At 51.8% G+C, this 139,925-nt stretch overlaps 5 protein-coding genes across 18 annotated transcripts; 2 read left to right on the top strand and 3 right to left on the bottom strand.

Annotated features, from left to right (window-relative positions):
* Positions 1 to 23,127: 23,127 nt before the first annotated feature.
* On the top strand, positions 23,128 to 29,540 carry TRIB3 (tribbles pseudokinase 3). 2 transcript variants are annotated; one of them, XM_077832454.1, is made up of 4 exons: positions 23,128 to 23,507; positions 25,141 to 25,425; positions 26,343 to 26,635; positions 27,402 to 29,540. In XM_077832454.1, exons 2-4 carry the CDS (start codon positions 25,141 to 25,143, stop codon positions 27,889 to 27,891), a joined length of 1,068 nt encoding a protein of 355 aa, XP_077688580.1. In that variant the 5' UTR covers positions 23,128 to 23,507; the 3' UTR covers positions 27,892 to 29,540. The 2 variants fall into 2 exon arrangements, with proteins under 2 accessions (XP_077688580.1, XP_077688579.1); XM_077832453.1 differs by lacking the exon at positions 23,128 to 23,507 and having other exon boundaries at positions 24,446 to 25,425.
* A 3,675-nt stretch (positions 29,541 to 33,215) lies between these two features.
* RBCK1 (RANBP2-type and C3HC4-type zinc finger containing 1) lies at positions 33,216 to 54,914 on the top strand. Of its 5 annotated transcripts, XR_013347790.1 has the most exons (14): positions 33,216 to 33,379; positions 34,413 to 34,467; positions 34,912 to 35,056; positions 35,768 to 35,861; positions 36,185 to 36,383; positions 36,658 to 36,809; positions 36,896 to 37,069; positions 38,858 to 39,018; positions 41,771 to 41,882; positions 42,166 to 42,345; positions 43,164 to 43,262; positions 43,866 to 44,009; positions 44,572 to 46,693; positions 54,781 to 54,914. XR_013347790.1 is itself a non-coding variant. In XM_077832450.1 (13 exons), exons 2-13 carry the CDS (start codon positions 34,431 to 34,433, stop codon positions 44,650 to 44,652), a joined length of 1,578 nt encoding a protein of 525 aa, XP_077688576.1. In that variant the 5' UTR covers positions 33,216 to 33,379; positions 34,413 to 34,430; the 3' UTR covers positions 44,653 to 46,704. The 5 variants fall into 5 exon arrangements, 3 of the variants coding, with proteins under 3 accessions (XP_077688576.1, XP_077688575.1, XP_077688578.1); XM_077832450.1 differs by lacking the exon at positions 54,781 to 54,914 and having other exon boundaries at positions 44,572 to 46,704; XR_013347791.1 differs by lacking the exons at positions 44,572 to 46,693; positions 54,781 to 54,914 and having other exon boundaries at positions 42,568 to 43,262; positions 43,866 to 43,898.
* Positions 46,699 to 63,653, bottom strand: TBC1D20 (TBC1 domain family member 20). 7 transcript variants are annotated; one of them, XR_013347797.1, is made up of 10 exons: positions 63,519 to 63,653; positions 57,979 to 58,164; positions 56,663 to 56,743; positions 54,909 to 55,095; positions 53,763 to 53,864; positions 52,492 to 52,633; positions 51,425 to 51,609; positions 49,597 to 50,246; positions 48,903 to 48,998; positions 46,699 to 47,353 (listed from the first exon to the last, which is right to left on the bottom strand). XR_013347797.1 is itself a non-coding variant. In XM_077832455.1 (8 exons), the coding sequence occupies exons 1-8, from the start codon at positions 63,562 to 63,564 to the stop codon at positions 49,991 to 49,993; spliced, it is 1,185 nt and encodes a 394-aa protein (XP_077688581.1). In that variant the 5' UTR covers positions 63,565 to 63,653; the 3' UTR covers positions 46,699 to 49,990. The 7 variants fall into 7 exon arrangements, 1 of the variants encoding a protein (XP_077688581.1); XR_013347795.1 differs by having other exon boundaries at positions 48,903 to 49,001; XR_013347796.1 differs by lacking the exon at positions 48,903 to 48,998.
* Positions 63,654 to 70,327: 6,674 nt separating this feature from the next.
* Positions 70,328 to 103,800, bottom strand: CSNK2A1 (casein kinase 2 alpha 1). Of its 3 annotated transcripts, XM_077832010.1 has the most exons (14): positions 103,666 to 103,800; positions 102,807 to 102,991; positions 83,767 to 83,978; positions 82,183 to 82,294; positions 80,920 to 81,021; positions 80,386 to 80,436; positions 79,134 to 79,193; positions 78,062 to 78,145; positions 77,232 to 77,342; positions 76,190 to 76,291; positions 75,104 to 75,204; positions 74,007 to 74,155; positions 72,200 to 72,286; positions 70,328 to 71,647 (listed from the first exon to the last, which is right to left on the bottom strand). In XM_077832010.1, the coding sequence occupies exons 3-14, from the start codon at positions 83,865 to 83,867 to the stop codon at positions 71,532 to 71,534; spliced, it is 1,176 nt and encodes a 391-aa protein (XP_077688136.1). In that variant the 5' UTR covers positions 83,868 to 83,978; positions 102,807 to 102,991; positions 103,666 to 103,800; the 3' UTR covers positions 70,328 to 71,531. The 3 variants fall into 3 exon arrangements, with proteins under 3 accessions (XP_077688136.1, XP_077688137.1, XP_077688138.1); XM_077832011.1 differs by lacking the exon at positions 102,807 to 102,991; XM_077832012.1 differs by lacking the exon at positions 74,007 to 74,155.
* A 19,718-nt stretch (positions 103,801 to 123,518) lies between these two features.
* On the bottom strand, positions 123,519 to 130,827 carry TCF15 (transcription factor 15). Its single transcript, XM_077832204.1, has 2 exons — positions 130,351 to 130,827; positions 123,519 to 124,153 (listed from the first exon to the last, which is right to left on the bottom strand). The coding sequence occupies exons 1-2, from the start codon at positions 130,825 to 130,827 to the stop codon at positions 124,079 to 124,081; spliced, it is 552 nt and encodes a 183-aa protein (XP_077688330.1). The 3' UTR covers positions 123,519 to 124,078.
* Positions 130,828 to 139,925: the final 9,098 nt, after the last annotated feature.

The following is a 139,925-nucleotide window of genomic DNA, read 5'->3' on the forward strand; positions in this document are numbered from 1 at the left end:
AAATAGGGAAGGAAAGAAGAAACAGAAGTAATGTGGGGGCGGGACGGAGACGGGGAGGAGAAATCCAGAGCAGGGGCCATCCCCAAGCAGGCTGGGGTTCCTCAGAGCTTCCCCTGGCATGTGCCTGTGTACAGGGGCCCCACAAAGCACAGATGGGGCCCTGGGAGCATGGGTGAGGGAGGCAGGCAGCTCCTGGGAAGGGGCAGGAGGGGGAGGCAGCAGGGGTGACTGGCCATTCCCCTTCAGGGTCTGGCTCCCTTGGTGCAGACAGGACGTCCTGTGGCTCAGCGGGAGCTCAGTGCTGGGTTGGGGGGAGACCCGGAGAGCAGCCTGCAGAAGGAAGCTGAGCGTTTCCTCCTGCACAGGGAGCATTGGGCGCGGGGGAGGGAAGGGAACCAGCACTTATGGCCCCCAGGGCTGCACAGCAGGGGCACAGCCCTGACAGTGGCCCTTCCACAGGGCTTTCTGCCCCGCCCCCCCCCCCCCCATCTGTTACCCAGGGAGGAGATGAAGAGGGCCCAATGCCGCTGCAGCTCAGATTCTGCACCAGCTCTCCCCAGGCTGCTTCCACAGCATGCACCAATGTGGTCACATCAACCCAGTCCTTCAGCTCCACTGCAGCCAGCTCCCGTGCCCCGTTCCCTCCCGCGACCCCTGTGGGAGAGTGGGGGATGCATGTCGCTCTGCGCTCCCAACTGCAGCCAGGGCGCCTTCATCATTGCAGATAGGCCAGTGGTGGCAGAGGCCAGGACTGGAGCAGACGTGAGATCCCCCCTGTGCAGTGATGCCTGCTGGGAGGAGATAGGGCTAATGCAGCGGTGAGAGACTTTGTAGCCAGTGCTCCTGCACCAGGCCCTGCAGTGCCGCCCGCTGGGAGAGGCTGGGAATACAGAAGGTGCAGCTCTGCCCTCCTCGCCGCTCCCCAAGGGGCAAGAATTCCCAGCCATTCCCTGGAGCACACTTCTGGTTCTGCATCGCTACGCCACCCCGGCCGTGTGCACGCTGCTCCGGGAGACGCGCGCTGCCTTGGGCGCCGGTGCTCGCCACGGGGCTTCTGGAGCGCACAGGCACAGAGCCTGGCCCGAGATGAATGGGAAAGATAAAACCGAGAAGGCTGAGTCAGCCAGCAGCTCCCAGCAGCCTGGGTCATGGCAACAGCTGCGCGAGTGGAAGCTGGGCGTTTGCTCTGACGCCGACGTAGGCTTGACTGCGCCTCCTGCCACCAGAAGGAGAGCAGTTCTTTAACCCAGCCCCGTTCTGGGAGGGCTGCATTCAGGGTCGGCGGAGCCATTGCCTGGGCCTGGCCTGGGGAATAGAAGGAGGCCAGTGTGTCGTGGGGTTTGGAGGTTTATTTCATTTCCCCAGCGATGCAATACTTTGGCCACGTTGTTTATTCGAACTCCGGGCACAGAGACATACACATGGGACTGACGGGAAGCGCTGCGGATTCCAAGCACGCGAGGTGACTGCGTGCAGCGGCGACCTGCTTTGTGCACTGTTTGTGCCTGGTAATGGAAGCTGTGTGCAAACTGGCTTGAAAATCCGCCCTATTGTTTTGGGTAGGTAGAGAGCTTGGCAAGAGCTGAACCCCCACATCCAAACGGCCCACAGCTGTAGGGGAACTTGGATGCAGATTTGTATCAAAATTTGGTGGGGGCCTCTTGTCTCTATAGTGGGACAGACACAGGCCTGGGATCCAAGCCCTGAGCCCTGGGAAGTCTGAGCTCGCCCCCACTGCTAGTCCAAGGGGGTTAGTAAACGGGTCCAAGCGGGACAGAAGGTTGAGTTCCAGGCAATAGCTTCACCCCTTCTGCTACAGTCACTTTCCCGGCTGCATCTGGCTCGCCAGGCGGGCCCTGGCTCCCTGTAGCGGACACACACTCAGTGACAGACCTGCCAAACTTTCGAAAGCTGAGTGCCCACAAGAGAGCGAAGCCAACTGTACCCCCCTCTCCCACCACCCTGCCATATGCTGTCAAAGGCTGACTCATCTGAATGCGAACACCCCAGTTTGTCCTGCATGCCCCCACCTTGGGCCGGGCTGCTGTGCAGGGAACAGATCTGACAGGCAGCAGAAAGCTATTTCTGGGTCACCCACGGCAGGGGGTGGGGTCCTTTCTTTGGAGAGATGCTGTTCCCCTCCTCCAGCCCCAGAGGTGCTGTCCCTCATGTGATTCCATGGCCTGGTCCCTGCTCACAGTCTCTCCAGCGTTACAGACAGGCCCTGGCCTAGCTTGGCTGCAGCGCTGAGGAAGGGAGCTCTGAGTGCTGGGATGGGAGAGGGGCTCATCCCCCCGGTAGGCCTCCCCATTTCTGGAAAATAGGGTCTTTGGGAATCAGGCAGGCACCTCGGGGGAGGAGGGGAACGGTTCTGGTGAACGGAGCCAAGAACCTGTGTGACGACGCATGGCGAAAGCCAGTGGACCGAAGGGGGGCCGTGGCTCAGCAATGTTGACCTGATGCAGCCCAGCTCCAGACTCCACTGTTGTCTCCCATGTGCACATATGGGCTGTGGCTTCACACGTGTGACTGAAGGTTGGACGCGCCATGCTCTGTAATGCACGCCCCAAAGCGCACAGGGTCAGTGTCGGCCGCGGGCACGGCAGAGGATTAGCATGTGTGCACACCCCCAGTCCCAGGCAGGAGCTGCATGTCCCCAGGAGACAGCGAGCAGCCTGCAGGGCTGACGGGGAGCCCTTAGTCAAGGACACCTGCAAAAATGCGTGAACTTTCATCACCTGGCGTCTCCCCTGGCCCCTTCCTTGCACTCCCGCTACTGGCCGGAGCTGTGCACTACATTTGCTGCTTCCCGCTCTGTTCAGCGGGCTGGGGTTACCATCCCCTCTCCCTTTCCTGGGCCTGAGCCACTCGTTCCTGACTCCTCAACAGCCCAGGCTGGAACAGGGTTACTGCCCGCGCATCAGCCGGTTTCCTGCCCCTGGCCCCAGTGCAGCACACTGCAAATCACTGCACAGCTCAGCGTCTGTCTGTGACGCTGCATCACCCCCACGCCCCTCCGAGCCGCACACGGAGGGCAGTGGGGGGCCGCCGGCACCGTGAGGGGCCCAGCTTCCTGGTGCCAGAAGGATCCCGTCCCACCGGCAGCTCGGCAGGGGACCAGGCACTCTTGGAGCGCAGCCAGGGGCATTGCATAACCCCAGACGAACTCGCATGGCGTAATCACATGGGCAGTTTCGCAATGCCTCCGGTGTGCCACAGGGCAGAGGTGTCAAGCCCGGTGGAGTCAGGCCCCAGCCCTGTCGAGGCTGGTCGCCAGACAGCTGGGCGAGCTGGTGCCGGGGTACCACTCTCCATCCCTGTAATGCCTGGGCACAGTAAGAATCCCCTCCCAGGTCCTGGGCACGACTATGCCTGCCTGATTCAGAGCCGTCACCCCAGCGGCTACGGCACCAGCCCCTGCACGCCACCAGGCGGGTCCGATTCCAGCCCCCTCTCACCAGGGCCGAGGTTTTGGGCATTGCACCCCGATGGTGCCCGTGTCTGAGTTTAGAAACCCGCAGTTCTGGCAACTGCAGCATCGGCACCGGCAGCGCCAGCCTAATGCCAGCACCCGTGTTCCCTGCTAGGTCTGTTCTTCCATCAGCAGGGTGATTCCACACCCACCTCCACGGACACCTGGCAGCACCCCCAGGACACCAAGCCTTCAGACAGCCCCACCCACACCAGGCTGCCTTCCTGCCGCTGCCCTGGCCTCCTGGTGCCAGCAGGTCCAGCCCCTGGGGAGCTGGGCAATAGCTGGGCAGGGGCAGCAGTGGTCCCGACCCCCTAGGAGGGGGGAAACAGAAGCTGCTGCTGGTGCCCTGGGCCTGGAGTGAGCTCCTGACCCCAAGTGCGTGGGAACGGGCGCTGGGAAGCGGATGTAGGAGGCTTGGCGGGTGGCGTGGGAGCCAACTTCCCGGAGCGGGGAGGGGGCATTCCAGCCGCCGGAGGAATGCGCTCCCTGTCCTGGGGCCCCGCCAGGCCGGCTCACAGTCCCCTCTGCTCTGCCCCTCGCTGGCTCCCGGCGCGAGGAGTGCAGTGGGAATCCTGCCTTCCGGGGGCCACTGCCAGGGGCCGGCTTCTCTCCCACCCTCTCTCTGGTGCTGTTAGGCCAGTTCCAGTGGGCCCCGGGCCACATCCTGCGCATCCAGCACCATCAGCCTCCTCCGCCCTGGCCCTGCCCCCTGGGCCGCGTGCCCATGGAGTCCCTCCAGAACGCACGGCTCAGATCCCCCCTAGACCCTGCCTTCGGATTATGCCCCCCGCCCCCAAGCCCACCCCGGTTCCCCCTCCTCCACCAGGAACTTCTGAGCCTCCTCTTCAAAGCCCTCCCCAGCTCAGCCCTGCCCACCCTGTCTGCCCCATGGCTGCAAGGTGAGCTCCCCCTTCACTCTGCCCACAATGCCAGCCTGGCTCACCCGCTCCTCCGTTCATGCTTTCTCCCATGCTGCCCCTTGTGCATGGGGATTTGGGGAGCATCCCCTCCCGCTCATGCCTGCAAAGCTCTGGGCACTGCAGGGCCAGGGGAGGGAGCTGCTGGGACCACGGCTGCTGCTGCTCGTTGGCTAATTATACCAAGCTGCTGTGCGTGCAGCCCATTTTATGGTTTAACCATTCCGTGGTCACTGTTACCCCACCCTCCCTCTCCCCCTTCCCCGCACGTTAGTGTCACCCACTGTTAGGCCTTAGTGTGAGCTCTTTGGGGCAGAGGTTATCATTCAGCGCATGCGTGTCCAGTGCCTGGCACGACGGGCCCCGATCCAGACCGGCAAACGGGGCTGCTGGCAGAAGAACAGAGCTGTGGAGCCCTTCGGGGTTTGTGTCGCAGCATCCCAGGGGGACCCCTTACAAAAGTGGACTCTGGCCAGCTGCACCCCACAGCTCAGGATGGGAGCCCCAGGAAAGCCGTGGGGGGAATCCCAGGCGAGAATCACATCGAGAAGGAGAGTTTGCCCTCCAGCTGCATGGGGATGTGAGTGTGTGAGATCAGCAGATGGCTGGCTGGAAATGTCTGAGTTTCTTCTTGTGGCTGGGAGTGCACATGGCTGTGACTAAAGGTGCAGTAGTATGTGAACGCCGAGTGATGAGAATAACGGCACGTGGATCTGCTCATAATTGTCTGTAGATGTGTGCACAGGGCTGCTCCTGGCGCGTGTGTATTAGTTAGGGTTGAGTGTATTAGCCAGAGACAGAGAGAGATTCTGTGTGTGTGTGCACACGCGTGTGTAAACACAGGGCTGGGTGCAGTAGTTGGTGTTACATGAACTGGCACATGTGTGATGAGCTCACGCCTCTGTGGATATGTGTGTGTCCATGGAAACGTGTGCTCCCCTGCCGGGAGCTGGTGTTTGGCAGCAGCTGTTTGCCACCAGGTAAGGGTGGCACGTGGGCAGAGCTGAAATTAGGGATCGGTGGGGCCTGCCACACAGAACAGGGAAATACCGAAGGAAAGAGACGGGCCACATGCCAGAACCGCGGTTGTATAGTCTGCCAACCAGGCCACAATCCTGAGAGGTTCTGGCGTAGGGTTACCATACGTCCGTATTTTCCTGGTCATGTCCGGCTTTTTGTTTCTTAAATCGCCATCCGGGAGGCATTTTTAAATATCTAAAAACGTCCGGGATTTTGCCATTATTATTTTTCCCCAAAGAAGAGTTGGTCATTCAAGAAAGAGAGTGAATGTTGATCACTCGAGAGAGTGCCCGCTTTTCCCCCCTAGCTCCCAGCCCTTGCGCCACGAAACAGCTGTTTCGCGTGGCTGAGAGGGAGGTGGGAGGAGAGGGAATGCGGCGTGCTAAGGGGAGGAGGCGGGGCCGGGGCGGGGATTTGGGGAAGGGATCCAATGGGGCAGGGAGGGGGCGGAGTTGGGGCCGGGACCTTGGGGAAGGGGTTGTAATGGGGGCGGGGAAGAGGTGGGGAAGGGGTGGAGTTGGAGCAGGGCCAGGGGGGCGCGAGCAAATACCCCCTCCCCCGTGGAGTGTCCTCTTTTTTGAATGTTCAAATATGGTAACCCTACTCTGGTGCAACACAGGGGGCTTGGCTGTTCGACTTCCCTGTTCAAACAGTGCCTGGCTGCTGAACTCGAGTTACAACCAGAAAGGGCGACGCAAGCTGCTTCCTTCTCAGGAGCTGGCTCTAGCAGAGAAGGCACAGGGCTGCAGGTTCTAGTCCTGCATCCGTCAGTGACCAGCTGTGAGCTCTGGCAAGTCACTGCTCTTCAGCTTTGCCATCTGTAAAATGGGCACAACAGCCACCGTGTCATTGGGAAGCTCTGAGATCCTGCGATGGGCAAGACTCTAGAAGCCCAGGCTCGGCCTCCCCTTTGCTGTCTCTTTTCACGCAGCTGCTTGTTCAGCAGACAGTGCAGGCCCAGATGGATGTCCCCCTAGCTAAGTACCCAGGGCCTTGGACTGAGCTTTCTTGGGGTGTTCAGACTTCTCCTAGCGCTGCAGCTTTGGCAGTGTCAGGCCGGGTGGCCATGCCAGGCGTTCTCCGGAGCAGCTGAGATGGCCTCGGTGGCTTTGCAGTACCCACGGACAGCTCTGGTTCACACCAGCAGCGTCAGGGAGTGAGGGATGAGCCTGGGGCTGTCTTTAGGGATGGGTCAGATGGGTCCATCGTGGTTCCGGGGCTGGCTCCCAAAGGTGCTGGCAGCCCACCCAGGCCACGGTGGGGCGTGTGGGTTTGGAGGGCAGCGGAGGCCGTGCTGCGCTCTGTGCCCCGTGTCGTATAGTCTTGCCTGGCCCTGGGAACTGAGCAGAGCTGTACGGGTCGAGGCTCAGAGAGATGCCTTCCAAGAACGAGCCAGGGGCTGCAGGAAGTGGCGGTAGTGACTCCGGAGGGGGCTCTCTCCTGGTGCTAGGAGGCACTGTCTGACCTGGCGCCCAGCCCCTCACTCGTTCCCAGAGATCCTGGCCCCTTTTGGGGAGGGATAGGAGCCCCGGCGCCCTGGATTCCAGTGCGGGTGACTCTCCACCTAGCTTCATCGCTGCTGCAGGCTCCATGCGACACGGGATTCTTCACTGCTCCTCCCAGCCCCCTGCTCTGCCGCAGCCATGGGGCAGAGCTGCTACTGTCCCCCAGGCCTGACAAGGCCTACACACACAGGGCAACATCTCCTTCCCATGGAAACCCGTGGCAGACTCCACTGAGGGGATGGGACCTGGCCACGGATGCTGTACCAGGGGGACATCAGCTGTTAGTCACACGCTCGCCAACCAGCCTCTTTGCAATCCCAAGGCTGGTGCTATTAGCACTGTGCCCTGGGAGGCAGTGGGGGGCCAAAGGAGGGGGAGGGGGGCTCAGACTTGCCTATCCCCAGGGATGGGGCATTTTCAGAGGAGCTGCTCATGGGCAAAGCAGGGGTCAGCAGCACCAACAAAGCCTTCCTGATGTCTGGCCTTCTCCGTAGGGTTGCGGGGCCTCCCCCGGCGCAGTGCAGAGGGGCGGGCGCGGGTGCGAAGTGTTGCCGGCCCGTTGCCCTGCCTGCGAGAGACCGAGCCGTTCCTTGCAGGGTTGGCGCTAGGCAGAAGCAAATGAAGCAATTGCTTAGGGCCCCGAGCAGCTCAAGGCCCCCCCCCCCCCCCCGTTTGCTTTTTATTACATGGGGTGGGGGGGCATCCAATGGCTCTTTGCATAATGCTCCTGATGCAATAATGCATACCTCTGGCAGAGGCTTGGCTGCCTTTCAGAGAAGAGGAGGGGCTGCTCGGGCATGAGCTCAGGGAGAGCGAGGCCCAGACTTTACAAGGAGAGGAGAAGGGAAAGCACCAGGAGGGCGGGGAGTGGAAGGCAAAGGGAAACTCAGGGCGAGAAGTGGGGAGTCCTACCCTGGAAAAGGCAGAAGGGTTTCCGCCCCTACCAGGCTTCTCCATTCCCCACCCTGTGCCCCTGCCCTGGCTCTTGTCTTCCCCTGTCTAAGCCACAGAGCAAAGGAAACATCGGCTCTCCTGAGTGCTGGACATCAGGACTTCACTGGTAGGAGAGGCAGCGGGAGCAGTGGACTGAGCAACAGGACCCAGGACTTCTGGCTCCTAATCCCAGCAGATCCCTCTGTGGCCCTGTGCCAGTCCCCAGACACTCTGTGCAGGAGCTAGGGGTGGCATGGCGCTTTGCAGGCGTGAGAGCAGAATCTCAGGCCCCCGCGGGCACAAACGCGGCCACAATTCCGTGCTGAAAGTGGGTGTGCAATTCGAGCGGTTGTATGTGCAAGTGACCAGCTAGAGGGTTACCTGGTTGTTTGCACTTGCCGTTGCGTCGATCCGGAGCTGGAGCAGGAAACGTGTGTGCTGCTTAGGGGTGCACAGGCAGGGACTGGAAAACGTGTCCCCCAGAGCGCACAAGAGGGCTGGTGTGAACACCCTGGGGTGCAGTGCTCTTGCTCCAGGTGAGGTCTGCTAAGGGGTGCAGTTAAATGAAGGCTCCCAGCCAGGGGACTGGGCTGGCTGGACATAGACACAAGCGTGCCTGGGGTGCACCCTAGGGGCTACCTTCCCTGTTCCACTTCTGGTAGTGCCACTCCCCTGCCTTAATAAGGGACTCACAGCCGGGCCCCTCGGCATGGATACCTGACACCCACAGAGCCTGAACTGCGCCATCCAGGAGCCCTGCTCCCGGCCCCACGGGGGATGGCTCGGGCACAGAGCAGTCCTCCCAGCAGGGCGGGGCAGTGGCTTGTATTTTTGAACGTTGCATCTACATTGTGTGGCCAACCAGGCCAAAATACAGGCTGCTTGCCAGATAGGTGCAGGGGTGGGGTAGGGCGGTAGGTATGTCCACGGCAGTACAGTGCCCACCCCTGATTGTTCCCTGCACTTCGGGGGGGCAGGGAGAGCATGTGCGTCTCAGACCCGCCGCTTGTGCCTGATGGTTCGTGGGGAGAAGGGGCGGTTTATGCCCATCATCTGGTGCTATGATGGATCCCAAGCTCTGGCCAGCAGGAGGCGGTGTCTGAGAGAGGAGCGTGTCACACTCTGGTTAGAGCAGCTCAGCGGGGGTCCCCGAGGAGGAGAAGACCTTCCAAGTGCAGCCAGAGCTAGTGGCATGACTGGGCCCAGGGCAGGCGGTAGGGCCTCTGCAGGGCGGTTTGGGCTCTGGTGCTGTGCTGGGGCTCCCTGCAGGGACAGGGCTCTTCGGGGGGCTCCCAGGGTCGCTGTGGCGTTTGGAGGGCATCGCGGCCAGGGCCAGGGGCAGCAGCAGCTGTCGCAGACTCAGGCACTGTCTGCACTGACCTGGAGGCATGCTCGTGCTGCACGAAGTCCCGCGGGGACAGCTCTCTGCTGTGACGGCCTCAGTGGAGACCGAGGCCTGGCGTTTTCCCCCTGTGGTAGTTAGGGGTGGGTGGCCGATTCCACAGCTCCCGGCAATACTAATGGGATAAGCATTGTGTGTTGGTGCAGGCAGCCTTGGTGGGGCTCTGGGGGGAGCGTTCAGCCAGTGAAGGGAACTGGCCGAGGAGCTGGAAAAGCAGGAGTTTCACTAGGGTACTGACAAGGCTCCACGCTGCAGAGCGTATCCCTTCCCCTGGAGCCTGCCTGCCTCCGGCTCCCATCTGTGCTCCAAACAGCCGCTGGCCTGACGCCTGAGCCCCGCTAACCTGAGCCAGCTGCCTCCTGCCATAGGGCCAGGCAGACGCTCCACTCTGTACAGAGGAGACATGCAGTGGCCTGGACTCTGCTGAGACCGTGCTGGTGCTCAGTAACAGACATCAGTGCAGCTGATTCTGGGGGACCGCTATTTGTGCTTGTCTTTGGGCCTGGGTTTCTTGTGGTTTGCACAAGCGATGGGGGCTTATGGTCCCTCCTGGGAGGCAGGAGCTCCAGGGAATGTACAGAACCAAAGGCCTGGCCTGAAAATCTGACCCACACATTTTTTATCCTTTCATTAAGGGGCCATTAGATTTTCAGTGTCACAGCCTGATCCGGCAATACATAGGGCGGGGTTTGGGCCCCACTGTCTGACCAGAATGCAACTGTTTTACTGACTTGGCACCATTGGCTGCTCCAGTGTGGCTGTGTGAACTAGTCATTGCGCTGCCGGGCTGCAGAGCTGGAGACAGAACGGTCCCCGGGGCATAACTCCTGCGCCCTCCTGTGGGCCAAACTCCCACTGACCCCAGCCAGAGTTTGCCTGAGTACCTGGGGAGTCGTGCTATGTGGGGAGTTGAACAAAGAGGGGCTTCCCGGGCAGGGAACTGTCTAGGTACTGCTTGAGGCCTGGCTCTTTGGGTTCATCTCCTCACACCACAGTAAGGAGGGATTCAAAACTACATGAGAACTTTTGGCCCAGTGGGTAAAGTGCTCTGTGCTACCAGTCACCTACCACTGAGCACACAGTACTGCCATGCTAACGCCTCATGCTCACCTGGTTCTGACTCCTGCTGCATAACACAATGACCGCAACATGCCACTGTAATCCCGGGGGTGCTCTCCACCGCTGGGAACCACAACAGAACAGCTGAGCCACCATGGGAAAAATGTAACGCGAAGACCAACACTCGGCACCTGCCATTCCAGCACAGACCAGTCGGGGGGAGGAGCATTGTCCCCGCTTTGAAAAAGAGACACAAAGGGGACAGGGACTTGCCCAAGGACCCCCCAGCGGGCCAGTGGCAGAGTTGGGATTCGAAGCCAGGCCTAGAATCTCAGCCAGTGCCTGCTCCCCCTGAGTTGCCAAGGGAAAGCTCTCCAGAAGCCAGGCCTTTCTGTACCTTCTCGCAGGCTGCCTGGGATTACGGGAGAATCTTCTGAAATCAGCCCTTCCCCAGCCCAGCCTCGGACTGCCTGGGCTGGAGAATCCTCCCCTGGTGGGGAGTCAGAGGCAATTCCCTTCGGCTCTCCCAGCCAGCCCTATTTCAGCTCCCCCACTTCCTTCCCTGGGCGTTTTTCAGGATGTATGAGGCAGATACAAGTATTTCTACTACACATGGGAGCCAGAGACAGGAATGGGCGCCGTCATCCTGGGGCCTGTCCTGATGCTAAGGTTCTGCTTTCCCCACTGCAGCACTTTAAAGGCCGGGGACTCTGGAAGAATGTGGGGTGAGAACAGGGCGCGAGGGTCCGAACCATCACTCGTTGCATGAAGCAAGCAGGTGTTTGAGGTTCTCCAGGGTCCAGATGGGTTCTGTAGTTCCCTTTCCCTGTTCGGATTTGGGGCAGGGCAGTGCCAGGCAGGTACCAGGAGAAAGGCAGGTCTGTCTGTCCAGTGACATTGCACTTCTCATTGTTGTGTCTGCGTTTGCAGCATTTCTGCCCCCAGCTCTGGAAGCAGGAGCGCTGGCAATCTCACCCTCGCCCTGGGATGTGCCTGGCCCAGATTTACGGGGATGAGAGTAGGAGAGAGGGACCCTGAACAACCCCCTGCCAACCCAAACACCTCCAACGCCTGGAGGCATTTGGAGCCAAGCTCTGCGGCTGAGCCCTGGCTCTGTAACGGGCTGAAACAAACCAGGCTTCCGACGCAGATCTGGACCCGAGCATTAGAATCATTTGCTCCGCCCAGAGTCAGGAGGCCAGACGCCCTGCACTGTACCGTGGCTGTCATGGACCCGTGACCATGACTGCGTCTGCGGCTACCCTAGGGGGCTTCCGAAATAGGGTGTTCAGGGGAGCGTAGCAGTTACTAGGCACCCAAGCCTCAGGCTGGCAGTGGGCATTGCCCGGGCGTGGAGGTCTGAAGGCTTGTGATGGGACAGCAGGTACTGCCAACAGCCTGATCTCTGGCAGACATTTCCCACAACCCGCCTGTAATGGGAGATGGAAAAGCCTCAAAAGAGAGGTTTGCTCTGTGCCCCGTTGCCATTTCAGAATGGACATGGCACCACATCAAGGGGAACTAGTCAGCCCGTGGGTGGGTGAGTGTGAGCAGAGCGGGCGTTCAGGAACCAGCTGCTTCCTGACCTGATGGGCCCAAGGCCTCTCCTCTGGTCTATTGAGTGTCACTTGCAGGCCGCCGTGGCTGCAGGCAGCATTCTGGGACAGGCTGGTACTCTGCAGGCAGGGCTGAGCGGGGCAAGGCAGCCCTGAGAGCCCCACTCACTAGCCTGTATCTGGGCCCTGCTGGGGCTGGTATCAGCTCCGGGCACGTGGCATTAATGAGCCTTCTCTGCTCTCAGGCAGTGAGTGGGCCGGCCCTTCCTGTCTGGTGGGGAAGGGAAATGCCACAGACGTGCGCTCACGCCGCATCTCCCCACCTAGTGCAAGCTGGACAGCTTCTAACTACACCAAACCCGCCTCCCCGCAGGTCTCAGCCCCCAGCCTGTGTGCCCTGGATAATCCCTTCTGCTCAGGTCAGTCCAACAACGATCTTGCAGCATCCAGGACAGGGCAGTGCTCAGAAATGCACGTGCTGGCAGCATTGCCTTGTGGGATGCCTCGATTGCCTATGCCAGGGTGCCCAGCCTTGCTGCTGGGAGCGGGGGCTTTGGGGTAGTTTGCAAATCAGCAGCACTGCATTGTGGAATGGGGCTACGGGGAGCAGCTGAGCTGCTGAAACTGCAAAGGTTGCGGCTTCCCATCTGCACCAGGCGATCAGACACTGTGCTGATAGGGCCTGTATACAGCTGTGAGAGGAGAGAGACGAGGCCATTGTCAGTGTCACTGGTTCTGCCACACCTGAGCTAGGACGATGGGATGGCAGACGGGTGGGCACATGGTGCCGTGCTGGAGCTGGAAGCTCAAGGCATTGCAGCTGGCAGTTTGTGGCAGTGGCTTGTCTCCTGGGCCCTGGCTACACCCAGAGAGCCCAAACCAGAGCCTGCAGGAGCTGCCCAGGACAGAGCACGCTCGCTGGGAGGCCACAGAGCGACAGCAGTGGAGAGACCCTTCCTCGGTGGACACGGGACGGGGCGGAGCGGAGCGGAGCAGCAGGACTTTCTATTTCACCCGAAACGAGACGGGAGCCTGGACTTCCCCAGGGCTTAAGAAGCCGCATAGCCTCGGAGGCCATTTGGGGCCAAACCTGGCTGTGGTCCAGCCTAGACAGGGGTTGAGGAAGCAGAGGGGTTTCCCAGCTGCACCCAGGCCCACCCTGGCAGCCGTCACTGCTTCCCCGAACAGGAGAGGGAGAGGAGAAATCGCACCTCAGGCAGAACGCTCCCGTGCCTGGCAACGCACCAGGTGGGAGCTGCGTGGAGCACAGCCTCAACTCTTCTCGCGCTGCCTGGCGGCCTTCCGCGGTCGGACTCAGTCCTCCGCACTGGCCTGCGCTGAGCTGGGGCTGCACGGCCCCCTTGGAATCCCAGGCCTTCGATGCACTGTCTCCCATAGCAGCTAGAACAAGCGACGCTTCTGCGCTTTCCTGGAATCCAGCTGCTCAGAGGGCAAGTCTCAGTCACTGCCAGCTGCCCAGCCAGGATGGGCCTGGAAGCACCTGCCCCGGCGTTCTCCTTGGCTGGATCGCTGTGCCCCGGCAGGCCAGAGGGCCAGAGCAGAGCAGGCAGATGTGCCCAGGGTCTGCCTGGGGCCCCTGGGAGCCGCATAGAAATATTGCGCCCTGCCCCATCCGCGTGGGCCCAGCACCTCGCTTGCCGCACGCAGATGCAGGTGCTGCAGCAGCAGCAGGCTGTGGGAGGAGGCCAGAAACCCCGAGCCAAGCCCACGAGGACCGGGAACGCTGAGCACAGTTTGTGGTTTAGGAGGGGGAGGAGGGAGCCAGCCCAGCTCTGTCTCTCCTTTGTCAGGAAGGAGCCATCTGCTGCCTCCTGCCACCCCTCCCCAGTGGGATTCCCCTCCTGGAGGAATGATGACTTTCCCGCTGACAGCTCAGTTCCTGGTAACAGCCCTGATGAGGCCGTTTTCCAGTAAGGGTGAGAGGCAGCAAAAACGCTTTCTCTGATAGACATGGCAAAGAGAGCAAGAAATCAGTGGACATCCCGGGCACCTGTGACCGACTCCCTACCTGAGACACTCACTCTCCTGCCACATCCACCTTCCCCTTAACATGGGCAGTGGGGAGGGAAGGCCCAGACCAAAGCCCCAAATCAAGGCACCCTGAATCCTGGGGAAGACCCACATCTGGACGGCATGTCTGTTTTTAAAGGTCTCGCGTGCACGGGAAGGCAGTAGAAAGACAGCGTAAGGGCGGGGGGTGGCGGGGACCTGAAGGAATCCAGTTGGTTTGGACTGTTCTGAGCTAGACTTCCTGAGACCTAGCATCCCTGTGCACCATCAGTGAGCACTGGCTAGGCATCGCAGGCTGGCTTCCTGCTGATCTCACCCACTGCCCCACCTGACCTCTGCCTGGACCCCCCACCCCTGTGCTCTCCCAGCCCTCCTGGGTCCACAATGAGCCCGCAGCAGCTCCAGCCCATCCTGGGCAGCATAATGGGACTCGACTGATAAAGAGTTACAGGAGAGTAATGTAATTAATGCCAGTCAACGTGGGGTTATGGAAAACAGCCTGTCAAACTCACTTCATATCTTTTTTGGTGCAGATTGCACATTTGGCTGACAAAGGTCATTGATGTAATAGACCTGTTTGACTTGGGACCACACAACATTTGGATTAAAAAACCCAAGTGTGATATAAAAATCAACATGGCGCATATGGACTGGATTGCTCACTCACAGGTCTCAAAATGTAACTGTAAATGGAGACTCATAGCAATGTCAGGCTGGAAGGGACCTCGAGAAGTCATCAAATCCAGCCTATGTGCTGCAGCAGGACCAAGCAAACCTAGATCATCCCTGACTGGGGTTTGTCCAACTTGTCTTTAAAAGTGCCAGTGACAGGAATTCCACAGCCTCCCTCGGAAGCCTGTTCCAGAGCTTAACTGGCCTGAGAGTTAGAAAATTTTCCCCAATATCTCACCTGAAACTCTCATGCTGCAGATTAAGCCCATTACTTCTTGTCCTGCCTTCAGTGGACGTGGAGAACAATTCGTCACAGTGCTCTCTAGAACGGCCCATCACGGATGGGAAGGCTGTGATCAGGCTCCCCTCGGTCGTCTTTTCTCAAGACTAAACATGCTCAGGTTTTAACCTTTCCTCATCGGTCAGGTTCTTTAAACCTTTGATCGTTTTTGTTGCTCTCCTCTGGACTCTTTCCAATTTGTCCACATCCTTCGTATAGTGCGGTGCCCAGAACTGGATACAGGGCTCCAGCCGAGGCCTCCCCAGTGTGCGGTAGAGCAGGACAATGACCTCTGGTGTCTTCTGTGCAACACTGCTGTTAACACACCCCAGAATCATAGTAGCCTTTTTTGCAGCTGCATCACATTGACAGCTCCTAGTCAGGCTGTGGTCCACGATAACCGCCAGATCCTTTTCAGCAGTACAACCACCTAGCCAGTGATTCCCCATTTCGTAGTTACGCATTTGATCTTTCCTTCCTAAGTGAAGTGCTTTGTACTTGTCTCTACTGGATTTCATGTTGTTGGATTCTGACCAATTCTCCGATTTGTCAGGGTCATCAGGTGGGTGACAAAACCATCACTGATGACGTTTGCAATTGACACAAAAATTGGGGGAGTGGTAAATAACAAAGAGGACAGGCCACTGACTCAGGCCTAGATGGCTTGGTAAGCTGGGTGCAAGCAAACAATATGCTTTTTAATGTGACTAAATGTAAATATGCACACCTAGGAACAAAGACTGCCAGCCGTACATACATGAGGGGGGACTCTACCCTGGGAAGCAGTGACTGGAAACGATTTGGGGGTCCTGGTGGATAATCAGCTGAACATGAGCTCCCAGTGCGATACTGGGGCCAAAAGGGCTAATGCAGACCTGGGATGCGTAAACGGGGAATCTCAGGTAGGAGCAGAGAAGTTATTGCACCTCTATACAATAACAGCTGCTGGAACCCTGTATCCAGCTCAGCTGCCCACAATTCAGGAAAGCTGTTGATAAATTGAAGCAGGTTCAGAGAAGACCACGAGAGTGATTAAAGGATTAGAAAACCTGCCTAACGGTGATAGATTCAAGGAGCTTTGTCTGTTTAGCTTAAGAAAGTGACAATTAAGGGGTGACTTGATCACAGTCTAAAAATACCTACATGGGAACAAATATTTGAGAATGGGCTCTTCGATCAAGCAGAGAAAGTTATAACACGATCCAATGGCTGGAAGCGGAAGCTAGACACATGCAGATGGGAAATAAGGTGTAAAATTTTTAACAGTGAGTAATTAACCTTCGGAACAATTTACCAAGGGTCATGGTAACACCAGCCTGGATGTTTTTCTAATAGATTTGCTCTAGGAATTATTTTGGGGAAGTTCTCTGGCTAAGGTCCCTTCTGACTTTGGAAATACTGGTCCTGTCCCAACGTGATGGCTCTCCCTCTTCTCAAGGGCTCCTTGCTGCTCATCTCCAGTTCCCTCTGTCCTACAGCCTGCAGGGCTTATCCAGGAAGATAGTAGCAAGCCCTGATAGACTGCCCTTCTGGGAGGGAAATCCGCTCCCTGCTGCATTGTGAGATTCCAAGTCTAGGGTTTGACTAGTTATCAGCTGAGTGCAGCCATGAGACTTCAACCACGAGCGGCTCGTCCCCAGGGCTCTCTGCTGCTGTCCTGCAGTCAAGTCCTCATTTTTGCTGTGAAGTCACCAGCACCAGCCCCTGCCCAACATGCTTTCAAGCCTCTGCAGAAGTTTCTCTCTGACTCACTACACCTGTTTGTTCTTCACCTGCAATACAGTGTCCCCCTCGCCCCTCACATGAGAGTAGGGATGGGCCCCAAACACCCCTGAAGCCTGGAGAGTCTAACCCCAAATCGGGAGGTGCTCAAAAGCCAGTTCTGGGTCCACTGTTCCCTCTAAACTGTGTGCATGTGTGCGCACACAGATCCTAACCCCACGCACATGGCGAAACACCGCGCGCACAGAAACATATCAATTTGCACAGAAGAAATTTTTTGCACACATGGCCTGTCAAAAATTAGAGGGAACATTGTCTGGTTCCATGTCTGGCAGCTTGGGCCCCATCAATGTGAAGTTTCAGCCCTACCATAGCATGGCAAGAACCTGCCTAAGAAGGGCCTGGTAAAGCCTCCTACAGCACCAGGCATCTACTGGCTTCTCCACTTACCAGTAACTCCAGCACTTAACAAAAGCTCTGGAGGAAACAAGCCCTTCCACTGGCATGGTCCAGCAAACTGGGCAGGCAGGAGACCGGGCTTATCACAGGCTCCACCATTGACCCACAGGGTGGCCTGGGGCAAGTGGCTGCATTTTTCTGTGCCTCAGTTTCCACATCTGGACGTGGGGCTAGTCATGCACTTAGCAAGCCACCTTCGTAATGTGCACTGAGTCTATGGATGGAGAGTGCTAGCCCAGTACCATACTATTTACCTGAGCAGGACCCTTCAAGGAACAGCCCCGCTGAGCCGTGATCACCGGCATTTGGCTGCTAGGCCATGTGGGATAGTCAGAAGTTCCCACTGGCTATGTTTGCAGTGTAGCGAAATGCAGCTGACTTCTCAGGGCTTGAATCCTGGTGGGAGTTTTGCACCAGTAGAGGCTGGAAGCCACGGTGAATCGAGTAGTCACAAGCCCTGCTCGAGACCAAGGCAGTGCGTCTATATGGAGGAAGTGCCCTGGCATAACTATCCCGCTCCAAGCCCCAGCAGGTCCCCAGGGCTGGGAGAGCAACTGGGCGCAAATGCGTTACTGGGCTCTGCTACCTTTCCATTCAAGTGCTTTGGCCATCGATGACAGGTCTCACCCACTTCAGCCTAATGACCAACCATCCCAGGGCTTTAAAATACCTTGGCTGGACCAGGCGCCTTTGACAAAGCTGTAGTGGGAAGACAGAGGGGGAATCAAATGGGAAGCCATCCTCCCTCCCAGTCCCCATCCCCGGAAGGTCTGACAGCCATGGGATGGCAGGAAGGGGCCGGGCAGTGGGAGGAAAAGGGCTCTGTTTATCAAGTCACAGGGTGTGGCAGGTAACCAGGAGCCTGTCTGAGCAGCACTCTTTCCTCTGACGAAGATGAACTGTCCGAGTTTCCCAACAGTGTCTGCTCCCAATCCCTGCTGGAGCTGGGCTAATCACTCGGCCAGCCCAGAGCGAGAGGGGGAGCCAGCTCTGACCCAGGGCTGCTCACTGTATCTTCATAAGGATCCACTCTGCCTCCAGTTCGCCTTCCTGGGGTGGTGGATTCCCTCTCGGAGGAGACTCTCCCAGCCAGAAGTGCCCTGAGAACAGCCTCGCGCTGACGACTGTGCCAGCTGAAAGGGGCATGGGCGCACAGTATCCGGGGTCAGAGGCAGCTCATGAGCCCAGACCCCGGTGACCCCGGGGGGTAGGGGTGAGTGAGGTGGCGCTGCACGGTACACAGCTGGGAGACTGGCTCCTGAAGCCTCATGACTAACCTGCCACACACTGGGTTGTGCTGGGAGCCTGAGACCTCGAGCGCTGGAATGGCTGTATCCTTAGGCCTGTTATTCCACAGGGTTGCCGTGGCGTAGGTGAAGGAGGATGGCACTGTCTGCCCCAGCACAGCGGCAGCCCTGTTCTTCCCATGGCAAGCAGCATGGTCTAGTGGACTGAGTATGGGTCTGGGAGCCAGGTACTTTCATAGCTCATCCCAGCTCAGCTACCAACTGGGCTGGGGACAGGACTCCCGGGTTCTGTTCCTGGCTCCCGGCAAGTCACTTCCTGACTCTGTGCCTCCCTTTCCCCAGCTGTCCCATGGGCAAAGTGTCACTCCCCTTCTTCACTGAGTACTTCATTCGTGTACTGTGCCGAGTGTTGCTACTCCAATCCTGGGATGTGTTCGGCTCATTTGCCTTGGAGACTTAGCCAGATTGTTACTTATGACATTGCCTAGTGGTTAGAGCAGGTGAAAAGAAGACCTGGGTTCTATTCCTAGCTCTGCTGCTGACCACCTGTGCGAGCTTGGACACGTCCCTTTCTCGCCCCATGCCTCAGTTTACCTAGTTGTAAAATGGGGATAGAAACTTCCTCATTGTAAAGTGCTTTGAAATCCTCCAAAGCCAGAGAACGGCAAATGTTAGTAAGGGATTGTGCTAAAATCCCCAAAGCTCCCACTGTAAGTATGTTCAGCTTTTAGCTGGTGACCAGCTCTAGCCAGACGATAATTTCTCTCATCCCTAGGAAAGCTGTTTGAGAGATTTCACCCTAGTTAGTGATCATGATCTGTTCTCCATGTCATACCGCACTTGACTCAAGCAGGACACTTTCCCTTAGACTTTAGTGCTTATATCTCCCACGTGCTTGTCCCCTGAGGCCAGGGGGCCGCATTACAGCACGACGCCCCTTTGCAACCCCACAGCAACTGCCCTGAGATAAGAGCTAAATCCACATGTCATTGGTTAACCGCTGGTGTCAGTCACTTATAGCAATTACAACGGGAATCTTGCCAAGCCTGTGCAGGACAAAGGCAAACGGGGGCCTGACGGGACGGGTGGTACTCACAGGGAGAGACAGGTGGGGGGGCCGAGCACCTGTGGCACTAAGCAATAAGCGCAAATAGGCGCACGAGCAGCAGGAGAGGGGACACTTTCGGGTTGTTGGGGTGGCACCTGGTGCCAAGGCCTCCAAAGCACTCATCTGTCAGCCAACCCCCCCGAAGCCTGGAATCTGCTCAGAGACCACAATGACAGGCACAGTGTAAGACAGACAGACACTGATGAGGTGCCTCTCAGAGACACCCCACAATTACCCCTCTCCCCCAAAGCGAGCTCCCCCAGGTCCCCAACCAGCCTCCAGCACCCACAGGCCGATCCATCCACCCTCCCCTAGAGACATCCCTGAACTGAGCAGGCTGCCTTTTGTATGGCAGGGCCGTGGCCATGTGCTGCCCTGCTCCTTAAAGGCCCACGTGGCATCTGTTGCTCTTTGCACAACCAAATCAATATGGAGAACCCACCAGGGCGCAGCTGGGTCCCAAATAACTGGGTTCACTAAATATATGCAAATGGACATCCTGCTGTCTGCCTGGTTTCTGGAGGCTCCAAAACAAAAGAACACAGTGAGGGCCACTAGAAGGCTCGCCAACTATTTAAAGGGATACTGCCCAATTCTTACACACTCCAGTATGTACCCTCTCTTTTAAAGATGAATCTCCCTCAGTTCTTTCCTACCTCACTGGGAATATGCTGGCTCCTTTCCTGTTCCTCTGGAACTCACCACCTTCTTGGATCTTGTCTAAGCTAAATAATTTTGGGTCATCTGCATATGTTGCCACCACATTGCTCTCCCCTTTCCCATTTCATTAACAAACACCCTAACCAACACCAGTCCTAGTAGAAAACCTTGTGGCACTTTGATCATGATGGAGACTGACCCCTGCACTGAAACAGTCTAAGGGTCTGTTGCCCAATGGAGCATTTGCAACCAGGGCTCGGGGCTCCCCAAAGCCCTGACTCCAGGATCAGCTCAGCTCTTGCTAATTATGCTTGCTATTTTTCAGCGTGCATTTCACGGAAAATTTCCGGAAGGAAACAGAGCCATTTGCTGCTGCTCATCACAACAAACCATACAGGATGGAGGCAAAATTCCTCTGAAAGGAACTGCACGATACAGGAAACGCTCAAAGATCATACGGCCCCCACGTCAGGGAAGTGCCTTGCACAGCTCTTCCATTGTGGGTATTTTAAATCTACCCTGGAAGGTTTTTCCATAAAGTTGGCAGGGATTTGTGGACCCCCTGCTTTGCACTCTCTATATGCACAGCACCGCAGCCCCCAAAACCAGGAGCCTTGGATGGGGCTCCCTTGGGAACCCAGCAGTGTCATGCTGTAACCAACTGGCATGGTTGCTGAGATGCGCTCTCTCTCCCCATCTGCCCCTAGCTCCTGCTGTCCCAGGGACTAAGTGAATGGGACTGGGAAACAAAGATGGGGTCTCCCTCCCATTGTGGCACAGTCAGAATGAAACCTACAAAGATCTATTCTGCACAATGAAAGGAAATGCTTCCTCTGTCTCCTCATCTGCAGGGCTGACTGGGTAGGTCTCATCCTGCTCTGTCTGTGATTCCATGATCGCAGCAAATGCTTTCAGCTAGATTCCAGCTGGTGTCCAGGGCCTGCCGACACTAACCCACAGCGTCCTCCGGAGTGCTTGGATGGGCTGGTCAGCTCTGGGCTGGGTCCAAGTGCCTTGCATTTACTTGGCTTTGGAGCGGAGCCCGGAGCTGGAGCTGGAGCAGGGCCGGAGCACAGCTCCAAAGCCCTGCTTGGCATTCTACAAATAAAGATCATAACAACGCTCATCCTATAGGGCAGGTGCAGCAGCCTCTGAGAACTAGCTACCAGTTCCTTCCCTGTGAGTGACTTCCGCGCCTCTCATGGCAGGGTGCCCGGTAACAGACCTAACAGCTTCGCCTTGGCATACGATATCAAAAGAGAAACAAGGTTGCTGTCAGCAGAGGATAGGAGTCTCTCCTTCCGCCAATTCAGTTTGATCTTGCCTTGACATGAGATGTAAACCCAAGGCGCTGAGCACTTAGGGTTCTTAAAAATCCCTCCCAACAAGACTCTCAGCGAAACTTAGAGGGTTTGCTCCGGCATTCTGGCCAGATTCCAATCCGGGTCGATGCATTCTGCCTCAGCTGGACCCCTGTCTACAGTCTTGGGCCCCCATGTTCAAGCAAGACGAATTCAGACTGGGGCAGGTGCTCCTGGGATGGTCAGGGGATTGGAGGCCTATGGTCTGAGAGAAGACTAAGAGCTTGGCTTGGTTCGCCTAGCAAAATGAAGGCCGAGCGGGGATCTGACCGTTCTCTACAAATACATCCGGCCTGAACACCAGGAGTGTGAAGAGCCATTTAAGCTAAAGGGCAAAGCTGGCACAAGAACAACCGGGATAAACTGGCCATGAACAAGTTTCAGCAACCTATGCCCTAGTGTAGTGCCATAAACAGTGACTTGCACCACTGCCGGGCCGGCTCACCATGGGGATTACGGCATGTCAGCACAACTAAAGCGGAAGGCTGGGATCTGGGAGGCTGGCTGGGAGCAGAAGCTTGGGGCTCCGGTGGCTTTGCCAGGTGGCAAGCCTGGAAAATGATTAGAAAGGGAAAGACGGGGCCTGGCAGGATGTGCCTGCTCTGATTCTCCTTCAGCTGCTCCGCGCCGGGGCATGAATTGTGCAGCTCCTTGGAGCCAGGCCTCCCCTTCCCCCGATACTCAGTGCTTGTCAGCCAGGTGCGCTGCTGGCCGGATAACGCCACTGCTCACACCCTTCCCTGCTTCACCTGCGGGGGTGGCATGAGCGGCCCCTGAGTCCGCCCTGCCAACATCCAGTGGCTAGGGGTAGGCAGAGGAGGTGCAAGGGGCAGGGGCAGGCCAGTGCACGGCCTCCAGGGGCCCAGGACCCGCTTTCCGGGTTGCAGCTGGAGAATTGCAGGCCCAGTTTGGCGCACACGTTTAGCGCGGTGGTGAGGGGGGCACAATCAGGATAACCGGACGTGCAAATGGACTCGGAGACCCCTCAGGTGCAGGACTGTTATCTGCTGCTGCATGGAAGCGTCTCACGAGACCTGTCTCCTCACTGCCCTTGGCTTTGGGGAGTCAGTTCCACAAGTGGGTGCAGGCTGACCAGCAGTCCGCCATTGCTGTTCGCACTGGTGCAAGGCTGCTGTGCCAAGAGCAGGGCAATGGGGAAGGGGGGGGGGCATTCACATTTAAGCTCATTTTGCATAGGTGCAGGAGGAGGGGCAGGGAGGGGATTACTTCTGAATTTCTGGGCTGGAATATACTGAGTCTGCCTGTATATAGGGCAGTGCTGTGGGCCGACATGGCCCTGTCTCCCCCCGGCACAGAGTTTTCTGGAGGCCCCGACTCGCACCCATCCCAGACATTTTGCTTTGAAACCAGCCTCCAATCCGCTGCTCGAACAGCTGGCGGCCCGCGGTGCTAGATACACAAACCGGGACACAAAGCAGGCCGGGAACACGCTAGCCAGAGCTGGGGGTGCCCCTCCGATTCCAGGAGCCGGGGGGTGGGCGGGGGGAGCCGCCAGGGCCTGTGTAATCAGAGTGCAATCCGGACGCGGGTTTGAGTAATTCGAGCCTGGGAGTGGCGCAATTCCACCCGGCGGAGGGTTGAGTGCGAGTGTGAACCTCCGCGTATCGTCACGGCAGGGAAAGCGGAGGGGCGGGCCTGCGGCCGGGGCATGTTGCAATCCGGAGTGAGTTCAGCATCAGCCGCGCCGGGAGCAGGAGGGAGCCGGAGGGAAGGCGCCGGGAGAGGAGCGCGACAGCGCGGCACGGGGGCGGGTGGGGGAAGCTAAGATTAGCTCTGGTTTACATCACCCGCCGGGATCTGGGACTCGGAGCCAGGGGGCCGGGCGATGTGAGCCTCCCCGGCGCAATCGGAGCGAGTCCCGCGAACAAAGCGCCCGCCGCAGCCGCACGGAGACTAGCCGCTGCCCATCGATCGCCCCCGGCCGCGGCTCGGGGCAGGACCCCCGGAGCAGAGCAGCCCGGGACAATGGCGGATCGGGGCGTCTGAGACTCCGGGAGCAGGATCCTCCGGGATCGGCCTGCGGGGATCGCTCCCGACCGGCAGCCAGTCCCGAGCCTCTCCCGCGCCCGCCCCCCGAAGGTACGGCGCCCTGCTCCCCGGGCCGGGGGTCCCCCTCGGGGCGCGCTCCGGTTCCACTCGGCCGGGCTTTGCGGGGAGCCGCCCCGGGTGCCCCCGGCCTCGGGGCAGCGCGCACGGGGTAGGAGCGAGGGTGTGTTTGGCTGGCCTGGGCCGGGGGGGGGGCGACTGCCCGGTGTTGGGGAGCAGGGGGGTGCCCGGCTCGGGGTGCCCAGCCTTATGGGTGTGTGTGCCTGGTGTTGCCGGGAAGGGGGGTGCCCGGTGTAGTGGGGTATGTGTGTCCAGTGTTGTGTGGGGGGGTGCCCGGTTCTGTGGGGAAGGGGTTGCCCGGCTCAGGGTGCCCGGCGCTGCGGGGAAGGGGGGTGCCCGGCCCCCCGTCGGCAGCCGTGGGGTAGCAGTGACTAAGCGGCAGCCGCAGCAGGACCGTGCAGCGCTGGCCGGGAGGGTGGAGAACGGCGCCAGGCTGCCCCCTTGAGCAGGCAAGGCCCGGTGCAGGCTGCCGGGCTCGCCTGGCTGCCGGGGGGGCTCACAGCTGGATGGGGGGGGCTTTCTGCAGGCTCACCCCCCCCCCCCATCAGCAGACACACACTCCCCACCATTGTTGTACTGTGAGACACACACAGGCTCGCCATCATGACACTGACATGCACTCACCACCGTTATCACATGGAGACACACACATGCCCCCTTATTGCCCTATTAAACACACACACTCATCCCTATTACACAGAGAGAGACATTGCCATGGCTCCGACACACACTCATCCCTATTACACAGAGAGAGACATTGCCATGACTCCGACACACACACACACTCATCCCTATTACACAGAGAGAGACATTGCCATGACTCCGACACACACTCATCCCTATTACACAGAGAGAGACATTGCCATGGCTCCGACACACACACACACTCACCCGTCACTGTTACACTCTGACACACGCACTCACTATTGTTACACTAGGGGAGAGACGAACCCATGCTATGATGACACACACTCACCATTGTCACACTGTGAGACCGTATCATTACATCATCAGCCGTGAATGCACGCACACATCCTCCTCAGACACGCACCCGCTGGTGCTGGCTGGCTGGGGCCGTTACTGCTTTGGACAGGACGTCAGTGGGTGGCAAGTTTTCGACAGAAATACTTCTCCCTCGGCTTTGGGTGAACTCAGGCTTAACTTAGGGCTTTCTTCCATTCACTGTAGTAATTACAGTTAATCAGAGCCAGCTGTTCTGAATGCCTAGGTCTTCCTTGGGAGCAGGGCGGCACAAATGTCCTTCTCGGGGAGTTGAGGCAGGTGCTTCTGGCCCGGGTTTGTGCAGACTGTCGTACTAACACTGCATCTGATTCCAACGGAATACTTAAGGCTGTGAAACTGGAAACCAAGAGCTAACTACAGCGCCTGGCATGTAGGAGCCCCACCCGGTAGATGTCTGTATGGACCAGGAGCTGGGGCTGCTCTCCGCATGCTGGAGAACAAACCTGAGCTGCCAGAGCAGCTCTGTACGAAGCAGATGGAGGTGCCGACAGAGCAGGGGTTTCCTGGCTTGTCTTTCTTGAAGCGACTGGTGTCGCACTGCAGCTGCATCTTGACGCAGCCCTTCCGTCGTCTCGTTCTGCAGATGAGTCGAAACGTTCAGGTGATCCCTGTGGCGTCTCCACTCAGGAAGAAACGGCTGGACTTCGAGGATACCCCTGACTCAGAGGCCTCAAAGCCCAAGCGTCCCCGGTTGGGTCCAGTGTCAGGACTCACCCCATGCCTGCAGCCCCTTGCACAGCCACCTTGTGCCGTGGACCAGGACTCCAGGGTCTTGCGGATTGGACCGTACATCCTTCTGGAGCCCAGGGAAGAGGGCCACTCCTACAGGGCTGTGCACACGCACACGGAGACGGAGTACAGCTGCAAGGTACAGCAGGGTTTCTGGTGCCAGTCTCTGCAAGGAAACGGAGCCCAGTGTTCCTGGAGATTGTGCCCTGGGGAAGTCTGTGAGATTCGGATGGTTTATGGGGAAATGCCGTGGCACTTCATGCACTGGTGGAGATGCCCGCTGTGGGGAGCCCCCTGGGGGCAGCTCTCTGGGGACACCTGTGCAGTGGTGTGCCAGGCTTTCTGGGGCCGCCTGTGCCAGCCCCTCTGGCACTGGTCTGTTAGACTGGTAAAGGGCAGGTGAGCCTCAGGGCCAGCATGGGCTCTGGCTGCAGAGAACAGCATTGGCAAGGGGTTTGTTTGGAAAGTTTCTCCATCCCCATCTGGGGTCCCCCTCAGGTTCATCAGCTCCCCCTTTCAGCCTGTTGGGCGTGGGAGAGAATTGGACTTCCACGAGTGGACAGGGGACGGACGGGCATGCGTCCTCTGATGCTGGGCAGGGAAGATACGAGACCCGTACAAGGGTAGTGGGTTCCTGGTCCATGCCTCCCCTCTCCTTGCTCCTCACGTTCCTCCTAAGCAGTGCTGCCCCCTGGTGGCTACATTGTGAAATTTAAGAACCCTTTTCAGAGTAGCAGCCGTGTTAGTCTGCATCCGATGAAGTGAGCTGTAGCTCGCGAAAGCTCATGCTCAAATAAATCGGTTAGTCTCTAAAGTGCCACAAGACCTCCTGTTCTTTTTAAGAACACTCGAACAGCATGGCACAGGAGAGTGAGGTATGGGCAGATCGGAGACCTCCTGCCCCCACTTAGACGGAGCCCTAGATCCCTTGTGGCTGCAGGACTGTAGACAGGAGGGAGCGATTGTCTTGAGGCCTGTGCACGGCCTGGCCCGCACCATCCCCTTGCCTTTCTTTCCAGGATGCTTTCCTCATGCCTAGTGTCGTTCCTCTTTTAGGTTTATCCGGCAAGGAGTTACCCAGAGACGATGGCCCCCTACGGGCACCTCTCGCCCCACCCCAACGTGGCCCAGGTTGCTGAGGTGATCCAAGGGGACCAGAATGTCTACATCTTCTTCCAGCCTGGCAGAGGTGACATGCACAGCCACGTCCGCTGCCGCAAGCGGCTACCCGAGAGAGAGGCCGCTGGGCTCTTCCAGCAGATGGCCGAAGCGGTCGCCCACTGCCATGACCATGGGGTCATCCTCCGAGACCTCAAACTTCGCAAGTTCCTCTTCGTGGACAGGGAGAGGTGAGGGCTGGCGTCCAGCTTAATTCTTCAGTATCAGGGGCCCCGCAGCGGGCTTGATGGGGAGCAGGACTCCTGGGTCCAATGCATGGGAGCACAGTGCCATTTTCCTCGTCAATACGGTTGTTGTGCAGAGCCCAGCCAAAGCTCTGGAATGAGCTCTGCATGTGTGCGGCTGCAGCAGCCTTGCTGGGACGCCGGCTGTCTGACCCCAGGAAAGCCAGGGGAAGAGAGACAGCAGCTTATCAGTGCTAGTGGAGGGTGGGGTTCCTGAGCCCCACTTCCATTCGAAACCTGCTTCTTCAGCCAGGCTGAGCCCACGTACCCCCTGCACATTGCGGAAGCTCCTGGGGCCTTGTGTTTTGTGTTCACAGGGCCACTGATCACAGCGGCATGGCAGTGAGCTAACAGACCCCTAGGGTGTAGCTCAGGGTCATTCTGGCTTCAGCTTTCGTTCTGGGCCCTATTCCTTGCATAGCTCCACAGAGGTCTGCTTGTGCTGCAGGGAATTCAGACCTTTGCATCCTTGCAGAGCCGCCAGGGCTTAGCTCTAAAGCCTTCTCCGATTGCACCTCCCTCCAATCCCTCCCTGTCTTGGTCACTTAAGAAGTTAGTTCCCACCTAGTTCTCTGGGGCGGTACCATTGTCTTATGCTGAGAGCTGCTGTCTGGGAGTCCGGACTTCTGGGGTCTAGCTCTGTGGCCTACCTACCTAGCACAGTTGGATTGCAGCTGTTGATTTACTTGGAGCTTTCCCTCTTTCTCTGCAGGACAAAGCTGGTGCTGGAGAACCTGGAGGACGCCTGTCTTCTGAGCGGCCCAGATGACTCTCTGTCGGACAAGCATGGCTGCCCGGCATACGTGGGCCCGGAGATCCTCAGCTCCAAGAACTCTTACTCAGGGAAGGCGGCTGACGTGTGGAGCCTGGGTGTGGTGCTCTACACCATGCTGGTGGGGCGATACCCCTTCCAGGACACTGAGCCTGCCATGCTCTTCAGCAAGATCCGCCGGGGGGTCTTCTCCATCCCGGATGGCCTCTCACCCAAGGCCAGGTGCCTTGTCCGATGCCTCCTGCGCAAGACCCCGTCTGAGAGACTGACGGCCCGTGAGATTTTGCTCCACCCCTGGCTAGCGAGCGGTGGTGCTGCCTCCGAGGACTCATGCACAAACCCCTCTGGGGAGCAGGGGCTGGAGCAAGTTGTGCCAGACACCTGGAGTCAGGAGGAGGTGGAGGAGGAGGAGGAAGATCTGCACAGTTAAGCATTCAGAGGATCCCCAAGGATGCATTAGCGAAGGGGCCCTCCATGCCCCCAGGGAACCTTAGACTGTCGGATGCCCCAGGCGAGCTGGGGCTGGTGACTGTTTGTCTAAGGGGGGTTGCTGCTCAGATCCGGGTAACGCTGTGCCTTTGGCGGCCCCAGCAGGGCCCAGAGCCAAGACTTGCAAACCCAAGAGCCTCAGAGGGGGAGCTGCGGTTGTCCAGGCGCGTGTCTGAATCCTGCAGAGCAGGAAAGTGCCTTAGCCTGACACGGTGATTCAGGGCAGACAGGACTAAATGGGAACAAGCTTCCAGCGTGCCCTGGTCTAGGGGGCTCCCGCTTCCAGCGTGCCCTGGTCTAGGGGGCTCCCACTTACTTGTGCCAAAGAACTTGTTCAGACTCTGATCACCAGCAGTGCCCTCCCAGAGGGATGGTGCGATTCCCATTCCCAGACATAGAGTTCCGGAGGCAGGGAGTGGCCAGGGAACTGAGGCAGGCCCTGGCGTCTCTGGGTTCTGCACCAGTCTTTGTGTCTGTGTAGGAGCAGGATGGGTGCAGAGGGGGCTGAGCTCTGATACCAGCTTTCTGAAGTGTGTGTGTGTGTGGGGGGCCTTTCCCAGAGGGCAGCAGGACAGCAGGCATGGGAGGGCGTTTGAGGAGCTCCTTGTCTTGTGTCACCTGGGAACTGACCTTTGCAGCAGCCAGGGCCGTGGCTCCGTGGAGCTTGGAGGGTAGAGACGCTAATGGGCAGAGCAGAGAAGGGGCTGCCGTCTGGTGAGGTAGAGAGGGATGCCGCTGGGTGGGAGCGAGAACAAGACGGGGGTGGGGAGGGTTCCAAGGTCATGTCAGATCAGAGCCCAAGAGCTGGATGTAGCCTGTGGAGCCCTGTGGGGTGCCCACAGCCACCTCTCCTTCCCTGTGTAGCTGTAGCCCATACAGACTACAAGTCCCAGCATGCAGTGCTCCCCCTGAAGCAGAGGGGCAGGGGGCACACTATGCTGGGGTGGGGCAGGGAGGGCGGCTACAGCCTGCCCCATTTGCCAGGCACAGCTCTTGGGCTCCTAGCAATGAGCAAATAAAGCCCCTGTCCAAGCAGTTCACTCCCCCCGGGGGGGGGCAGAGAGTGAGCCCTGGCAGGGTGGGGGTGCTGTGAGGTCTTTGCACTATTGTGCCATGCAGCCTGCCCCCCCTCACCCCAGTCTTGTCCTGTGACTGCAGCAGGCTGACTTTGCTCTGTAACCTCCCCACTGGGGACCCTGTCCTGGATCAACCCTGCCCTTTGCTCCACCCCAGGAGCCTGTGGCAGGTCAGCCCTGCCCCATCCCCTTGGGCCAGGGGGTGGGGGGCCGGCAGCAGCCCAGAACTCTGACCATACGTATCTCAGGGAGTTGTGAGGCAACTGGTTTCTGGGGAGCGGCTGGCGTGCGCAGAATAGACCTGCCTGCTCCACCCGGCTTAGCCCAGCTGGGCACCTGCCGCTCTCCCAGCACAGACCTGGGGCCTCACCTCTCCCGGGGCTGTGCATTCGTAGCATGCGTGTTATACCCCGACCATGTGTTGACACGACAGGGCCCAGGCCAAGACTCGTTTGTACACAGCACCATGTGTTTATTTTTCTGTCTTTTGACAAATAAAAGGTTTGTAACACTGGCTCCTTCCTGTGCGCTGCTTGGAACTTCTGTGCCCCTGGTGCAGCAGAGATGGGCTCTGGTTTGGCTTTGCAAAGGCTCCTGATTCCGTGTGAACCAGCCCATGCAGATCATGGGGATTTGGATAAAGTGTTCCTGGTCTGGCACCACCTCTAGGACTTGTATTCAGATTAAGTCATTTATGTGGCCAGGATCCGAATTAATTGTATCTGCTCAGAAAAAAACCCTGGCCATCATTGTGACCGGGTCAGTAAAAACATCTGCTCAACAAATGACAGGGGCCAAAAAAGCAAACAAGACATTTGAATGTAAGTTGAAAGGGAGTGAGAATAATCCTGCAAATATTGTAATGTCATTGTCCAAATCCTCCTGTCCAGGGGTAGCCTGTGCCATTCGGATCACCTCCCTGCCTCTCTGTATCTCACATACTGTGTGGGCACATGTATAGCATCTAGCGAAGGGCAGCAGGAACAATCGGAAAGCTTTCTAAGGGAGGAGAAATTAGGAGTGTCATTTGAGAGAGGAGTTGAATAAGAAAGGAAATATCCAATAATGTACCAGGTTGAGAAGAGAAAGTGGATGCTTCTAGTTATCCTGTAGCACAAGGGAACAGGGGCTATCTGAATAAATAAGGTGACGCATTTCAAACAGCGAAAAGAAAATATTTTAAATACTATGTATGATTAGCATGTGGAACTCACTGCTACTAGACAGTTACTGAGTCCAAGGATTTCTCAGGACCTCAGAGAGGATAGCTATTCATAAGGGATATAAACCCTTGTGTTACAGGGCATATCAGCTCCAAAGTGGTAGAGCTCAGAAAGAAACTTCCCCAGGGACAGGATAGTCTGTAGCGCTCCATCACGGGAGGGCTGACCCCTTCCTCTAGCAGCTAGGACTGGCTGCTGCTGGAGAAAGGACCCAGTGGACCATTGTCCTGAGCCTGTGGCAATTCCGGTGCTCATAGTATGAGAGAGCATGTTCCTTCTGTCACGGAGTGTGGGGGAGTCCAGGCCCTGCACCCCTCTTCCTGGGATTCACTGAGACGCTCAGCCAGCCAGTAAAACAGAAGGTTTATTGGACAACAGGAACACAGTCCAAAACAGAGCTTGTGGGTACAACCCGGACCCCTCAGTCAAGTCCTTCTGGGGGAGCAGGGAGCTTAGACCCCAGCCCTGGGGTTCCCTGTGTTCCTCCACCCAGCCCCAAACTGAAACTAAACCCACCCAGCAGGTTCCCTGCTGCAGCCTCTGTCCACATTCCTGGGCAGAGGTGTTACCTCCCCCTCCCCCTCCTGGCTCAGGTGACAGGCTCTCAGGTCTCCCATCCCCAGGGCACATTCCCAGGTCAACACTCCCCCCTCCCTGCTGCGTCACATCGTCACACCTTCCATCGCCATCTAACACTCCCTCTTCAGTAGCAACAGAGCCAGCTGATCTCTGCCCAAGGTGACTAGCCAGCTCCTCCCCATGGAGCCAGGAGGAGAGGAATGAGACCTCTTTGTGAGTCTAACAATCTGCCCCCTGCCAACACCAGGCCTGACTGCTTCAGCAGGATGGCGTCTCCCTGGCATGTCTCGTCAGGCAGAGCTGGTTCCGGGTCCAGGCGCAGGAGAGCCCGGGGGGTGAGCGGAGGGCCGTGCAAAGGAAATCAGCCCAGCTTAGACCCCCCTGTTCTGCCGCGGAGGGTGGTTTTCCCCAGTTCACGGCAGGTAGCTCGGTCACTGGTTCTCACGATCTCCAGCGGGCTGTGAAAGCTGCAGAAGGGAATTCCACTCACCCCTTGGATGGTCTAATCCTTTCCCCAGAGAGATGAGGAGACGCTGCTTCCTGAGAGGCTGTTTCGTGCCACTCCGGGGCCTGGATGCGCGGGGGTTGGAGAGGAGGCTGGGGATCGCTTCCAAGCCAAGCTTTGCCGCACTGGGGCTCTCTGGGCTTCCCGCCGAGCAGCACAAGCAGAGCGGAGGCACTAGGGGAGAGGTGCTGGGGTGAGAGTTACCGTGTACTGGGGCTAGGTGCAGGACTGAACCACATCCTGCTCTCAGGGGCCCCCGGGAACAGACCCCGGTTGGGGCTGCAGGAGAGCAGAGTTTGGCCCACGGTACGGGGTGAGGGCTGAGGGTTCAGAGACTGGCCGTGCGGCTGAGCAGGAAGGGGAGATGGGCCGGGGTGCAGGACTGCAGAGCCCTCTCTCAGAATTGCTCACTGCTGAGCCGTAACCTCTCTCATTAGGGGAGGGCACAATGTCTCCTCTCCCTGCCGGGGGCACAGAGGAGCCCTGCTACCCGGCTTCCCTGGGGCTGGTCCTGGGTTCACCCCTGTCCCCTTGCCTCACTCACACTTCCCTTTGGTCGCAGATAAGTACACAGCCAGAGGGCTTCCTCCAGCAGTCCCCTGGGGCTCCCCCTCATGCAGACAGACCCAGCCCGACCAGCCCGCAGTGTTGTCTTGCTAGCCACATCCCTGGGAGCTGGGACTGAACACACCAAGACTCAGTCAGGGCTTCTCCACCTGCCTGTCACTCCTGGCTCAGTGTGCATGGGGCTGGGGGCCCGGTATGGGAAAGGGAGAGAAGCCCTGACGTGAGGCCCAGCATAGAATCACAGAAATGTAGGGCTGGAAGGGACCCAGAGAGCTCATCCAGTCCAGCCCCTGCGCTGCGGCAGGACCAAGTAAACCTAGACCAGCCGTGACGGGTTTGCCCAAGGAAAGGGATTCCACAGCCTCCCACGGCTGTCTGTTCCAGAGCTTAAGCACCCTTAGAGTCCGAATGCTCCAGCCGTTTAACCTAAACCACCCTTGCTGCAGCTGATGCCCCTTACTTCTTGACCCGCCTTCAGTGGAGGTGGAGAACAACTGATCCATCCTCTTTATAAGGGCCCTTAACAGATCTGAAGACTGATACCAGGTCGCTCATTCAGTCTCTTGTCTCTAGACGAAACGTGCCCAGTGTATTTAACCCGTCCTCACAGGTCAGGTTTTCTAAACCTTTTACCATTTCTGTTGCTCTTCTCTGGACTCTCTCCAATTTGTCCACATCTCTCCCAAAGTGGGTGACCAGAACTGGGCCCAGGACTCCAGCTGAGGCCTCACCAGTGCCGAGCAGAGCAGGACAATGACCTCCTGTGCCTTACGGGTGACACTCCTGTTAATACACCCCAGAAGGATTTTAGCCCTTTTCACAACTTCATCACATTGACTCACAGTCAGTTGGTGAGCCGCAGTGACCCCCGGCTCCTTTCCAGCAGCACCACCCCCTAGGCCCCATTTTGTAGGTGGGCATTTGATTTTTTCCTTCCAAAGTGTTACACCTGGCATTTGTCTTCACTGAATTTCCTCTTGTTGCAGCTCCATGGAAGGCGACCCTGGGGCTGGATGGCGCCGCAGATCTCACTAGACCTCCCAGAGTCCTGTCCCAGCCTGCCTCAACTCCCTGCCAACCCCTGGGACGGCGCCTTCAGGGCAGGCCTCCCCTTCCGTTGCTTCAACGGCCCACCCCAATGGGAAATGTAAATGGGAATCCCTAGGAGGCCGAGAGGGTCAGAGCCCTTGCTCCGCAGCCTGTGGGTCGGGGAGCACCTAGCGATTCCTCTCAGCGGGCCCTGCCGGGGGAGGGCTGGGCAGCTGCACTTTCGGTTTCTGAGTCCCCTGCAGCTGCTTCGTGCGGTTTTGTTCCTGCTGCTCTCAGCCCTGCCCTGTTTCAAGGCCTCGGCTCCACTTCCTCATCTCTCTGCTTCTGCTTTCGGTTTTCACTTCAGTCAGTGGTGAGCTCTCAGCTGACCCTGACCCCTGCCCAGCGCCGCGCTCTGGAAACTAGGCCCCTGGTGCAGGGCTCCGGGAGGTAAGTGAGCCAGGCAGGTGGGACGCACAGGGAGTGGCTTTTGCCCTCCAGCCTGACAGTGTGGTTTTTTTGTGCCTGCCGGGCTTCCCTGCTGCTGAGTTCCTCTTCCTGTTGCCATGTCTGTCAGGCCTGTGTGGGGCCACATGCAGGGATCGCTCGCTCATGTAGCCTCGGCTGACCGCCTCGTGAGAGGCACACGTGGAGCCCGGCCTCCTACTCCATGGGCCCGCGGGGGCTGGGATTGGGGCGGAGCCCTGGCTCAGCGAGCTGCCGGTGTTGACCCAGCTTGATCCCCGTGTGGCTGGCAAACATGGCAAGGGTTGGAAGGTAGCGGGGCAGGGATTGTGCCTGCTGGGGGTTGTGCAGTGCCTAGCTCGCTGTCAGCGCTTTCCTGCTCTTGTCCGTCCAGGCTCCGGCAGTAACGGGGATCAGTGTCTGAGGCATGCAGGGCAGGGACTCACCCCAGCACGGGTGGGGCCTGCAAGACCCAGGATGGGCTGGAGGCACAATATCCCGAAAGCACAGCCTGCCCCTGGGCTGATCCAGGGAAGAGCTAACGGGGCTGACTCCTGCAGGGAAACAAAGGTGCCCACATGCCCCCCGGGAAAGCACTTTTAAAAAGAGGGCCAGGCAGCCACCGTGCCTGTATGTCCGTGCTGGGACAGGCCTGCTGGGGTCCGTCCGCCTCGCTTTGTGAGCAGGGGCTGCTGGGCACCGCTCTAGCCCAGCGTCGCCTGGAAGTGGGATGGGCCAGGCGCAATGGGCGCTGGAGAACACAAGAGAGAGCTCCAGGGTGTGGGTGGGGAGAGTGAAGCGGTCATAGGCTGGTGCAGGGAGGGTGCAGCGTGGCCCTACCCGGCTCACTTGCCCTGGCCACACCAAGCCCAGCACAGAGCCCCAGGGAGCCCTAGGTGGTTGGGCTCTGGGGTCCCTGCCGGGGAGATGCAACGGCTGCACCGGACTCCCAGTGCCCCAGCCATCCAGCCCCGCTCCCCCAGCCCGGGTTTGACATGCTTCTGTTTGCCTTAAACAGCCCCGGGATTCTGCTGCGATGGGGACAAAATACACGGAGGAGATGACGAAGAAAGGTGGGGTCACTGGGGCATCCGAGGAAGCCCCTCCGTGTGGGGGCCCAGGGAAACGTCCACCGGTGCACAGCGGTTTGGCCTGTATGGCCCTAAGTGGGCATGCTGCAGGACACACTGGTGGAGACGGAGGGTGGCGGGCAGAGAAAGCAGATGTGTGTGGGGAAGGGAGTTCATTGTTCTGCGAGGCAGCTCAGTTTGGGGCGGCAGTTTGTTGACGGGGGCCCCCAGAGCCGTGGAGGGACCTCTCTTAATCTTTGCATAAATCTAAATAATGATACTCATCTAAGGTAATTAGCAATTTGGGCAGCAAACAGCTCCCAGCAGCTCCCCTGCCAGGCCCTAGATGGAGCCCACAGGGCTCTTTGAACAGGTCCTGCCCTGGCCCCGAACCAGGAGACCCCCCAGTAGGGCCCAGCCCAGCACAGCCTGGTCTCTTGTCTGTAGCAGAGGAGCTGGCCCTGAAGCTGGCTGAGGCCATCGAGGGAGGGGACAAGGAGCTGGCACTGGAGTGCGCTGGCTGGCTGGCCGAGCAGCGGGCGCCCGTGACGGTGCAGGTGAAGCCAGAGGCCTACCCCAAAAAGGAAATCAGGTGAGCATGTGCTGGGCAGCTTCCGCAGGGAGGGCACCCGTGTGGGTGCCGTCCATTGGCCTCAGGGGAATGGGGGTGGTGGCCAACCGTGGTCACTGTCCCTTTAAAAGGGGTGTTAGGCCACTGCTCCGAGAGACTCCACTGCAGGAGATTTAGGGAGCAGGGGGCTGGGCCATGGCCGCTCTCTCCCCAGAATGGGTGGCTCCCCATTTGCAGCTCTTGGGTCTCCCTCCTGTGGCCCTAGCCTCCTTCACTCCATAAACCGCGGGCAGCTCCAGTGTGAGGTGTAGCCAGGCCAGGAGGGAATGGGGCTTGGCCCCCCTCTAGTGACTAGTCCACAGGAGACGCTGAAGGCCTAGGGCTTTGGTTCCAGCAGGGGAGGCTGCACCTGTTGCACTGATGGTCCCTGGGTCAAAGCCCCTTGTCAGGTCTGCAGCCGTCTGGCACCAAGAGGTGGGCCAGCCCTGGGCTCAGTAGGGAAGAACGAGGCAACGGTGTTTCCCTTCCGAGCTCCTTCCCCAGACCAGCAGCCGGGGGGAGGCGACTTGGGCCACGTGAGCAGGAGGATGGGAAAGACAGAAAGCAGGAGCATGTGAGCTGGAGTCTGAGTGGCTAAGGCAGGCGCCGGGAGCCAGGCACGCACCTTGCGGTAGGACCTCGGGGAGGGCAGGAGGGACACCAGAACTGCTCTCACTGCCTCTCTTCTTTCAGCTTGTGGGTGGGAGTGGAGGACGCCCAGATGACCACAGTCCCCATCTACCTGAAAGTCAATCCTCATATGACTTTGGCTTCTCTGAAGGACATGGTACGGGCCTGTGGGCTGGAGCCGGGGGCACTGATGGCACAAAGAGTGGGGGAGACCGCGCACCGGCCTTGAAGGCGGCAGCCGCCTCGTGGGCAGCAAGTAGCCTGCCAGCTGGCTGCAGTATCTGTCGTTTTACTGACACCCCCGCCTGTCCTTCCTGGGCTGCCCTCTGCTTGCCTTGCTTTGTGTGGCGTGATCTGCTGGCTCCCGCATGAGGCACCTATTGCTGGTGGGCGCCCACGTAAGGTCATTGAGCGACTGCCCTCAACAGCACCTGGTGGCCAGCTGGTTCTGAACGAGGCCCTCGGTGTCTCCTGGCCCAGGTATTCCTCCTCTACGGCTTCCCACCCAGCGTTCAGCAGTGGGTGGTGGGCAAGAGGCTCCCCGGAGACCAGGAGACCCTGCACTACAATGGCATCCAGCGAGACGGCGACATGGCCTATCTCTACCTCAGGTCTGCCAAAGAGGCCAAGCTCAGCAAAGAGACATTCCAGAAGGAGCGGGAGCGCCGAGTCCTGGCAGGTGAGGCTGGCGGAGCGGCCGAGGGGAGCCCCAAAGGCAGAGCCTGGCGCTGGGGAATTCCACTGGGCAGGAAGCAGCGGGGACTGCTGGACTTGGGGCTGAAGGCTAGCGCGGGTCTCAGGAGGAGACGTCCTTTGCAGGGCGACGGCAAGAAGCAGGCGCTGAAATCCGGGGCTGCACCAAGTGCTGGCTCCTGAGAGATGGCCAGAGCACGTGGGAGCAGCAGGGAGTTCCGTCTCCTGTCAGCAACTCACTCCCTCTTGCCTCTCTCTAGAACTGGGCTTCAGCGACATTCTCCTGCAGCCTCGCGGGAGCCAGGAACAGGTGGATGCGGGGGTCGGAGGGGCGCAGGACAGCCTGTGCATGGAGGAGCTGAGGCATGAGCTCTTGCAGGCAGAAGCCGCCCCTCCCCCTGAACCCCCTAAGGTAAGGGAGTCCCAGAAGCAGGGTGCCAACTCCCCCCTCTGGCTCATTTCTTTCACCTCCCACGTTCTCACCGGGGCTGTTCCTAGGTCGGCTGGGTCTGTCCGAGCTGCACCTATGTCAACAAGCCCACCCGCCCCGGCTGCGAGATCTGCTGCAAGGAGCGGCCTGAGGACTACATGGTGCCCGTGGCTTACCAGCCGGACGAGGAGGAGCTGGCGAGGATGAGGAATGAGGAGGAAGCCATGCGGCAGTACCAACAGGTTGGAGGCTGGGACGCTGGGGAGCTGTGGGTCAGATCCTGGGGCAGATCCTGCCTTGTGCACTGTTATCTAGAGGCAACCCCCTGCCATAAGCAAGCATTGTAATGCAGCTCCTGGTGCAGCACCCTGCCCTGGCTCCACTAGGCTGGTCCCTTGGGGTGTCTTTTGGCACAGGGCCCCGTGTGCAGAGACTGACCAGGAGGCGGGGATGGGGGTCACCGGTTCCTCTAGCCCAGCTGCACACCCGGCTGGCGCCGCTCAGCTGCTCAGGGCTCCGGGGGCGGTTCCATGCTGCCAAGGGGGCGCTCGTCAGGGGAGCTGCCCTCATGCTACTCCAGTTCTCCCCGAGGCGGGTGGGGCTTGTCTAGCCTGTGCCAGGAGGACTCGGGAGCACAGAGTTATGCTGGCCTCACCCCTGCTGAGCTGGGAGGCACGGTTTGAGCTGGGAGGGGAGAGTCACGCTGGCTCGGGAGTGAGAGAGCGGGGCCTGCGAGGGGGGCCCGTTACTCCCAGCCTGCTCTGGCGAGGCAGGGGGCCCACCCCCTCTCCTGGCCCCAGGCAGGTCCAGGCGCTCGCGGTGCCTCATCTCCAGCAGTGGGGCCTGTCGCCCCGACCTTGCCGGGGCCAGCAGCGGAGCTGCGCTCTGCACCAGATCCAGAAGAGCCTCATTTCCAGGCTCTTTCCAGCCTTCACGCTATGCTGCCGAGGGGCCTGCCCCATTGTTACCCTCAGCCACACAGAGCCAGTGCAGGGCAGGGAGGTGCAGCTTGCAGCGGCCAGCTGCAATGGACTCCAAAGGCTGCAGCTGCGTGTTGCTCCTGGTTTTAACGGAGCATCGTGGGGCGTGCTGGGCTGGGAAAGCTCCCGTCACAGGGTGGGCATGCAAGGGAGAGCTGGGGGCACCCAGTGATGGCAGAGGAGACTGATTCCTTCCCGGAGTCCCTTCTCCCTCTCTTTATTTGCATGAAGCTTTTGCAATGACTCCGAAGGAGCAGGCCTGAGGGTCCAGGCCCTGTCACAGCCTCCCTGGGGGCAAGTCACTTATTGATTGGCTGAGGCACCCAAATCTTTGGGTGATCTGGGCCTCAGTTCCCTTCTGGACAGCTCTGAAATCTATCAATGGCTGGAAGTCACTGCTGGGTTACTAATTACTTCCCCTCCCCCAGCCGACTGGCCAGGCCGGACAGGCTGGGGTGGGGCTGACCTTGGGCACCGTTTATCAGAGACAGACAGAGAGGGAGGGAGGCTGAAAGGACATTCTGAAAACAAGCCCTGGTTTGAGATAGGTTGGGGGAAACAGTAGCCCCCCAGCTCAGGGGGGTCTCTGAGCTGCCTGCCGCTGAATGGGGCTCTCCACCTAGCAGGTGAGCACTGGCTTATTGTTACCCAGCCAACAGACTTCACTAATTCCTGCCTTTGAGCCTCCAGACTTGTGGCATGGCCAAGGGGCTGGCTTGGTTCCTGGGGTAAGTCAGAGCAGCCCAGGGACTGCTCTAACTTACACCCAGGCTGTAACCGTCTCTAGGGGACAGACTGGCAGCCCAGAACAGCTGGAGCGCAAAGCAGGCTAGGGTGAGGTTCCTTCCCTTCCCTGGCCACTGCTCTGGGACGCCTTTTCACTGTCCCTGCAACCCTGGGGAATCCCCTCTGCACAGAGCTGCTGGGGTGGTGTAGAGAGGCCAGGGCACAGCCCCGTAGGGGTCAAGATTCCTAATAGGAAATGTAAGCGAAGTAATGTAACCCACCCGCCAGCCCCTCCTGTTGACACTGGCTGTTCTCTCTGCCAAGGTGACAGAGCAGCAGAAGATTGAGAACTACCAGCACCTCCTGCAGCTGGATGGGCAGAGCCTGGTGCCCGCCGATGAAGTGATCGAATGTCCCATCTGCTTTGTGACCCTGCAGCCTGGAGAGGGGGTGACCCTGCGGGAATGCCTGCACTCCTTCTGCAGGTGGGTCGGCCCTAACCCCGGCCCGCCTGCACCCGTGAGCCCCGGCCCCTCTCCCGCCTGCCTAGCCTGCACCCGTGAGCCCTGGCCCCTCTCCTCCCCAGCCGGCTGGCCTCCACCCCAGCCCTTCTCCCACCCGGCCAGACTGCGTCCAGGAGCCCTGGTCCCTCTCCCACCCGGCTGGCCTCTGCCCCAGTTCCTCTCCCATCCGGTCTCCACCCCAGGAGCCCCGGCCCCTCTCCCGCCCAGCCATCCGGCCTCTGCCCTGGGAGCCCCGGCCCTTCTCCTGCCCGGCTGGCCTGTGCACAGGAGCCCCAGCCCCTTCCCTGTCTGGCCTCCACCCTGGGAGCCTTACCTGCCTCAGAACCTCCTAGGCTTTGCCAGCTGGTTTTTGTCTCTGGGTTAGAGCGCCTGGTTGCACGTCCCCTGGCTGGAAGAGCTGCCCAACTGGGCAGCGCTAAGACAGACAGAGCGTTCCCCCGGCATACTTGCCAACAGGGCGTCGGCAGCGTGCCCCATATGGCTAAAGATTGGTAGCATGACAGGAACTAGCCTGGCTGAATCCTGTTAAGAGACTATACTCTTGCTTTAGCCTTCTTAGCCTGGCCCTGCTGTGTAGGGTGGATGGACTGGCCTGGGCTACCCAAAAATCTATGGGGATCCCATCAGCTGTGGGGAGCCAGGGCTCTGCCAGACAGGAACCACTAGCAGGAAGGGAGGCAGGGAGGGAAAAGCAGTGTGTCAGGGCCCCTCCCCCACCAAGGTGTTCATCACATCTTAATCCACCCCCACGGGGCCCAGTCCCAGGTGGGATTGTGCTCCTGCTCGACCCAAAGGCTTCAAACTGGCCCCTGAGTAGGAGAAAATGGGACTGGAGACAGTGTGCTGTGCGCTGACAGGCCCCGTGCCAGAGCAGGGATGCAATCATCACCACCCTGCTCCATCTTCTCTGCTACCCCCCTTCCAAGCCCTCAGCCTGTGCCACCAGTTAGCCACCTACCTGCAGGGGCTTTAACTCCCTGTGCCCTGCAGCTACTAACCTTCTGCATGACAAGCCTGCACCCAGAGTGATTGGAGATGGGCAGGCACTAGCTGGCTGGGCTGCCCAGCCAAAGGCTTCCGCGTCCCTGGCAGTGTCCCTCGATCAGCTGGCAGCTTGTTTCAGTGCAGCAGGGACCTGGTGAGGGAGCACTAGATTCCCTCCTAAGGATCTGCGAGTGGAGCCCCCTCCAGTGCTGTGTACCGTATAGATCTGTGTACAAGGGGAAGCTGATTGCTGGGGTGCTAGCTTATGTACAAGTCAGTCCCACTTGGGGTGCCAGTCTGCAGGTAGGTGGAAAGGAGCCAGTCGCAAAATAAGCAGTCTCTGGGATAAGAGGGAAGATTCTCTCATGGATTGGTAACTGGTTAAAAGATAGGAAACACAGGGTAGGAATGGAGAGAGGTAAATAGTGGTATCCCCCAGGGGTCTGTTCTGGGCCCAGTCCTATTTAACATATTCATAAATGATCTGGAAAAAATGGTAAACAGTGAGGTGGCAAAATTTGCAGATGATACAAAACTACTCAAGATAGTTAAGTCCCAGGCAGTCTGCGAAGAGCTACAAAAGGATCTCACAAAACTGGGAGACTGGGCAACAAAATGACAGATGAAATTTAATGTTGATAAATACAAAGTAACGCACATTTGAAAACAATCCTAACTGTACATATACAATGATGGGGTCTAAATTAGCTGTTACCACTCAAGAAAGAGATCTTGGAGTCATTGTGGATAGTTCTCTGAAAGCATCCACTCAATGTGCAGCAGCAGACAGAATGCTGGGAATCATTAAGAAAGGGATAGATAATAAGAGAGAAAATATCATATTGCCTCTCTATAAATCCATGGTATGCCCACATCTTGAATACTGTGTGCAGATGTGGTCGCCCCATCTCAAAAAAGATATATTGGATTTGGAAAAGGTCCAGAAAAGGGCAACAAAAATTATTAGGGGTATAGAACAGCTTCCGTATGAGGAGAGATTAATAAGACCAGGACTTTTCAGCTTGGAAAAGGGGCGACTAAGGGGGGGATATGATAGAGGTCTATAAAATCATGAGTGGTATAGAGAAAGTAAATAAGGAAGTGTTATTTACTCCTTCTCATAATACAAGAACAAGGAACCACCAAATGAAGTTTATAGGTAGCAGGTTTAAAACAAACACAAGAAAATATTTTTTCATGCAATGCACAGTCAACGTCTGGAACTCCTTGCCAGAGGGTGTCGTGAAGGCCAATACTATAACAGGGTTCAAAAGGGAGCAAGATAGATTTGTGGAGGATAGGTCCATCAATGGCTATTAGCCAGGATGGGCAGAAATGGTGTCCCTTGCCTCTGTTTGCCAGAATCTGGGATTGGATGACAGGGCATGGATCACTTGATAACCTGTCTGCTCATTCCCTTTGGGGCACCTGCCATTGGCCACTGTCAGAGGACAGGATACTGGGCTTGTGGACCTTTGGTCTGACCCAGTAGGGCTGTTCTTGTGCTGTTGTAATCCCCTCTGTACCCACCCAGGGACTGGGGGCCCCAGGCAGGCTGCGTATGCTGCCCTGGCCAGGTCTGCTGGAGGGATTTCCTCTCCTTACCTCAGCCCTGGCTCTGCTGCTGCCTAGGTTGGCCCCTAGGTGATCCCATCCAGCTCAGTCTTCAAGCAGCTTGCCCCGTGCTTGTGTCTTGCTGGTGTCTCCTCTGACCCCTGGCTCCTCACAGGGACTGTCTGAAGGGGACGATACTGAATAGCCCGGAGCCCGAGGTGCCCTGTCCGTACATCGACGAGAAGTACTCCTGCCCAGGACAGCTGCTGGAACGGGAGATCAAAGCGGTACAGGCCAGGGCCCATGGGGCTGGAGTAGGAGGGGACAGAGTCAGGTGTGGGTTGGGAGCTGCAAGCACAGCGGAGACTGGATACAACCCAGGAAAGCGATGGCATGCCAGCATGGCTGGGTCCTGTAGGCTGGGCTAGAGCAGGGGGATTGGGGCAGCTATTTTGCGAGGGAGCAGGGGGATGTGGGGCAGGGAGAAGAGGATGGGGCTGTTATCAGTGCACTGCCAGGGGACGGGCAAGGGTCTCGGTGCTGATGGAGAGGGTTGGGTCCCACTCACAGCTCCTGAGCTCTGCTGAATATCAGCACTTCCTGGACCTGGGCGTCTCCATCGCTGAGAACCGCAGCCGGTCCAGCTACCACTGCAAGACCACGGACTGCCGGGGCTGGTGCATCTTCGAGGACGACGTGAACGAGTTTGCCTGCCCCGTGTGCCAGAAGGTGAACTGCCTGCTCTGCAAGGTGAGATGCCACCTGCCTTCGCCCCAGCATCTTTGCAGCTTCCTAGGCCGAGAGGCCAGAACGGGGGAAGGGGAGTTCAGAGCCCACTGAGCTCTGCGAAGCCAGGTGCCATGGGGCATGGCTTTGTTCAGGAAAGGGGGGGATGCAGCCTTAAAGCAGCTGGGGGCCTTTGAACTGTGTGTGGCAGCAGTGACCAAGCTCACGAGCCCTGCTCCATCCTAGCGCAGCATGGCCGCCCCTGGAACTGGCGAAGGCCTGCCCAGGGCTTTAGATGAGCCTGGCATCACGTCCATGCAGCCCTAGAGCCACGGTGTCATGGCCATGGTCCCTTGGCCTCTGTCTGGAACAGGTCAGTGCAAGGGACGAGTAGACAGAAAAGAGAACTGCATTCCCAGAGGGGAGCTAGAGCCTGCTAACAGGGCCATGGCCTTAGCTCTGCCAACAGCAGCCCGTAGCCACTGCCCTGCGCTCCATCCCTCTCCTGGAGCCAGCCCCAGCTCACTCTGATCTTCCCCTCAACTCCGGTCATGTATCCTTGCCCCACAAAAAAGGCTTGGAATGCGTATGTGGGCCCTGCCCTGCGGTGTGAGGGGGGGCCCCGGGGTCCAGTCCATCTCAGTGACCCCAGGGTTGTGTTGGAGGAGATGTGTTCCCCTCGGCACAGTTGATGTAGCTGGGGGGAGGTGACATGTGCTGGCCCCTGAGCCTGGGAGCTCAGTACTACGGGGGGAGCAGCAGGTGGAAAACAAGGCCAGGCCATAGCAGCTGCTGCGTGAGGCGTGCGAGAGCCTGGTGAGCTAGCAGGATGCTCTCCCCAGGCCATTCACGAGACCATGAACTGCAAGGAGTATCAGGACGACCTCAAGCTCCGGGCTCAGAACGACCAGGCTGCCAGGCAGACCACCGAGATGCTGACAGTAAGAGCCCACTCTGGCCTGGCCCTTTTGTGGGCAGAGCAATGTGTAGACAGCGGGGCACTGGGATGCCAGTGATACGGGTGTGTGTGGGGGGGAGAGATGGATGGACAGGAAGGGGCTGCAGGCTAGCACCGAACGTGGCCAGGGAGGCATTGCAGATTTAATGGTAAAGAAAGTCACGTGACCATTCTCAGCCATTGCTGCTGCTTTAGGAAATGCACTGACCAGACAGCGGGGCTTGATGCGGGCAGAAGGGGAGGGGGCTGTAGAGAGTGGGAGATAGGGGAACACCCAGTTTTCCACTGCCAGACCAGTGGAATGTGACTGCATCAATAGGCGCCCGCATGGCTCGGCTCCTGGGCATTCTGCTACCCTGTGGGTGCAATGGTCCAAAATGAGGGAGTATCGGCTTTAGAGAGCCAGGTAAAGCAAGCAGTCCACTGATTCTGAGCTCGGGGCAGCCCAGATGCTAGCCCCATCAGCTGCGAAGGGCAAATCCCACTGAGTGTCTTCGGTGGCATTGCTGGGGATCCAGGGTCGGAAAGGGAAGCCGGGGCCATCAGCTCCCCTGTGTGCGTTATCGTTGCCCTCCTCTCCTTTCAGACGATGGTCCAGAAAGGGGAGGCCATGTACTGTCCTACCTGTAAGATCGTTGTCCAGAAGAAGGATGGCTGTGACTGGATCCGCTGCACTGTCTGTCACACGGAGATCTGCTGGGTGACCAAGGGGCCGCGCTGGGGGTCAGCGGTAGGTTTGGAGCATGAACCAGTGTGTGCGACTGTAGGTTCGACCTTGGGAATCCTTCCGTTCTGCAGAGTCGCTTGCCCCAGAATTGAAAAGACCTGCCAACAGGAGCCCCTGCAGCTCTGCCTTCTCAAGCCTGCACACAGCCCAAACCACATGCTCGGAGAGGCATGAACCACTGGATGCAGGAGGGTCGTTCACTCTGAAGCCTAATTGTGACCATTTAAATAACTAGCTGCTGCTGCACACAGCTGGCCCTCAGGATGCTGGAGTGGCTGGCGGGGGTGCAGGAACCAGCCAGGGCTGTCATGGCTCACAACTCAGCTGGCTGCCGGAGTGGGGAGTTAGTTCCAGTGCTCCCCCCATTACGTTTCCCCCCCTCCAGTGCCAAGAGTCTTGCCTGCCTCCAGCCTGCCCCAAACTCAGCCCTGCCCGCACCTGTCCAGCAGCTTAGCCAACCGCCTCACTCCCAGGCCCACGTCCTGACTGCCTCTTACCCACCTGTCCACCGTTTGACTCCAGTCCCTGTGTGTGCATCATCTCTCCTCTGCTCTCCTCTCCCCAGGGCCCGGGCGACACCAGTGGTGGCTGCCGCTGCAGGCTGAACGGCGTTCCTTGCCATCCCCGCTGTCAGAACTGCCACTGAGCACGCAGGAGCCAAGAGGAAGGATGGGGTGGCTGCTTTCTACGCAGTGCCCCAGCCCCGTTGGGGGGGAACACAGCTCTCCTTGAGCCCCTGGCTACACTCCCCACCACACCACCACAGCCGGGGGCTAGGCCTGTAGGTTTCTGGCTCCCAGAGCCCACCACAGACCCACGTCTCCGCTAGGGGAAGGACTGTGCAGATCAGCAGCCGTGGGGCGAGCGGAGCGTTCCTGTTTCATGTATTGAAGGCGGACTTAGGAGAAGGCTGGGGGTTGACCTCCCCTGCTGCGAACCAAGTGCCCTGTGCAAGTTGTGGGGGGGCCTACCTCATGAGCTGCTCCCTTCACGTGTCCCTCCGCAGCAGCTGTGTAGAAGATGACCTGGCTGGGTTGGAACAGCAGGCTGGGAACACTCTGGCTCCTCTAGTTGATGGAGATCGTAGGTACATTAGTGGCCCTCAGGCCTGAAGGAGCCCTTCCTCATCCCCTAGGGAAAACACGGTTCCCCCTATCCTACAGGTCACCAGTGCAGCCTTAGCCATTTTGCCAGCTAGTGAAAAAGGGTTTTGATGCTCCTCATCTCCCAAGTGGCCAAGCCAGAAAAAAGGTCCAGCCCATCAGAGAGAAGCAACATTGCTGAGTGCTCCAGGGGACTGCCTGGGCAACCACCTCTACACTTGGCTCGTTACAGCCTCCATCCTGCCCGCTGCAGCCCATTGGCACTTTAGTCAGCTGGTGCAGCAGGACCCAGCAACCTCCCAGCCCAGCTGGTGTGCACGAGGCATGGCACGCTCCAGGGCACCGGGGACAGACCGGGCAGGTGTTGGTTCTTAGCAGGCAGCTTTCGTTGCCCTTCGCCTGGATTTACAATAAAGGGCTGCAACTTTTGGTCCAGAAGTTTGTGTCAACCTATTGGTGCTGTGCCTGGTTATGCAGATATGGCATCTCCTGAGAGGCAGGGTTAGTCTGCCCCAGCACATTAGTGGGTCGTAGACGTAACTCCCAAACTAGGCCAAATGACTCCTGCTTTGGGGAATAAGTGTCTCGTTCGTACTGGGAGGGGCTGGTGTCTGTCAGCAATTCGTCTCACTGTGACAGAATCCCCGTCTCATCCCCTGAGCTGCCAAATCAGCATCGCTTCATTGCCGCCCATGCTGATTTACCCCAGCCTGCTGTCTAGGGCCTGAGCCATGCATGAGAGAGCCTGGGCTCCTGGTTATTCATGGGTAAATCCCACTTCCCTTTACACGATCTGGCCACCTGGCTTTTCCTTGGGTGTGAAGTCCGCCTCCCTTCCTGGCCTAAGCTGCTGGCTAGCAGAATGCTGGTAACTAGCTGCTCTTGTGCTGGGGGTGGGCTGCGTTTCACCCGCGGATGAAGTCATACGTCCACTATAACATTCCTACAACATAAAAAACTTTAAACGCTATTATGAAAATTACTTCTTGGAAGGAAGTCACAGCACACTAAAAATAGCATCAGCCCACTCTAGTGAACAGCCACCTGCTACCACGTGCCTGCTACACGTCATGGAGCTGGGGAGAGGGACACCGGCAGCGTCTGCAGGGCTGAACAGAGCATGGAGGAGGGTTACTAATGAACTCAAACCCAGCTGCAGATGGTGCCTCCGGGCTGGGGTCAATGAGCGAGCTGCCCAAAGGACTGGATGGGTGCCACAGCCTCCTTTCGAGGTGGCTAAGAGTGACCTGGGCAACATGAGCAGCATCTCTGGCCATGGCACTAAGTGCATTTCAGCTTCTCCCTGCTCACCCACCCGTTCTCTCGTCCTTTCCCCTTCCTCAGTTCAGAAGTGAACCTGTGGCAAATAGGGAACTAGAAACAATGACGTTCCTTGAGCAGCGACGCACCTGAGTTGGTGGCAGAGCTGGAAACAGAACCACTGGGTGACTCACTCACTGCAGAGCAAGGCCAGCTCCAGGCTCAGGGGGAGACAGAAAAACCAATTTGGCTCCTCACACGCTGCAAGCCACGTGCCTGGGCAGACAGAGCCACTAGCCCCGAGGCGCGCTCACACTGGGGAAGGTATGTGGTAACCGGGTATTGCTCTTTATTTTACACAGTTCTGTACAAATCAGCATTTACACATGTATACAAGTCTTTGTACAGCATAAACCACCTGAAGAAAACAGTGTCTTTCAGGAGGGGCCATCCCGGCCTCCTCCGTGAAGGTGTAAAAAGAGAATGAAACTGGTACGTTCCTGGAGAGCCCGAGTGCAGCCCAGGGACCCTCAGCCACAGAAGGGTACTGAAGGTCCAGTAACCCGTCCAGGCGGAAATGAGCTTACACATGGGCTGGAAACCACTCTGAGCATGTAAGCCAGGGGTTCACGCTTAGGTGTGGGAGGTGTTTGACTAAATCCCCAAGCTGTACTGGTTTCTAGCAGCATCTCCAGGCTACCTGCTAGGCCTTTTGATCTGTACACGCAAGGGGAAATCACACTCAGTGCCACAGGAGGTCCCTGCAATGGCACCTTCTGTTGCTTTACTAGGCATACGGAAGGCAAGCAGGGATGTTTGTGTTTTTCCCTCAGGAGTCAGTAAGATCAAGTCTCCTCTTCCCTGCGTGTGCTGGAGGACCAGAGAGCTGGAACAGGCACTCTCGTATCCTGTTAACTGAAGCATGGATAGAGGGTTTCAACCTTTAACAAAGATCTTTCCTGCCAACTGCGTCTGGTGCTGGAGCTAGAGGTGTTAACAGGAAAAACAATGTTAAAAGTCGACTATAACTCTCAACTACTCATTATTTGCTCCTCGATACTTGTGATATCAATCCTACCAGCTCTCTAGTTGCCCAGCATCTGATAAGCAAAGCAGGTGAGACAAGACCTGAATTTCTGTTTAAAAAACAAAAAAAAAAACAGCAGAAAGATTTTCAGATGGGGGAGGGAGCTCCTTTCCGGCTGCCTTTACACAACAGAAAAGGCCACATCCCCCCCACTGTATTTTAATTGTACAGGTCAGGCAGGATTTGCAGAAGCCCCTGAATTAGAAGCATAAACCCCACTGAATGGGACTTATACTCCCAACTCACCTCAGTGCTTTGGAAAAATCCTCCCACACACTCCCTCTCTTCTTAATTCCCGGCCTGGGCCTATCACAAACCACACCAAGTTAAACACAGGCCAAACGCTGCAGAAGGGCTCATCTCTCTTGGTAGCTATATAGGAAGGTATCTTCTGTTTCAATGAGATCAACTACAGGCATCCAAGGTGCCCCGATGGAACCAGGGTCCTGGGTTTGTATTTAGGCAAGGAAGGTAAACCATGTGAGAAAATACCCTTGGGGGAGAGCACCCTCCTCTTCTAGGAGTGGATTTTTTTTATTTATTTTTTTTAATAAAGTGCTTCATTTAACAGCTCTTCCCATACCCGCAACTCCATTTATTGCAGAGGATGTCACCAGCAACTTCCCATTGGTTGGGCAGCCCACTCCCATGCAGCCAGAAATTGACGATACCTTTTAAACCTGCAGCATGTTAGAAGACATGCCAGCAAAGGGGAGGAGTGATTGCTTGAGTGGAAACAACCTGATCACTGACTAGCCAGATGTCACTAGAAAGCAAGGTGCCCACAAAGAAGGGCCAACAACAGAAAGGGGAATTGTGCAAATTTCCTCCTTGCTGTTTTGTTTTTGTTTGTTGAATCAAAACATACCACAGACATCAGCAACTGCAGGAGCAAAGGGCAATTTTTTTGCTCAGAGCCCTGCTCCGATCCGATAAAGTTAAGCTTGGATAAGGTGCACACTGCTATGCTATCTAGGCACTATTACTTCCTTACGCTGCAGTTCTGAATGGCATGGTGCCTTCAGGACTGAGGGCACAGTCAGAGTCACTCAGATATAAAACTGACTATATTAAGAACTAATAAAAGGCTCCAGATTACTGCAGAGCACAAAGCTTCTAGTATATTCAGATTTCCTTAACTCTTCAACCAACACCTAATTTCCATGTGTGTAACTGCTGGAAACGGGGGCAGACGGCATTAGGTGGGATGCAGTGGGGGACAGTCAGTCACCTCAGAAGCTGTGGGGCAGGGTAAGGGCACTTGTGGGAGAGGTTAGCAGCAATGGAGGAGGAGGTAGAGATGTGTAGTGTCTATTGGCTTAGTTTAAGTTAGACAGTACTAGGTGCTTGGAGGTTTTGGGGCTGGGAGGAGGAGAAGCTGGCGGCAAATCTGGTGAGCAGCTGGGCTGTACGCACCTGGGGTCAATTTCTGGAAAAGTCACTCACCTGCAGCATTTTAAGGGTTGATGTGAAAGTCTGAACAGTTAGTTGGAGAGATTTTAAAGGGGCTTCCAGTGGCAATGGCTTCTGTCCTGCTGCAAGCTACTGTGGAAAGAATCTTTTAGTTTAAAGGCTGTGTTTAAAAGTTAGCAATTGAAATGGCTTCTCTCGGTGTAGTAACACTAGCTGGTGTGGCCTGGCAAGTAACTGTTCTCACCTGAGGCAAATAATTCACACTCAGCCCTGTCTCATCTTGCTGAACGGAAAGAACCAACTACGCTTATTACCAGTCAAGTTGGTGTGGCTGGCTGAGAGCTGACCTCTCTCCAGCAGATGAGAAAAAGCCCATGGATGTTCCCTCCTGTAAACATACTAGACTGGGGAGATTAGGACACTAATGTAACACATGCTGTTAGACAGTGGTGACAACCTTGAACCCTAATGTTGGTCTAGGTGGTCTATTCCCATGACAGGAATTTGCGAAACGGGTCTGCTCTACTAAAACGTTGCCTGCAGAGCAAGAAAAAGATCAGAGTGTTGATAAGTCCACGACTCTTTAGACAGCGGAGTGCTCTGGGGAGGCCAGAAAGGGGTGCCCTGGAACCAGAAAGCTACTTACATCATTCGTCAGGAGTCTAACCTCCCCCAACCCACTGAGTTCCCAGACTGATTGCTAGTGCAGATGTGACCGCTCATCTACCTGAAAATATTTCGTTGTTTCCTTTCCCATTACACTCTGGGGAGACTCTGCAGGTGTCCAGTCAGTGCGTGTGAAACCTGACCAGCCAGGCTGTTCCAGGCATTGCCAGCTCAGGAAGTGTTAGCTTCTAATTCCTCAGAGTAAGAGAGGAGGCGTTTCCTTGCTGCTCAGGGAGGCGAGAACAAGGTGAGCATCCTCACATGGTGAGCACTGCTGCTGGGCCAGTCCCCCCCTGACTCGGAGACAAAGGCAAGTTGTGTTATGGAGGGCAGCAGGACTAGAAAACTCTCTACACCAGTCATTTTTAGACAATCCTTTCAATAAAGGAAACACCGTCCTCTCCTGCTACGGCAGGACGTGATCTTTAAATTGGCAGGGCACCATTCTCCCTCCATCAGGGGAAAATCTGCAGTTCAAACTTGGGTGCCCATTCTAGTGCACTCTTCACCACGGCAAGAGCAGCTGCCCCCAATGCCACCGTCAGCCCCATCACTGCCAGCTTGACAAAGCGGTTGGTCCTTGGTTTTGTCAAGAAGGATTTTGTCCGCTCCTCCACTCGGAGCCGGTCCCTGAAGCGCTGTCGCAGCACAGCGTCTGGTCTCTGCTGGGCTGAAGCCAACTCAAAGTCTTTAAAGGTGGATGCAGCGGTCCTGCAAGTGAAAGAGACCGAAATAAAGAGAAAAGGAGCTGAAGGGGTCCTTCTGCACCCAGACATCCTTAGCCCACAGAAAGCTGCTCTGAGCAGGATGAGCTTCCTCAATATACTCCACCCTGCTGGCTGAATGAGAGCGATGAAGGAGCAGGGGACTGCGGACCTACACTGTCCTGAAAGCAACTAACTGAAGTGCAAAGAGAAATGTTGGTAGAAACACCTGCTCCACAAGATACTCCCAAAGCCAGAGAGATAAAGCCAGAGGGTGAGTGACTGCAAAAGATGGAAACCGGTGTTCTAAAGAGAACCTGAAAGAGACCCTTGGCATGGAAAAGCAGCATTCTGGAGTAGTGAGGCCCTTTCAGCTTTGCTGGTTTGACTAGGCATTAACAGAGCATTGCTAACACTTAGTTCATGGAGGAGAGGTCCATCAATGGCTATGAGCCAGGATGGGCAGGGATGGTGTCCCTAACCTCTGTTGCCGGAAGCTGGGAATGGGCAACAGGGGATGGATCACTTGATGATGACCCTCTGGGGCACCTGGCATTGGCCACAGTCAGAAGACAGGATACTGGGTTAGATGGAGCTTTGGTCTGACCCACTCTGGCCGTTCTTATGTTAGTCAGTCCCTAAGTACTGTTCTGCTGGTGTTCTATCCACCAGCCCCAAGAACAGTCCATCCAACAAACAGTGTATCATCTTAATACCACACTGAAAGCTGAACAAAGCTCTGCCCGTTAACCCGACCAAGTGCTATGGGGTTTAGATTTGTGTGGGGACCAAATGGCAGACAGGCGCTTTGGCTTTTGGACCCAGAGACGAGGAATCCCAGCCCACAGAAGGAATGGATCCAGCAGGGAGGGGGCAGCATAAGGGAAGTCCCAAGGGAGCGAGGATGCTGTCACAGAGTTTGTGCAGAAAAGGAAAAGGCAGAGCCTGATGGAATGACCCAATCTGTATGGCTTGGCTTTCTTTTAAAGAGCTGTGACTAGGTGAAATGGAACATTCTGCCTGCCCAGGTCAGAAGCACGAGGATTTAAAGCACATGATCTGATCCTAGTCATACTCCATTCCTGCGAGCACTTTCTGAGATGGACACTGGGCTTCCCTCCTGAACTGCGCCAATGCTGCGTGCTGGGAGTCGCACAGCAAAAATGCACGCCGTCCAGCACTCACCTCTCAACACGCTGCTGTGCTGCCTTCCTGGCAAGCTCTGATGGAGGAAACTGGACAAAGAGATCCCCAGCTCTGCTAATCAGGGTTTCGTAAGGAAGGTCCTGCGGGATCTGGGACAAGAGATGGTGGACGGAAGCCATGTCACATTCGCAGTCCAGAACCTCCTGCTCCCGATACAACACGATCTGCAAAGGGAAGGAAGCAGCAGCTCAGTGCTCTGGGGTAGGCTGGTGCCCTTTCTGTTTTCATTCACTACTGCTGCCTCTAGGGCCTGGAAGGAACTTGGTCTGCCATGAAAAGGGTCCCTCCACCCCTCAATTCTAATGAATTCCTTGATCCAGCCTGAAGGCGCATATTAGAACATCACATTCTTGAGTGAGGAGACATAGTAAGTTCCCCTAGCTGCTCTGAAGCCATGAAAAGCTCCTGCCGGAGGTGCTGTGGCTTTGAGAGCAGTCCAAGACTCCTGAGCCAGGCCCAGTCAGTATCTGAACAAGGCACCCTGGGGTGAAACTGCTTTGGAAGCGACATTCGTTTAGGTGGCACTCAGATAAATGGCACATGGACACAAATCAGAAACCTGCTTGCAACCAAGCCCTTACTGTCAATAATGCCTTGGTAAGTCTCCATCTCAAATTGCAGTGGCAATGCCAAGAAAAAGAATTCCAGTCAGTATTGAACCCAGGGTCTGCCCAACTCATTCACTCATTTCTGTAGTATGAAACAATAGGCTTAAGCTTGTTGTATATCCTGCTTCCCTCTTGGCCACACAGTGCAGCCATGACGACTGCCCTGTATGGGAATAGCAGGAAGGTGCATACAGCTAGGATTCTACTCCCAGGGTTCAGAGATCAGGGCAGTGGGCAAAGAGAGACATGTGATGTTCTTCACTAAAAACACACTGAACTCACTAAATCCCATTTCCTTGGAAAGGGCCTTAGGTACACCTGACATTCTAGATGGAACAGGGTTAGAAACCAATGCTGAATTCACTAGCCCCATCTGGGTAACTGTTAATGGTACACACTGGTTTCATTCACTTACAAAGTCACAACACTGATACCTACCACAGCAGCAAAGTAAATGGGCATCAGCGGGTGGCATGCCAGGAAGAAGTCATACAATCGCACCACGTGTCGGAAGTCAGCCAGGACATGCCCAAACCAGGTTATGAGCCAACTGAGTGCAAAGATGGTCCCCACTTCAGCACTGTGCAAACAGAAAACACCCAATTAGACAGCTCATCTGCTACCAGAATCTCCTCTGCCACACCTCTCCAGTGTGGATAAAAGTACCTTCTGGTGATCCCTTAATGGCAGGGGTTCCTCCATTTCTGGTAAGCGATGGGCCATTGACCACCAGTGATGGGAGATTAGGGCCCAGCCCACCACTGTAACTGTGCCTCCCTCCCTCTGACAGACAGATGCTACCACCATGGAAACGCCCAGTACTGCACCACATACACTCAGGTGCATCTTGGAACGTCACATGTATCCGAGGATTCCCTCAGTTCCCAGATCACCACCGCGTGGAAGCGGTTCATTCAGAGAGGGGACAGTTCAATCACAAAGGTCGGGAGTTTGACCCTGGAGTCTCTCTCCAGAAGCGTTTTAAAGAGAGTGATGTGTGCTGCACTCGTGTATAGCACACTGCACGCTATGAGTTACAAACCCTCCAGCCGGGCTCCCCACTCTGAGATGGACACTGGGCTTCCCTCTGGGAGTCGGCCGTCAACCTCATCACTACAGACATATTGCTTGCACAGTGGACAGCGCAGCCGTGGGTCTAGTGGGCAAGGGACTCTGAACAGAAGTTTGCCACTTCTGCTTTTCCCTGGACAGGTCCCCCCTTTCCCCGATTTCAACCCACCACCATTTTTGAAAGAGGCCCCAATTATCCTCAGGGCCAATGATAAACTGCAGAAGGCCCCCAGAGGAGATGTCTCACGCCCACAAAATTATACAAACGAGGCAATCAGAACTGACTAATTAGAATTATGTTCCACACCAGCTGCTAATCATTTTGTCATGCAAGCACAGATGACAAGAAGCCAGGGTGGTGATGCCACAGTATGAACCAGCCCTCAAGACGCAGTGTAATGGCTTCAGAAGCAAGGGGCAGTGGGGCTGCTGGAAAACCAAGGGCCACAGGGGTTTCCGCATTTATCAGTGGTGGGGCCACCCCTCCATTTTGAGGAAAGCACCGCTATGCTGTGCAGGCCCTGACCCAGCTGAGCCACACAGTGCCTTGGAATAACACCATGAGAACGGCAGGGCTTGGCTGGGAGCTGCTGCTGAGCCCCGTGAGAAAGGGAAAGGGTTGGTGAACCCTGACATACCTTTGCATGAAGTCATGGAGTTCAGGGTTCACCTGGTCTATAATGGGCATCAGGTAATTTAAAATGTGCTTGGTGTTGTCCATAGTTGGGTCCATAAAATCCCTGTCATGAGACAAACAAAAGCTCCATCAGGCTACAGTGTCATTCCGGTCCCATTCACCATGGCGACTGCACAACACACAGAGCCAATCAGTAGTGAAGACACACTTGCAACCCAGTGGACCCCGGGGTGGGGCTGTCCCTACAACTGCATCTCGGAGCGCTGACCCTGTTGCATTCCACCCCTTCCAGAGGTCCAGTCTCACAACAAGGAGTCAGAAAAGAGCCAGGGACTCTGCCCTAGCACACCCTCTTCCCTGGAACAGCCACCTACCACTAGCAGTAAGAACTAACAGTGGGTCTACACATAACCTTGCACTGAAATTACAGCACTGATTTTATTCACACCTTTTGCTACGTCCGTGCACGCCTGAGTGCAGACAGGCCCAGAGTTAGGAAAATAATGTGAGCACAATCCTAATGCCTTCCCAGTGCCAAGGGTTGTAGCCAACAGCTCCCCAATGGGGGACGGGAGAAGACTCCCTTCAGAACCAGTCCAGAGGCCGACTTCCAGCCTGGCTGACACACACAACTCACTCAGATTCTCCCACGGTACCTGACCGTGCTCACCGCTGACCAGGTCCAGGACAGCCTACTGCACTGCGTGAAAAGTGAGCCATTGTCCTAGGCCACCCTGGGGGAAGCCATGGAAGTGAGAATGGAACAGGTGGTCACAGGTGGGGCTATGAAGTGGGTTTTTAATGTACAGAGGCAGTGCATTCCACAATAGAACAACCAGCCCTCACTTCAGCTTTCCCCTCAGCATGGCTCTCTGTGAAGTCATTTGCTATTCACATCATTACCACAGCAGTTTCATAGCACCCCTGGCCTTGTTAGCACTGTCGGCTGAAAGCAGCCAGTCTGTTCATGCTTTGCTTTTCGGGCTTATGGGGCCTTTTTGTTTTCCCTACATTTCCAGACTCTTCCCTATGTGAATGGCAGGTAAGGCTTCTCCACAACATGGGGCTTCTGACAGGGAAGGTGGGCAGGAAGCTCCTCGTCACCCCACTCTGCAGGAGACGTGCCACACGTGCCCAGCTGAAGTACCTGAGGTGGTGGGTCGAAAGCTTTTCCACAAGAGCAGTCGCCAGTCTCTCCCCCACGACCAGCAGAAAAGTGACCACAATGTCATGATAGCCCTGGTAGTAGTGCAGCTGGGGGTTGCGCTGTAAAACCTGCAGGATGATGTCGATCAGTTCTTCCTGGAGCCCTTCCCTCTGCTCATCTGGCATCCCTGTGGGGACAGCAGCAGATGGGCCTAGTGCAAGGCTGAGTCAGAGACCTGACAAGGTACCTGCCATGTACTGTGTCAGTCACCCACAGAATCCCAGGAGCAGTCTAACCAGCTCTACCATGCAGAGACAACCACAATCTCAATGTCCTGACAACTGTCAACCAACCCTATCTGAGTGTGGGGCATGGTGCCGTGGCCTGAGCATGGGACTAGAAACTAACAACTCCTGGGTTCTAATCCTGGTTCTGGCAACTTCTGCAATGGCCTTTGGCAAGTTGCTTATCCCTTTGTGTTGCAGTTTCGTCATCTGTAAAATGGGAATATTAATATTCGCTTTGCAAGGATGGGGAGGATTTACTAGTGTTTGTAAAACATTTTGAAGGCTAAATTACACTCCATGCTTGTATATGCTGAGGATTTTAATTATTTTTAATATTCCAGAAGTCTGAATTAAACTAATCCACTTTTATGGAAACTGTGCTGGATTTGCAAAGCTCATAGAAGTGATCGCACTGCCCACCTATAGACAGGGTTCTGCCCACTGACAGAAAGCATCTTTGGAACAGAACGCCATGTGTAGAGAAAACTGTATCCACCTTTTGCCAGGACCCATATAAGTAGATACAGTGCCCCACAGCAGAACAAGCTTCACAAAATCCCAAGCAAGGTTTTGACAAGACAAAGATCTCCTTTTTTTGGTCTATTATGAATTCTAAGCATTGTCCGAATATGGCCATTCAAAAGGAATATGGTGTTAGCAGAACCTTGAGCAACAGGGATCTACATGGTATCCACAATATACTGATGATCTGAATATACTAACTGTTTATACAAAGAAAAAAAGCAGGCAGTGAAAAGCAGTTTCTGCCCAGGAGCAACAAACAGCTGCTCTGCAAAGTCAGGTAACTGCTAGTACAAAAGGGTCTGTAAAGAGCACCAAGCACCAACCAACCATACGAACTAAGGAAAAGCAAGAAGGTTTTGTTATTAAATGTTGAGAGTTGAATAGGTTGGTGCATGACAGTCACTGGAAGGAACACACTTTAGCAATGATTAAAAAAAAAACCAAAATCCACATAAATCGTTAGTGAACTCAGGCTCCAAACCCAGATTTGTTTCAGCCCAAGATACATGTAGGAAAATGGTAAACCCCTCAATCACCGTACACGACTCTGTTGCATCCTATGAACAACAGCAGAATGGCCAGGGATGGTTATATCTGAGTCAGGCCTCTCTAGATATAGGGTGAGTTATAACTGTACCAGATGGGCTGGCTGAATGAGTCAGCAAGTTAAGGGTGAGAATTTAGTGTAGAAAGAACATGCTGACAAACAGCTGCAGTGCAAGGAAAAGCCTGAGGAAGCCTGCAGCCATATCTGAAATGGGTGTTGTGGCAAACAGATCGAAAAGGCCTTTCCAGAAGACTCCACTTCAATGGGCCCCTGGAGTGTTGCTCCTGCAGATCTACTCTGGCCCCAGAAGTGAGATGCATCACATGGAGGTGTGGGGACAGGGAGCTCCTGGTGCAAATGGAGCTTCCCTGCTATAAACAGGAAGACCATCTCACCAGGTGGGAAGCGGCGCAGGGATCGCCTCACATCCAGTAACACCTGCTGGTAGTCTTCATTGTCCTCTCGCAGCTCCTTTCCTGATGGAGAAAGAAGAGCATTACAAACCCACCCAGGTCACTGAGTAGCATACAGAGAGCATTAGAGGGAGCTGGTTCAGAGAAGGACCCTGCATAAGTCAAGGACATGAAATTTAGGCTCCAAACTCTTCAAGTCCTCAATTTTAGATCCCCATTTTCACTTGTTACACATGAGTCCAGTACTGCTATACATTCTGGCACTGTCAATACCAATTTATGACATTTCAGTGCCAGAAATCAGGACACTAATTTCCTTGGTACAAACATCTTTTTAAGATCCTTACATCATCATCTTTCTTTGTCTTCGGCATAAGTCTTTGCCACATCACCATGCCACTGGAGTAAGGCAGAATATAGCTCTAAGACATTACATAGGGGTAGAGGCAACACCACACAGTTTAATAAATAGAAATTGAGTGAAATTAAGCATGGGTAGCTAAGATATTTAAAACACCGTAAGTGGAAGAAATCATTAGCGTGCCATAAGCCATGCACGCAGCTGTGTGGAGCTGAACATTAGTCCCCAGTCTCCTGCAGCTCTGCATTTTTAATTCAACCCTAGCTACTCAAGGGCAACCAGGAATGCACACTTTTGAACAGATATTTCCGCTCATAAAAACCCATCTTACACTCTGGGGGCTGTGGAAGTAAAAACCACTGCATACGGAACTCCTCCAGGTCTGTGTGTCACTAGAAAGCAAACTTCCCCTGCCTCAGATGTGACTTACTCTATGTACAAGCTTCAATTTACAGAAATTTGGCTACTGATTCACCCATGCCTAGGACAGGAACCTCCATTTAGTATTCAATAAAGCCAAGCTCCCATTCACGATAAAGGTAATTAAACTAGGTATGTTTGCAACATTGCAGCTTTTTGCTACTGGTTTAACGTGCATTTTGCAAGCTAATTACACCAGACCACATCAGCTGTGTTCCAAACACGCTTACTTCAATCAATGTGGCCAAACCGTAAAAGGGCTCTTACAGTGCAATGGAAAAATAAAAAATTCAGCTCGTTCCTGGATCTTCTATTCATATAATTAAATATGTAACGCAGGTGAAACCATGGGAATCATTCCGCGTGACAAGTATGATTCTCAAGCAAGTGCAATGGAAAAGGCATCTCAATTTACATGAAGAAAACGCAAGTTAAAAACAGCACAATTCAAACCCCAAGTATGTACAAAGATCACTAGAGTTTTTCCCAAAGCAGCAAAGAAAGGGTTTCTCAGTACCTGGAGCAGGAGGCAGATCATCTGTCTTCACATTGAGAAGCTTTGGCCATACTTTGCAACGAATCTCATCTGTCAGGAGACCCCCTTCACTGATTGCCATTCGTCTGAGTGCAGCCACATCAATGGGATCGCTGTTCAGGGCCTGATAAATCTCCGCTACTTTCCTTTTCTTCTTGGAATTATACTCTGCATGAGGAACAAAAAACAAAGTGTCAGGGTTACAGCTATAGTCCAGCATGCAAAACAAAGGCACATGCTCACAGATGCAAAGACCATGTAAAAAAATTGATCGAAAAAACATCTTGTGTCACCCCGGCTAGAGATGGGAGAGGCACAGGAGATAATTCACTCTGCTTCCCCTGCAAGGGCAGATTATGTGTGACCTATCATCAATGGATACCAAGAATCTTCACCAAAGGCCAAGCACAAGAATGGCACTTTCACCACTTAAAGTGCCAACTCCGCTACCCTGCTACCGGCTCCGCAGGTCCTTCACACCCTGTGAGATCTCACTGGAATATGTGCCACTGTGCTTCAGATGACATATGCCTTCCGAAGTGTCAGAGAAGCAATCACCAGTGTTCTACAGGGTCCCTTGTCCTTCCGTTCTAACACGACCTCAACAGAACTGCCATTGCACCTGATCCAATAGTTACTATTCAAAGCCACTTGGCATCCAGTGCCGGGATGGCTCACCGTCCAGCTGAGGCGTTGAGGGTTTCATAAGATGGGTACTCTGCGGTCCTACTGTCTGGCAGCTAGACTCTAGTATTGTTGAGCTGAGCTTACCCCAAATCAGTACCGAGAAATATCACGTAACTGAACATTTCCCCAATGCTGCCATATGTGCACAGGAGTATTCACATTAGAATTATACTCACTTTCCATACAGATCACACCGACCCACCCCTCCCGAGCGTGGGGAGGATTTGTCAATTAATATTTGTAAAGTGATATGTCAGGGCTAAGTACTATCAAGCAAATACACCATGATGCCTTTATAGGACATTTGATTTTTAGGGACATTAGGTGGGGAAAAGAATGACCCACACAATGCACGTAGTGAACTGCTTATTAACAGATTAAAGGCATTATACAGGATACAGAAATATTTCCTTAGAGCAGATTCCAGCGTGGCCATATTTGCAGCGGGTTACTTGCCAGCACTGTGCTCTACGTGGGGAAAAACAGAAAGGCAGCTGAGAACCAGCTGATTTCCATATCCTTTGGCAGCAAAATCCTTCAGTATGTCTGAAGGTTTTGGTTGACAGCCATAGTTCCAATGAGTAAAGTGAGAGAGCACATCTAGCCTGCCTTCAAAAGCTTTTCCAACAAGATCATGTTTGTGTGGCTTCCAGTCTAAACGCCACTCTCACCATCCATTATATAGCCCTTTTGATTTGGACTGCATTAATTTGGTACTAAGTCAGTCTGGATGAGATTTTTTGAGGGGGTAGGGGGGCGGGGAAGGAATGGACTAAAACTGGCCTAATGGAGAAAATTGTTGGTTTTCCCACCACACTTTCACTCACTGTAGTTTACAGCAGCCCTCTGAATATTTGATATCAGAAGTGTGTTTCCTCCCCACTCCTCTTGCACACTTGTCTGCTATGAGCGAGTTGCTCCTGAGTGCTCAGTTTATAGCGTTATGTTCTGAAGTGTCTGAATGAGAGAAATGGACAGGATGACAGGGTTTGCAAACACCTACAAACAAGTCAGTAGCTCAAGTGGTGGATGGTACCCATCTAAACAGCATCCCTTTCAAAACTTATTGTGTATAGCTTGTTTTTCAATCAAGATGCAGTTCTGTTTAGTTTTTGAGAGGTCTGTAGCTCCCCTGTAAGGAACAAGTCACCTGATGCCAGTAAACAGAGAAAGTTATCAAAACCTCACCCAGTAATTCTACTATCCCTGTATTTCCTTTCTCCTCCCCGCTGCACACCAAGGTGTTAGTAAAAAGAAAAGGAGTACCTGTGGCACCTTAGAGACTAACCAATTTATTTAAGCATAAGCTTTCGTGAGCTACAGCTCACTTCATCGGATGCAAGCTTATGCTCAAATAAATTGGTTAGTCTCTAAGGTGCCACAAGTACTCCTTTTCTTTTTGAGAATACAGACTAACACGGCTGTTACTCTGCAAGGTGTTAGTGTGTGAACAGAAGTTACCTCCTTTCTACTCAGCTACTGCCTACTGAAGTCAAGCTTAAATGTCAACACTGGGCTTGCACATAGTGAATGAATCAGGAAGGAGGAGAGAAAACTTATAAAAAGAAAGCTCAAAGAATTTAGGAAGCAACACCCAGGAAAGAAAATATATGCTGCACTGACCTCCCCAACAGTAAATTATTTTTAAAGTTTACTGGTGTGAAAACAGAGACCTGTTGTGTGGGGGTGGAAAGAACGCATGTTTTCAAACATGTTATTGATCCACCAACCATTTCTACTCAAGTCCCTAGGAAGTATCAATCACCACCATCTTGTCTGAGAGAAATGTGCAGCCAAAGGGATGAGGTAGGTTTTGCTATACAAGTAATTCCAGGTCCTCCATAAAATAAGGCTCAGCTGGCTGGTTTAAGTGGATTTTGTTTATGTCCAGGACTAAAGATGGAGCTCAGAGCCTGGGACTGGTGCTCTTTTACACAGTTGTACAAATAGAAAGCTAAATAAATAAATAAATCAAAGATGCCGATGATCACCTAGGCTGCTAAAGAGCTATATAGAGATGGTTACATGTACCAGTGTCTGATTTCAGTAATTATGCTGAGAGAACTCTACAATTCCAATGGTACGCAGAAACAGAAAGCATTGGCACCGCACTGAAAATATTTAACACCTAGATAACACTTTGTAAAGATTGCAGCACTCCTATGATAGCAGCAAGTATTCTCTCATTTTACAGATGAGGAAATTGAGGCTCAAAGACTTCTAAGGGAATTGTCCATTGCTGCACGGGGAATGGAACTTCCAGCTCTACGTTCAAGCCACAGTCACTGAGCCCGTTAATCTCTCAGGCAACGGAAGAACAATTATATTCTGCTTGTCAAGACACAAAACTAAGACTGCCCTATTTGACTTGCCTTTTCCCCTAAGTAGTCACTGGTTTCAGAGTAGCAGCCGTGTTAGTCTGTATCCGCAAAAAGAACAGGAGGTCTTGTGGCACCTTAGAGACTAACCAATTTATTAGAGCATAAGCTTTTGTGGGCTACAGCTCACTTCATCGGATGCGTAGAATGGATTCTAAGGTGCCACAAGTACTCCTGTTCTTTTTTTAAGTAGTCATTGGGATTACTCATGCTTAAAGGTAAGCATGTGCACATTTGCAGGACTGGGGCCAATGTCACAAATAAGAAGAGAGTGGGTGTATTTGTATTTCCGAAGCACACCTGATTAGGGCTCTATGGCGGTAGTTGGTGCACAAACACAAGAAACAGTGCCCCCAAGAGCCTGGTTCAAGGGAAACAAAAGGTAACAGACAACAGGAAGGAAGGGGGATGAATGGCCGAAGGTAGCAGGACTGAAACCACACACTTACACCATCTGGGTTACTTTTTATAAATACTCTCGGAGGGTAACAAACCCTTTGCCTGTGTGTCATCAGTGGTCTGAACCCGGGCCGGGCTAGGGAAGGGGTGGGTGCGGGGCCGGGCGAGGCAGCAGGGGCCAGGCTGGGTTCGGTGCGGGGGCCGGGTCGGACGAGGCAGCAGGGGCCGGTTTGGGGGTGGGTGCGGGGCCGGGCTCGGTGCGGGGGGTGGGTGTGGCACCGGGCGAGGCAGCGGGGGCCGGGGCTAGGTGTGGGGCCAGGCCAGGTGCGGGACTAGGAACGGGGGCGGGGCCGGGCGAGGCAGTGGGGGCTGGGTTGGGGCCGGGAGAGGCAGTGGGGGCGGGGTGGGTGCGGGGCTGGGGCCGGGGCCGGGCTAGATGCGGGGGCGGGAGAGGCAGCGGGGATGGGGTGGGTGCGGGCCCAGGCTCAGTGCGGGAGGTGGGTGCAGGGCCAGGAGAGGGAGCAGGTGCGGGGGGTGGGTGCGGGGCCGGGCCGGGCAGCGGGGGCTGGGCCTGGGGGTGGGTGCGGGGCCGGGCAGTGGGGGCTCGGTGCGGGACTGAACTTGGTGCGGGGGGTGGGTTGGGGGGGTGCGGGGGCGGGAGAGGCAGCGGGGGCGGGGTGGGTGGGTGGGGGGCCGGGCTCGGTGCGGGGGCTGGGCTGGGGGCTAGGTGCAGGGTCAGGCAGTGGGGGCGGGACTTAGGAGCAGGGGCAGGGCTGGGCGAGGCAGCGGGGGCCGGGAGAGGGAGCAGGGGCGGGGTGGGTGCGGAGCCAGGGCCAGGCTGGGGGGGTGGGTGCGGGGCCAGGCAGTGGGGGCTCGGTGCGGGGGCGGCAGAGGCAGCGGGGGTGGGGTGGGTGCAGACCCAGGCTCGGTGCGGGGGGTGGGTGCGGGGCCGAGAGAGGGAGTAGGTGCGGGGGGTGGGTGCCGGGCAGCGGGGACCAGGCCGGGGGGTGGGTGCGGGGCCAGGCAGTAGGGGCTTGGTGCGGGGCCCGGACAGGCAGCGGGGGGTGGGTGCGGGGCCAGGGCCTGCGGGGCCAGGGCCGGCGAGGCAGCAGGGGCCAGGTTAGGGGCTGGGTGCCAGGGCGCGAGAGGCGGCGGGGTGGGGGCGGGGCCGGGCTCAGTGCGGGGGGTGGGGGCGGGGGGGGTACGGGGCCAGGGCCGGGCCGTGGGGCCGGGCTCGGTGCGGGAGGTGGGGCCGGGGCCGGGGCCGGGGGGGTGGGTGCGGGGCCACGGCCGGGCCGGGCTCGGGGCGGGGCCAGGGCCGGGCGAGGCAGCGGGGGGCGGGGCCGGGCTCGGTGCGGGGGGTGGGTGCAGGGCCGGGGCCGGGCGAGGCAGCGGGGGCGGGGGCCGGGCGAGGCAGCGGGGGCGGGGGCCGGGGCTGGGCTCGGTGCGGGACCCGTATAGGCAGTGGGGGGTGGGGTGGGTGCGGGGCCAGGGCCGGCGAGGCAGCAGGGGCCGGGTTAGGGGGTGGGTGCAGGGGCCGGGTTAGGGGGTGGGTGCGGGTGCGGGGGCGCGAGAGGCGGCGGGGTGGGGGCGGGGCCGGGCTCAGTGCGGGGTGGGGGGGGGTGCGGGGCCGGGGCCGGGGCCAGGGCCGGGCCGGGGGGTGGGGGCCAGGGCCGGGCTCAGTGCGGGGCCGGGGCCAGGGGGTGGGGGCAGGGCCGGGCTCGGTGCGGGGCCAGGGCCGGGCTGGGGGGTGGGGCCGGGGCCGGGCTCGGTGCGGGGGGTGGGGGCGGGGCCAGGGCCGGGCTCGGTGCGGGGGTGGGGGCGGGGCCAGGGCCGGGCTCGGTAGTGGGGGCCGGGGCCGGGCTCGGTGCGGGGGGGTGACGGCCGGGCCCCCCCGAGCGGCGCCAGGCACGGCGGGGGAGAAGGGCCGCTGAGGCGCGAGCGGGGCCCGGCCCGAGCGCGGGGGCAGCTGGGACACGGGGGCTCCGGAGGGGCGGGGCCTGCAGACCCCCTCCCCGCAGGCCGCGGCCGCGCGCGGGGCCCAGCCCCCCCCCGTACCGTGCGGCGCGGTACCGTCCGGCGGCGGCCTGCGCAGCAGGGACATGGTCTCCGGGCGCCGAAGCGCATCCCGGGCGGGCGGGGCCCGGCTCCGCTTCCTCTGCTAGCTCCGCCCACCGCGGCGCGCGCCCTGGCACGTCACCGCGCCGAGCGCTTGCGCCTGAGGCTCCCGTCCTACGGCCAGGGCGGAAGAGGCCAGTAGAAGCCACTGCGCCTGCGCCTCTGAGTGACACAGCTTCCGGAGCGTCTTGGCGCGTGCGCGGTCTCTCGCGCTTGCTGCACGGGGCAGGGGCGGCCCCCAGCCCTGCGAGCAAATCGGTGCAGGGCGCGGGGCCGTTCCTGCACCGCACGTGGGGGGCTGGGTGCAACCGCGTCAGACCTCAAAGCAAACCGGTGCAAACCTGTCCCTCCTCCCCCTGCAAACTCGCTCCCGTCCTTACGCGGAGCCGCGGGGGGGGAACCTGGTGAGCGCAACCTGCCCCTGCCCAATTTTCTGCGCTGAGAACTTGCCCTGGGTAAAGGATAAACCAAGGCTGCACCCGGGGAAAACACGCACTGGCCAGCCAGTAAAGCGACTGGAAACGACCAGAAAGATGCAGAGGTAGCTTGCACTAGGTGGTAGAATAGGGACACGTACAAAGCTAGCACTTGTGTCCCAGAGCTAGGGAGGTCTACCTGTGGATAGAAAAGGAGGACGTGTGGCACCTTAGAGACTAACAAATTTATTGGAGCATAAGCTTTCGTGGGCTACAGCTCGCTTCATCGGATGCATTCAGGGGATAGTGCCACAGGCATCGAGTTATCTAGGGAGTTAGTAATCCTAGTGCATAAAACAAAATTTTCTACAGGAGCCTTTGTGGTGTGGAGCAGGCTTGAATAAAAGCTCTTCATATAAGAAAGATGAGGGGCAGGTAGTCAAATACACAAGGAAGCCCATGTCCTGAAAAAGCCCTTGGTCTAGGCTAGATGAGTAATGAAAATCAGATTTTAGGAGGCAAGAACAGTACACAAAACTAAAACAGACCAAATCAGTTACACTATATGACAATCAGCTTGACCTCCTTGAAATCAGTCAGTACAGTTGATTTACTCTGGGTATGTAGATGACAGACATGAAGCTGGTGTGTATCAATCAATGTTAATGGTGAATGATGTAGGACAGGCACTTAGGCTATAGAACTCAGTCAATGAAACAAGTGTCACTCACTTTCATGTTAAATTCTCCAGCCCAACACTCAAACAATGTTACAAATCAGCCAACAACCATCCAGAGAAGGGAAAAGATGCTTTTTATGATTTGTCACAGGATGTGTTAGACACTTATGTTTTGGGATCTTGGTTACGGATAATTTTAACACACAGGGTGGACGTAACAATAATGGGTTAGATTAAGTTATGGGCACATACAGCAGGGGTGTAGAGATGAAGTGAAATGGTGAATGAGTAGCAGAAATTCATATTGAACAACCTAGTGACAGATGGAACAATATTCCCTCAAAGAAATTCATAAAGTGACAGCACCCCAGAAGGTACTATGAAGGACCAGGTAGATCACACCTGCATTTCAAAGAAATTCTAGTTTGTTGGCAGACAGAGAGGAACGGATGGGGGCAGTAGCCATAACCTTAGTATCATTAAATTCAAGTTCAAGTTAAAGAGGATGAAGAAGGTTAGAAGACAGCACACTATTAAAAGACTCCGACACTAAGTACAGTTCAGTTTGTTGAAATCAGTTTTCAGTTTATTGTAGTAGAGTCAACTGAAGAAAATCAAGACCGATGCTCTGCAGGAAGACATCAGACTGTACTACCTAGAAACGGCAAAGACAGTCCTAACAGCAACAGAATCTAGAAGCGGACAAATGGATTAATGGAAAAGAAACTAAAGCAAAATCTCTTAAATGCTAAGACGAAGACATGAGCAAGTGGAAGAGGAGAGCTCTAGCCAGAGAGATAAAAAGGAGTGCTAGAGCAGATAAAAGGGCATATACTGATAAAACAGGTCAAGAGGCTGACCGTGCTAGCCAAAGAGTGACCTTACAACCTTGTATAAGGATCAAATATCAAAGGAAACTTTAGCAATAGTGGAAGCCCTATTAAAGATGCAAATAGAAAAGATTTCTAGTGCAGAAGAACAAAGGAAAAGATGGGAAAAACATTTTCAGGCTGTTTTAAACAGACCAAGACCAAGCAAAATTACTAGACATTCGTGACAAAGACCTACCATCCAAGTTTGGTATCAGTTTAGGAGATATTACAGTGGATGTTAGAAAAGCCATCAGTAACCTTAAAAGTGGCAAAGCACCTGGAGAGGATACTACTGGAAAGACACTTAAAGCAAGTGTTGAAACAGCCCGCAGACTTTCCTGGGGTTTTGGGATAAAATATGGATAGAAGAAAAGAATCCATTCCAGTGAAAGAAGCCTTTTAGTAAAATTGCCAAAGAAAGGTGACCTTATCAACTGCCATAGCTGGAGAGGAATTATTACTCAGTGCCTAGGAAATAATGCATCCTGGAATGTATCAAGAAGCAAATACATCTCCAACTTAACCTGCTTGTTCCTCTCTTTCATTGAGATCATGTGCAGACCATATTGTTATTCTCAGAACAAAGTATGGAGTGGCAAGCACCCTGTGTAAGTTTTATTGATTGCACACAGAAACAGCCTTTGTAAAATTATGTATGCTACGGAATACCAGCAAAAGTAATTTGAATAATTAAGGATCTATATGAAAAAAAGAACAGGAGTACTTGTGGCACCTTAGAGACTAACAAATTTATCAGAGCATAAGCTTTCATGGGCTACAGCCCACTTCATCGGATGCAAAAGGATCTATAGGATAATTCTGAACATGTAGCCAGAGATGGTGACAATAGCCAATAGTTTGCACCAACAACTGGAGTAAGGCAAGGGTGTATTATGTCCTCACTATTGTTTGCATTCATCATTTGCTATGTCATGAGGAAAGTAACCACAGAAGGCAACCAAGGAATTTTATGGACAAATGATCACAACTGGATGACGTTTTTCGTGATGACGTCGTCTTGCTTAGTTCAACGCATCATTTAATGGAAGAAAACATCATGCTTTTGGCACACACAACAAAAGATGTATGTTCATTAACAGGAAGACAAAATATATGACTACTAATATCCTCAAAGCAGCCATGAGAGTAAAAGTAGTAAGTCACTTTACCTTCCCAGGGAAGAGATGTGCAATGTTGGTGACACCATGGTAAATGTCAAGCAATGAATATCAAAAGCAAACAACTTTCATAAACTTGGAGATTTGGAAAAATGGCAAGATTGGCACCAACAAAAATACAAATATTTAACACCAGCATCAAGTCTGTCCTTTATGGAGCAGAGTCATGGAAATCTAAAAAAATCGTAAGATTACTTCATTCCAAAGTAAATGCCTGTGAAAGTTCAGAGTTTCTTGGAAAGAGTTTCTGCAACATCAGAAGTTTTAAGGAGAGCAAACCAACCTAAAGCATCAAATATGGTAAGATGACAAAGATGATCACATTTAGGACATCCTTTACTTGATGTGGAAGTCATATTGGTGGCATCCTTCAAGTCCACATGGATGCCACCTGGAAAGAGACAGAGGGTGACCCAGAGAAACATGGAGAACAGAGAAAGAAGCCAAATCCATCAACTGACACTCAGAAAGGCTCCTCTCTCCAGTGCAAACGAAGATGAAAATAAGCAAATTGACCACCAATGAGACTGGTCACTCAATAACAGACCTAAAAGTGGCAATTCTTCAACAAAAAAACTTCAAAAACAGACTCCAACCTGAAACTGCAGAACTGGAATTAAATTTGCAAACTGGACACCATCACATTAGGCCTGAATAAAGACTGGGAGTGGCTGGGTCATTACAAGACCTAAACCTAATTTCTCGCATACTAATCTCCCCCTACTGTTACTCATACCTTCTTGTCAACTGTTTGAAATGGACCACTCTCATTACCACTACAAAAGTTTTTCCTCCTTTGGTATCCTACTGTAAATTGAATTGTCTTGTCAGACTGACCTCACACTTGGTAAGGCAACTCCCATCTTTTAATGTATTTATACCTGTTCTTGTATTTTCCACTCCATGCATCTGATGAAGTGGGTTCTAGCCCATGAAAGCTTATGCCCAAATAAATTTGTTAGTCTCTAAGGTGCCACAAGGACTCCTCGTCGTTTGTACCAAAACAGATATCACAAGTAGTTGTACTAAGATCTTGTCTGAGAGACCATTATAGCAGAGCTAGCCAGAATTATTTTACTTCTAATTTGCTTTATTTTTCCCTCCCTTCTCACATTTTTCCTCTCTACATTTCAGGCCCAGTTTAATAGTATCATGTATTTACATAGCACCTCATCCACTACCACCACTTTACAAAAAATGATAGGGAGTTCTTGCAGGTATGGACTTTCTTCAGTGTGTATTTGTACAGCTTCTGGCGCAATGAGGCCCTGATCCTCACTGGGGCTTCTTGGTGTTAAAGACAACTTGGAGATTGCATCACTTGCCATTTAAATGCATCCACCTCTAGGTTGTAATGTGGCAACTATTTAGCAGCAGAGCAGTAGTTTAGGCCAGGAATTAAATACCAGATCATCAGAAGCTCAACATTTGCTTTGCAAGACATAGATCCCTTTTCAGTTAACTACATATCCTCCTTCATCGCATTGCTTGTGTTCCTGAAATTTCATTCCATGGATTAAGAGGAAGGGCTCCACATACTCCTAATTGCAGAATTTGAGAGTCACTGCCTTAATCCAGCTCGAACTGCAGGGGCAATTTGGGTGCAAATATAATTACTCAAATTAGCCCCACTCTCCTACACAAAATCTAATACTTTTGAAGACCAACATAAGGTTTTTAGTGACCACAAATGACCAGGACATTTGTTTTTATCCTTCATCCAAGTGACATTGTTGCCACCAATAGCGTGTCCCTAATCGCCACAGAGACTGACTCAGAGGAAAGAATGCACCCGCCAAATCAACACCACTTCCAGCAGCACCTAGATGCTTTTTGGAGGCCTCCATCCAAGTTCTGACAAGCCAGGACTTGCTTGCTTGTGTGAGCCTGGAAAAAACAAGGAGCAAAGTGGTATGGGTACAGAAGATAAAAAAGTACTGTCTGAGCAGGGCACAAGTTTCTGCAGCATTAGAATGGATACAATTACATTTCATCTTTATTTCCTTTTATGGAAGATACCAATATAATTTGTGTAAAATCAAAGCAATTTAGTATGCATGTGTAACTAGCTGCAGGTTACTGTACTGCTCACTCTGAGGGGATGTTTTTGTTTCAATGTTTTTATTAAAAAAAATTAAAGACCTCCATGGCACAACTTCTTCCCAGCATGGTTAGGTTTAGTTATAACAATTACAATACAATTACAACCAATTAATCAAGAGAAAAGAAAGTCTAACTTCAACAAAAAAAGGGCCACTTCAAACAAGATAAAAAAACCTTTAAAAAAAGACCTTGAAGGTTAGTTGCCAACAGGACTAATATATTGGCATTTGATTTCCTGCCCTCTAACACAATGCAGAGACACGAGTAGTGCTGAGAAACAAGTGTTCCAATACAAGGTATACAGATGAGGTAATTTACAACACAGAAGTTGTTACAATCTGTAAACCCTTGCCCTCCCATCACCACTTGGACACACTATCTCAGTCTGTTTAGTTGCATGCTTGTGCAGGGAGTCTGATGTAGCATTTTATATAAAGAGCTTGTGTCACTTCCAGAACGGAGTCCTTCCATTCTCATCTTGTTTTCTTGCTTTCTTTTGCAAGGCTTAATGGGCATGAGAACCATCAGCTTTTTGTGGTTTCCTTATTATATAGCCTTATCTACAATGATGCTCACTTAGCTAGGAAGGAGCCAAATATTTTGATTTACAGTCCTTCCTCATTTACAAAAAAAATAAATTGGTTAAGTGTCCTGCGTAGCTCCCAACCTAGTGCAAACAAACCACAAGTTATATCTTTTCCATACTTGGTGCTTTTAGCTACTGCCCATCAAGGAAACAGTCAACATGGTCTGATTTTCACATCATACTAGGATATAAAAAGATTAAGTACAATAAATTTCCACTGGATGACATCATGGAGAAGAAAGCTACCCTGGTGTGCATTAAAAATTCATCTCCCATTTAGGTGATCCTAATGTAAAGGGGGCTATGGGTTCCATGCTGGCCAGTTTCTCTCAATTTAATCCAGCCCATGCACTCAATTGCCTTACTTTGCAGAATTAATTGAAGCACTAAGGAAATAATGGTTGAAACCCCCCACAAAAAATTAAAGTGGTAGATGCTTATAGAACAAGCCGGGGTGAAATGCCAAGGCTTCAGGACTCGTTGCAAGAACTAGAAGAGTACTCAATGCCCAGAACAAGCAGCTGATGCAATGGCATTAAAACGAGGATCCAGAAGTGATGGGTGCCATTGTGCTTAAAGTTTCTCTCTCCAGTGGAGCACCTGACAAGCTTAAGTGGTTTGATTTCAGTGAACAGCAATGCACAAAAAGCTGGGAATTGTTTCCCTACCACAAATCCCAGCATGGCTGAGAAACAAAAGGAATTCTATGGCAAAAAATCCTTATCCCAGGAGATACTTTGGCTTGTGATGCTTCTATAAGGCTTCTCTGCACTGCTCACTAAAACAGATCATACAAAGGTGCATATGAATAGGAAAGCAGCTCCCTCAATATGTGCAGGCCTGCAGGCCACTCCTGTGTAAAAGTGTGCGACACCAACCCAGTGAGACCTCTACACAGGGAACTTAAATCTAACCTTGATAAATAAAACCAAAATGTTTATTTACACCAAAGAATTCCAACAGTGGATCTTTCACATATGAAGGACAAAGTATATATACACAGCAAAGGGTAGCAAGGCTGTAACAAGGGTGCTTTGTCATCAATAGTAATATCTGTCCACAATTACAGGTCTACCATTTCAGTTTAAGTTAGTCTACTCGCTCCCTCCTCTCCGTGCATATTTACAAGACTGTGAGGTAACCAGTATTCTCACCACATGGCACATGAGGGCGGGGCTGGTGGGGGATGACTCAATATGTGACTTGGTGCAGTCTGATTTTCCAGCTCTAAGTAGCCACCATTTTGAAATCTCTATAAACAATTTAAAAAAAAACAATATATGCAGTAACAAATTAATTCCAGAATTCCAAGCCAAGGGATTGGCCGGAAGAACCTTATGTGGAAAAGGTACTGATTAGAGTATAGCTTACCCTACTGGAGCACCTTCAACAGGAGATGGCAAGAACATCAACTGGATCGGTAACTTTATGCTTTAAGACTAAAATTACATGCAAGGGAGAGAATCAGCGCTCTGGTTAGCTCCTAGGGAGACATGATTCATACAGGACAGAATAGGGTTTTAGGCCTTATCTGCACTTATTTCTTAGAAGTTTTTACCATCTCTACAAACTGAAGTTGTCTCCTTACTGTACCCCAGTTGAGTCATATGCAGAATATGGTGTTAAAGTGACTGGTACTTTAAGAATTCCCCTCCCACTGCCTTGTGAAGACTTGGTCTGGTAGACTCCAGAGAAAAGCACAAGGCAATCCCCCCAAAGTGTGAGCTGGTGGTGGAGTAATGGCGGGACTGTGAAGAGAAGAGATTTCCAGCAGGATACAACGGCCTGGAAATGTAGTTGGTTCATCTTTGTTCTCAAGTGATGAGGAGTTTGGGAAAAAAATTGTCCGAGAAATATTCCATCTGCAGTATTTTCAGGGATTCCCCTGAGTTACGAAAAGTTCAAGTAAAAAAAAAAAAAAAAATCAGCCTATAATAATTTTTTTTATATAATGACTGAACTACTATAAATCCACAAGCAACTGTTCAGACACGGAGCCTCCGAAGTGTTCCATCCCCTCCCTTCCCCTGCCGGGTGCAAGCTGCATCCTGGGGAGAGGTAGAGGGGGAACCTCTTCCCCACCTGACTCAGCTCAGGCATTTGGAGACAAAACCCATCACTACTGCTGAGCTCCTGCAGCAGCTGGAACCGGCATCCCCAGAGTATTGGTGGCAGAAATCACGGGTGAGCCCGCTAGAGGTCCAAGGGGTGAAGGTGTTGGCACTGAAGAGATCCCTGAAACAAGACAATTCAGCATGAATTAGAGCGAGGATGGCACATCATACCTGAGGCAACCCAACATGCTTCTAAAGGCCAGCTACTTTGGGAGGCCACTTTAGTGGGAGCGTAACAAAATGCAACTACATTCTAAAGAATAAGATGTGACTAAAGAGCTTTCACTGGCCTCTGAACAATCACCACTGGTCTCAAATGGTGTGGGGAGAATCACGTTTGTACACGTCTGCTTTTGGGAGCGGACACGTGACTCTGGATAACTACTATCCTCCCATCTTGACATCTTTCAAACCGGCCCCAAAGGCATTCAGAGCAGCAGAACACTTCCCTGTGAAACAAGCAGGGACTACGGCAGGTTAAGTTAGTGAAGCCATCCCAATCTTTCCTCCTATTTCATCCCCAACTCCTTTGTAGCCCCCTTACGTAGGCCATACCCTGTACCTGACAGCTAGCGGCACTGCCTGCAGAATTCACTAGTCCTGATTGCTTTCCTCACCTCCCATCTAGCTGTTGTACAGGAAGTTTTACAGCATTTACCAAGAAGGAACTGACCTGACATCATACTGGCACTGCTGACAGGAGTGCTGCCACCTGGCATGCTGGATGAACCCATCCGAGCCTGGTCCTTCACAATGGGATCTAAGAACAACATACGAAGGGTTAGGTTTTGTTCTGCCAGACAGCATCTCAGAAGCACAAGACCTGCATGATGGAAAATGTATTTGCACGACTACCTGCTGTATAAGTATGCACTACTAAGCATTCTTATACGAAGTGTCAAATTCCGCCCTCTGGTACACAGAAGCAAGTCCCATGGACTTTGGTAGGAGATGCGCACAGGTGTAAGAGGGTTGCATTTGATCACTGATAAGCTGCAGTAATGCAGCACTCTAGTCTCAGTGAGTGTGCTTAACATGATAAAAGACAGCTGAGGGAAATGCATCCAATTCATCTCATTCCGGCTCGAAGGAGACTTCCGTTTGGGGGGCGGGGAGGGATAGCTCAGTGGTATGAGCACTGGCCTGCTAAACCCAGGGTTGTGAGTTCAATCCTTGAGGGGGCCATTTGGGATCTCGGGCAAAAATTGGGGATTGGTCCTGCTTTGAGCAGGGGGTTGGACTAGATGACCTCCTGAGGTCCCTTCCAACCTGGTATTCTATGATTCTATGATTCAAAGTTAGTCTGGGAAGGAAAGACGACTTCTAATAAAGTTGATCTTTGAAAGTGAGTTTAGTGGATCAGAGATTTATCCCAAATTAACAGATAATTTCTAAATACAACCCTAAATTGTTCAGTGTATTGAGGGTTTAACACAATACTATAACTTCAGGGTGACAATTGCTTTTTAGGTCTTTATCTTCCAGAAAAAGCCTCTTTCATTAACTGCCCCTTTTCTTCCCAGCTGCAGACAGACAGTGCCACACCCATGGCTGATAATAAAAGACCCAGAGCCCTGCTTCTGCAGCAGCAGCACAAGGAACCATAAATGTTTCCCTGGTTGCTGCTGACTACAGCTGAGCAAATCTTGAAACCATTTTTCTGCAGATACTTGTTCATATTTGGAATCAAATTCTCTTCAGCTCTTTCTAGAAGTCTTTTGCATTCGCTCTTCATGAAAGTTCTGCACTCAAGCTTCACAATTGCTAAGAACCAAGAAAATCAATTTTTTAGCTCTAACATTTGCCAAAAACAGTTGTGTATTAAGGTGCAAAATTTTCATTGTAGACCGTGTTGGTTAATTGTATGAGTCAATCAGGGACCAAGAAAACAATGTGACTAGCGTTACTCAATAAATAATCAGATTTAACATTGTTGCAACTATTCACGAAAAATCCTCGGAACAAGAATTATTTGTGGAAGAAATCGCAAATAGGTTTGAACAAATGTGTGAGAATTTTGCCATACTATCAAACAAAATATAGGCAAAAACTAAAACAAGATATTCATTCAGTTGCACATTAATCAACAAAATGGGATGAGATACTATTCATCTGGTTTTATTAAAAGACAGTCAATAGATAAACAATTGCAGCACAGATGTCTAATTATCACCAACACAACACCACTAGGTGTCTTCATTAACAAGGCAGCTGATTGACTGGCTTGACAGTACCATATACCACAACTCATTCTCCCTCCTGGGAGTGCCTTCCCTTCCCAGCAGGGCAAATCCAGGCTAGCTTAGGTGGTAATGGACTACCCCATCTACCACAGTCAGAGGCAAACACTCTCTCAGATGCTATGCAAGTATCTGGAGAGACAAGGCTCAGTTTACAGCCGCTTGCCCCATCTCCATCATCATTAACCAACAGAACCAGCAGCTCAAACAGTAGCAAAACATGAGACTGTTTATACGTACAGAAGTAGGGGTGTTCCATGGCTTCTCTTGCTGTGAGTCGTGACTGGTGATCATACCGCAGCAATTTGTCTAAGAAATCCAGAGCTTCTGGGCTCACCAAGTGTTGGTTCTCACTGTGAACAAAGCGCTCCCATCGCTTACGGGAGTGCCTGTAGAGTTAGGAAAGTCAAATGAGCGGAGTCTGCAACACCCCTGCTGAATATGGCTTTTCCTCTTTTTAAAGAAGGCCTTCTGGCCAGGGGTATGCCACAAGAGATACCATCACTATTCAGTGTGGCAGCAAATATGATCAAAACTGTACTGTAGATTATAAAGTTGAAGTACACCATGCCACCGCTCGGTGGCACAGTAGTCAGTGTTACTTCTTACAGCACTCTGATTCAGGCTGTGAAATTAACTCCCAGCCCACACTTCGGGCTGGTCTACACTACGGAGAGATCGATCTAAGTTACGCAACTTCAGCTATGTGAATAATGTAGCTGAAGTCAACGTACTTAGATCTACTTAGTGCGGTGTGTCGACGGGAGATGCTCTCCCATCGATTCCCCTTGCATTTCTTGTTGAGGTGGAGTACTGGAGTTGACGATAGAGCAATCAGTGGTCAATTTATCGTGTCTATACTAGACACGATAAATCGACCCCTGCTGGATTGATTGCTGCCCGTTGATCCATCCGGTAGTGTAGACAAGCCCTCTCTCTCCACCTCCCACAAGGTAGTTTTGGTGGATGTCACCACTGAAAATGATCACTGTATTAGAAAAATCTACCTCCTCCTAAGCAGTGATTGATTTGCTATAACAAAGTCAATGGCTGCCTCAAATTCCCCTAGTCACTAACTCCAACTGTACATTTATTGCCTACAAGATCTCCCAGAATCTGTCAGCACCTGTCCTCAGCCACATCTGCAGAGAGAAGATTCTTTTCAAGGCAGCACTGCTCTACTGGATTGATATCACATAAGAACCAGGTTAGTTTTAGGAGCCCTGCAGCTGCTTTCTTCCCTAGACAGTGGTCTGTGTCTAGACAAAGCGCTGCTGCCAGGGCATTAGTCTACCTGCTCAACGATTTTGGGTAGATCTGAAAGGTTCCTGGCTCACCTGCCCAAGATGTCATTGAAGCGTGGATCCAGTTCAATGTTGTATTTGTCGATGTAGTCATATAGATCTTCTGTCCCCAGCACCTTGGCTATCCTGACCAACTGGTATCAAACAAAAAATAAACCACTGTGAAGGGGGAAGGATGTGATACAACCATCATGAAAGTAACACAGTATATCCCCTTATGAGCACTGAAGTGCTATTCCAGAACACAGAATCCATGTTCAGGGGTGATCTTGTGGCTCCTACTCCCAAACTGCACAGGATTGCAAATACTGCAAACATACCCGTACCGATATTCAGCTCTTCTTGTCAGTCATGGCAGTCTATTAGAGGAGGGCATGCAATATTCTAATTCAATTTGTAGAGGAAAAGCCCCAAAATAGCAACTGTGTGTGAAGGTAAGAATAAAACCGGGGAAAAAGCAGAAGCCCCAGAATGAGCCACTGAAGGGCAATGCACTATCTTAGAGGGCTCTGGAATGAAGGTCTGAACAAGAAGGCCAACATTCTTTAACTTCTCATATCAGTTTAGGCACCTGATCCACCCACAGCTCCAATGGATTTAAGGGCTTAATTTTAGACATGTTCCATTTGAAAGTTTTGACGCATGGTCCTAGAACCTATATAATTCTGGTGCATAAGTACCCAAAGAGGATAAATAAGGAACTTGGTGTGAAGTCAGTCACTTTATTGAATAAGAGAAACCATGAAGATACTGGGTAAGTCTGAGAGCAAGACTGATGATGGTATCAGGAAGGGCTTTTCATATAATGTTACTTGTCCATGCTGTTGTTCTGAAACACCTGAAACACACTGTCTACTAGGCTAAATAGAACCATTGCTCTTGGTGAGCACAAATATCTTCAGATACACCTGCTGAGACAGGGCTCAACTGAAGTACTGTTCCTGCTATCCATACATTTCCACTGAATCAGCAGAAAATGTTACACATTGAATAGAGACTAAAACACGTCTTCAGATTGAGAAAAATAGTGATGATAAATGCTTATTCTTCAGCCCCTTGTAATGGCTGGAAATGCAAACTAGAAACCTGGACCATGGGGATTGTACCTGCCAAACTCACCTGATCATAATTGTCATGGCCATGGAAAAATGGCTCCTTTCGGAAGATCATACTGGCCAACATGCAACCCAAGCTCCACATATCCAGACTATAGTCATACATCTGAAAAAAGAAAAGACATGATTCACTCCTTCTGGAAAGCTAACTTACGTGACTCCAATGCTAAAGAGTGTTGTCCAAATGATATATAGGCCAGATGACATTGGGAATAAAGAATGAAACATGCTAACACAATACGATCCTAGAAAACCTTGTTTGGTTCTAAAATTCCAGTTGCTCAAACTGGGCTCTGGGAACGTAAAAGAACAGTGGCAGATGTCCTCAGCTCCATCTTTCTATCTGGATGGAACTGCAGCCCTCACATGCCTTGTTACATTTACTGGAGGTAGATATTATGGAACTGATCAATTGGCAGGTTGTGTTGCCAGAGAAGTAATGTGGGGTAAGCAAGAAAGAACAGAAACAGGTTGTTTCTCCCCTAGGAAAAACTGGCAGGTGAGAAGTTGGCTTGGCCCTGAACCAGAACAGAATCTGGGAGTGCTGTGCCCCTTGGTCAGTCAGTAACATCTTTCCATCCCCAGCACTCAGTTTGTAACCCTTCACAATGGAAACAGCATGTAGTTAAAATGAACTACAGCAATAACCTCTCTTTTTAGGATTTTAATGGCTCCATTCAGTAATTTATACCATACATTTAGTTACCGAGTGTAAACATGGGTCCAGTTCAATTCTTTGTATGCTCTTCCTTAGTACAAGGCTGGTCCCCTTATCTTCCCTTGCTTTTGAAATCAAGGAAGCAGGCCTTTAAGTTGTTTGGCTCTTCTCTAGAGCCTCTTAGAAACATTTGTCTCTCCAGTACACTGATGCTGAATGCCCTCTGCTGCTTTTTTTCTGCATTGGAGGACAGGTCCTCCAAGGTTCTTGAATTCTGTCAAGTCTTCAGATGTTCTAATTCCTTAGTCTCCTATTTTGGTATGGTATTGGGCTTCTGTATAAGCCAAAGTTAAGCAACTTTGGTCTGAACCTCCCTTGTGATTCTTACCTGATAATCTACAAGGAGTTCAGGTCCTTTGAAGTATCGGGAAGCCACTCTGACATTGTACTCCTGGCCAGGATGATAGAATTCAGCCAGACCCCAGTCTATTAGCCTCAGCTAGAAATGGAAGAGGAAGAGGTAAGAAGGTCTGGTCTGGGCCTTGGCTCTCCAAATGACTCTAGACACCACGTCTCAAAAATTTTAATTTGGTGAAATTTTAGAGTAATACTGGGTCTTTTTAATCAGCTAGACGTGAGATAATGAACATTTGTCTAAACTCGACACCACTACCCGTCTGTCTTTGTGCTGGAAATACTTAAACCCCACCACACACCTGAGACTATTTGAGCAAGCCAGAGCATTGTATTTCAGTTCCAAGATCTAACGTAGTGGCAAGGAAACATTTCTTAGCACAAGCTGCTTCTGTCTGGGTTAACAGGGTAGGGATGTCTCATTAAAGATCAGTTTCTGAGGGACAAAGGAACCATTATAATCACTAGCATAGCTAGACTTGCAAGTAAAAGCAGTGGCCACATTCCAACCACACAGAGGAATCACATGTACATGTAATCACCCCGAGCTGTACATGTTACAGTATGAACTACAACACGTGAGGAAGAGCCATCACTTAAACAGTTGTAATTCTGTATAAAGTTTAACTGTAGCTATTTAGTTAAAGGCTTTTTACAGATTTTCATTTTAGATTTATTCACATGATGGAAAAGCTGCCACTTTGAGCCTTGATTTCTGGCAGCACCACAGCACAGCGATGGCATGATGGAGGTGCTGTAGATCTGAAGAAAAAAGTGAAACCCACCCAGCATTCTGCTCCTTACCTTTCTGTGCTCATGGTCAATCATGACGTTGTGGGGTTTGACATCTCTGTGCATGATTCCCATGCTATGACAGTAATCCAAAGCCTGTATATAGAACAGAGGAAAGGAAGAAGTCATTCAACACAGGTTAGCAGCTTTCTTTTACACCCACTCTGACCAAAGCAGGGGTCACAAAGGAACTCCATCATTTTGTGTTCCTTGAGATCTACTCCCTTGACAAGGCTCCCATGCATAGGAAAGAAGGAAGCTGTATGAGAAGGGATTCTAAAAATAGATAACTGCCCTACTTCCGACAGATTTATGAACCGAACCATTTGTAAAGTTAATACTGGTTACAGGACTAATGTCTGAGATACAGTTTTCTTCAAATGCAGCAGATGGGGAAGCGTTTTCATGCATACCCCAATCTCACCACACAGCAGACCCGACTATGTTCTACTCAGACTCATACTAAAAAGAAAACCTATAGAACATGCCTTTCAATACCTTCTCCCCAGGAGTAGGTCCACCAACATGTTTTGGGGAGAGCAATGCTTCTAGCTTCACCTCAGATGCCTCCTAATGTAAGTGGAATTTCAATAACATCCATAAAAGCAGAGCTATAAGGCACCATGGACCAAACAGGTCTAGCTTCCTTCAAACTCTGATGAAAGGAGGAAAAAAAGGACATCCCCAACGTGCATAAGAAAGGGGATTTTGTGCTGCAAATGCACTCAGTTCACAGACTATATTAAGGCAGGAAGCCAGCAGCTTCCGGTCCAAGTTTTCCCCTTTTGCAGGCTGTACACAAATCTGATTAGTATTTCTACTTGTCTCAGTGTACCCAAAAACTCAAAGGCAGCACCAGTCTATACCCAGCAGGGCTAGAATATGTGGGAACAAGATAGGCCAGTTCCTGTAAACTTGATATCAGCCCTCATTTCTGTCATTCAGAGACCTGATCCTTCTCCCACCTGCATTTGTTTTCTATCACTGACTAGTCACGCCAACCACTGTAGGACTGTATCGGGGCAAATCCCAGATCCACACAAAACTGATAAAAAAATTAATGAACTGGAGATCGTCCACTTACCTTCAAAATCTCATACATGTAGAATCTAATATCATAGTCTGTTAATGTCTGGTACAATTGCTGTGGGAGACAAAGACATCACTTCAGTGTTAACACAGCAGGAAATCACATCCATGCCAATACAGAACAAAACAACCAGGTTCCCTGCAACTCTGTTTTTCCAACTGCACTGATGGTGGTAGCAACATTTCCTCAATCCACCAGCCATTCAGCACTGCCCCCTTCCTCACATAATTCAGCTGTATTGTTCACCTCCAATTCTGGCCAATGTAAAGCTAACTTCCAAGGAGTACAGTTCTGATTCCATTTCCCACAGACACCCTCAACCCTCCAATGCAGTGTCATAAAAAGCAGTGGCTTGCAGGCTGGCTCTCAGAGGCTGAAGATTTCTGCAGAATTAAGACAACTATTCCAGATGGTGTTAACAAAAGAATAGCCATAATGGGTCAGATCAATTGTCCATCTAGGCCAGTATCCTGTCTTCCGACAGTGGTGAGTGCTAAATGCTTCAGAGGGAATAAACAGACCATGGCAAGTATTGTCTGATCCATCCCCTGTCGTACAGTCCCAGCTTCTGGCAGTCAGAGGTTTAGGGACACCCAGAGCATAGGTTTCATTATTGACCATCTTCAATACCCATTGATGGATCTATCCTCCATGAACCTATCTAAATCTTTTTGGAACCCAGTTAACGTTTGGCCTTCACAAAGTCCCCTGGCAACAAGTTCCACGGGATGACTGTGCATTGTGTGAAGAAGTACTTCCTTTATGTTTGTTTTAAACATGCTGCTTATTAATTTCTTTGGGTGACCCCTGGTTCTTGTGTTATGTGAAGGGGTAAATAACTCCAGAAGTAGGCCAAAAGAGTTCACAGCAAGCAGCACTTAACTCTCTCGCCACAGAACTGAAGCCACAGAAACATGCATTTTCACATTTCAAAATTGGAAAAAGACCAATGAATGTTCAGGAGATTCACCTGATGTACAAGAAGTGTTTAACAGAATGGGACTTGGGATCAGGATTCCTGGGTTCTATTCAGTGCTCTACTACTGAGTCATTATGAATGAGCAAGTTACAAACCTCTGCCCCAGAATTAGCCATCTTTAATGTCAGGATAACATGTCAGAAGGAAACAGCTATTGAATTACCTGCCCAAGACCCCGGTACTAGTCCCTCTCCATAAATAAAAGTTAAGGGAGGTGGCTTTCAAATGGAAAAGAACACAATTACAAGCAGAAAACTCAAACTGTACCTTAAAGTCTGTGTTGTTTACATGTTCAAAAACCAAAGCAGGGGTCCGGGACTAGGAAGAGAGAAAAGTATTTAGCTATGTTAAATCTTTGATAAGCAATCTTTGTAAGCACTTATGAATGAATCTGGTGATTTTCTATGATTATGACTAAAATCCCTTTCCCCTGGACAATTTACATGCTTCAGTTGTTTCCGGTATTGACAAAGAGATGGCAGAGCTGAAGCCATCACTACTTTGCATTGGCCCTGTGTTTGCAGAATGAATTCACACATTTCAGTCCAGTGTTTCTGCCCCTTAGTCAAGAAGGGTAAGGGCTGGTTTACACTGAAAACTTACATCGGCACAGGGCACAGCTGTGCCAGGCTAGGGTCAGGGGGGCTGGCTCTGAAAGAAGCTAAACTGATTAGAAAGCTGATCTGATTAAGCAATTTAAAGACAGGATTTAAGAGCAGAGGGGAAAGCGGAGTGAGGACAAGTCAACACTGAAGTCAAACCCAGCAATTTGAGCACCATCTCTAAGCCATTTATACTCACCACAGGGTCTTTTACTATATCTGCAAGGGTGATTATATTGGGACCACCTCGCAAGTTCTCCAAGATCTTGATTTCACGCTTGATTTTCTTCTTTTTTACCGGCTGAAAGAAAAAAACCCAAAGCACTGGTAAAATAAAATATTCCGGTGAATAAGACTAATGGAAAAGCTTCAGCTCAGCAGCTGTCCCTCTCTTAAAAGTGGCTGTTAGAGCTCTTATGGAATTAGGTTAAAAAGCCAAACTTTCCAGTTTCATTATCTGATTTTGCATGCATTAGAAGGAGGGGAGTCTCAAACATTTGTGATACCAAACCATCTCTCCTTCCACTCTCAGTTGTACAAGCATCTGATGAGGGCAACAGCTAAAGCCACTCATTACCTGGAAAGGTAGCCAAAAATACAAAATGATTCCGATACTATGCATATGATCAGACAGCTGGAAATGAGAAGTAGCACCATGTGAACAGCAAGCTCTGAGTGGAACACGAGCAATACAACCAGTTTGAGAAACACTGGATTACAATAGTTCACCAATTAAGACTGTAAAATGCGTGTTCCAGTGCTAATGACCTTTTATTAGCCAGAGACAACATGCCAGAGTCTTGAGCCTACCTCTTGAATCCGCATTTTTGATGTAAATCTTAACTATGGGGACATTCTGTAGAGCAGAAAAGCAATGCTCTAAGGTTAGTAGTCACTAAAGTTTAGCTAATCCATGGTCTTAAAGAGGAACAATTCCAGCTTGACTCTTGAGTGTTTTGCCTCTCTGTTCGTAAGGGAAAAATAGCCAGAGTGCTCATGGGGGAGGGAGCTCATGGCTTCCACAGGCAAGAGAATTTTCTAATCATCCCTTTGGTGTCAACAAATTAAGAGCTCAGCTCTAAAAGCTAATGTCTGGTGTACTGGCATTGATCTCACAGAAAACCTAGTTTCCTAATGTAGTGGGGAGAAAGCCATAGCAGCACACCGTGATACAGAGCAGCACCTTGGAAGGATGGATAGGCACAGAAGCAGATGCTGCTAGAAGCAGCAATTTCCGATAGACAGATTTGACATGGTAAGCAAGCATGGGGCTTGCCCGGATGGACTGCGAATAGTGCTGAGTTACAGGAAACTCCAAGGGGTTCCAAGTGCCACTGAGTGACATTTCCCACAACAGAATTATTTCAGGAGGCTCAGATGTTCTATACCAAAGCGCTGCACTTTATATCCACCTAAACAGCCCAGGGACAGATTTCCATCTTCCACATGGTCCCTTGCTCACCTTGAGGATTTTAACTACTACTTTTTCATTATTTGTGATGTTGATGGCTTCAAACACTTCGCTGTATTTGCCCCGGCCTAATTTCCGAACTAGTTGGTAGTCATCTTGATTTCTGTGGAGAGAGAAAGGTACAGATTCCCAAAGAGCTCAGTCAGTCCTTTTTCATTCACAAAATTGTCCCTCTACAAACATCAGCTCTCTGCCTTGTCTTCTATACAAGCTAGGTAGAATGGCTGACTGGACTCTTCTTTCTAAAATAAGAAATCAAAGACTGGTAGAGAAATGTGGAACCTCACCTTTCCACCTCAATACAAATCCAACCCAGGTGAGTAATGACGAAGAGTAGCTGCCATTCGATAACTGCCTATTTGTAATGACCTGGTCTCCATGTAGTTCCTCCTCAACACGAGTTCATCACAAAAAAAACCACCTTCAGACCTGGAGACCTTGAAGCATTCTCAGTAAGAGAGGTCAAGGACTGAAGGGGCCATGTAGACAGTTACCCTCACACACACAGAGGTGACCCCTCCTGTTCAGGGCTGAAGAACATTGGGAGAGGAGTGTAGGAAACCTTTCATTGTCATTGCCTGTTTTACACCTTTTCTTGGATAGGGGATTTATTTCCTGGGCTGTCACAAGAACCATGTTCACTTGAACTGATCAGTTTCTCCTCCAACAAGCGACAAAATAAGCCTCGTACCCAATCTTTTCCTTGAGTGAAGGGCTGGGAAAAATGGTGTGTTTCAATTGAGACCACCCCAATACATTTGTTCAGTCCTTCCAGCATAGACTTGATGTGTATGACTTCCATGCACATCACAAAATCAAATGTAGACTGTTAACATCAATTAAAATTACTAAGGGAGACAGTGCTATAAAACCTGTTTAAAATGGACTGAGTCTGGGACACTGCTTATGCTCAGAAGACAACGTATATTTCAGAGTCAGGCACAGGAAGGGCCTACACAGCCGAGACACTGCTATATCAGAGCAGAAATGCTGCAATATCAGCTAGCACCAATGCGGTCTTAATCTTGGGAGGTTTCAGTTCTAAGCTCAATTTAAACACTCCATTCCTTTGAATGAAAGGTACAAAACTTCTCCAGAGCCTTGAAGAGAGCTCAGCAATGAGACTGTTACAAAGTGATAGATACAGAGACACTTAAAAAAAAGTCTATTACGTAAGTCCCTTCAATTGTCACCCAGTTTACAGAGGTACCTTGACGCCTTTTCAAATTATTCACCCAAGCCTAAGATCTTAGTTTCTCCATCACCACTGAAAAGCAACTAGACTAAAGGAAGGAGGGGGCTGCTCAAAGTTTTCTTATACTGCAGTAGTTTTAAAATAATGACACAAGAAAATCTTTTAGACACCGTGAAGGGGCACTGTGCTATTTCTACAATTGATGGTAACAAAGTTTACAACCCTAACGTACACCATTCACACTAGAATACTGGCAAAACGCAAGAAAAACCTTAAGCATTATAGAAGCTCGAACTGATAGCTTCCCACACATCACTCAGCCAGATACAACAAGGATCAACCCCCACTCAGCACAGTCAATACGAAGTGCAGACACTTACCCCCATTCAACAACATGTGACTCATAGTCCCAGTACTCTCGGGGTCTGTGTGTATTTACATCAGTGTAAACTCTGGCCCTGCTTGGCACGGGTCCTGACATGTCGGACAGCTTGCTGGGTGGAGTTATATTAGGCGTTTAGAGTTCTGATAGCCTCCGATCTCGAAGCCGGACACACGGTGAAAGCCTTGGATGGGCCTTTGGTTTTTCCAACTACAGAAACAAAATGAACAAAGGTTAAAATCTCAAGGTAATATTAAAATGTTTAAGTTAATCATTAAAAGCTGTCCAGCAGAACTGGAAACTGGCCGTGTGCCTGAGACCATTCCTCAGGGCTTGAAAAATGGTATTTGCTTGCTCATCCTGAGTAAGTGGGAAGGAGCACTACCCCATGAATTTTGGCAGATTCAAAATTTCACTTTAAAAAAAAAGTTCTCTAACTTTCATAGTTGCAAATTGGAATCAATGCAGTGTGGTCTGAATCTGCAGACAGACTCCTAGTTCAACCGTATTCTGAAAGCAACACAACATCCAACTTCTTAACCCTCCAGTACAGAAACAATGCCCAAGTCACCGTATGTTGAAGGGCCCAATCTACTATATCCACATTACAAGATGACATATGATGGTGCATAATACAGGGGGATGATGGGTAGATTGACACGTTTTCTGGAGTAGACTTTTTATAAAAATATCAATATTTTGTATTTAAATATTTCAATCTTTACTTATAATCGTGTGTCTAAGAACTATAAATGCATCAGGGCAAAAGTAGCCTATGATTTCACTACTTTGTAGTGCATCAAATATGCCTGAAAGAAGAGGCTTAAACATTTATTTTCATTCTCCCTTGTCCCTATTGCTTGCTTTTTATTAAACTCAAGCCCAAGAGTTTCAAACCGATTCCAGAAAAGTAGTTTTCCATCTACAGCCAACATACCAGGGAAAACTGTAAAAAAGTAAAGTTTAGAAATGAAAGGCCTTTGCGGTGTCTAGAAACGCTTTCTTGCTTTGGCCTCTGCCAATGGCCCAAGACATTGATATTCAGAACAGAGATCCACAAAGAGGTCTTCTGTGGATGGGGCATTTCAAAGTGGTGAGAGACTTTCCCAGCATATATTTAGTAAATAGTGTCTCGTCTTATCGCAGCTATTGAGAGTACAACCACTCAACCAAGAGCAGACAAACCTTGCCCAAAGGGATCCCTACCCTAATTTAAAATAGTTTGCTACTGATTTTTCCACATCCAACAAATCCTAAGTCTGCAAAAAGCAAAGAAAAAAGGCACAGAACATCAAGACGTGTGCACATTTCACTGATCATTCAACAAACTTTTATACTATCTAGAGTGAGAACTCAGGGCAGAGATTGTCGCTTTTTTTTACCTCTAAAGCATCTAGAACACTGTGGATGCTATGTTAATGAACAAAAATATTGATGCTTAGTGTCCCAGCCAACAATCCTGCAGTAAAACAAATCCTTCTCTACTGCTCACCAGTGCTTGTCATCTGTAATTTACCCCATCTCATCCACAGAGAACAGACATAAATCCAAGCATTTTATCTAGGCTAACATGCAGAAGCTGTGCTTTTATGACCACATATATTCATTTGGTGGAATGAAAGGAACCACTGGCCCTGAGTCACTCCTGTGGCTTCTCCATGCCACTTAAGAAATTAGCTAGTACCTAGATAAACAACTTCTCTCCCATTATGTATTTAGATAAAGGTTAGTCACCTCCATAAGACCTCCCATAACTTGCGTAAAAAACCCTTGAAACTTGCTTCAGAGCAAGGATCCTTCTTCCATAACTAAGCAGGAAAGTTCATACTGACCACAAATCTCTTTGAAAAGGCTTGTGTCAAACAGAAATAACCAGACTTTTTAATATAGCTTACTTACTCTCTCAAGAAATAAAAGTCTAAGTTTAGTAGATTCAAAACAGGTCTAGGATCTCAAATGCAACCTAACAGCAACAAAGTTACTGAAGTCAACCGAACACTCCTTTGAACATTTTTGTGGTGTAAAACTTTTCCAACTTCCTCTTGTTCTGAGAAATAGCAGAGAAGGGTCTATGTTCATATTCTTCTCCCAACACTGACACCCTCTACACACAAAAGCCAGCTTTGACACATTAACTTAAGATCAAACAAGACAGTAACAACAGCCAGTCTCTTGGTCCTCATACTTTTAAGGGCTCGGCATGTACCTTAGGGCTTGCCTACACACAAAAGTTGTACTGCTTTAACTTTACTGGTATAGTTAAAGCAGGACATCCCCAGTGTGCAGGTTGTTATACCAGTATAAAGGTGCTTATACCTGTAGAGCTATTCCCATATGGGAACAGGAATAAGCTATACCTGTATAGAACACTTTTATACTGACGTAACTGTGTCCATACTAAGTGTTGCATCGGTAAAAAAGCCGCACCTAGTTGACAGGTTTCAAAGTAGTATTCCAGTACAAGAACTGTGTAGACATGGCCTAAGTAAGACTGATCATTGTGAGACATCCAGAGTTTCAAGCATTGGTTTGAAACTATTCTCAATAGCTTGTGACTCCTCACCAGGGCCTGCTGCATTAACCAGGGGAAATTCTACAGTCAGAGGAAAATAATTTTGATCATTTGACCATAAAAAGTTAAGACTTCACATCTGATTGTCCTACACGAAGCTGTGGTTCTCAAAGCTGTGGTCTCACATTCAAATGAAAATGAAGTACCATGGCCAACGACACTGCTCTGCGTCTTGCTTATTAGGAGTATTGTAAACAGTTTATCATTTTCTTGTTTTTAGTGTGACTCTCACTGAGTGTTCAGTTAAGCTTTCCCTTTGCTTTAATGTAAATTAAATGCCACTGTCATAACCAGTCAGAACAGACTAACTTCAATTCCAAGGAAAAATTTTAATATTTAAATATTATGGGTTTCAGAGTAACAGCCGTGTTAGTCTGTATTCGCAAAAAGAAAAGGAATACTTGTGGCACCTTAAAGACTAACCAATTTATTTGAGCATGAGCTTTCGTGAGCTACAGCTCACTTCATCGGATGCATACCGTGGAAACTGCAGCAGTCTGAAATCTAGACCTGAACACATAACATAACTAGTCTACTCCTCCACAAGGGCAGCCTATTATTGTTAAATGCTTATGCAATGGTCTCAGCCCGGAGCACTTAAAATATCACCTAAAACTGGGCTGGGGATCACGGTTGACTACTCTGATCCTCAGGCAAAATGGAATTGTCCATTGTAAGGGTAAAGCTCATTTGTGCAGAAGACAGCTCTCTCAGGAGCTGGTCCAATATAGTGGAATGAACTTCAGCACCACCTAACCCACCACAAACCTCACCACCTTTTGCTCCAAATGCAAGGCATACTTTAAACTTGCCTTTGGTAATACAAACACAGCAAAGTGTACATATAATCCATTAAAAAATCCTACACAATATCTCCTTGGTAGGAGGAAGGGAGAAAGTCATGCAGGAGAGATACTAGTCACACTGCTGAATGCACTTTTGGAAAGCGCATAGCTCCTATGGTATTGAGCATAGTATACAAACCTAAAGAGACTAGAGTCATAACGACTTCTAGAACAGATACCAGTGCTCATGATCTCATTATTAGTATCCATAAATTGAGAATAGCTATCTCACAAGGTTGTTGTGAAGCTCATTTAGAGACCATAAAGCACCTACAGCTCCTCAGATGGAAGGCTCTATAGAAGTGACTAGTATTTATATTGCACCACGGGTGTGCATAATAGGACACTCACCCTTGAGAGCCATAATAAGTGAATCCTGGGGTTTGCAATCTTACATTTCTTCCCTCCTAAAGAGGGAGATATTTCCTGTATCCTTGCATATCCTCACCCCTTCAACTTAAGGGGCAGCACACTTGTTTAAATGAGAGGTTCTCAAACTGGGGGTTGTGACCCCTCAGGGGGCTGGGCGGTTATTACATAGGAGTCATGAGCTGTCAGCCTCCACCCCGAAACTCTCTCACACAGCAGGCCTCTGAGTGCAAGTAGTCACCAATACAAAAGTTTGAGAACCACCAGTTTAAATGGCTCCAAATAACGATCTTTGCTAGCTTTAGAAAAGAGTTTTGGAAAAGACGACAGCTGTATTTCAGAATGGTCCACAAAAATCCCCCCCAAACAAACAAACCCTTACAAGTGTTCTATTTAGATTATACAGTCAAGTGTAGGGGTTGTGTCTTCCTTTGTGCGGAGGGCACCTAGATCACAGTGGGCACAATCTACATAATTCAACCATGTATGTGCTGCACTTTACATCTTGCCGCCTTACAAAAAAACACAGGCCTCTATTAATATTTTGTAGTCTAAGTAATAGCTCCACTGGTCAATTAGCGACCTATAAAAAAAAGGGAACAAAGAATACCTGAGAAATTACAGGTCTGTCAGCCTAAGTTTGATACTTGGAAAGACACTGGAACAAATTATTAAACAATCAATTTGTAAACACCTAGAGGATAACAGGGTGGTAAGGAAGAGCCATAATGGATTTGTCAAGAACAAATCATGCCAAACCAACCTAATTTCCTTCTTTGACCGGGATGGGAACAGAGCCCTAAGCACAGGGCCAGGAGCTGGGGATGGGACCGGGACCAGGGCCAGGAGCTGAGCGGTGCTCCCTCCCTGCCCACCGCGGGTCCCAGCCGCACATCCCCTGAATGTTCCTCAGCGCCCCCCTAGGGGGCACAGCCCATAGATTGGGGACCTCTGGCCTAGTGGATGGGAAGGAGCAGATGATGTGATATCTTGATTTTAGTAAGGCTTTTGACACAGTCCCACATGACAGTCTCAAACCACCTAGAAAATGTGATCTACATGAAGTAACTATAAGTTGGTGCAAAACTGGTTGAAAGACCATATTCAAAAAGTAGTTAATGGTTTGCTGTCAAACTGGGAGGGTGTATCTAATGGAGGCCCACAAGGGTCAGTACTAGTCAATATTTTTATGAATGACTCAGATAATGGAATGGACATATGCTTATAAAATAGGTGGATGACACCAAAAGGGGAAGAGCTGCTATCATTTTGCAGGAAAAGATTAGAATTCAAGACAACCGCGACAAATTGGAGAACTTGTCTGAAATCAACAAGGTGAAATTCAACAGAGAAGTGCAAAGTACTATACTTCGAAAGGAAGACTCAAATACATAAATGGAATAATTGGCTAGGTGGCAGTACTGCTGAAGAGGATCGGGGGGGATGGTAGTGGATCGCAAATTGAATATGAGTCAATAGTAGGATGTAGCTGTGAAAAAGGCTAATATTCTGGATTGTATTAATAGGAATGTCATATGTTAGATACCGAAGGTAACCGTCCCACTCTACTCAGCAATGGAAAGGCCTCAGCTGGAGAAATGTCCAGTTCTGGGTGCCAAACTTTAGGAAAAAAGTTGATAAATTGGAAAGAGTCCAGAGAAGTGCAACAAAAATGATGAAAGGTTTAGAAAACCTGACCTATAAAGAAAGGGTAAAAAACTGGACATGTTTAGTCTTGAGAAAAGAAGACTGAGGGGAGCTCTGATGAGAGTCTTCAAACATGTGAAGGGCTGTTATAAAGAAGATGGTGATCACCTGTACTCCGTGACCACTGAAGGTAGGACAGGCAGTAATCAGCTCAATCTGCAATAAGGGAGATTTAGGTTAGATATTAGGAAAAACTTTTAAACTGTAAGGATAGTTATGCACTAGAACAGGTTACAAAGGAAGTTGTGGAAGCCCTATCATTGAAGGTTTTTAAGAACAGGTTAGACAAACTCCTGTCAGGGATGGCCTAGGTATACTTGGTTCTGCCTAAGCTCAGGAAGTTGAACTACATAACCTCTTGAGAGCCATTCCAGCTCTACATTTCTATGGCTTTACCAACAAGCCTTGCACAGCACCCTGAAGCAGGCTAAATTTAGGATGTGCCACACAACCAGAGGGACAAGTCCCGGAGGTATAAACCCTCCACCAAGCACGTTTCATCCCCTGCCCTTAATAGATGACAAGCCAACGGCAGGAAGCAATTTACTGGCTCATAATCCCTATGTAAGGACAAAGGGAGAGGTAATTTCTCAGGTGACCATAATCTGAGACTCTTTTGGACTTTGTAGAATGTAACCAACATCTTGAGGTATAACAAGCAAGTAGAATCTGTTCTCTGCACTGGTTAGGTCCTCGTAGTGGCTCATATCTATGGCCCTACCAAATTCATGGACATGAAAAACAGGTCACGGACTGTGAAATCTGGTCTCCCGCCTCATGAAATCTGGTCTTCTGTGTGCTTTGACCCCATACTAAACATATTTAATGGGGAAGACCAGCATTTCTCAGGCCAGGGGTCCTGACCCAAAAGGGAGCTGCAGCGGGGGTTGCAAGGTCACTTTAGGGGGGTTGCGGTATTGCCACCCTTACTTCTATGCTGCCTTCAGAGCTGGACGGCTGGAGTGCGGCGGCTGTTGGCTGGGCACCCAGCTCTGAAGGCAGCGCCCTGCCAGCAGCAGCACAGAAGTAAGGGTGGCAACGCCATGCCATGCCACCCTCACTTCCACGTTGCTGCCTTCAGAGCTGGGTGGCCGGAGAGTGGCGGGTGCTGACTAAAGGCCCAGCTCTGCAGGAAGCAAGGCAAAGGGAAGGGTGGCAATACTACACCAGGCCATCCTCACTTCAGAGCTGGGATCCTGGCCAGCAGCCGCCGCGCTCCAGCTGCCCAGCTCTGAAGGCAGTGCCGCCGCCAGCAGCAGTGCAGAAATAAGGGTAGCAATATTGCAACCCCCCCCCCCCACAATATCCTTGCGACCCCCACATAAGTCCTTTTTGGGTCAGGACCCCGACAATTACAACACTGTGAAATTTCATATTTAAATAGCTGAAATCATGAAATTTATGATTTTTACAATCCTATGACCGTGAAATTGACCAAAATGGACCCTGAATTTGGTAAGGCCCTACTCATATCATGGGCTGCAGCATTTTGCAGTAACTGACACATGCAGGTGCTTTTTAAGTGTAACTTCAAGTAGAAGTCATTGTGATAATGCAGCCTCAAGGTTACAAAGGTGTGCATCCTCATGACAGTCTGAATCAGAGATATGATTGAAGCCTCCAATAAAATGTAGACTAAAGACTCATTTACTGGTGCATTTCAGAGCAGCTCAGAGGAGTGGGCCAGGAGCACCAACTGAAAATCTCTAGCAGGAGAGAGTATTATGCCTTTGCAACACACTAATATTACTGTAGAAAACCATGTAGCAATCATCTAAGGCCTAAGGCCATGAGTGTGGTTCTGCATGACTTACACAACTAGAAATTAGGAGTGCAGATAGATGGAAAAGCCCCTGAAGTGTAATTATACACTGCAAGAATCCACAAATTTACTAAAATGCACTTAGTATACTGCAATCCATTAGGATCGTACATTTCAAGTGAAAACTTTCATTTTTATTCATTTCCTGACTCTGCTCCCTCCCAGCAGAGTGACAGTGACTTTCAATTTAAGCAACTAAAGAGCTAAAGTTAGAAACCTAGCTGGTTGGATGCACAGAGACCATGCAAGACTAATTTGCAATGTTTCAGCTGGTTAATTTTCTAATTTGAGATTATTTATATTATCCAAGTGCCTACTGTGAACCCCACTGTGCTCGGCATTGTACAAACAGAACAAAAAGACAGTCTCTCCCAAAGAATTTACAATCCAAGTATAAGACAAGACAGATGGAGACAGACATATTTGGGGTGGGGTGGGGGAAGAGACAAGGAAACAATTAGAAAATATTGGTCAGCATGATATGCAGTGGTCTCAACACACCAGCAATCTAGCCATTGTCAAGTTTTGTAGACATAACAGCAAAGGAGAATTTTCTAGTAATACTCTGTAGAACTAGCTGATTCTAGACTAGTCTAAACTGACTTGGCTGTTTTAGTTTGAACACTTACAAGGATTTAAATATCAATAAGAATTCTGGCGTGCTCCATCTGGTCTAGCTTCTTCTAGAAGACCAATTTCATCATTTTGTTGAAAAAAAGTGAGTCATAGTAGTCAACAGGGCAAATTTCACAGTAGATGGCTTCCTAAGTCATGTAGTTATAGGCTGACACAGGATGTACAGTATGAAAACTCCTCCAAAAATGCACCTCAGAAAACCACCATCCACTGGAGCTTCCCCAACAATTCCACAAAAACTTCAGGGACTAGAAGGATAAATATGTATTTACCTCCACAGTTCTATATGAGGAAGAACGAGAGAAATGACAGTAGAGGTAATTTTTTGTTTTAAAGTAAATGTAACATTACTTGCATATCTTCCTCCATTTCCTTTAAAACCAAAAGTGATCAGCACTGTCAATTCTCTCATCCCTTCCAATAAGAAATGTGTTGGAGGGAGGAGGGGGTGTTTAATGCAAGAGGGCAAAATAAGATGATTTAAATTCCTGGCCAAAACGTACTGATACCAACACAGTTAGGCAGTAACATGCAAAATACAGTTCAGCCCATAGCTGAGAGGAAGAAAAGCTGCACTATGGACAACTCAAACAGCTGAGCTGTACCTAGGTCAAATGAGTGTAATGAACTGATTACAAAACCACAGTTACACTTGTAGTGTGGACAGAGTCTATATGTAGCATGTGACTTGTTTATTTCTGCATGAACACTATCATCTCCACTCCCTGCTTCCATCAGTTATGCTTTCAAATCTGGGTGGATACTTCACTTCAAACCAAACAGCAATGAAGCCAACAAAATGTTCAGTATGTCAAACAACAAAAAAGATGGGACAAAGCACAAGACAGAACAGAGGCCCCTGTCCACACTATTTCTGACCTGTGATTTTGTAACAGATTAAAAGGCATTGTCAAAGTGTTTACAAGCAATAAAGTAAAGTTTGTTTCCACACAGCAACTTTCTAGCCTTCACAATATTGTTTGTGCATCTGCACATACCAAACAGCCTGACAATACCTGTTCATTGAGGGAAAATTTCGAGAGCTATCCTAGTGAATCTCCAGAGGCTAGAGTACATGGAGGAAATGCAATGTGGCATCAAGAAGAGTGCATTGTTCCATGTCCAGCATGTCTTATTGCACACAGAGCTAGGAGAAAGAAGGAATCACCAAACTAGTCACATAAATGTGTTGGGTGGAAGGGGTGGGGAGAGACTGGGCTGTGTCTACATTGCAAAATACAGTTTTGTGCTGAGCTGGTTACAGGAAGGCAATCATGTGCCAGAGCCAACCATGCCAGTTAACTGATTCAATACAAGCTGTAGCATGAACAGGGCTTAAAAGCAACAATGGTCAATGCTCCTGATTGCAACAGGTATTTGATTGCCCTAATCTTCAGCAGAAGCACATGTAATACTGAAAACAGTGCACTTCTTATCAGAAAGGCAGACACATGGAGACAAGTGCCAGCAGCTGGATTACTCTAACCTACAGTTCACATTACTATCCTCACCAGATACTAAAACAAAACTGTTATCCTGCCCACAGAAACAAAAAGCATCCTGGGGCATTAAGCACTACAAAGCAAGGAAGCCAAGTACCATAGTACTTGAGGCCCGTAGTGATGCAGTACAGCTCTGAAGAAATCTCAGCACCTCCTCTTAAGTGGTGGATGTAACCAATAATTTCTAAAGACTTGGAGAGGGCTCACTTCTACCACAAACATGGTTTAAGTGAGAATCACAGTTTTGGGTTTCTAGTCAATGCTATACTGGAGATCAGACAAAATGGGGCTAAAAGAGGGGTGAAGGAGGAAAAAAGTCTGGCTTTAGGAAGATTAAAGATTGTTCAACACTAAGGATTTGTCTACATGGGGAAACTGACCAGCATAGCTATAGCAGGATAATTCAGAAAAATTCTGGAACAGCTGTAACCACTAGAATGATGAGAAAGCTGAGACTGAGAAGCTTAAAATTCTATTTAAAAAAAAAAACATTTTGATTAGTTTAAGCCACAGTTAAATTAGCCATATTTTTTTTTAAAAAAGAGAAAGATCCCGACAGCTTTTAAAAACTGCTCTCATTAATTTAAATAGTAAGCCCCTCATATCACAGAACTTGTGTTTTCTAAGGCGTGGTATACATTTACAGCACAAAAAAGTAATATTAATTAATAAAATGTGTGTCAATTTACTGCTCAGTGGAAGTATCCCATGCAAAAGGTCAGCAAAATGTAGCTGCCTATGAGATAGATACCAGCACCCTTCACAGTTCTGGACACAGGTATTTCTGAGATCTGTTTTGAAAAGGCACTTTGTATAGTTTATTGAGAGCGTAGCGAAGTTATGGGAATGCATTTGCCCTTTCAATGGAAGTTCTTCTGGCACCAAGCTCTCCTTGCAGAAAATTCTGAGTGTGGGATTCTTCAGGACACTATACCCAAAACAAGTGTCACACTGAGTCTAAGTGCTTACGTTGACACTAATGGAACTGGAAGCCAAGAACTTCCCAGAAGACTGGTGTCCTGAGGAATGTTGCAACAGCTATCTAACTCCTGACCTTTCTGAGTAAGTGTATAAATAAGACATCCCTGGATACAAACATTACTAAATAGTAACAATCCATAGAGTGGGTAGTAGAAGCACTGCTTCACTACTTCCACCAGCAGCAGAATATTACCAGAAAGCTATGAGTTTATCTAGACAGAGCACTGCTGAACTCTTTTCAATAGTATGTAATGTGACCATTACAGAAGATGACCCAGTTATAAGAGTCAGACTAAGCTGGAAGAAAATGTCTCCAGAGGAACAAGATGAGAAATGACAAGATTAACCAATTTTCTCAAAATTATTTCTTGTGGCTGCCTGTTGCCCCCAGAGATCCAGGGACATCTTCCCCTCTCTTCATCAGCCCTAGAAAGAGCATATACCAAACAGGTTTCTCCAAGAACTAGAGCAAAGGCTGATTGCTCAGATGGGTCCAAAGGCTTTCCACTCACTCCTACTTTCCTCACATAAGCTCGTTAACAGCTGCAATTGTAGCAGTGTTCATGTGGCTAGGAAAGAAAACAGCCGGCTCATTCTGAAATATCACTTTTTACCAGGTATCTGAGAGGTGCAAAATTATGATGAATCACCCTTCTCCCCCAAAGTGGCCTAAAGAACAAGAATAAAAAAAGAATTCTTTCCAAACCTGCATCTATTGGTCTACTGCACCACTGGGGGGAAAATACCACCTTTCAGAATTAAGGCTTGGGTCCACCTCTGACATAACCAATGTTTAAAGACGTCCAGTGTAGTTACTGGAAACATTCTAAAAGCAGATCTAGTTGACTTACATACATACTGCCTGTCATCATTCCCTTTCCTCTAACCTCTGCCTCCTTGTCTGACTAACTGTGGGCTCCCTGGAGTAGGGACTGTCCTTGTGTCTAGAAATGACTTAGCACAAAGTGCATGTTACTCTAAATAAAATATCTAGACACACTGTAGATGACTACAGTGAAGCCTATCTGGTCAAACAGAAGGTAGTCTTTCTTCACTCAGTACTCAAAAATCCCATTCTTAACCCTAACTCAGAAGAATTAGTGACTGCTGTGGTATACAGTAAAAACAAATTCAATTTGGCAACAGGGACTTGGTTTGCATACCTACAGGGATACAGGAACTCCAGCAATCTGAATTTTTCATAATCCAACTAGAAATAGAAATTGGTTTGGATTTACGAGGACTGGTGTTTTGTATCTTTTTTTCCAGGAATCCATTTGCCCGTTAAAGGGACAACGTCAACTTAAAAATAAAATAAAATTTTAAAATCCAAACAAAGCATTCTATTGAAATTCAGAGATTAAAAAGTCCAACACCAACAGACAATTTTTAAATTTAATCCAGCGGTGGCCAAACCGTGGCTCATGAGCTGCATGCAGCTCTTTTACAGTTCAAGTGTGGCTCGTGGAGCCCCACCATGCCTCCCTCCCATTCTCGACCTACCAGACTTGTGGGGGGAGCTCTGTACCTGTGCCTGGTAGCAGGGTGGTGGGGTAGGAGCTTCAGCCCCATAGGACGTGCCTGCTGGAGATCGGGGCTTCAGCAGGAGCAGGGCTGAAGCCCCGAGCCCTGGCAGGCATGCCCCGGCTCTCGAACTTCTGAAGGTTGTCATATGCAGCTCAGAGAGTTAGTAAGTTTGGCTACCCCGGTCTTGTTCTCCCATCATTGTTGCCTCCTGAGCTACATTTTGAGCCAGCTATCCTTCCCGTTTCCTTTTAAATGGGTGGTGATGCTCAGCTGTAGAGAAATAAGGAGTCAGATTTTATAAAGCCTGAGACCCTCTCTGTCAACTCAGGCAACAAGGGAAGAGTTTGCAACTTAAACTTAAAAGAAAATGTGATCAACCCTTTATAACTGGAAATGGCAGGAAAGTTTAGTTCAGAAATTGGCAGTAAGTCTCCCAGAGTAATTCCTGCATTAGCACACACTCTAAACTGACACTGAAGGCACTAAAGATGCCATAAACTCCCTAACAGCTTAGTTGGCTCTTCTGCTGAGGGGCCAAAGCTGTATTTGGCCATAAGTGAGGCATCCCATTAGAATGGAGCAGCACAGTTTAGTGGACAAGGCACACAACTGAGAACAAGGAACACCTGCACTGTAATCCCACGCTTGATGCTAGCTTCCTCAGTAGTCTTGGGCAAAACAAGTTTTCGGCTTTTGTTCAGCCATCTGTAAAATGGCAAAAGTACCACACCTGTCTGATAGGGGTGCTCACTGAAGCAATGAATCTGCTGATGTTTGCAGACAACTTTATAAGGGCTAAATTTCAAAGGAATACACAAAAATCCCTCCAATGGTCCCCAATTTATCTGAGCAACTATCGCATGCAAAACTTGTGTAAGTGTTGTAACCTGGCCCCAACAGCAGTGAACTAGTCCTGCAACAGGAGGCTGCTAGTAACCAGGAGGTTTCCTTCCACTCTCTCCCACTCCACTCCCAACAAATGCTTTATGTAGTCTGTTGACTTTGGGAGGCTCCCCCCCAGGAAAGTCTCTCTGATCCTCCCTTAAATATTAAGGCTAGTTCTGTGCATTGTAGTGTGATCACAGAAGTCAGTTACATTAGAGCAGTGATACTCAAACCTCAGTGGTTCAGGAACCAAATTAGCGATCAACATTACCCAGAAGAATCACAGTAGCGTGAATGCATTGTTTCATTTACCATTTTATCTAATTCTCTCAGCAAAATGACTGACCAAGTATTCTACAACTGGTTAACATCATAAAAGCATCTTGACTGGTTAATAATTAAATTGCAGTGTTTTAATATCATGTGCTGCAAAGAGCCATAGGAGACACACATTAAAGAGCCACTTGTGGCTCCTGAGCCTCCGTCTGAGTATCACTGCATCAGAGGAAGGAAAACTGTCTGGATTTGTTTCCTAGACCCAAAAACTCTAAGACTTGTTCTAGATTAAGTCTACTGAATTATCTCAGGTCACCAAATTCTATTGAGGCATCTATATCACAACTAAAAGTCCAACCCCAAGTATTCTCATTAAAGCACAGGCTCTTTCATCCCCACTTCTGAACTGGGCCGAAGGAGCTTTCATCCTATCGTTCCAAGATATCCTCAAAGCATGGCAGGTGTTAGTGCTACATGTTACCTAAGAGACTGGCAGAAGAGAAACTCAATCCAATTTTAAAAGCTTTATTAACGTACCAGAGTAAACAAGTGTTGCCAAACGAATACATCTAGTATAAGACAGTGGTACACGTTAGTGTCCTTTTCCCCACACATGCCACATTGTACCAGTTGGTGCTGTGCCACTAGAATACCATAGTATACAGGATAATTGAAGGGTGCAAGTCATGCACCAAAGGCTGAAAGTCATGGAATGCATTTAAAAAAAGCATTTACCTCTGCAAATTTGTAATAGACACCACCCAAAGCAAAAGCGCTTGCAAGAATCCCAGTGCAAAGCCAATCTCTCTCTCTGCCACTCTGCCAAATATAAATCTTGTTCTGCTGGGGCTTTGGCCAACCATCGCCAAACTATAACCCTTTATCAAGCTTGCAGCTGCTGGACTTCTCCACTTGGCAACAGTAAATAACTGTTCCTTCAAGTCAGAAAGGGAGATTTTAGCACCACTATATATGTGCAGATGTGGCTGCCCCATCTCAAAACAGATATTGGAATTGGAAAAGGTTCAGAAAAGGGCAACAAAAATGATCAGGGGTATGGAACTGCTTCCGCATCAGGGAAGATTAATAACACTGGGACTTTTCAGTTTGGAAAAGAGACTACTTGGGAGAGATATGATAGAGGTCTATAAAATCACGACTGGCGTGGAGAAAGTAAATAAAGAAGTGTTATTTACTCCTTCTCATAACCAGAACTAGGGGTCACCCAATGAAATTAACAGGCAGCAGATTTAAAACAAACAAAAGGAAGTATTTCTTCGCACAATGCAGTCAACCTATGGAACTCTTTGCCAGAGGATGTTGTGAAGGCCAAGACTATAACAGGGTTGAAAAAAGAACTAGGTAAATTCATGGATAATAGGTCCATCAACGGCTATTAGCCAGGATGGGCAGGGATGGTGTCCCTAGCCTCTGTTTGCCAGAGGCTGGGAACGGGTGATAGGGAAGGGATCACTTGATGATTACCTGTTCCGTTCATTGCCTCTGGGGCACCTGGCATTGGCCACTGTTGGAAGACAGGATACTGGGCTAGATGGACCTTTGGTCTGACTCAGTATGGCCGTTCTTATGTTCTATATTCACTTTGCAACTGATCTCAGACTGGATTAACATAGGCCTCCCATCCACTTGAGTTCTGGAAAATCATACCCTACCTAGAAACTGCTGCTTTGAAGGGTGGTCTTTTCTTGTCATTAATTAGTAAGCAGGCTCTAAGAGAGCAATCTCCTACATGGTTTCCCTCATGGATTATTTAAGGAGAGTGCTTTCTCTGGAGTTCAGACAGCAAAGCCACAGCTATTTTAACTCTTTTTTTTTTTTTTTTGGTTTGTTTTTAAAGTTTTTAAGCAGCCCATGTATTGGCAGAGTTGGAAAGTACCACCACCACCAAAAGGAAAAGAGATCTCACTATTTGGATGTTTCTCCTCAGGAAATCCTCATGGCTGTCTGGTCCTGTCAAGCAGGTAACATTTGTAAACTTTGTGCAACAGAAAATTTATCATCAGAAATAGACAGAACCGGACTGCAAGACAAGTGACTGCAAGTCATTTTCAATAACATTCAGGCAGCATCAGGAAAGAAACTAAGGCAGGAAAAGTCTGTGCCACTCCCAGATGCTAAAGCAGGAGATGCAATACATAAAAATATTTTCCCCTAAAAAATCTGCACCCATACAAACCTGATACTTGAACTTCAGAGAAGTTCATATATAAATACTACAAGGGGAGAAAAACAGTCATGGTCCGCATAAATCAGAGATTGTTAAATGCCAGCTATTGTGTCACTAATACAGTATAGGGAAAGGTTGCCCTGTATAAAAATTATTGTTAGACAGGGCAGCTCTCAGACAGAGCGGGCAATTGAAATGTATCCACGAAGGAATGCGTCACATGATAATTCTGCATTTCATACCAGCACTTTTGAAGACAACTAAATCCACAAGACTAGCAGTATTCAACAGTCATTACAACTCAGTAGGGATATGAACGCTGAAGTCCATCCTTAGCATACAAAATATTAAAACGAAAATAAAAGTCACACAACTGTCAATTGCTGTTCTAAGGAGAATCTGTCCTCCATCTTGGCAACAATCTTCATACCTACTAACTGTAAGAGAATCCAAATGCCTCATGTTCATTCATTCTGAAAACAGTACAAATGTATATGCCTCTGTCAAGACGGACATACCCAAATACCCTAAAAATGTAGACTATAGTGGAGATCACGCTGCTGTTAGCAATGACCAACCTCATCAGTCAACTTGTTCTGACACCTAGGTGTCTCACTAAAGTGGAAGTTGAACTCCCCTTTGTCAAGATTCCCATATTCTGCAGCAAACAACCTAAAATCTGAGAGAAACATGGTGGGTGAGGTAGTATGTTTTATTGGACCAACTTCTGTTGTTGAAAGAGCTTAAAAAGTGATCTTTTTCAGGACTAAAGAAGAACTCTGTCTAAGCTCGAAAGCTTGTTTCTTTCAGCAACAGAAGTTGGTCCAATAGAAGATATTACCTCACCTGCCTTGTTTCTCACATATCCTGGGACCAAGATGGCTACTATCACTCTAAAATCTGTGGCACTCTTGTGATTGCCAAAATTTCCTCTTTTTTTAAATAAGGTTTTTGTTGAAAGAAAGTTAAAATAATCAGTACAGTGGCTCTCATTTTTTATATTAAACTCAATTTGTTCTACAGTGTCCCCACTTTTAGTTGTCAATATAAACTAAAGAATTTTGTACCAACAACTCATAACTACACTGTAGAAGTCATCAAGGAAGAAGACCAAGGTTTTGGCAACTATGTATGGTGCATCTGGCACCAAGGGAGTTCATAGGAGGCAGTTTCCTTGTAATCAAAACTAGCTGATCACTGTGATGAGACTAGATGATCATAACGGTCCTTTCTGGACTTAAAAATCTAGGAGTTACTTCTCACTAGAAAGAGCTCAACCCCACCCCAAGAGCCCCACAAGGGACACACGTTAATATAAGCAATCCACTATCACTGGATAAAAAGAATGACACACTTGATAACCCAGAAATAGATCCCCAGGCCTCCCTACAGATAACACGAGACATGGAAACTAATCACACCTCCACTCTGTCACTTACTCTTACTCCTTTCACATCATTTGGTTAACACACTTGTTCTCTCAGAAACTAATCTCAGTGCACCCCTTCTATCACACCCTTCACACTCAAAGTAATTTCTTCTTCTACCCTGAGAAAGTACCTTTACTACAATTTTTTCCTGCACCCCAGCAGCTCATCTTCATTCTCAACTCACAGACCTCCTGACTATGAAGTGGCAACCCTTCCCCTTCACTACTATAGCATTCATCTCCATTGCCCCAGCTCCATCCTACAATCTAATTCCCCCACTTTGACCACAACACCTACTGCTGACGTTCTAATCCCTTTTCCACAATCCATGTTCCCCCAGGATCTACTCCTCCCCTCATTTTTATTATATAACCTCCACCTTATGTTTCACCCCAGCCAAAATGTATTTCCCGGTTTTCTCCAGAAGATACTTCCCCTCCACATGAGCAATTACACCACCCTTTCTCGGTCCAGGACCTAGTTTCCTTCAGTTTACAACATCTAATCCTGGCCGTACTAGATCACCTGGTTCTCCACTGATGTCAATTCCCCCCTCTTTTTACTACAGCCATTGCCAGGACACATTCCACCTCCGCAGATTTACCCTCTTGTTTTGGAATTCTCTTTATAACTTCCCTCAAATCATTTTTAGGATTAATACCTTCCCAGTACATTCCACCCACTCCATTATGGGATTATACTTGCAAGAAAGTGATTCCTCTTCAGAGAACACAACCTACTTAGAAAAACACAGCCACGAGAAGTTTATACTATCAGCACCCCAAGAGCTTTGTACCTCCCCATGACAAGATTTTGGAGGATGTAGTTTCTACTAATATGTAGAAAATATTAAAACCTATATCCACCCCAAACATACCCTACTTAACTCCTCACCTCTGAGTTGCAAGGCAACAGACCCCTGACCCCCACCCCTCAAAGGCCTACACCCCCACCTCAGAGCTGGGAAGAACTCCATCCTCACACCTTAGGCAATACTGTACATCCCCCTCTCTGCTACAGATGTGAAAAGAGGTTGACACCTAACTGTCCAAGAAACGGGTAGGCCCTCCATCACCACAGGGGGATGTAAACCCACCCTCCTCACAGATGCATCTACCCCCAAGAGAACTATGAAATGAAGTTTACCTCTGTCAGATGTGTGTGTCTCAACAGAAGAGGGGGAACAGATGTTTGATATCTACCTATTACAGATGTCCATGATTTGCGCCACTAGAGCCAAACACCCAACCCACGGGCTAATCTTGCCTGCCTCAGGTATTACATGGCCCCATGAATATCTGACTCTGCATACTTCAAGTGTTTTTTTGGGTTTTTTTAAAGAGTATATTTCTAGCACCTATGTCTACAAAGACAGTCTTCTAAACACGAACTGAGGGCTTGTCTACACTTGAAATGCTACAGCAACACAGCTGCAGCTGGGCCACTGTGGTGCTTCAGTGTAGACACTACCTACGGTGAAGGGAGGGGTTCCCCTGTTGGTGCAAGTAATCCACCTCCCTGGGCAGCAAGAACTAGGCTGACAGAAGAGTTCTTCCATCCACCTAGAACTATGTACACCAGGGTTTGGTCACCTTAACTATGCCACTCAGGGGTGTGGATTTTTCACACCCTTGAGCAATGTAGCTGAGTCGATAACAATTTTTTGGTCTAGATCAGGCCTGAGTATAAACAGATGCAAAGCTGATGTGTTGCCTCCAGGTGTCTGTACGTAGCCTGAAACAGCAACTCTAGGAGAGGTGTGAACTGCCCCCCGGCCATCTCAATGAGTTGTTGACTCTTAAGCCTGATTATGACACTTTATGGGCCACTTTTTCCAAATAATTTAGGTAGTGTTGTGAACCAAATTTGTACAATTACCATATTTATGTGCACAAATCTGGTAACTACATATGAAAAGAGCATAACAAAAGAGAATAGAAGTAGTGTGGTCCTAGCAGTGCCCTCCACCACTTACTTCCCACTAAAAGATGCGGATTACAACAGTAACTTTCTTGAGCCTCTCAAACCTACATCAGGTCCTAATAGTGCAAACCTCTGCATCATTGCAGAGTTCCACTGCAGTCAATGGGACTCCACATGGACACAGAGGATTGCACTACTGGACCCTGGCACAAGATCACGGCCGAAAAGTTTCGCTAACATATAAGGAGCATACTCCATCCTCAGTTTTTGTATAAATCTCCCACTGTTCCCAGTGAAAGACTGGCTAGAAAAATGTAGGTGGCCTAAACATTCTTACCCAATCGGTCCTCTTTAAAAAATAAAAATAAAACTCACATGCTTGAGCAATAGTGATAGAACTTGCTATTCCAATAAAAGTATTTTGAACCAATTTTCAGCTGGGGTGAGAAGAGCAGTGATAAGTGGAGCTTTCCTCGGGACATAAACCCCCTGCCATCCACAGAGCTGAGAAGAGCCTGACAAACCACAGCTTCAGGGGCAAGAGCGCCCTCCCAATGAAGCTAAAAGAAGAAACATCCTATTTCACATGGGGAAAGGACATACTCCCCTGGTAGAAAGAGATGGACCCTTCTTCTTCCCACCCCTCACCCTGGTGGGGCAAGACAGATCCTCTCAGCCAGGGGAACAGTCCTGCCCCACCCCACCCCGAACCGGTAAGGGGAGTGGGGAGGATATTGCCTCTCTCAGGGGCATACACCTTGCCAACAGGGCTGGGATGGGGAGGGGCTCCTCTTCTCCAGAAGGCTATAGACCCCCCCCCCATCCACTTCCACCCCCCAGAGAAGCGAGAGGGGGTGGGACCCTGGGACCCTCCCTCCTCCTTCCCCCCGGAGAGAACTAAGAAGGGGCCCACGCCCGCAGAGCTGGCCCCCTCTCCCCGGCACCCCCCCTCCCTATCCCCTAGCGGGGCCCCTCCTCTGTAGAGTTACAGCCCTGAGGCCGGGAAGGAGGATGAGCCCGCCCCGCAGGGCACCTTCCCCTCCCCGCAGGACACCCCCCCCCCGGCCGGGCCCCACACACAGCGGGGAGGGGCCCCCTCCCCGGGAGGGGCCCCCCCTCCCCTCTCATGGACCCCTCCGCCGTGGCCCCATCCTTGCCCCCGCCATGCCTCGGGGTGGTCCCCGCCCCGCCGGGCCCCGGGAGGAGGGGTCGGGTCTGCCCCGCCCGCCGGTACCTGAAGCGGCCGCCGCTCTCGCCTCCCTCCCCACCGGCCTCACACAGACAATATGGCGGAGGCACAAGGCTCGGCAGCCAGCCGCAGGGACCAGAGCGAGGCTGGCCGGAATCGGAAACCCGGCCTCTCCCCAAGCTCGCGACGTGCTGCGGCGGCAGCGGAAGCTGGGCACGCGGGGCGGGGCAACGGGGCAGGCCGAGCGCACGCGAGGACGGCACGCATGCGCCGTATGAGACGCTACGGCACTGCCTTCTGGGAATTGTAGTTCTCTGTCCTTCACGGGCGCCCCTCAGGAGCTGGGGCCTAGAGCGGGCTCAGCTCCTCTGTTGAGCCCGACTCGGGTGTCACGACTTCATGACACTGAAGTGCCAACATGGGCATCCTGACAGCGCAATGGCGGGAAGGCATTCACCGTCGGGGATGTGATTCTGACACATGAACTCGCTGCGTCAGAAAGTGACGGCGTCAGATCAGAATACGGCGTCGACACAACGGTCTGATGATGTCATATCACCATATGATGTCAGCACCACAAAGCATGGTGATGTCATGTCAAGCACACCACAAAGTGGTATGTGCCACTTCAGAATGTTCCGATGGCATGTGCACAAGGTCCGGAGTCCCATGCGATGTCGCTTTGAAACCACGTTGTAAGTGAGAGATGCTGCCCTGAAGCAAGGTGGGGCAGTGCTGAAACGGGATGTCGACTGGAATGGTGCGTTGTCATGAAAAGCATCATGTCACGCCGATCGTTTCTGCGGCCCCAGCGTTCTGTCAGGATGTGTCAGTGGAGAGCAAGCTAGTACCACAGAACTTGCCCTATAAAACATGACAGTCTGGTCGACAATGCTGTTTACAAATTTCTGTTCTTCAGAACTACTTTTGGCTCCGGTCCTGCAAAGACTTATGCATGTGCTTAATTTTATGCACAGTGACCAGGCTCCTAAAACTGCAGGCCCAGGCATAACTCCTTGCAGGATCAGGACCTTTCCTGGTACGTTTTTGTATCATTATCTTTTGCAAAGTGTGTGGAGGGGAGAGGTGTTTTTTTGTCTCTGTTCCAACTGTAAAAAAACGCAAGTGTATTGATGTCAGTCACCATGTTTTGATTTTATTTCCTCCCCCTCCCCACATTTGGATAACCTCAAAAAGCAGCTTGGACTGAAACTTTCCAATATGGCCTGGTCCTAGATCTCTAGGAGGAGAGTGTCGTCTTAAGATAGTCCTTTGTCCCAGTGCCAGAAGCTAACTCCCACACGAGTTCCATCATGATATTGATCATTATTTTTAAGGCTTTTTCCAATTGTTTCAGATTTTTATGTATTTATTTGTAAATTGCAAACAAGCTTTGTCTAATTTGTCACTCTTCCTGGATTTCCAGGGCTATTTGATGCGTAATTAACAGTCTCAGCAGCCAAAACTCAGAGGTAGACTTGTATATTCCACACTGGTTGATGAAACCCTTGAAAGGAATTAGGGATCTGTTTCAGTGGTTGTCCATCTCTTGCCCAAATACGCGGCTGCTGCTGTAAAATAGGAGACAGCCTTTAAGTCTCATGAGATCAGCCCAGTCATTCCCTCAGTCTTGCCCTTGTTGGGAGAACAGGGCTCTGTGTAGAAACGGGGTGAGACATTCCGTAGGATATGGGAAGCACAGAGGGTTCTTTAAAAGTTTCTTTTTAAAACTGCCCTCATCTCATGGGGCCATGGCCATGAGAGAGCAAAATATTCTGTTCACAGAGTCTGCCACCAGGTGGCACGTTTGAGCTACGGTTCAGAAGCTGTCACTAATCCAAGCTGTACATTCTTCCCAAATATTTTTTCTCTGGATGGATGTTCAGAGAGCTGTCAGGTCTCTGCAGATGCTTTTATTGCAGCAGGGGGACACTCCCAAGCATTTGGGGAAAATACATGGCCCAGCAGAGTCAGCACACACTTGCCTTTCACCTCAAAAGGGGAACTGAAATTTAAAGTGAAGATTCCTATAAAGACCCAAGCCTGTGCATAATTTACTGATGTGAGCAGAACTATTGAAGTCAAACATGGTTTTTTGTTTGCAGGATCAGGGCCTGAATCTCCTTTCCTCGTTGCAAAAGCTATCATACAGCTGGCATTCTCTGCTCAGCAGGAATCCACTATGGGCATAGCGGAAGGGCTGAAAGTCAAGATAAAGGTACATTGACTCAGACTGGGGATGGGGGCAGACTTGAAGAGTAGAGGTGCTGCGGGCCTGTTTGATGTAGATTGGCAGAAGAGTGAGGAAAGCAGAACTGGACTAGTGGAACTCTTGTAGGCCAGGATTGAGAGATACTGGTGCTGGTTGGGGGCTGTGACGGTTCTCGGGGTATCCTGTACTGTAAATCAGCTTGTTACCCCATGATTCTAGCGAGACGTAGGCTTGCCCGTGGTGACTGGGTGTCTGCTCCCTACACCCCCAGCCACCCCTACACCTGTTAGCCACTCAAGCACTCTCCCCTGGGAAATGCAGGTTCGCAAGAGGTGCACCCCAGTCCCCAAGTCCCTTTCTCCTGTGATATCCAGCCCCTGACACTGATTACAAACAGGCATCCCAGAGCCTCTGCCCTTCAAGGAGCAGTGTACCCCAGTTACTAGTTTTACCTTAAATCACTGCTCCTATGTAATGCACACCACTTGTGAGCACTCATAATAAAACAAAAGTAGGTTTATTTAAGAAGGACTAGAGCTTCAACTAGAAACAAGAGAGATTGGTGGAAACAAATGGTTACAATACAAAAAAAACCCCATAGAATGCGAACTAGGGCCTACACTTATGAATAGTGCTTTCCTATCTAATAAAGTAGGTTGCAGAGCCGGCTGGTGTCATAGGAACCAGGAACTAAACTTTGATTAAAACACCCCCATTCTGTAAGATGTTTCCTCAGTGAATGTATCCAGGGTGCCTGTCTCCACGCAGGGTTATGTTGAAACAGTCTTGTGAATGTTCATAGACAGGGCGAGCTCTCTAATCTGTTGTAATGTTCCCTTTTTATCTCCAAGTGGTTTTGGCTGTTTGCAGCTGTCTCTGATGGTTTTCCACTGATAGTCTTGGGATGGAGCAAGGCTGGACAACTGAGCCTTGCATTACATCACCGGCTAAACAGGAAGGGTGACAACTCCCTCCTGCTTGAATGGGCCATCACTGAGATATGAGCACCCCAGTGACTAACTTGGACTCTAACTAACTATAACGCAGACTTTCCACATACTTACATTGTCCTTAAATATCACCTGTACACACACCTCGCAGTGATTCTGAGTCTTGCCAACTTATGAACTTTCAGCAGCTACCTTACATGTTACTCTTTATGGATAAAGGCCCTGCAAGAAGTGTGTTTGGTTGAGTGAGTTTGTCAGGTCTGAGACCAGAGTTGCTTGCAAAGAGCTGGGGACCTTTTGCCCAGGTGCCAGTGTGTCACAGAGGCCCAGGGCTGGAGTAACACTGCTGGATTGGCTGAGCTGTGTATGGTGTGCTTGTAAAGTGCCTGGCCACACTGGGTATATCTAGACTGCACACTAAGCCTGAGTCTGTGGGAACTGGTTGAGCATCCAAGCTCGTGTTGAGCATCCACACTGCATTGTAAATCTGGGTTTATAGCTGCTGGACCAAGGTCTCACAGCCAGGCTAACTCATCCATACTGCATTACGCTGCCCTTCTGACTTGGGTCTGCTGCTTGACCTGTGTCCACACTGCAAAATGACAGGGCTTCGACCCGAGTCTCAGCTCTAACCCACTCCCTAGAAGGGTCCTAGGACCAGGGTCCTGAATGTTTGCTGACCTGAGTTGGACTGATTTGTGTGCAAACAGAAGCGGCCCTTGGATACAAACCCGAGTCAGAGCCTGGGCTTAGTGTGCGGTGTAGACATGCTCTCTGGGTCTGGCTGCATCCACCATGACCAGTGCTGCTCAGAAGGAGCCCAGAATAGGGCTTGTGGGGCTGAGCTGCAGAGGCAGAGCTGTGTGGGCTGTCACAGAGCCCACCTGCTGCCTCCACCCCTTGCAGTCAGCCTCCGGTTTGCAGGACCAAGTTCAGTAGCAGCAGCACTGAAGGAGAAGAGGGAAAAGCTGTGACAGACTCTGCAGCTGCTCCTGTTGTTCTCTTTTCTCACAAACCGTAATTTCCAGACGTGCCTTGTATGAAATGACTAGGTGGCAAGGATGCGAGCTCTGGCCTTCTCCTGTGGGTGCAGTGCTGCTTCCTCTCAAGGAAAGCCCCTTGAGACCTTGTTTCACTCTGTTCCCATTCCCACCCAGCCCCCCTCCTGGAGCCTGGGCCAACCTTCACTGCTCTGCCTCTAAAGCACCATGGGAATGCTGCAAAAGTGCAGGTTTCCTGGAGTGCTTCGTGTCCGTAAGGGACATATTCTGGCCATGAATTCAGGCAACTGGCTCCAGCAGGGGACCTGCCCTATGGAAGAAGCAGTATTGGGGCACTGTGGGGATGGGGGAAATGCAATCGGGAAGCCAGGGAATTATGTGGACAAGGACCATGGGCTCAGTCCTGGACGGGTCAGAAATCTTGCGGGTTTATGCAGGGCTTAATTTGTAATGAAAGAAGGCCCGGGGCTCAAGCAATTTTTTTTACATTCAGAACTGATGCAGCAAGCCCAGAGGTGCTGGGGCTATGAACTGCCAAGCCCAGAGGTGCTGGGGCTGTGAACTGCCAAGCCCAGAGGTGCCGGGGCTCAGCCCTGACAAGCCCAGGTACATATTAAGCACTGGGTATATGTCCGTACACTGGAAATGTCCTGCAGAATCCTGAGCCTGCTTCCCACCATGGAGCTAAACAAAGCTCCACCTAGGGAGGTGGTGGAATCTCCTTCCTTTGAGGTTTTTAAGGCCTGGCTTGACAAAGCCCTGGCTGGGATGAGTTAGTTGGGGTTGGTCCTGCTTTGAGCAGGGGGTTGGACTAGATGACTTCCTGAGGTCCCTTCCAACCCTGATATTCTATGATTCTATGAAAGCCAGATAAGCCAGCCTGGCTGGCCATGGAAGGGGTTAGAAAAGGCCAGGGGAGAAGGGCTGTCTCAGCAGGGAAGAGGAGCTGTGCTTTCTGCATCAGTTACCAGCTCCAGATTGCCCTGGATGGAACTTGAATGAAACACATGGGTTAAGGAGGCAGGTAAGACACGGGTCAATAATGGGGTAAGAATCCAGAAACAACACTTCCTGGGTAGTGCAAAGAGGATCACTTCGCGAAACCCTCTTACGCAGAGACCTGATGATATTTCTGGATAATGTTCACTAGCCAAAGTTCCCAGCTGCAAGGCTTATGGCTTTGTCTTTGATCTTCACATGCTGATGGTTTGTAAACCTGCTAGAACTTCCTAAATAAGTAAATAGATACATCCATAAAGGTGTAAATCTTTCTCAAAGGGGGAGTAAACAGTTTCCTCTCCCTCACCAAACTCCAGGCCTTGGATCATTGAGATACTTGGCAAAGGGCAGAGGAGATGGGACAGAGAGAGCCACCTGAATTCCAGTGGAATAGTTTCATCGGGTTTCTACTGGTTCCAGTTGGCCAGCTAGGAACAGAACAATGGGTCTGTTGGTCGGCTGGATACTGGTTCCTGAGTTGGAACCAACAGAAGCCAGTAGAAACCAAGGAGATTAACTGCAGGATTCTTGTGGTGTCTACTGGAATTTGAACTATGGGGGGAGGGGACCAAAGGAGGAAGGGAAAGAGACCACATCCCTGTTGATGGGAGGACGGTGTCTGTGCGGGAATGATTTTCTGGCAATGCTTCCAGACAGCATCTGATTTCCCAGAATATTCCCAGGGGGAATCCAAGGCCCCCTCACTCACCTGACCAGATTTCAGACCCAGGCCACCCGTTACCAGTAAACTCAACCTTCATCCTTTTTACCCTTCTCTCCCTACTCCTACGGGTTAACTTGAATCAGCTGCAGTACCATGCCCTGCAGAGACAGCTTTGTCCCTGGACCTCAGCAGCTGTGAAGAAGACTGAATCCCATGCCCTTTTCCAGAGGCTCTTGCAAATCCAATCCTCCTTGCATGTGGCCCTGGGACTTTGCCCTGTGCTATCTCCTTAGAATCCCTATTGAGACCCGATTTGGGAGTTAAATTACTCTCTGAGCTTTGGCATGTTAAAATCATTGTGATGGAAACACATGAGCAGTGCCTCTTTCTGTAGGGTCAGACTGAGGTGCAGTCTCAGCACAGGGTGTAGGAGATCCCAAGTGTTAGACCCAATACTGTTCAGGCTGATCTGATTCCCCCAGGGCCTCCTGGGATTGGATTATCCTTGGCATTGCCCAGTGTCTGCATTCTCTCTGCCTCCAGCAGCAGGCCTTTGGTCCCCCAATAATACCTATTACCACGACTGCCCTCTCATCTTCTCCTTAGCAAACCTCACGCAGCAAGCCCTTTGGTGACCTTTACAAACTATTTTTCGAGTTTGTGAACCTTTATTTCCTGTAGACTCCTAGACTTTAAGCCCAGAAGGGACCATTTTGATAATCTAGTCTGACGTCCGGTGCAGTGCAGGCCACAGACCCTCACTTATAACTTCTGTAATAGACCCCTGACCTCTGGCTGAGTCACTGAAGGCCTCAAATCATGATTTAAATACTGGATTCCTTCCCGACCCAAAATATGGCCATCAGTTGGACCCTGAGCATGTGGGCAAGACCTCCCCGGCAGACACCTGGGAAAGAATTCTCTGTAGTAACTCAGAGCCCTCCCCTCCTAGTGTCCCATCACTGGCTATTGGTGATATTTGCTGCTAGCTGTCGCAGAGTGGCTGTATGCCATTGTAGGCAGTCTCATCACACCATCCCCTCCATAAATGTATCAATTTAAACCCCATCATTCCCCCCCGGCCCCCAACATTGATTCAGCTTGGGAAAGAAAGTTATCAACCAACTGGCTGTCAGGTCCAGCTGTGAGGGTTTCCGGAGGAATTCAAATGGAACTGGACTTGGGCTGCAACTTCCTTCCTCCTCAATACCCCCCCGCAACCCCCTCTGGGTGCGTGCAAGGTGGCTCATGCTGTATGGTGGGCTTCTTAGGCAAGGGCAGGGACACAGCATGTTTAGTGGTCAGCGCGAGCTTGCCCTTCTGAAATAGGGCACCGTCTGTCCATAACAAGCTGATCCATGCACACCCCTGGGCTCAGCAGCCACAAGGAGCATGGGGTGAGTTTTCAAATGCACTCACTGCTTGCCTAACTCTACTCCCATTGACCACCAGTATGCGTGCGAGTGTCCAGTGGATGGAGGCTCTGCAGGAAAAGGCAGCGCTGTTTGCTCAGCCTTCTTCTGAAGCTGCCCCTGCGATACCAGCCAGAAGAGGCCCCTGGAGCTGCACAGCAGATGGAATCCTCCTGGCCCTGACGCTGGGTGAAGGCACGCTTGGTTCCTCTCTGCAAGGCAGATTGGTTCATGGGGACCAAGTGCCACAGGGCACTGGCAGGGAGATACAAGCCTTCCACTGCTAGGCCACTGGTTTCCATTTGGCTCAAGAGGCTGGTAACCAAAACCTGTGGCCATCTGGAAGCTGTTCAGCAGCCTGTGTGCAATGAGTGGGTGTCTGCCTGGCCAGTTCCAAGCAGGCACAAGTCCCCATAATACCCACCATTCTGGGTCCTCAGTGGGGAGAACATGAGCCTCTGCCCCTTGTGCTGAAGAGACAACACCTTTGGTTAGGAGCTGGAGTAGACTCATCCTCTGTGGACCAGCCAAGAGCAGATGTGTAACACACTGCAAGTGGTTCACATCCACGCCAGCTGGCTTTGGCTGCCTCCTTGTTGGCATCCTCAGCAGAGAGGCCAAAGACCAAACAGGCCACAACTGAACTCCCCTCTCCCCTTCCCAAGGTTGAGTCACTCTGAAGGGGCAGGGTGACCAACAGCCCCACTACTCCTCCACTCCTGCACATGTCCAGAAGTGGGTGACCCACTCCTTCAGCTTCCTAGCCTTCTCCACTGCCTTTGTGCATGGAGCCCCCCGTTCCCCACAGAACTGAGGTTATGTTGCTAAGTCTCTGCAGAATTCTTGCACGGCCTAGCAGACAGGCGGGAGCCAGGCCAGGGGCCCCTGCAAACTGCCGCATGTGAGGCTCCACCAAACCTTTGCCCAGCCCTGGAACTACCTCATGGAAACCCTGCTGCACTTCACCCTGTTTTCCCACTTGTGTGGGAGCCTCACCCACGGGAGGAGCTGGGAGAGCTCCTGCTTTCCCTGCTTGCCTGGGCTCTCCCAGCCCCTCACCCGGGGTCATTCCCATTAGGTAAAGGAGCAGATCGTCTTGGCTTGGGTATGTCCCTGTTTTGCTTTCCTTGTATTGTATGGACCTGGGTCATCGAGGAAACCTTACAGGTCCTTCTGCTGCCCAGTGGTCACTGGGGAAGCCCAGCCCCCTTCCCCCCATTGTCAGAGTGCTGGCCGAAGCCTCGCTCCTGACTCCGGCATCTAAAAATAACTCTTTGTCAGGCAATTGTTCCAACACCTAAGCTGCAGCATTGACGTGGGGGCTAGGGTGGGACAGAGACAGAGACAGGGTAGGTGGAGATGGAAGGGGCTGAGGAGCCCTCTGGGAATTGCTACAAAACATTCAGCACTGATAGCAGCTCAGCGGCTTGTCAGTATCGGACCCTGAGATGGTTAAATAGTGAGAAGGGCATGGCAGAGCCCCCTCCACTCTGTCTCTCCTCCCCCCCCAGTGCTGTCCCACTCCCCGCTTTCAGCTCTCCCTTCCATTGTCCTCCACCCCCACTCCTGTCTGCCTCTGCCCCAAGTCTGCCCCCTTGCACGTAGTCCCGACACCATTTCTCTGGTTGGTTGCAGCATGGAGCCCGTGCCGCGTGGCCGACATGGGGGAGAAGGGGAATGAGTCTCTGTCACTCTGCTTCGCCTGTTAAAGTAGCTGCAAAGCTCTGGCCCCTTTGTTTCCTCTCCGTGCGGCTGGCACGCTGTTCTGTGAGCTGGGTTGGAACCAAGCCCCTGGATCTGAACCCCACTGAACTTCATCTGGGAGATGGAGAGGATTGGAATCCAAAGCTGGATCCAGATCCAGATTTCACCACTGGTCTGAACCCAACCCCGGAACGTAGCCCTGGGTCCAAGCTTAGCAGGTCAGGCCCCTCTGTGATGGAGTGCAGAACTTGGGGCTTCTTGCCATGCCCTGCTTCTCCGCTGATCCTTCTTGACTATTGACTGCCGATGGCTCCCTGGGGCTGGAGGGGGTTAGGCTTTCTTAAGGAAGTCCGGAACTGATTCCTCCAGGCTGAGTTTTGGACAGATTTAATCCCTACACCCCGGAGAGGTGTTACTGATCTCCACGGCACACTCAGTCAAGCTGCCTTCCACTCCCACTCACACACACATGCAGAAATAAATGGGGGAGCGGTAGATCTTTCATCAGCCAGCCTGTTGCTCCTGCTGGGAGGGCTTGAGCCTTCACTGGCACGGTCCCGGGGGAGGGGGTTCCAATGTCTAATCCACTCTTTTAAACTCGATCTGTGGGACCAAATGGGCTCTGCAGGGAGGCTCAGGAGAATCCAGCTCAGATTGTGCAGGAGCAGATTTCTATGTCTAGTCTGCCAAGTGCCCAGTGCAGCAACAAGGGCTGGATTCAGGCTATCTTGGGGGCCATCTTCTAAAATAAACAAACCCTTATGCTCAAATAAATTTGTTAGTCCCGAAGGTGCCACAAGTACTCATTTTCTTTTTGCGAATACAGACTAACACAGCTGCTACTCTGAAAGCCCAAGCCGGGCTCCCACTTCTGACTCCAGGAAATTAGAATAAATAAATAAACCTGCCCTGGTCCCCTTTGCAGCAGGTGCTTCCCCTCCTGCCAGCACCCCGAATCCTTGGAAACACAAGGACCTTGTTATTTGGGGAAGAGGAAAAATATAAAGAGACATGAAAACTCTCTCTGTCGAATGACATAGAAGAAAATGAGCCTTGCAAACCCCGGGCATCCAGAGTTTGGTCAACTCCACCATTCTGAAGAGTAACTGTCTGATTTAGTGAGGCCCAGAATGCTTAATCTTGCCACAAAACCCCCAATCTTAAAACCCCCACTCAGGGGTCCAGCAGGAGTCATTGGTCGTCAAGGGGCAGGTCTTTTCCACCTGTCTGCACCAGTCCAGAGAGAACACTCTGCCAGGTCGTGCTCCCATATACAGCTTCCCGGTCCAGTTCTGATATCAGCTCTGCTGCCAGTAGCCTGGAAGGTGGGAGCGTGGTGTAACCAGCTCCAAACTGCTGCCAGATCCAGTCCAGTCCAGTCAATGCTATTTGCTCTACATTGGGTGCAAAACATCCAAATGGGAAACCCAGACATTGCCCACAATCCCTGCCCCTTGGGATAGCATTCCTGATCTCGAAGGGAAAGCCCTTCTCCCTCCTAGCTTGGGTTTTGTTACCAAACCAAAGTTCACTCCGATAACTTAGGGTGACCCACTGAGCCACTCAGGATATTTTTGCACAATTCCTGTTCCCTTTCAAGAGTCCAGCCGTCATCATCATCATCATCATCATCTAGCATTACTTTTACAATCAGAACATAAACAGATTCCAACTAAAGCAACAAAACTCAGTAGATGAAATTATGGGTAAACAACATCATAATTAGGGCCCTACCAAATTCACGACCATGAAAAATGCATCATGGACCATGAAATCTGGTCTCCCCCATGAAATCTTGTCTTTTGTGCGCTTTTACCCTGGACTGAATAGATTTCATGGGGGAGACCAGTGTCTCCCAAACTGGGGTTCCGACTCAAAAGGAGGCTGCAGGGGGGGTCACAAGGTTTTGGAGGGGGCTCGCAGTATTGCCACCCTTACTTCTGTGCGGCTGCCTTCAGAGCTGGGTGGCCAGAGAGTGGCAGCTGCTAGCCGGGTGACCAGCTCTGAAGGCAGCAGTGCAGAAATAAAGGTGGCAATACCGTACCAGGCCATCCTTACTCCTGTGCGGCTGCTGGCGGTGGCTCTGCCTTCAGAGCTGGGATCCTGGCCAGCAGCTGCCGCTCTCTGGCCGCCAGCTCACCAGCAACAGCACAGAAGTAAGGGTGGCAAGACCACAACCCCCATCCAATAACCTTGTGATCCCCCCAACTGCCGCCTTTGGGTCAGGACCCCAATAATTACAACACCGTGACATTTCAGATTTAAATATCTAAAATAATGAAATTTACGATTTTTTAAATCCTTTGACTGTGAAATTGACCAAAATGGACTGTGAATTTGGTAGGGCCCTAATTATAATTAATGTAAATGAAGATGGCCAGACTTGCCTTTTCCCCAGAATTCCATCCCTGGAAAGTCTTCTGGCCCCAGGACCTATACAAGAGACACACCTGTTCCCAGCCTGCAATGGGTGGGAAGGGAATCCCTTTGCTTGGGCTGGTACTCTGGGTCTGGGCACCATGGCTGGCCTGCTCGCTTGCTGAGTATTGTGAGAGACCCTGCAAGTTCTTGCATCCCAAGTCTTCGTTCCAGTGCAATGTCCCAAACCCTGCCACACCCACACTGCATTAGCTGTGAGCTCTACTGACAGCTCTGGTCTGGGAATGCACCAGACATGCTCTGCCCTCATCAGCTCAGGGGCATAGCAGCCCTGGTGTCAGAGACTGCATTGTGGTGGTCATGCCTAGTGGTTACAGCAGGAGTCAGTAGCCAGGGCTCAGAGTCAAAGTCCGGAATTGGAGCCACAGGTCAGGGCCAGGTTATCTGAAGTTTGGCAAGGCAGGAGCAGGGCTAGGCCAAGGGCAGGAGTAAGGGAGGAGCAGAATTAGAACACGGCAGCAGCAAGGCTGGGAACAGCAGGTGCAGGAGCTGTCACAGTCCTGGGCAAATGCTTTGAGCAGCCACCAAACTGCTGCTGCTGGGCTTAAAAGCTGTTCTCTGGACTCTTCCCATCAGTCAGGCAGTGCAGCCAGTCAGGCAGCCTGCCACAGGCCAGCAGTGCTCATTAGGGTGCTTGGAGACAGGCTCTGCTGCAGGCCCTGATTCCTAACACCTGGTGTGGGAATGCACCGGACATGCCCTGCCCTTGCACACTTGGGGACACTGCAGCCCTGGTGTGGGAATGCAACGGACATGCCCTGCCCTTTGCATGCTCAGGGAGGTTGCATTGCTCTAGCTTAGGGCTGAGGTGAATCATCCACTAATGTCTGTCTCCCTCCCAGCTGTGTATGCAATCCACAGGCTACAATCATTGGCTCTGGTTCACCCAGGAACATTCCTGTCCAGGCATTCTGGACAGGTTCTTTGGAAATGCTGAGTCTTTCTCAGTGGACACTCTGGGCTGCACCCCAGCAGAAAAAAAACAGACTGGAATTCCTGAAGCGTTCAGACCGGGACGCTGAGCTCCAAAGAGGCAGGCCAGAGATTGCAGAGGGAAGGCCATAGGGAAGTCTGAATCCAGGCCTTGTGAATGCCACCAGCAAAGTACAGAGGGAACCAGAAGCTCATGGTGGTGTGGGCGAGAAAGGGAGCCCCCCCACCCTTTGCACATCCAGATGCACCCCACGGTAATGGCTGGAGTTCCCTGCAGTTCTCTGGCCTAGAGCACAAGTGTGGCAACAGGCCCCCAAGTGCAATCGAGAAGGGAATCGGATGGGGCAAATGAATGAAAAGCTGCAGAGCAGAGGGGGCTGTCCCTGGGGTCCGGGACAGGCTGACGTGGCAATCCCAACAGATGGGTTGACGTCAGCTCCAGTAAATAAGGGAAGCCAGTTTCCTGCACTTTTCCATGTGTATCTTTAAGTTCAGGGGAGCGCCACCCTAAGCCCTTTGCTGCAGAAGGACATTTGAGGGCAACAGGCCGCTCCAGTCAAGGCAGACCCACTTTCTACGCCCTGTGGTCTTGTGTGCAGAGCTGTTGCCAGCCGGCATGGCAGCCGGACTGTAAAACTGGGGTTGGCTATGGATAAACAATAACAACAACCAGGAATTGCTTCAGGGCATCAGCTGGTCAGCATGGGGGTCAGGAAGGAACCTTTCCTTCACAGCCGCATGTGCAGCATTGCTCACTAGCTATGTCCCTGGGGGAGTCTGTTTTCTTACACCATCCCCTGTGGCAGCAGCATGTATCGGTCCGTGCTGGAGGCAGGACGCTGGAGTTGATGAGCCACCTGTCGGATCCAGTATGACTATCTCCAGTTTACTCTCCTGGGGTCAGTCTCCTTCGCTGAACTCAGTGGAGTGACATTGATGTATGCCAGCTGGGGCTGGCGCCTGAAGGAGCATGGGAAATTTACCACCTGCATATCACAGCTTGCGGGGTATCCCTGGGCTGCCAGAGAATGATCACACAGGCAGGGAAAGGGTTAAGGTGCAGAACCCCTTCCCCCATTTCCCTCCCACCTCCACTTTCACATGAGCTTTCCTCAAGCAAGGGCTATTCTGTCTCTAGCAGGACTTGTTCATAACTGTAGATCCTGGGGCCCAGACTCTGGCCAGTTCTGGAGCTGACTCTGGAATCCCCTTTCTAGGCTGACGCTCCAGGGAGAGAGCCTGGGTTGTGGAGAGCTCGGGGAAGGATTGCAGCTCCTCTCCTTGTTTTCTTTGTTCTGCACTGAGGTTTGTTGCTGTTTGGAATAAGTGCAGCTCAGGTGACCTTCAGGCAGGGCTTGAGTGGCCCCAGGGGTCCCTCCTGGACAGCCCTGGAAGGAACAGGGCCAGGAATGGCTCTAATTGCCTTGAGGGGGTTTTTTTCTTCAATTTACTGACTGCTAAATACAAATATTACAACTTCCCCTCCTCGGGGCTGGTTTACGCAGGCAGCCCCCGGCCGGGCATTGTCTTATTGTTTTCAGAGGGAAGCTCCATTTGGAAATTAACCTGCTTTTCACCCCGCGCAGTAAGTTTCACACCCTGTCCCTACTGGGGATTAAGGGAGAGAGATGAAGGAAATAAGGGGGAGGCAAATATCAGGAGGGAAAGAGGGGCCAGCGAGAAGGAGAGAGAGAGATAAACGGGCCCTGGAAGCAGAGTGGCTGTGACTGTGGGATGCAGAATACAGATCTACTCGAAATATACAGAGTCAGTCATAGAGACAGTATAGACACGTAGTCGGTGCACTGTACACGCACTCACAAGGAGACAGGAAAAAACCAAACTTTAATTTCCCCATCTTGAAAACAATAATAGTAATTTACACCTACGCCCCCGATGCAAAGCATTTTAGGACCCTTAGATGAAAAGCCCTTTCTCAGTGCAAAAAAATGTAGAGATACAAAGAAATATAGGACCAGCCTGGCCAGGAACTGTGCGTGCGGATGGGGGAGATCAAGCCTCCCATGGGCCAGGCCTAAACGTGGGACATGATATGAGATAAATACTCACAATGAAGGAAACCCGGCCAGGAAACCCACTTCAGCGAGTCTGTCCCGCTAGGGGAATTTATTCCATAGGCTCTATAGGTTCAGTTTCAGGATTAATTTTTCTGTGGCAAACTACAGAGTAATGCGACAGAACTACAGCCTTTGTGGCTAAAATCACCCTTGGGGGATAGAGGAGTTACTGTGCTGGGGGGGCAAAGGGGGCATAAAGGATGGAAGGGAAGATGGGGCGATGCCAGAGAGAGCGCCAGATGGACAGAGCACATTGGTGAGAGTTGCACTAGTTGCCAGGGTGAATGCACCAGAAATATGAACCGCGGTCTTTCCCTGTCCCTGCAGCACTCCATCGTCCGCCCTAAGCCCGCGGGGGAAGGGACAGCACAGGCTTGTTTTCCTTTGCGGGGAGCCAGGAGCGGGACACACGAAGTGGGGATCAGGAAAAAAGGCGATGCGAGGGGGCTGTGGGCCGGAATGGAGCCTGGCGTGGGGCGGTGAAGATGGGGCATGTGACAGTAACGGACAAGGGAGAGTGTGAGGTCATTGATCTACTTAGAGGTCTCAACCACCATTTAAAAACACCCGTCCAAGGCTCCAGGCACTTACGACATAGATTGGAGCCACCAATCACCTTAATGACCAAAGGCACCACAGCCAGACTGTTCCCAGCCCACACAGACCCAGCCCGGAGGCCAGGGGCAAGAGGGGAGCACCGGCGAAGGGGACTTCATGGAGGGTAAAGAGATGGCACTGTCTGCGCTGATAGGAGACTGGCAAGGAATGGAGATCAGGGCCCAGCAAAGCCACACTCAGGGCATGAGGAGGGAAGGCAGGGCCCTTCTAACCTGGAGAGCAGAGAGCTGTAATGCCCTCTGCTTGGGGCTGCAGCTGAGATCTGCGGAGAGGGCAGCTAGTGCAAATGGCAGCGGGTCCCTCTCACTCCGAGTGGAGTCTCCCACTGTGGGCCCATGAGGCTGGGGCCCCGTGATTTGCACTGGCTGCCTGTGGGCTTTTTGCAGAGGCTTACTTTCCCAGGGGCAGATCAGGAGTTAAGGTTAAAGTCGAACCCCATGAGGCAGGTTCAGCTGGTGTGATGAATGCAGTCCCTTGATGAGTTAAACCTACCTGAAGAAGAGACTGGCTGTGGCTGATCTGCTGCTAGATGGAGTCTTGGCTTCCTGCCTAGGAAAACGTGAAATTGCAACCCTTCTGGCTTTTGTTTCTGGATGACTCCCAGACAGTACTCTGCACTTATCAGCTGCCTTGGTGTGGGGCAGGGTGGGGGATGGGGGGTGTCCTTGCAGTGTCATTCTGCCTTCAGCTTGTAAACTGGGCTTTTGTCCCTCTGCACTTTGGGATGGGTTGTGACTCCAGGACAGGCATTGACTCTGGGGTGATCTGTGGCGGGTTGTGACTCCAGGACGGGCTGTGACTCTGGGGTGATCTGGAGCAAGTTGTGACTCCAGGACGGGCTGTGACTCTGGGGTGATCTGTGGCGGGTTGTGACTCCAGGACAGGCATTGACTCTGGGGTGATCTGTGGCGGGTTGTGACTCCGGGACAGGCATTGACTCTGGGGTGATCTGTGGCGGGTTGTGACTCCGGGACGGGCTGTGACTCTGGGGTGATCTGTGGCGGGTTGTGACTCCGGGACGGGCTGTGACTCTGGGGTGATCTGTGGCGGGTTGTGACTCCGGGACGGGCAGTGACTCTGTGGTGATCTGTGGCGGGTTGTGACTCCGGGACGGGCATTGACTCTGGGGTGATCTGTGGCATGTTGTGACTCCGGGACGGGCATTGACTCTGGGGTGATCTGTGGCGGGTTGTGACTCCGGGACGGGCTGTGACTCTGGGGTGATCTGTGGCGTGTTGTGACTCCGGGATGGGCTGTGATTCTGGGGTGATCTGTGGCGGGTTGTGACTCCGGGACGGGCATTGACTCTGGGGTGATCTGTGGCGGGTTGTGACTCCGGGACGGGCATTGACTCTGGGGTGATCTGTGGCGGGTTGTGACTCCGGGACGGGCTGTGATTCTGGGGTGATCTGTGGCGGGTTGTGACTCCGGGACGGGCTGTGATTCTGGGGTGATCTGTGGCGGGATGTGACTCCGGGACGGGCTGTGATTCTGGGGTGATCTGTGGCGGGTTGTGACTCCAGGACAGGCATTGACTCTGGGGTGATCTGTGGCTGGTTGTGACTCCGGGACGGGCTGTGATTCTGGGGTGATCTGTGGCAGGTTGTGACTCCAGGACAGGCTGTGACTCTGGGGTGATCTGGGGCGAGTTGTGACTCTGGGATGGGCTGTGACTCTGGGGTTTTTACACAAGAAAAGGGGCATTTCTGGATACATTTTCCATATACCTATCGATTGCAGAACTGCTGCTCTGATAAGTGACCTCATGGTATGTTCTGTGTGTTCATTATCACAGAGCCATGCTCTGACAAGGAGCCAAGGGACAATAGGTACTAGGAAACAGCAGCCAGGTGTTTAAACAAAGGGCACCTTGTAAATCAGTCTAGTGTCATAGGCCTGAACCTCCTTTCACTTACCCTGATTATATCCAAGGGTAACTGTTGACTCCTGATTTGCACCATTGTAAGTGAGCACAGAATCAGGCCCCTGGTCTTCAGTTCACAGACAGAGGCGGCACAAACTCAAGGGTCTAGTTCAACACCCACGGTCCTGGGTTTTGCAGAGTTGCTCATCCAGATCAGATTTAGTCACTTCCTCCTGCTCTGGAGCCCTGTCTCTTCCCCCCTGCCCCGCCCCCATAACACCGAGTTTCTCTTTGACTCCGGTCCCCCTGTTCCAGGCACTCTCCCCCTGTGAGCGATCACGTCACAGTCTGGGGCTCAGTTTCTGCACTGACTCCCCACATGGCACCAGGCTGAACTCGTCCCTGGAGTTCTGGCCCCACGACCATGACGTGGCACTAGGACGAGTCGGGCCCAAAGGGACTGCAGCAAGGGGCACGTGGCAGTGGAGAACCCAGCCCATGCCATGTTTGTTTCCCCCTGTATGTTGGGTCAATGCTGAGTCCAGCATCAAACGCTGTATCTTTGCCACACTGTGCTGCCCTCCTGAGGGGCAGCTCAGCTGGGAACCTCCTGCCAAGCCCAGTAGGTTGAGCAAATCTCTGTCGTGCTGCTGGACCCTGGTGTGACCTGCTTGGCTACCGTCCCCCTTACGTTCATGCAGCGCTTACCCACCATTCTCCCTGCTGGAACAAACCCCTCTGCATATCATCCCGGCTTCCTCTGGCGCCCACGGCACACACAGTGTAACAGGGGATTTGACAGAGCCATGGCCCCTGTGGGAAAAGACAACGCCCCAGCCCCTCTGCATTCCAGAGTCTTTGGCCCTTCAGGGTTAAAATCTCAGAAACTCTGAAGTATTTGGGAGGGGAGTCGGGAGGGAAAAGAGAAGCGCTATAAAAAGAATGCTTAAAAACACAAGTTACAGGGGAAAAAAAAAAAACCAGAGGAGCAAAGTGCAGCTGCAGTTCGGGTTCCAGTTCCCAGGTGATGTCAGGCTTGGAGCCCATCCAGCCTCAGCCCCTCAGAGACGGTCTTTGTGGGTTCAGCACTGAGTGTTTTTCCTTCCTGAGACTCGGGGACACCTTCCTGTCTCAGAGAAAGCAGCCAGGAGCCATTCCAAGGGTGTCCAAGATCGGGGAGAGGGCAAGGGAGAGCGAGGGCGAGATAGGCAGGCAGAGAGAGCGGCATCTCCCGGCAGCACCGAGCTGGGATGAGAAGGACACGCCCGGGGTTTGGGAGGAAGAGACTATTATGGGCCTGCACAGAAAGCATGCTCGGCCAGATCCCCTTTCCATGGCAAACCAGCGTGGGCCTGGTTTAACCCCTTCCCTGCTGGATGCCCCTGCACCAGCGGCATGTTGCGGTCTTGCGCTTGCCATGTTAGCAGCACTGGGAGGGGCATGTGCCCAGTTTGGGCTCCCAGCCTTGGCGCGCACCAGGAGCCATGCACTAGCAGCCATGCACTAGACCCACACTCCCAGCGCTGGAGCCAGCGAGCAGCAAAGCAGCAACACCCCTAGCCCAGGGCGTGTAGCAGCGAATCCAGCAGCACAGCTGGGATGCGAACTCCCAGGCTGCAGCCAGTAGCTGTGACTCCTCTAGGAAGCTGCGATACCAGCTCTGGGCTTGGCCCTGAGCTGCAGACCTCAGTCCTTCCAAGGAAAACGAGATCTTCCTTTAACTGTCTAGCTATGGCTGGTTAGAGAACACAAGCCCCCCGCCTCCCTGGCCCCCCAATAAACCCAAGGCCGGGGATTCTGTGTCCCAGAAATGTTTAGAGAATCTCACGGCTGTTTATTGGGGTCTGGTACAGATTAGATACGCTGAGAACAAGCATCTCCCCACCCACCCTGTCCCTGGCGGGGACTTGCTCTCACAGCTGTGCTGGGCTGTCACTACATAAATCAAATCCTGGGGGAAGGGAGCTGGGAGGGAGACGTCTCTAGAGAGCAGGCAGCCAGGAGGGTGCTGCATCTGGACCAGTCCAAGCTCCCCCCTTTCTCTGGCTCTAGGAGATGGGAGGCAGGGAGGAGGGGGATGCTGCTGTTTCGCCTGCTCTCCCTGGCATTGCACCTCAGGTGGGCTTCGAGGTGGCAAAGGTGCAGCTGCATTTACAGAGGTTATCGGGGAGGGAAAATGCATGAGACAGAGTGAGTGAAACATCAGCATGGCAGGACTATGTGTATGAACTGGGGGGTCTCCGCAACCCTCCGCCCCTTGGGGTGTGTACAGGGAGGAAATGCCTTCCTCATCCCAGTGGTGAAAGAAAGGGATCTGTCCATTCTAAGGTGAATGGGGCTCAGTGCCTGGGGCCTTCCTCACACTGCTTTGCCTGTGGACCCTTGAGGAACCACTGTCTCCTGGCATCCCCTTAGCTCCAGCTCTCGTCGATCGTCCCCAGTGACTCTGAGCCAGCTGACCAGCTCCTGCATCTGTCCAACTGGAGAGACCTTGCATCTCTCTTGCTGGGGACTGAGCTGGGCTGGAGGATCCCAGAGGTCAGAGCTGTCCCTGGTGTGGGAACCCTTGAAGTGTCTGTTCTATAAAAGGGAATCCTGTGTGCTTGGGAAGTGACTCCCAGGCTGCCCTACTCCACAGCTGTGTCCGACTGCAAATGAGTCATGAGCTCACTGGACTCAGTGAGCTACCCCTGTATCTTCGTACCTTTCCCATGATCCTCCTTCCTCCCGCACTCCGGCAGTGCTGAGCCAGGGCCATCAGCTACTAACTGAAGCCCATGTGACATGGTGATTCATGGCAGCACATGGAATGACTTCTGTAGTACCAGGGTTTCTGCATTACCACAGCCAGCCGTGGTTCTCAGCAGACACACACTGCTGACCAGACCAGTTTGGGCCAGTAAGGCACCAGATCAAGACCTCCAGAGCAGAAGCAAAAGGCCCCTGGGGAAAGCACAGCCAGTCTGCTGTCAGCCCCGTCAACGGAGAGACTCCCAGCCCTCTACCTCTGACTGGAGCTGTGTGTCCTAAGCATAACTTAGGGGGAAACAATGAAAAAAGAGCCACCAAATGATCAAAAAAATAACTTTATTTTCAAACCTGCTGAATATGAAAAAAAAAAAATAGTGACCATGGAGACCTGCAATAATCTTAACTCTCATAAAGCTCTGTATCGAAACTAACCATTGAACAATATTTTACACTCTCGCCCTTGCCCGCTCCTCTGTCCTGCAGCCACTGGGCCAACATCCCCTTCCAGGGGTCAGTGAGCCCTGCTGCCCCGGGCTCCTGCTGGCCGCGAGGGACAGGCACAGTGGATGGCAGAGGAGCGGTCACACTCTCTCTCTCCCTTATTTGCATCTAGAGCATTGTCCTGCCTTTCAGTCCAAGTCGGTGCAGCCCCAGCCCCCTGTGTCTCCGTGTAGTCCTTTGAGTGTGGGCTCATTTCACATAGGCTTTCCTTTCCTTGAGCTCCAAGGGTCCCATGCTCCTTCCCCCACCCTGGTCTTGAATATCAAGCTCATGTGCTCTGGGGTTCGGCCACCTGGCCTGGCTCCTCAGGCAGATGCTCCCGCAGCTCGGGCTCATCTCCGCGGCACCCGCATTGGGTTCACCCCTCGTGCCTTCAGGCAGTTGCCTGCAAGTTCCCTCCGGTTGCCCTGCAAGAAAGGAAGGGGAAAGCTGGAGACACAATGCCCACACCGCATTCCTGTGCCCCCAGACAGCTGGACTGTGCCCTGAGCCACTGTTTTAGCAGGAGGCAGAGAAAAGCCCCGAGATGTTTGCATCTTGGGGTGGGGGTTAGAAACACTCAGCGGAACAGGAAAATCCTCCCACAGAGTTTGCTGTGGGCTGTGGTAGCTGGTGTTGCTGCCTTGTTAACTCTTCATAGGAGCACAATGGACCAGAGTAGGAAGTCCTCACTCATTTCTACATGACTTTGCTGCGGACTTCGCCTGACGAAAACCCTACTAATGCGCTTAGGGGATGGCACGGTCATGGTGGGATCCACCCCTTTCTCGGAGCTCCTTCCACTCATCTGGGCTCTTGCAACAGACAGAGCTGTGCAGCCATGGCCTCACAGATTGTTTTGGAGGAGGCAAGATACACCACACTCCATCTGGGATGGCTGTGCGACAGTCCCACGTGACTCTGCTAACAAGACCTGTGCTAGCGTCACTCAGGGATAGGCCTCCTTTGGGGCTATTCCGCCACTTGGAATAGGTTATGCCTCTCCATAGTTCATCTGGGGCAGTCCTGGAGAGCCCAGACTAGAGGTGTGCGTCCCCACCTCCCTGTAACGGGAGGTGGGTGTTTGCAAAGGAAGGGTGTGGTGGAAAGTCCATGCCCCAAGCACTAGAGCCCTGAGGGTGACGGGCTGAACTTGGCCATGTCGTCTTGTCGTGTTTCCAAGCTCCAGAGGGAGGTCTGACTGCAATATGGTGCTGTGACTTTCGTAGTACTCTGCCTTGTGATTGGATGACAGAAGAGCAGGTGGCAGAACGGCCAAATAGCCAGGGCAGGGAAGACTGGGAAGATGGATTTGCAAGTTCTGTAACTGAGATGAAGGGGTGGGTCTGAGAGACAGGGAAAGGCTAGGAGACCGAGCTGGGCTGGAGCAGGCATGCTGACGTCTCGCTTGTTCTAGGTATGGCCAGGAGGACGGGATCCGGTGTGATGTTCTGCAGATGCCCAGGGATTAGCTATCAAGGTCAACGTGACATCTAAACTCTAGAGGTGGAACCTTACGAAGCACAGTTGTCTCTCAAAACTCCCTGGCTACTGACTGTCTCCTGATGAGTCCCTACATTGGAAAGTGAGGAAATTCCCGGTCTCCTTCCTGGGGACTCACTGGCTGGGAATTTAGCTCTTAAATCTTTTTGGAGTTACGTTTATTCCCTCGTCTTTTGAAGTGAAGCCCCTTGGGGAAAACCAACCTGGGACTGACCCACGGGTACGGGGATCGGGGAGGTTTATCCTGACTAGTACGTGCCAGAGCAGGCTGCAGGAGAGAGAGCCACTCACCAGGAAAACAGCCCCTTGAGAGCCTCTCCTCACAAGGGTGCCCAGAGCACGTCACAAGCCACCATGCAGCCTAGGGCGGCAGGAGGGGACACTTTGGCTAAGGAACAAATTTCTGCTCTTCTTGAAAGTGCAATGGGATCTTCCCATCTGACTGTGCCCTGGCCCTTGGCCCCCAGGGAGCCACTACAACCCCCCATGGCGTCCCCACGGCCCATTTAGAGAGGCCTGGAATCTCTGGGGACAATGACCCCGGAGCGGCTCCTGCCCTCCCAGAGGAGCTCTTTGCACTAACCAGAATGCGGTGTCCTACTCTGCCACCCCTAGCGGGTACAGTCCCAGCCCAGACCCTCTCATCTGGGGCTTGCAGATACTTTGTGTTCCTTAGCCTGTCTCAGGAGCGTGAGAATGGGGGGCAGGGCCTGCGACAGGCAGAAGTCCCAGCAGGTACCACAAGTAGATGCCAATGTCCAGGAAAGTAACCCCCGGGACTGAACTTCCACCCACAACGCCATGCAGAGAGGGACCTGGGTTGGCTCTAGGCAGGGGCCTTGCCCTCAAAGGAATCCTGATTACCATGGTAACACATGACTTACCCTGGGGTCCCCGTGTGCTGTGGGAATCGGCTAGGAACACTCCACGGAGTCCCCTGTGCAGGGCATTTGGTGCCCATTACATTGAGGCTGATCCCCTCTGTCAGGCTCAAGCTGGCGCTGATGGTGTTGTACCAGCTCCTCCCACCCCAATCACTCCCCAGCCCCAGGCTTAACCTGTGCACCTCAGCTGGGCCCTGCAGCTCTCCCGGCTCATCCAGCCCTGCCCCAATCCTGATCTGTAGCCGCCCTCCTTTTGGGCCAGGGCCCCTCAAAGCTCTGGTGATGCAGCCTCCCTGTGCTCCCGCAGCCTCTCAGCCACCCTCGCGTGTCAGGGGGACTTTGCCATGAAGAGAGCGGGCTCGGTGGAGGCCAGAAGAGTCATTTTCACTGGTTACCTGAGCCAGGAGTTGAGTCCAGGTCTCTGGGGCAAAGGGTCAGCACACGAAGCCTCTGTACTCCTGAGCCCATACAACCCCAGGTCACTGCTGGTCTCTGTTTGGATCTACAGTACATTCAATAACCCCCCACACTCCAGAGTCCGCTGACGGCACCCCCAACAAAGACCTGGCCCTGACCAGCATGGCTAGCGAGAGGTAGCAGTGAAGTCCTGTGGCTAGGGCATATGGGAATCCCACAGCCTGGGCTCTAGTCCCAGCTTTCCCAGTGACCTGCTGAACAAGTCCCTTCCTCTGCGTCTTTGCTGTGGGAAAGAAACCCCAACTGCTGCAGATGCTTGTTTCCCATTTAGAGACAGTGCCCTTGTTCCCACAGGCTGGTGCTTAGGCCTTGCTGCGACTCTCCGTGCCAGAGCTCATGGATCAGCTCTTAGAGCACTAAAATCTCCTTCCTCAGGGCTCGGAGCAGCGGGAGGAAGTGCAGATAGGGAGGAAGCTTCCTGACGGGGGAGGTCTATCTGGCTATAGACGTGGTGGAAGCTCCATTGCTTGGGACGTTTAAAGCTAGGCTTGCCCCAGCACTAGTAAATGTTCTGTGGGGAACAATCCTGCCTTGGGAGGGAGAGATGGTCCTAAAGGTGGCTTCCATCAATAGCTGAATAGTTATCTCCGGCCTGCCCCCTCCCTGCCAGCTGCGCAAGGGGGTGAGAGGGATTTTTGGTTATCGTCTCGGGCCTCAGAGGTTATGGGCAAGCTTCCAAAAGGATTCAGGCCTGGTCTCCCTTTTTCTCATGCCTGAGTCCTTGGGCCACTGAGAACAGCTGAGGAGCAGAGCACCGACAAGGGTGCCGGGCCTGGGTCTGCCATTCAGGTACAGGCCCAAGTGTTGGGGGTGCACAGTGCACGGGCAGGTGGGAAGTGGCCTCTCCTGAGCATCTGTTGTGTTTTTTAAACCCATCAGCTCAAATACTTCAATAGCCAGAGAGATGGACAAGGAGATGGGGGAAGAGACAGGAGGTGGGAAATACAGGGAGAGAAACTGGAGACAAATCTCAGGGAGGATTGTGGGTGTGAGAGTGCCTGGTCAGTGTGTAGGTCAGGAGAAGCCTGCTGCAGCCCGTGGAGTCACACCGGGGTAAAGCTGGGATAAGCAGGAGGAGGCTCCAGCCCCACGTATCCGGTTTGATGTACAGAAGGGCTGTCTGACCGGGAGACTACGTGTAGGGACGGGGCAGTGTGTGAGCGCTGGGGTCAGCGTGTGCATGCCGGGCAGAGTGCAGATGGATATCGAGTGCATCCAGAGAGCTTGCCCAGATGAGCGTTGCATTTAGGCACTCTGGACTCCCAGTCCCCAGCCAGCACCGGCTCGAACCACACGGCAGCCTTCCCAGGAGACAGTCTACAGAGGGTGGAGACAATGAAGCGGTTACTCTCCTAGCTCGGTGTTTCTCTCCTCTCCTTCTGCACCATTCAGGACAGAGCTGCAGCAGGGGCCAGATCTTGAGGGCCTGACTGCAGTGACCTCCCTCTGATTTCTGGGAGCTGGGACTGAGTGGAAACTACGGGTTAGGCCCAAGATTTCTGTCTCTTTCCAATTTATCTCGTCCTGCTCTTTATTCCCCACATTATGCCACCATCCTGTTTGTGACCTCACAGCTGGTTGCCGTGCCGAAGGTTATGATGTCACAGGCAGAAGATTATGATTAGGGCCCTACCATGAAAAATGCATCACAGACTGTGAAATCTGGTCTTCCCCCGTGAAATCTAGTCTTTTGTGTGCTTTTACCCTATACTCTACAGATTTCACGGGGGGGACACCAGCGTTTCTCAAATTGGGGGTCCTGAGCCAAAAGGGAGTTGGGTCATGGTGGGGGTCACAAGGTTATTTTAGGGGGGTTGCAGTATTGCCACCTTTACTTCTGTGCTGCCTTCAGAGCTGGGCGGCCGGAGAGGGGCGGGTGCTGACTGCGGGCCCAGCTCTGCAGGCAGCAGCGCAGAAGTCAGGGTGGCAATGCCATACCGTGCCATCCTTCCTTCTGAGCTGCTGCTGGCGGTGGCTCTGCCTTCAGAGCCGGGATCCCGGCCCGCAGCCACCGCTCTCCGGCTGCCCAGCTCTGAAGGCAGAGCCACCGCCAGCCGCAGCGCAGAAATACTGCAGCCCCCCTACAATAACCTTGTGACCCCCGCACAAGTCCTTTTTGGGTCAGGACCCCGACAATTACAACACCGTGAAATTTCATATTTAAATATCTGAAATCATGAGATTTATGATTTTTAAAATCCCAGGACCATGAAATTGACCAAAACGGACCGTGAATTTGGTAGGGTCCTTGTGATGATATTAGTGGAGGAAGGCTGGGCCCTAGGGTAAAGCCCGAATGTGCGTAGCCAGGAACAAACATTTGGGAAGTATCCAGATCTGCCTTTCCGAAGGTGTTAGCTCCCTCGAGCTAAATGGCAATGGGGTAACTCCTGCTGAAAGAGAACTTAGAACGTGAGATGCAGTGAAATTAGAGCCCTGCAAGCATCACCCCCACAGCCTGGGGCGAGGGGGCAGCTGGGAATCAAGCTGCATCCAGACACAATATTGGCATCTCTATTTTATTCCTGCAAAGGGCTGGTCTGATCCCAGGGCCCAGACACCCTCAGGCTCTGAAGGGGGTTCAATATAATGCATCCACAGTTTGGTCTCAGGCCTGGCTCTACCTTAAATCTAAACCAAACACATAGAAACTAGAACAAGTTACGTGATAACGGCACAGAAGGTGTCTGCAGGAGGCCTCACCCAGCAGGGGCCTGTGCTACTTTAGAGTCTCTCTGCTCGGCTTCTCTGTCCAGGGGCAGGAGTTCGGTGTTTCCATGAAGAGTGAGACAGCCAAGGAGTCAAGGCAAAGCTCCTGAGACACCACCTAATACAACCACCGGAGCAGGTGTGCTGTGCAAGGTTGCAGCTTGTAGAAAAGGCAGGTGGAAGACAGAGCGAGAACATTTCCAATTAAGAGCCCTAAATTCTTTTGACTATGCATTTAAACTAGCGTTAATGGGCCAGCTAGTGCATGTTACATATATGCTCAGTATACAGGAGCTATTTAGTATGTTGGATCTGCCTGCGGAGGCAGCCTGGTCCTGCAGCTCAGGAGTAGGTTCCAATCCTCAGTGACTCGCTGTCTGTGAGCTAGGATGAACCACTGCACCCCTCCATGCCTCAGTTTCCCCATTTGAAAAAGGGCACTAATGAGATTTGCTCACTTTTGAGACCTTCAGCTGAAAGGCACGACACAAGCACAGGTACCCGGGGCATTATTTCATTGGGCCAGATGTTGCTCTCATAGGTACCCCTGTGAATCTGGAGTGCCACGGATAACTCCAGCTGAGTTCCTCTGGATTTACCCCGAGCATAGAGTTTGACCTGGGGACTTGCACGGGAGTTGTGTGCGTGTAGCGAAGGGCAGAATTTGGCCGAAAGCAGCTACCCCTCAGTGAAGGCCCGCACACCCCAACCCACACAAGCATCCTGCTCAGTCTGAACTACAGCCAGTCCTGATTGCAGACAGTCTGTGCCAGCTGTCACCTCTTCCCCTTCGCCCTTCATATCCTCCTGCCACTCGGCCATGCACTCTCCACAGAGTCCCCCTGACACCTCTGCTTACATTCATCCCAACACCTGAAACCCAGCACTCTCCCCTCCCACACGCACCCCAGCGACATCCCTCTGTACCTACGTAGGGCCTTTGCCAGTCCAAATGCAGAGCTCCCTTTCCAGCCTCCCTTCTCAAAGGGATCCTGTTTGCCGGTGGCTGGCCAAGCAGGGGCAGCGCCGCTCAGCTGGGAGAATGGACTTACCCCTTTCCTCTGGTTGCTGAGGCAGAAGGTGCAGATGCTGCGGGGCTGTTTGTTGTCCAGCTCCCCCTTGGAGCCATAGATGGTGCTGAAGCAGGGCTGCCCGTCCTCGCAGCCCTCTCCGAGCAGCAGCACGTTGGCCAGGTGGGAGATGTAGCTAGAGGCCAGGCGGAGGGTCTCAATCTTGGACAGCTTCCTATCCATGGGCTCGGTGGGGATGAGGGTCCGCAGGGCGGTGAAGGCCGTGTTGACGCTCTGCGTCCGGTCCCTCTCCCGGGCGTTAGCCGCCTGCCTCTGCTTCACCATCACCACCTGGCCTGGCTTCCTGGCCACTTTCCTCCTGGTCTCCAGGTCCTCATAGCAGCCGTAGGACTGGTCCGAGGCGTCGCTCTCGCTCCGGTTCTCCTCGTCCTCAGAGAGCATGCTGAGGTCTGGGTACAGCATATGAGCTGCCACGGGTCTCAGCATGGTGAACGCCATGGTGGGGTTTGCCCCCAGACCCAGGGCCCCTCTGCTCTCTGGGAGCCTTCAGCAGCAAGACACCTCTGCGCTCCAGGCTGGAAGGGCTCTGAGAGGCAGCCTGGCTCCTCGCTGGAGCACCAGGGGCTCACTCCAGAGGCTCACCCTGGTGGTGTTCAAGGGCTCGCAATGCACGGACACAAGCAGGAAGCCCTCCCCACCCCCGCTGCAGGTCCTGACGTCTTCCCAGCTGTTGCTCCAGCTTCTCCCCTTTCGAGTTGGAGAGGGTGGTACAGTTTGCTCTAGTGGGATTCACAAGAATCTCTCTATATAAGTCCTGGGAGGGGCTAGGAACTAGGAGCAGATTCCTGGCCAGCCAATGGGGCTGCCTTGGACTTTTCCATCCAGCCAACAGGACTGTGGTGCTCTCCCAGCCCCCAGAATTTAAAGCCAGCAGACATTGCTTGTGTTCTGTACTTTACAAGGATCAGGATGGGGGCCCTTTTACTGTGCGCAGACACCTTGCAAACAGAGCCCTGCGGGGGCGGCACACCGCAATGAATCTAAACAGGCTGCAGCTGGACACAGGCTGTGCTGGGAAGTGCGACTGCACATCAGAGATCTGCTGCCCGCTGGGGAGCTGCTGCAAATGCTGCTTCCGTACTAACTTCTCCTGACACAGACAGACCAAGCAGCTCCAGCCGACTTCACAGCCCACCCTGCCCCCTCTGCAGGCCGCAAGGCCCCCCACAGCCAGCACCTGTCTAGCACCCCCCAGAAGAGCTTCCACAGAGCCAGCACCCATGCACTGCTCCCTGCTGCACGTTCCCCAAGTGTGGGGCATGCAGGGTTGAAGGAGTAGCTTGTGGAGGGCACAAAAGATGTAGACATTAAGATGGGCAAGGCGCTTTAGTAGCACATGGTGGGGATGGTTTCATTTTCCTGAAGAGGAGCTGAGCTTTCAAACGGTGCCCTGGGTCACCTCCTGGAGGGGCTGGGCCTTCTTTACCCTTGACCTCCGCCGAGCCAGCAGCCCTGTATTTCTGCCTATCGCTGGGCTTGGCATTCACTTTCTATTTTGTAATGATTCTGACGGATAATATCCATGTTTATGTTTAAGCGTTTTTTCCCTATTTCGATTGCTTTAAATTTTCACAGTTGCGAGAAATTATGGAGGGTGGGGTGGGGGGGAGGGTCAGACAGAAATGATTTAACGACAGCAGATGTTGAGGTTCCAAAAGTGCAAGCTTCAGAGCCGTTAACACACACACTGTCGGCATCACATGTCAAAACATACCGAGTCGAGAGCCTCAAATCAGCTTACGATAAGTTCTCAACAGCAGGTTTCTTCTGGGGCCGAGCTGCACATTTCAATGACCATCAAGGCACATACTGTTTGTTGGTGTGTGTGTGCCTGGTGAAACTGACGATTATCGCCCTTTCCCGATAAAAATGCAATCCTTCAGCGCCTACCTCTAGTGATTCCTCTTGGGGGAATCTTGCACACTGTAAATGCAGAAGCTAAAGATCCTCTATGGACAGTGCTCGTCTCCCATTCCCGTAAAGCCAGCTGCTGGGAGAGGCTGTGATGGAGTCGCTTTCAGTCCCCCATAGGGGCTCATTCCCTGGCGTGCGCTCTGCAGGGACAGCTTGAGAGCGGAGTAGCTGGGAGCTGCTCGCACCACCAGTCCTCCTACACCATCCCCTCCAGCGATACCTGCTGGCTGAGGCAGGGATTGGAGGAGCAGTGAGTTGCTCCCCTAGATCTGGGTTTTCCATTAATCATATAAATCATCCTAGTTAAAAAACAGCTTTTGCTAAGATAAAGCTCTCTGAATGCTAGGTTGGAGCATGGCTGAGTAGGAGCATTTCCTCTCACCCCAGGAGGAAGGTGTGTGCCGGCAGTGGAAAAAATGAAGTTTTTTTTCCTGAAGTGGAGAGAGATCTGAGCAGCAAAAGCCTCTGAATTCACTTGGGGTTCAGCAATTCCGCTCCTCTCAGGCCCTCTGCAAACCAGCGGCCTAGCAGAGAAGAAACCCTCCCGCTAGGGTTAGCCAAAGCCTTCTGCAGCTCTGAAAGATCAGAACAGCCCCTTAGACACACAGGGAGTGTTTGCCCATCGCTGGCTTCCTGAGCCAATGAATTATTGCCGGGAGATTTCCTTTCCTGTCTGCTCCTCTTTGGCGGAGCTATTCACTCCTGTCTCACTCTCCCTTTCTCTTTTCCCACCGCCACCCCAGTGTCCCTCCTCTCATCCTCTGCCTGCAAGCACAGAGCCCCAGAGAACGAAGGCAGGAGGGGAAGCCAGCCAAATAAAGCAGGCAGAAGGCTTCCTGTGCTTCCCTTCCTCAGAGGCCCGAGGCTGAGCGGAGATCGCCAGGGCCTGGGGTGCCATGAGCTCTGCAGGTCAAAGCGGGAAGGCAGCTTAAACAAACAGAGGGGGAACCTGCTCCCCAAACAGAGAGAATCGTATATTTACACAGACGGGTCTTGATACCAACAAGTGGCCTGTTGCATTTATTAAAGGAGAATCCTCTGATTACTCAAGAATTTCTTCACCAAAGGCTCCTTAGCAAAGCAAGTGTGATCTACAGACCCCCTTAAATAGGGCAGAGTGTCCCTGTGCAGCAGGCAGATTTCCAGCCCTCCCGTCAGCGAGAGGGGCAGTGTGGCTGGAGCAGGTTAGAGAAACAAATGAAATGATGCAAAAACCGCCTCCAGTTTTGTTTTTTGATTGGTTGGTTTTCTCAGCTGGAAACTCCAGGCTGTGATTTTAGAACGAAAGGGTCTCCCTCCCGAGGAGCGTGGAGGCCCCCATCTGCCACCCTGAGATGCTGTCCCAGGAGGGGTGTGGCCTGCCTGGGGCCTGTGTCTGAGACGTCACATAGAGGTTGCCAAGCGCCTCTGAGCACTACCCCATGCTGCTCATCCGTGTGGGCAGTAATGATTCTGTCAGGTCTGAGCCTGAGCAGCTCAGCAGTGACTTCAGGGATCTGGGACTGAGGGTGAAGGGGCCAGGGGCTCAGGTTCTGTTCTCATCCATCCTTCCAGTGGAGGGTAAGGGTACAGGCAGGGACATGGGCATTCTGGAGATGAATACACAGCTGCATGGGTGGTGTCAGTGGGAGGAGGGATTTAAACTAGGTTCAAAGGCGGGCCTAGGTAAACATAGAAAAGACAACTTGAATAGAAAGCTAGATGTTGGGAGGGCATGGAAAAGTACAATCTGGTCATAGGAACAAGAAGAGGGAACTCAGTCGGGGAATTTGCTCAACATCTTCTGTGTCTACACACAAATGGGGAATAAACAGGAAGTACGAGCCCTGAAGCTAAATTATGACTTGGTGGGATAAATCTCAGGACTAGGATATTGGCATAGAGGAGTAGAACTTGTTCAGGAGGACAGGGAGGGTAAAAAGTGAGCAGACACTGCATTATACATCAAGAATGCACAGACTTGTCCTGAGCTCCACCAGGAAGTGAGAGACAGACCAGTTGAAAGTCTCTGGGTAAAACTAAAAGGGGAAAAACAGAGGTGACGTCATGGTAGAGGTCTAATGCAGACCATCAGATCAGGAAGTGAAGGTGGATGAGGCTTTTCTAAAACAAGTAACAGAAATATCCAAAACACAAGCCCGAGTAGTAACGGGGGGGCTTTAACTACCCCGACATCTGCTAGAAGAGTAATATGGCAAGACACACAATGTCCCATAGTTCTTGGAATGCAGTGGGGGGAGGTAGTAACTGGGGGACAGCCATCTGAGACTTGATTCTGACCAACGGGGAGGAACTGGTTGAGAACCTGAAGAAGGAAGACAACCTGGGTGAAAACCATCATTAAATGATAGATTTCAAGATTTTAAGGAAAGGAAGGAGTGAGGGCAGCAGAATAAGGACAATGGACTTCAAAAAAAGCAGACTTCAACAGAGAATTGGTAGGTAAGGTCCCATGGGACAAAAACCTAAGGGAAAAAGGAGCTCAGGAGAGCCGGCAGTTTCTCAAGATGGCAATATTAAAGGCACAACTGCAAAGTACTGTATTCTGATGCGAAGGAAAGATAGGAAGAAAAGTGAGGCCAATATGGCTCCATCAGGAGCTCTTTAATGACCTGAAAACCAAAAAGGAATCCTACAAAAAGTGAAAACATGGACATATTGCTAAGGAGGAGTAATTAGGGACAACGTCAGAAAAGCTAAGACACAAAATGGGTTGCACCTAGCAAGGGACATAAAAGGAAATAAGAGGTTCTTTACATACATTAGGAGTTACAGAAAAACAAAGGAAACTGTAGGCCGTCTACTTAGTGAGGAAAGAGAGCTAATAATGGATGACGTCAAGAAGGCTGAGATGTTTAATGCCTATTTTGCTTCAGTCTTCATTAAAGAGGTTTGTTGGTGGCCAGAGACTCAACACAATTAGTATTAACAAGAAGGGGGAAGGAACATGAGCCAAAATAGGGAAAGAACAGGCTAAAGAACATTTAGATAAGTTAGATGTATTCAAGTCCGCAGGGCCTGATGAAATTCATTCTAGGGTACTTATGAACTAGCTGAAGCAATCTTGGAACTGTTAGCAATTATCTTCGAGAATTCCTGGAGGATGGGTGAGTCCCACAGGACTGGAGAAGGGCAAACATAGTTCCTATCTTTAAAAAGGGGAACAAAGAGGACCAGGGGAATTATAGACCAGTCAGCCTAAGTTCAACACCGGGAAAGATACTGGACCAAATTATTAAACAATCACTTTGTAAGCACCCAGAGGATAATAAGGTTATAAGGAATAACCAGCATGGGGTGTATGTGCGCTTGTCAAGAACAAATCATGTCAAATCAACCTAATTTCCTTCTTTGATAAGGTTACTAGTGGATGAGGGGAACAGGAAGCAGTAGACGAGATATATCTTGATTTTTGTAAGGCTTTCAATACAGCCTCACATGCCATTCTCACAAACAAACTAGGGAAATGTGGTCTAGATTAAATGACTATAAGGTGGGTGCAAAACTGGCTGAAAGATTCTACTCAAAAAGTAGTTATCAATGGTTCATTGTCAGACTGGGAGGGCATATCTAATGGTGTCCTTCAGGGGTCAATCCCGGGTCTGGTACTATTCAATATTTTCATGAATGACGTGGCTAATGGAGTGGAGAGCATGCTTATAAAATTTGAAGACGACACCAAGATGGGAGGGTTTGCTAGCATTTTGGAGGGCAGGATTAGAATACAAAATGACCGTGACAAATTGGAGAATTAGTCTGAAATCAACAAGGAGAAAAATCAATAAAGACAAGTGCAAAGGACTACACTTAGGAAGGAAAAATCAAATGCACAACTACAAAATGGGGAATAATTGGCTAGATGGTCGTACTGTGAGAAAGATCTGGGGGTTACAGTCACTCACAAATTGAATGAGTCAGCACTGTGATGCAGTTGTGAAAAAAAACTAATATCATTCTGAGATGTATTAATAGGAGTGTCATATGTAAGACATGGGAGGTAACTGTCCTGTTCTACTCGGCCCTGGTGAGGCCTAAGCTGGAGAACTGTGTCCAATTCTGGGTGCCACGCTTTAGAAAAAGATGTGGACGGATTGGAGAGAGTCTAGAGAGCGACAAAAATGACAAAAGGTTTAGAAAACCTGATGTAGAAAGGAAAAGTTACAAAAACTGGGGATGTTTAATCCTGAGAAAAGAAGACCAAGGGGGTGCCTGATAACAGTTTTCAAACCTATTAAGGGCTGGTGTAAAGAGGACGGGGATCAGTTGTTCTCCACTTCTACTGAAGGCAGGACAAGAAGTAATGGGCTTAATCTGCAGCCAGGGAGATTTTGGTTAGATATTAGGAAAGCTTTCTAACTCTTAGGGTGGTTAAGTTCTGGAACAGGCTTCCAAGGGAGGTTGTGGAAGCCCTGTCATCACTGCAGGTTTTTAAGAACAGGTTGGACAAACGCCTGTCAGGGATGGTCTAGATTTACTTGGTCCTGCCTCAGCACAGGGGGCTGAACTTGATGACCTCTTGAGGTCCCTTCCAGTCCTACATTTCTATGATTCTGTGAACTGCAGAAGAAAGACCTGGCAAATCACTGGAGCAGAGCAGCGGGCATGGTTGTGCCAGGGGACTCGACCTGGGGGCATGGTGGGTAGAAGGCAGAGAAGCCTTGCCCCAGGATTAACCAACCACAATGTTTTCTTGCTCTGGATTAATCAACCACAATGATCTTTAGGCTTCTTTGTGACTGGACTTCTCCAGGAAGGAGGTGCTCACCGAGCTGCTGGGTGCTGCTGCTGGGGGGATTACCTTATTCCCGGCTTTGGTGTGTGTCCGGTGGAAAGGGGTGGCTGTTGTTACAGGCTGAGCTGGGGCACCCCTCCGTCTCTCTGCAGAGCTGAGGTGGGATCTTTCCAGGGTAGGGGGGATGCAGAGGGATGTTTTCCTCTTCCATTTGTCTGCCTGCCCGGAGCCCATAAACTGAAGTGGAATTCACACTGTAGGTCGGAGGGGTCCCAGCAGCCTTGAGATCAGCATCGCTGGACAGAAAGGGGTGTCTGTGGGGTGACCACACAGGCAGAATGGGGAGTTACACAGACTATCTGTGGAGCTGGGTTCAGCACGGGTCACTCCTCCTGCTATCCTGTCCGCACTACGGCTGGGCCAGTCCCCATTCACTTTAGTGGGGTTACTCTAGATTTGTCTCCGTATCACTGAGAGCAGAATCTGGCTTATTGTGTTTAAACAGAACCAGACCCCAGCAGGTTTCCAGAGATGCCCCGTGGCATTGGCCACTTTCCCTTGCCCTCCCTGTGAGGACGTACAATCCCCTGCACCCGGGGCAGCTGGGACTGCACCTTTTTTCAAGGACGAGAAACATTCCAACAAACGGAGCCCTTCCCTTTCCCCCGGAGCCGAGCTGCTTGCCCTGCTTTGGAAGCACTTCATGATGCATCGTTAAAATGTCCCGAGACACCAGTCACAGCTTCCTCTCCCTTATTATTTGCATTGCAGTGCTGCCTGGGTCTGAAGTCAGGGAGGGAGGCTGCGCTGAGCTAGGCCCTGCAGACACACACGTATATAACAGGAAGATGGTCCCTGCCGCATGCAGCTTCCAATCTAAGTAATGACTCCGACATGAATTAGGGCCCCGCCTGTCCCTCCCCATGGGTGCAGCACCTTATCCTAGGTGACTGTGTAGATGCTGCCAGGACTCCCAGTCTGTCCATTGCCGCCCCTATAATCCAGTAACCCCCAAAGGCCGCCATCATCCAGCTAGTGCATCTTCCCACCACAGCATGGCCAGAGACAGCTTGTTAGCACTTTGGCTTCCCCAGAGTCTCTCCGGGAATGGAGCCTTCCTGGGGCGGGGAAGAGCCTCTGCCTGTCAGACCACACTGTGCCCACTGCCAAGTGAAACCTCACTGCAAGTGTCCAGGGTTCCTGGCCCAGCTCCCTCCCTCCCCTTCTGCCTGTGACAGTTTTGCTGCTGGCGGGGGGGCCCACCAGCCATTTGGCTGTTCCGCCCATGAGAGAGGCCTGTTGGGCTCTTTCAGAGGTGCACACGGGGCAGGTGTGAATTCCTCAGGGCTCGCCACTGGTTATTATCCCTGTAGCTGGCCGAGGACGGTCCGGGGGAGAGAGAGAGTAGGGAGGGGGCTTACAGCAGCAGGACCGACGGAATGGAATTCGCTCCCCGGAGCAGGTCCCTGGCTCAGTCCGAGCTGGAAGTAAATCTCCTCCATGCTGGAGCTAGTCACCTCAGCTGGTAAGGAACCCACAGTCTCCCCCAGGTCCCGCCAGCAAATTATTCCTGGCAGGAGCCCCTGAAACATTTGTATGTTGCGCTTTTTCTTAAGGCTCCCAGAGCCGGAACCGAGCCAACAGCGATGATACTAATGACAGGCAGGCACGAGCCTGGCAGGGCCTGCTGATGGACACAGGGACTGGTGGTGCCTAGAGAGGACAGACAGATGGACATGTGGGGTCGTTGCATGGCCCCAGCCCTTAGACATGGCAGATAGACACAGTTCAAAGGAGAGCTGGGTAGCCCACAGATATGACAGACAGACAGACACCCAGCTCCAAGCATAGGGTGATAGACCTTAGATATAATTAGCAGGCAGCTGGGCACACAGCCCTCTGGAAGGCTAGAGAATGCCTTGGCAATTCTGCAGAGATGAGAACATTAAGAGGGTGGGGGCAGGACCTATGGTGCTGGTGGGTGGTGATGGGGAGAAGGGGAGAGGATGAAGGTGATTACTGGTGGAGAAGGGGAGAGGAGGAAGGTGAGCATCATGCAGGCCCTGAGCAGGTGGCTAATGGCAGGGAGGCATGGGAGGTTCCATCCCCATCAGTATGTGTCTCTGCCCATCCTTCTCCCGGTTCACCTGGCTTTGCCTCGTCAGACTGGAGCAGGCTCTGGAGTCTGTGGCTGGGTTACTGAGCCCTGCGGGGGCGAGTCCGCAGTCAGAGGGAGCTGGGTCCTCACAGAGCGGCAGGCGTGTTTACCTGCTGGAGGTGACGGTTCCAAATCCAGGTGCCGAGGGCTCTGGGTCAGAAAACGTGTCCCAGTCCCACGTCTGCGATTGGCTCCTCATCAGCTCTGGGGAGACACACAAACCCACTGAGAGCAGGCGAGCCCTCCTGGGCCTCCATCTCACACATGTGGCCCCCCTGGACTTGTCCGTGGCCACCAAGGCCGTCGATATCAGACCCCACGAGGGGCTGGCTCCCATTGCTGTGCTCAGAGCACTCGACTGTATCTCCCGTGAGAGAGTAACGCATTGCCCGGGGGACACAGTCTGACAACAGACACACCATCCGCTGCTGGCTCCTTTGGATAAGAAGCAGGTGGAAATCTGCCCATCGGGCTGTCCCAGGCTAGGACTCCTCTCAGCCCGTTGTCTCAGCCCATCCTCCCTCTTTCCAGCCACAGGTCATAGCTTTTCTCTCCCTCTTCCCCCCTCTTGGTTTTCTAAGGGGCTCTTACACGTTGGCACCCTGCTGGGGTGTGACTTGGCTGAGCTGAACAGCACTGATCCTCCTGACAGCAGGCAAGACGGATAGGCAGGGACTGTGTATTCAGGTGCAGCTGTTACCAAGCACATGGACAGCAGCTGAAGGAAAACAG

Source organism: Eretmochelys imbricata, chromosome 13, assembly GCF_965152235.1.
Source record: "Eretmochelys imbricata isolate rEreImb1 chromosome 13, rEreImb1.hap1, whole genome shotgun sequence".
In the NCBI taxonomy this organism is placed as follows: domain Eukaryota; kingdom Metazoa; phylum Chordata; order Testudines; family Cheloniidae; genus Eretmochelys; species Eretmochelys imbricata.

Bases quoted from the DNA above. Each gene is read 5' to 3' on its own strand.
- TCF15 (XM_077832204.1), bottom strand. From the start codon at position 130,827: ATGGCGTTCACCATGCTGAGACCCGTGGCAGCTCATATGCTGTACCCA. The intron at 124,154-130,350 runs GTAAGTCCATTC...CCTTTCTTGCAG, and splicing joins TCAGCAACCAGAGGAAAGGG to GGCAACCGGAGGGAACTTGC.
- RBCK1 (XM_077832449.1), top strand. From the start codon at position 34,431: ATGGGGACAAAATACACGGAGGAGATGACGAAGAAAG. The intron at 34,468-34,911 runs GTGGGGTCACTG...TCTTGTCTGTAG, and splicing joins GGAGGAGATGACGAAGAAAG to CAGAGGAGCTGGCCCTGAAG. The intron at 37,070-38,857 runs GTTGGAGGCTGG...CTCTCTGCCAAG, and splicing joins CCATGCGGCAGTACCAACAG to GTGACAGAGCAGCAGAAGAT.
- CSNK2A1 (XM_077832011.1), bottom strand. From the start codon at position 83,867: ATGTCAGGACCCGTGCCAAGCAGGGCCAGAGTTTACACTGATGTAAAT. The intron at 79,194-80,385 runs GTACAGTTTGAG...TGTCTCCCACAG, and splicing joins TAAACAACACAGACTTTAAG to CAATTGTACCAGACATTAAC. The intron at 71,648-72,199 runs GTCAGTTCCTTC...GTCTTGTTTCAG, and splicing joins CAGTGCCAGTATGATGTCAG to GGATCTCTTCAGTGCCAACA.
- TRIB3 (XM_077832453.1), top strand. From the start codon at position 24,985: ATGCTGGAGAACAAACCTGAGCTGCCAGAGCAGCTCTGTACGAAGCAG. The intron at 25,426-26,342 runs GTACAGCAGGGT...TTCCTCTTTTAG, and splicing joins AGACGGAGTACAGCTGCAAG to GTTTATCCGGCAAGGAGTTA. The intron at 26,636-27,401 runs GTGAGGGCTGGC...CTTTCTCTGCAG, and splicing joins CTCTTCGTGGACAGGGAGAG to GACAAAGCTGGTGCTGGAGA.
- TBC1D20 (XM_077832455.1), bottom strand. From the start codon at position 63,564: ATGTCCCTGCTGCGCAGGCCGCCGCCGGACGGTACCGCGCCGCACG. The intron at 56,744-57,978 runs GTACTGAGAAAC...TTTCTCCATCAG, and splicing joins TGATCTGCCTCCTGCTCCAG to GAAAGGAGCTGCGAGAGGAC. The intron at 51,610-52,491 runs GTAGGTATCAGT...TTCCCTTTGCAG, and splicing joins CCATTTACTTTGCTGCTGTG to ATCGTGTTGTATCGGGAGCA.